Source organism: Centroberyx gerrardi, chromosome 4 (genome assembly GCF_048128805.1).
Source record: "Centroberyx gerrardi isolate f3 chromosome 4, fCenGer3.hap1.cur.20231027, whole genome shotgun sequence".
NCBI lineage: Eukaryota > Metazoa > Chordata > Actinopteri > Beryciformes > Berycidae > Centroberyx > Centroberyx gerrardi.
This window is the reverse complement of record NC_136000.1, coordinates 29606829-29714358: the sequence shown is the minus strand read 5'-3', so window position 1 is coordinate 29714358 and position 107530 is coordinate 29606829. Positions and strand designations below refer to the sequence as shown.

At 41.4% G+C, this 107530-nt stretch overlaps 5 protein-coding genes across 7 annotated transcripts in view; 3 read left to right on the top strand and 2 right to left on the bottom strand.

Annotated features, from left to right (window-relative positions):
- The window catches only part of smpd3 (sphingomyelin phosphodiesterase 3), a 31103-nt gene extending 12455 nt beyond the window's left edge, over positions 1 to 18648 (top strand). Inside the window, exons 4-9 of the mRNA XM_071894713.2 lie at positions 7247 to 7322; positions 12195 to 12356; positions 12947 to 13036; positions 14978 to 15041; positions 15990 to 16158; positions 18547 to 18648. Of these exons, the coding sequence (XP_071750814.1) occupies positions 7247 to 7322; positions 12195 to 12356; positions 12947 to 13036; positions 14978 to 15041; positions 15990 to 16158; positions 18547 to 18648 (663 nt within the window). The remainder of the gene's footprint in view (positions 1 to 7246; positions 7323 to 12194; positions 12357 to 12946; positions 13037 to 14977; positions 15042 to 15989; positions 16159 to 18546) is intronic.
- A 10060-nt stretch (positions 18649 to 28708) lies between these two features.
- On the top strand, positions 28709 to 31813 carry LOC139908130 (C-C motif chemokine 4-like). The gene is made up of 3 exons (XM_071894711.2): positions 28709 to 28860; positions 29717 to 29834; positions 30820 to 31813. The coding sequence occupies exons 1-3, from the start codon at positions 28794 to 28796 to the stop codon at positions 30932 to 30934; spliced, it is 300 nt and encodes a 99-aa protein (XP_071750812.1). The 5' UTR covers positions 28709 to 28793; the 3' UTR covers positions 30935 to 31813.
- Positions 31814 to 33118: 1305 nt separating this feature from the next.
- LOC139908133 (septin-7) lies at positions 33119 to 74567 on the top strand. 2 transcript variants are annotated; one of them, XM_078282884.1, is made up of 13 exons: positions 33119 to 33365; positions 38649 to 38749; positions 54053 to 54154; positions 58700 to 58800; positions 58993 to 59127; positions 62837 to 62954; positions 63255 to 63347; positions 64569 to 64665; positions 68693 to 68744; positions 68971 to 69096; positions 69813 to 69948; positions 70313 to 70458; positions 71560 to 74567. In XM_078282884.1, the coding sequence occupies exons 5-13, from the start codon at positions 59072 to 59074 to the stop codon at positions 71597 to 71599; spliced, it is 864 nt and encodes a 287-aa protein (XP_078139010.1). In that variant the 5' UTR covers positions 33119 to 33365; positions 38649 to 38749; positions 54053 to 54154; positions 58700 to 58800; positions 58993 to 59071; the 3' UTR covers positions 71600 to 74567. The 2 variants fall into 2 exon arrangements, with proteins under 2 accessions (XP_078139010.1, XP_078139011.1); XM_078282885.1 differs by lacking the exon at positions 33119 to 33365 and having other exon boundaries at positions 38614 to 38749.
- A 2414-nt stretch (positions 74568 to 76981) lies between these two features.
- LOC139908131 (C-C motif chemokine 3-like) lies at positions 76982 to 79751 on the bottom strand. Its single transcript, XM_071894712.2, has 3 exons — positions 79604 to 79751; positions 77847 to 77970; positions 76982 to 77415 (listed from the first exon to the last, which is right to left on the bottom strand). The coding sequence occupies exons 1-3, from the start codon at positions 79662 to 79664 to the stop codon at positions 77328 to 77330; spliced, it is 273 nt and encodes a 90-aa protein (XP_071750813.1). The 5' UTR covers positions 79665 to 79751; the 3' UTR covers positions 76982 to 77327.
- A 9994-nt stretch (positions 79752 to 89745) lies between these two features.
- LOC139921079 (C-C motif chemokine 4-like) lies at positions 89746 to 90847 on the bottom strand. 2 transcript variants are annotated; one of them, XR_011785077.2, is made up of 3 exons: positions 90582 to 90847; positions 90340 to 90459; positions 89746 to 89938 (listed from the first exon to the last, which is right to left on the bottom strand). XR_011785077.2 is itself a non-coding variant. In XM_078283309.1 (3 exons), exons 1-3 carry the CDS (start codon positions 90647 to 90649, stop codon positions 89830 to 89832), a joined length of 297 nt encoding a protein of 98 aa, XP_078139435.1. In that variant the 5' UTR covers positions 90650 to 90847; the 3' UTR covers positions 89746 to 89829. The 2 variants fall into 2 exon arrangements, 1 of the variants encoding a protein (XP_078139435.1); XM_078283309.1 differs by having other exon boundaries at positions 90340 to 90463; positions 90586 to 90847.
- Between the last annotated feature and the right edge of the window lie 16683 nt (positions 90848 to 107530).

The window sequence follows — 107530 nt, the reverse complement described above, 5'->3', positions numbered from 1 at the left end:
ATCACGATGACTGGACTATAGAAAGATGTCAACCAAAACCACTAATCATAATGACTGGACTATAGAAAGATGTCAACCTACACCACTAATCATAATGACTGGACTATAGAAAGATGTCAACCAAAACCACTAATCATAATGACTGGACTATAGAAAGATGTCAACCTAAACTACTAATCATGATGACTGGACTATAGAAAGATGTCAACCTAAACCACTAATCATAATGCCTGGACTATAGAAAAGATGTCAACCTAAACCACTAATCATAATGACTGGACTATAGAAAGATGTCAACCTAAACCACTAATCATAATGACTGGACTATAGAAAGATGTCAACCTAAACCACTAATCATAATAACTGGACTATAGAAAGATGTCAACCTAAACTACTAATCATGATGACTGGACTATAGAAAGATGTCAACCTAAACCACTAATCATAATGCCTGGACTATAGAAAAGATGTCAACCTAAACCACTAATCATAATGACTGGACTATAGAAAGATGTCAACCTAAACCACTAATCATAATGACTGGACTATAGAAAGATGTCAACCTAAACCACTAATCATAATGACTGGACTATAGAAAGATGTCAACCTAAACCACTAATCATGATGACTGGACTATAGAAAGATGTCAACCTAAACCACTAATCATAATGACTGGACTATAGAAAGATGTCAACCTAAACCACTAATCATAATGACTGGACTATAGAAAGATGTCAACCTAAACCACTAATCATAATGACTGGACTATAGAAAGATGTCAACCTAAACTACTAATCATGATGACTGGACTATAGAAAGATGTCAACCTAAACTAGTAATCATAATGACTGGACTATAGAAAGATGTCAACCTAAACTACTAATCATGATGACTGGACTATAGAAAGATGTCAACCAAAACCACTAATCATAATGACTGGACTATAGAAAGATGTCAACCAAAACACTAATCATAATGGGACTATAGAAAGATGTCAACCATGCCACTAATCATAATGACTGGACTATAGAAAGATGTCAACCTAAACTACTAATCATGATGACTGGACTATAGAAAGATGTCAACCTAAACCACTAATCATAATGACTGGACTATAGAAAAATGTCAACCTAAACTACTAATCACGATGACTGGACTATAGAAAGATGTCAACCAAAACCACTAATCATAATGACTGGACTATAGAAAGATGTCAACCTACACCACTAATCATAATGACTGGACTATAGAAAGATGTCAACCAAAACCACTAATCATAATGACTGGACTATAGAAAGATGTCAACCTAAACTAGTAATCATAATGACTGGACTATAGAAAGATGTCAACCAAAACCACTAATCATAATGACTGAACTATAGAAAGATGTCAACCTAAACCACTAATCATAATGACTGGACTATAGAAAGATCTCAACCTAAACTACTAATCATGATGACTGGACTATAGAAAGATGTCAACCTAAACCACTAATCATAATAACTGGACTATAGAAAGATGTCAACCTAAACTACTAATCATGATGACTGGACTATAGAAAGATGTCAACCTAAACCACTAATCATAATGCCTGGACTATAGAAAGATGTCAACCTAAACCACTAATCATAATGACTGGACTATAGAAAGATGTCAACCTAAACCACTAATCATAATGACTGGACTATAGAAAGATGTCAACCTAAACCACTAATCATAATGACTGGACTATAGAAAGATGTCAACCTAAACTAGTAATCATAATGACTGGACTATAGAAAGATGTCAACCAAAACCACTAATCATAATGCCTGGACTATAGAAAGATGTCAACCTAAACCACTAATCATAATGCCTGGACTATAGAAAGATGTCAACCTAAACCACTAATCATAATGACTGGACTATAGAAAGATGTCAACCAAAACCACTAATCATAATGACTGGACTATAGAAAGATGTCAACCAAAACCACTAATCATAATGACTGGACTATAGAAAGATGTCAACCAAAACCACTAATCATAATGACTGGACTATAGAAAGATGTCAACCTAAACTAGTAATCATGATGACTGCTCTGTCAGTGTGCTGCTTTCTTTTGCTTGCATGTCGTCAGGGTTACAATTTTGCCGCTTATTTTTCAAGGGAAGCGATCAAACTCATGCGAGTAAAGCGAGGCGAAATTTCAACTCACTTTCTGTCTGAACGGACAGTGAGGGTGATTCGTTATAGCAAACGGCGGTTTCATAGTCAGGCTTGGTTTGGTTGGGTTCTGGTGTGAAATCACCTCTCACAGCTCATTTCAGTTCGGTTTAGCTCCGTCTCAAATGCTGCGATGAGAGGAAGTCTTGGGAGAGATCAAGTTTTAGCATCTCATATCCTGTCTTCTGATTCATTTGCTGTTTTATTAAAAAAAAAAATGCATTTCATTTCTATTCATACAGAGAACAAAAAACACTTTCAACTCATTTCCGCCTAAATTCCTTCCAGTCGAGGCTCTTCTTCTCTCGTCGGTACACAGGACTCCAATTAGCACCGGCATCATCTTAACTTCATCTTCTGCGTACAGCGGCAGAAGCAAATATAAACATACAGTATGCACTTAAACCAAATGTAGAAGTCCACTCTGGCTTGCATGCATGAGTGCACACACACACACATGCACAGGCACACACACACACAACCCAAGCAAGACGTACTCCACAAGAATCCCCTCAGGCCCATTGTCAGTTTCAGGGTGCACACACACCTATTCAAGCATGGATAAGCCCCTGAAATATTAATACAGAGGGCAGCATGCAGATAGAGAGGAGAGGGGAAGGGCAGGGGGAGAAGAGAGAAGCAACAGAGAGGGAAGGAATGAGGACAGAGAGTTGGCGAGATGGAAGGAAAAGAAAGAATGAGATGATGGCAAGATGAAACTCTATTGATCCCCGTGGGGAAATTAGGCTGTTGAAGCAGCAAAAGTAATAGGGTAAACACAAGAAAATTAGAATATAAGTGCACAGATTGAATACAAACCAAGCAATAAAAAACAATAAAAGTGATAATAGAAGAGAAATACATGTGGGGTTATATAAACATATAAACATGCTGTTGACAATTTCAACACAGTAGTTGAAGCAGACTAGTAGAAGTATGGATTACTAACATTTATGGATTTACTGACAGGTGGCAGTCACGACTACTTAAGTACGGATACCTAAATATGAAATATGTGCTATATATAAACATATTTAATATAAATAATATGTGAAAAATATGTGTAACCATGATGTTATAATAAGGAGCAAAGCAAGAAGTGGAGAAAGTTGAGAGAAACATGGCCGGAGAACAGAAATGAGAGAAAACAAAAAGGGAGAAAGAAGGAAACCATGCAGAAATTGAATGGTCTGGGTCTAGACTGGGTTTGTTTTGTTCTGGACCAGTCTGGACTGTCCTGCTCTCTTCCACTTTGGACCTGGGTCAAATAGTACCAGTTAATGAGTTCTGAAACACAGATTACGCATTATGGACACAAATTATGTGAAGATTACGTTCCTCCACCACTATTATGTGGATTATGTGACAATAACAGGAATTGGACATGACATTTTCACATGAAAAGGTCAGCTAACGGTTAAGGTTTAGGCAACTAAAACAGTTTGGTTACGGTTAGGTTTAAGGTTTTGGTGATGGTTAAATAAGAAAAAAAAGTTAAAAATGGTTAAAAATGAAAACTTCACTCCCCTAACCCTACAGAAAACTTGTCATGAGTAGATTTGAACCCAGAGTTGCAGTAAACAACCCTTGGTGTCTTAATCTATTTGGATCATGGCTGAATTTTGGTTCAGCTTCTGTAACAAACTTGGACTAGTCTGTTCTAGTCTTGTCCAGTCCAGCCCAGTCTTTCAGACAGAACAGTCATTCCATTAAGTGCAGCTTAATTGAACTAATGCTACAAATCTTAGACGGGGAAACATATCGCCTCGAGGTGCGGTAGATTTACTGCGCTCCGGTCTAAAATGTGAGCTTTGTGTTCGGTATTAAAGTCGGGGCTAATTAGACTAATGCTTTATTGTGGCTTTTAGGATTTTTCATTAGGAGCTCTGTACAGATACCAAGCCAAAACAGCCATCCCATTATTGGTAATCAGTTCCCATTTGTCTGAGTGAAACTCCCTTCCCCAGTAGGGCGCTGTAACACCATAGGTAATTTACCATAGAGATAAGTACTGATTTTTTTAAATTGTAATCACATACTGAATTAATCTTGATAATATGCACATGAATTTGTCTGAATCAAGGAGTGAGGGCCACACTTGCTTATTTTATCACAAGGTATGGGTGCTTTAAAAGTGTATAAATACTACAAGGGTAAAATAATTAAAGTGGTAATCCGTGAGATCCTGCTGTTTTTTTATTTTGTCTCTATCTTTGATGCTATGTGCTCTTTGCTGTGGTTTTGTATTATTTTGTCTCCATCTTTGGTGCTCAGCGCTCACTGCTGTGGTGTTTCTGCACTGCACTTCCCAGAGATCACCTGTCAATCAAACAGTGTGGGCGGAGCATGGATTTTCTGTTGATGCAGTTTGAGTTTCTGTAGGTGGCGCTCTTTTCTTTGTCTGTTCAGTCATGGTGGCTATCACTGCTCATGCTAACTACCCAGTTCTTCTTCTGTATATTCCAAATATAGGCTATAGGCTATGAATCACTATTGTGTTATATCAATCCATGATAGTAGCAAAACAGACATTTATTTAGATGAAAATGTTATGGATTATTACTTTAAAGGTTTAAAATACTTCAAGGATAAAATCCCGAAGCTCTACAAAAATACCTCTTTAATTATGAGGATGGAGCCGTACTCCGCCCAGTTCCACCTCTGTCCCTCTAACAGAGTGCATTCTGTCTTGTTATAGGTCTACTCCACCCAAACGCTTTTCCACTTCAAACTAACCACCCCACAATCACCATCTCCCTTTCTCTGCAACCCTTTATTCCACCTCCTCCTCATCAGTCCATATCCACCCACCTCCACTCCAGACCTGCGCTCCCTCTCGGCTCTGTGTCTCGAGTCTGTGTTTCTGAAGGACTCCTCAACACTGATTCTTAAAGACGTCTGATTAGACGTCGAGCGATGATGAATTTATTGCAGCTTCGCTCAGAAGCGGAGGCTGGGAAGCAATATTGAAAAATGTATAAATTATATGAGGAAGTGCTGAAAAAAGAATAGCTACAGCTCCTTGTTTGATCCACACGTTTGTGTTGTGTCATTGGTCATTTCAAACAATACATGGAAATTTTGGGTGGTGTGAAATCACTCCAACCCCACTGCTTCATCTTTATGCCTTTGCATGGAAAGTTATGCGCAATAACAGTGGCAATGATAGGACATTACCGGAGGATATGCTGTTGTTGGTGTTGATGGTGTTGGTGCAGAAACCCTGTACAATGTCCAATTCTGCCTTTTATTTAGAGTAATGGATAGCTGACATTTTCTCCTACCAATAAACCATGTTCCATGCCCCAGGGGCCATGCCACGCCATTTATAATGCTCATTTATAATGAGGAGAATGTCAAGGCTGTACAAATGTCAGGGGGAAAATCTACCAGCTTTTTCCGATTCCTTGATCAATGACTTTTTTGTCCATTTTAAAAACTCTTTGTCCAGTTCATGAAAGCTTTTCCATTTGCTGTTCTAAACAGACGGTGTCTGGTAGGTAATTTCTGGGAAAAATGCTCTGGAGTACAGGAAGTGATGCGCTTTACGTTTGCGGTTTGTTTGGAATAAATAGAAGAAGAGCTGGGTAGTTAGCATGGGCAGTGATAGCCACCATGGCTGAACAGACAGAGAAAAGAGCGCCACCTACAGAAACTCAAACAGAAAATCCAAGGAAAAAGACGACACAGACCCACACTGTTTGATTGACAAGGAAAAACAAGGAACTCAAGGATTACCACTTTAAAGAGTAACTGAACCCCAAACCCAAATCTGTGGTGAAGCCTGACATCTAATGTTGAAAAGTACCTAGTGACATCACCTGGCACAAAGACCAGCCAATAGCAGATGGCCAGTTCAGTACCCTACTTTTCACCATTAGATGTCAGGCTTCACCACAGATTTGGGTTTGGGGTTCATTTACTCTTTAAAGTTGCACATAGGAGTTTCTGTCGGACACCAACAACGCACGGCATTTGTTGCTACGTAATAAATATTCATAATTTCTGCTATGAAGTTTTGCCTGTCTGAACTTCAACAGCCATCCAGTCACTTTGTTTAAAGAGACGATGTCTGACACAACGAGCACATTTCTGGACGCTGGTTAATTTTCTGGAGGCTGATCAACCGAGACAAGATGGTTCATAGTTGACAGCAGCTTGCCTTTTTTTTTTTAGCAACATCACTCATCGGCAGCAAATCACAATGCTAATGTCCCAGCTATTGCTGCCTGCCACGCTGCTGGTGCTGCAGGCTGCAATCAGTTATCAGCCGGTAATCAGTAATCTCAAATTGTCCGAAAGGGGGGGGAGTGCATTTACTTTCATGAAAACAATATTCCATTTTTACTCAAAACATGTACAAAGTATGTTTCCCAGGATACACTTGGATGTGTACATGGAATCCCATTTACTGCTGTTTTTTTCACAGGCTACATGAGCTCAGTTTCTATTGTAACAATCAAAACGTGTTTATTCAAGTCTGCATGTGTAAATTGGGTATATTTGATAAGATACACGTGTCTCCGCTAGACACGTTTTGTACATATGAATGGCCTTTTGTAGACATGTTAATGCAAATGTGACATTTAGTATTGACATTGTGTGTATTCGCACTAAAATCCTTCTAATGTGTCACATATTGCATATTTCTTGACATTTCTTTAACTGATCTCATACTGCATTAATTTCACATCTTTTATAAATTTCATATTGTACATATTTCTTGCACTTATTCCTATTATTTCCATACTTTTGATTCATACACTTCCACTACTGTCATAACTGTCAGTTGTGTTTTGTTAATTCCCCCCATTTCCTATATCCTTATTTATATGCTATTTTTCTCTGCTGTATCCTGTTACTATTTGCTGCTGCAACGACCCACTTTCCCACAGCGATCAATGAAGCTTCGTCTTATGCTATATTCAGTAATATGAGATGTTACCTGCGCATGTAAACACACCTGTCATGTGGGCTCTGTGGCTGCTTGTTTGAATGCGGCGGAGTAACAACATGTCATGTTTGTCTGTGGTTCCTGCAGGTTCATGTGGGCACCTCCCATCAGGAGCAAAGGGTTGTGGGATACCTCACGTGTACGCACCTCCACGCCATAGAAGGTACAGTTACATTGTTGTGCAGCTGCCCAATCTCTCTCTCTCTCTCTCTCTCTCTCTGCATGCACTTGCACACATAAATATATTGATACTATGTTACAATGTCTTCCACTGTTCTGTTCTGTGCTGTGGAGAGGATATTTGCTCTGTGTGTGGGTGTGTGTGTCTTTGTGATTGTCCACCACCTCTCTCTCTCTCTCTCTGTCTCTCTCTAAAACAGCCAGATAGCTACAACCAACAGACACACACACATACCGTGCGTGTCTGTGTGTCTGTGTGTGTGTGTGTGTGTGTATGTCCAGATAGCCAGATAAATGGGCGCATCAAAACCCTCGGCGCGCCTCCTCCTGCCGTTCCCATGGCGACTGGCTCAAGCTGTTTAAGGCGTCACAGCCCTATTTAAAGGCTCCGGTCGATGCCTCCCTCATTTTTTACCAGAGACACGTCCCCCCACCGCACCACCACCACCGCAAACCCCCCCGACCCCCCCCCCCCCCCCCCCCCCCCACTCCCCACCCCACCCCCCAACTCCGTCCGCCTGCTATTCCCGGCTCCTCCTACGCTTCGCAGAGCCCTAAATATAGCAGCGCCGGGGCTGTTTCTAAAGATACATCAAACATAAAGAGGGGGGGGGGGGTGCGGGGGGGGGGGGGGGGGTGCGGGGGGGGCTGGGGCGATAGGGGGTGCAGGGAGAAAGAGAGGGAGGGAGGAAAAATAAGAGAGAGGGAGAGAGAGAGAGAGAGAGAGAGACCTGATTCTTTTTCTGGGTGAGAAGACTTGTATATGAGAATCTTCTTCCTGCTTGGGGCGCATGCTGTGTGTGCGTGTGTGTGTGTGTGCGCGTGTGTGTGTGTGTGTGCACTAGGGTTGGACCGATATGTCAGTTTGATGATACATCAAGCCGATATTGGCCCTGTACTAAAAGCATTATTAAAAGCATGCAGTTTGTTGGATTACATATTTATTGTATGGGAAGACCTTCAGCTGAACTGATTCTAATGAGACATTTTGATCATATTCCACATGTGTGATTATGTCTGATTCTTCCATCACTCACTCAGACTCGATCGGGTCGGACTAATATAGCATGAGGCCTGCCGACAGACTGACGCACGCTCAAGCTCCGCCGCAGTAAAATTGAGGTCATGCTGATCTTTAAAGGTGGCCGTATTGAAGTGTAATGCATTTGTACTTTAAATTTATTACAGCAATATTTTTTTCCCAAACCATACAGGGCAGACGGTGATGGTCGCAGAAGAATAATCAATTTTTTGGGCCCAATTCAAGCTCTGGTAGTAACAGTAGTAGTAGTACTAGTAGTAGTAGTAGTATCATCCTAGGTTTCAGTGGAGAGTTTTAGTGTCCCATGATGGTCTAAATGCTGTTTCAGAGGTTTTTCTACCCTGACAAGAAGAAAATTCTGGGAAACACTGAATACTTGTCATTTTTTGTAATTTTTTGACATGAAAATCGTCAAATTTGAAGATTCTGTAAATCATCTATTGGTAGCTTAAATCCCAAAATATCGGTATTTGCCTTCCAAAACATATTTTACTCAAACCCTGGTATGCTGCATTCATCTGTGCTTGCATACATACTTTTCTATGGTTTTTCTATGCGAACACCCAAAATGAAACAAACACACACACACACACACCTCTAGCAGCATCTCTCTCTAAGTGTTCTGTTGGACGCTACAGTACCAAAAAAACCAACAAAAAAAAACAAATAGATTTCACATGTACTTGAGCTGGAGCTGGGAATAATCAAAACGAAAGCCAAAGCCACCTACTCACCCAACAATATCTTTACACCTCTTTCTTTCTCACACTCTCCACTATTGAGCTATTATTTCTCTCTCACACTCTGTCACCCACACTTCACCTCCTCCCTCTCCTTCCCTCTCTCTCTTCTTTGTGTTTCAAATTAAAAATGTATATTGGCTTTGTTGGCATAAGCGGACAGAAACAAATGCTGCCAAAGCAGTATAATAAATAAATATCACTGTTATATGGAATCATAGCATAGAGTATCGTATCGTGTCCAGACCCATCATATCATATTGTATCGCTTTGTATTGTATCGTATCATAACATATTGTATTGTATTGTATCATATCATGTCCCTGCAAACAGATCTCAAATCATGGCAAACCTAGGTGAACTAGCAACCTATGTTAAGTCCTCAGCCAGAAATCTTGGTGTAGTTTTTGATCAGGACTTGTGTTTTGAACCCCATGTAAAGAAACTTGTTCAGTCATGTTTTTATCATTTGAGAAATATAGCCAAGGTTAAGTCTTTTATTTCAGCCACAGATCTGGAGAAACTCAACCATGCTTTTATTTCCTAACGCCTCGACTACTGTAACTCCCTATATACCTGTCTCAGTCAGAAATCAATCCACCGCCTACAGTTAGTTCAAAATGCTGCAGCTCGGCTTTTAACTCAGTCCAAAAAATGTGACCATATCACCCCTGTTTTAGCATCCTTGCACTGGCTGCCTGTTTATTTTAGGATTGATTTTAAAATTCTTTTAATTACTTTTAAGGCCAGGCATGGGCTGGCCCCTCCCTATATTTCTGACCTTTATCCCCCTATGAGCCAGGACGCAGCCTGAGATCCTCTGGTAGGGCGTTGCTAGCCATTCCAAGGTCTAGGTTGAAAACCAAAGGCGACAGGGCCTTTGCTGTCAGGGTACCTAGACTTTGGAACAACCTGCCAGAGGAGATCAGGCTCGCAGAGTCAGTTCCCCGTTTTATTTAACTTCTTAAGACACATTTTTATTAAAAAAAAGCTTTTATTGTGTGATGTTTATTTTTTTTTTTTTTTATTATTTTGATTTGTTTGTGTGTTTTATATTGACTGTTGTGAAGCACTTTGTTACCTGTATTGAAAAGTGCTATACAAATAAAGTTATTATTATTATATTATTATTATGTCATAGTGTATCATATTGTATCTTAACATATCATATGGTATTGTATCGTACCGTATCATATTTTATCATACGGTACCGTATCGTATCTTATCATACGGTATTGTATCTTATCTTATCATACGTATCGTATCGTATCTTATCATACGGTATCGTATCTTATCTTATCATACGGTACCGTATCGTATCTTATCATACGGTATCGTATCGTATCTTATCATACGGTATCGTATCTTATCTTATCATACGTATCGTATCGTATCTTATCATACGGTATCGTATCTTATCTTATCATACGGTATCGTATCTTATCTTATCATACGGTATCGTATCTTATCTTATCATACGGTATCGTATCGTATCTTATCATACGGTATCGTATCGTATCTTATCATACGGTACCGTATCGTATCTTATCATACGGTACCGTATCGTATCTTATCATACGGTACCGTATCTTATCTTATCATACGGTACCGTATCGTATCTTATCATACGGTACCGTATCTTATCATACGGTACCGTATCGTATCTTATCATACGTATCGTATCGTATCTTATCATACGGTATCGTATCTTATCTTATCATACGTATCGTATCTTATCTTATCATACGTATCGTATCGTATCTTATCATACGGTATCGTATCTTATCTTATCATACGGTACCGTATCTTATCTTATCATACGTATCGTATCGTATCTTATCATACGGTATCGTATCTTATCTTATCATACGGTATCGTATCTTATCTTATCATACGTATCGTATCGTATCTTATCATACGGTATCGTATCTTATCTTATCATACGTATCGTATCGTATCTTATCATACGGTATCGTATTGTATCTTATCATATGGTATCGTATCTTATCATACAGTATCGTATCGTATCTTATCATACGGTATCGTATCTTATCTTATCATACGGTATCGTATCTTATCATACGGTATCGTATCTTATCATACGGTATCGTATCGCATCTTATCATACGGTATTGTATCGTATCTGTTCTTATCATCCTGTATTGTATTGTATCGTATCGTATCTTATCATATGGTATCATATTGTATCGTATCTTATCATACGGTATTGTATCGTATCTGTTCTTATCATCCTGTATTGTATTGTATCGTATCTTATCATATGGTATCATATTGTATCGTATCTTATCATACGGTATTGTATCGTATCTGTTCTTATCATCCTGTATTGTATTGTATCGTATCTTATCATATGGTATCATATTGTATCGTATCTTATCATACGGTATTGTATCGTATCTGTTCTTATCATCCTGTATCGTATCGTACCGTATCTTATCATACGGTATCGTATCGTATCGTATCTTATCATACGGTATCGTATCGTATCTTATCATACGGTATCGTATCGTATCGTATCTTATCATACGGTATCGTATCGTATCTTATCTTATCATACGGTATTGTATCGTATCTGTTCTTATCATCCTGTATTGTATCGTATCATATCGTATCTTATCATACGGTATCGTATCGTATCTTATCTTATCATACTGCATTGTATCGTATCGTATCGTATCTTATCATATGGTATCGTATCTTATCATGCGGTAGCCTATTGTATCGTATCGTATTGGAACGTTTTGTATTGTATTGTATTTTTTCATATTGTATCGTTTCGTATTGTATCATATTGAGTCATATCCTGACCCACTCTATCGATAGTGAATTGTATTGTGAGGTCCTTGGCAATACCCAGACCTGCTCTCCATCCCTCTTTCCTCCTCTCTCGCTTTCTCTTTCTTAGGTCAGTTCAATTCAATTTAATTCAGATACGCTCGGGTGGCTTGACAGGCGACACTTTGTATTAATTCTCTTCCTCTCTCCCTTCCTCCCTCCTTCCTCCCTCTCTCTACCACACACACACACACACACACACTCCTCCATCCGCCAGGCGATGCGTCGGTGCGTTGTGAGCAGTTGGACCTGTTGCTCCAGTGGGGGGCCGAGTTTCGCCAGTCTTCATCCCAACCACCCGAAGGAGAAAAGGTGCTGGAAGACCTGGTGGCCTTCGACGTCATCCTGGGAGACCTCAACTTTGACAACTGCTCCTCTGGTAAGGGAAAGGGTAGATATATACTGTATATATATATATATATATATATATATTTTTTTTTTTTTTTTTTTTTTTTTTTTTATCAGTTTGATGGAGGTTCTTCCCTTTTTACTCTTAAGGGGTGGCAAGTTGTGAAATCTTCAATGAAGAGTTCCCTTAAGGAGCTGCCAACCCACCTAAGAATTTAATTAGTCTGGGTTTCAGTGGAGAGTTTTAGTGTCCTATGATGGTCTAAAAGCTGTTTCAGAGGCTTTTCCACCTTGACAAGAATAAAAATCTGAATCCTTGTCATTTTTGGTAGAAATGGTAGAATGGTAGAATGGTAGAAAAGTTGACTTTCTCTGGGTGGAAGTATTCCCACTACTTTGATTTCATCCAGTAAAAGGACAACAAGAACATTGGACATTGTTTGCTTTCCTGATCACTCACTGGAGAGGAAACAGAGTTCTCCTACCGCTCCCAGGCAGTAATAAATAAAGTCATAATGTTGTAATGTATTACTTTTTTTGCTGAATGCGCCCAAAACTGTCACTGTCCCTGCATGCGTCTGTAATGCTACTGTATGTATGTGGTTGTTGTGTTTTTTCCAGAGGACAAGCTGGAACAGCAGCATGCGCTCTTTACTCAATACAAGGACCCATGTCGCCTGGGGCCCGGGGAGGACAAACCATGGGCTCTGGGTGAGAGGACACACACACACACACACACACATACACACCCACTCCTCGTTGTTCATGCAAATGCTCACAAGACGAGTCACACATTCCTCCAGGCGCACATTCTGACGTCACGTATTGTTCCGCATGCAAATCGCATGAAAACACATACACATCCAAACACATATAGTTGCACATGCGCACGCCATCGCATCGGCAGAGGGAAACCGTTGGCACATACAGCGCCTGCAGAGCGGAGCGGACTATAATCTGGCTGTCTGGCTAAATCTGGACGCACCCACTGTGTGAATTCAAACACACCCAGTACAGTGTGCTGATACACGGGCATTAGTGACGTTAAAAAAAAAAACTGGAGGGTTTTGGTCTGGGTATGAAGTGTTATTTAGGCCAGCGGTATTTCGGGGACAGTGTGGGCAGGGCGGGGTGAAAGGGCTCGTTCAGAAAAGGGGCTTATTTATTTGGACCGGAGACGTCGGTGCGTACGGCGAGCCAGAGGAACGGATCTGCGCTTTCCCCCGTTGGTGGCTATTAGGCAGCGCAGGGAAGAAAGACGGAAGAGAAAGACAGCAGGGAGAGGAAGAATGCATGAAAGGGAAGGGAAGGACAGATTATCCCATCGCGTAATGCTTATCCAAAGGAGATTATACCTCAACAGATACAACAGACAGACAAAAAGGCAGGCAGAGCGCCAGGCAGGCAGGCTATTGTGAGACAGCGTATTGATGGTGCATTGATAGATTTTTTTCGTGAAATGTGCTGAACTCTGAAAGCGCCAGTAATCTTCCAGTGAGTCGGGATGCCAGCCGGCCAGACACACACACACACACACACACACACACACACAACCTGCAGGACTTGTGCTGCGTTCACTTCATGTGGGAATAAAGCAACGACATGGACGTGTATTCGTGTGGTCGAGCTCGTTTGAAGCTGCCACAGCAAAACAAACACTGCAATGTCAACCACAAATGAAAAAGACAGCAAGTAGCAGTGTCCCGCCATGGCATTTCTAAAAGCTTTCATCACCAGAATAAGGAATTTTCTTTTAATAAAGTGCGAGCTTTGGGTCAAACAAGACCTTGTGCCTTGAAGAAGGTCTTGTTTGACCTTGTTTGCGCTTAATTAAATGAAAATTTACATAGATCTAAGTGTTTTTTTTTTTTAATTTCATATGACTCCAGCACCTTGGGTGGATATTTAAAACAAGAGATGACTTATGAGAAGAAAATCTGAGACATTTTTTAGACGTTTTTCGCCAAATGCCCAATTCCCAAGTAGTATTTACCATGTGAAAGCTGAGAGAACAGTATTTTCTAGCAGTATTTACCATGTGAAAGCTGAGTGAATAGTATTTTCTAGCAGTATTTACCATGTGAAAGCTGAGTGAACAGTATTTTCTAGCAGTATTTACCATGTGAAAGCTGAGTGAATAGTATTTTCTAGCAGTATTTACCATGTGAAAGCTGAGTGAATAGTATTTTCTAGCAGTATTTACCATGTGAAAGCTGAGTGAACAGTATTTTCTAGTAGTATTTACTACCTGAAAGCTGAGAGAAAAGTATTTTCTAGCAGTATTTACCATGTGAAAGCTGAGAGAACAGTATTTTCTAGTAGGAAGCTCATTTCTCTACCACCAGCCTGTCTGTGTGGCGGAGTGTTCCTGCCTGACACCTCAGATGCCGAAACATCTTTGTTTCGGCGATCTAAAAATTGCTCTTAGACTTTGTGAAATGCGCCGGCTGTGCAGCAGACTCTGTTTCACGAGAGCTCCGGCAACCAGCGAGCGCCCAGAGGAACTTTACAGAGTGCTGCTGTCTTCGTGCAGGAGGGTGTTTAGACTGCGTGTGCTTTTACGGCTTCAAATTTTGCGTGAAATGTGGTGTGAGGTGAAATGAGCGCGTGTGTTTGTACTCACTGTGATGATTCTGCGCTGTCGTTCAACAGGTACGCTACTGGATCCCAGCGGCCTTTACGACGACGAGGCCAGCTCACCTGAAAGTTTACAAAAGTGAGTTCAATGTGTGGGTGCACATAGGTGTGCAAGTATTCACACACACACACACATACGCAGGTTTGTTTTACTGTATTTGTGGGGCTCTACTGTTGACTAAATTCATTCCTTAATCCCTGATTCTAGCCATAAGCCTTTCCACTACATGCTAAAGGTATGATACAATAGAACTTTATTGTCAGATTTCTCTGAAATTTGTTATGCATCATAGCAGCTCCGTTTTAAAAAAGAAATACACATCATACACAGGGTAAACATACAATTACATTGCACATAAAGCACATAATCACACTACACCCAATTACACATAAGCATCAGAATAGCAGGAACCCTGGGTTACGCCCATATTGCACTGAGCCCATATATTGCACCCTCCACCCAAAGTTTTGGTATAGGTATTGCACATCTCATGATTATTATTGAACTTTCCTGACTCTCCTGCTCTCTTGGTTAAGTAACCCAATTGACTGGGGAATAAAAGAATACCCTCACCCTAAATTAAACCTAATCCTGATTCTAACCTTAACCTTAAATCCAAGCCCTAATCATAAACTAATCTTATCCTTAAAATGACAATCCAATTTGTGCTCGAGTGCACCCTCTTATGGCTGTGTAGGGAATTACAAGAATATATGCCCCAGAATGTAAATGTATATATATATGCATATCTATCATACTTTTCCTGCATTCAGGCGTCTCATTTCCAGTGCAAGATTCATTTAATTTCAGCTTGAAAATTTGGAGGAAAAAAAACTTGAAAAAAAACATAACCCTAAACTAAGCCCTTGTAGAGGAAGGACCGGCAAAATGTCCTCACTTTGGAGGATTTTCCTAATCTTTCAATCCTTGTGAGGCCATTTGGTCCTCATAAAGATAGGAGCACAGTAAAATAACACACACTCTCTCTCTCTCTCTCTCTCTCTCTCTGCGTCTAAACTCCGTCAGAGTGATGGAGAACGAGGAGGGGAGGAAGGAGTACCTGGTGTTTCCGCCCAGTAAGAGCCAGTGTCCCGGCAGCAGCCAGAAGGGGAGGAAGATCCCGCTGAAGGGCAACGGGCGGCGGATCGACTACATCCTCTACAGCGACGAGGGCCAGCAGCAGGACTGGAAACTGGTACTGTTTAGTGGAGGATTTCAGTCTGCGGGTTCTTAAAAACTCAGAAAATGTCTTAAATGATCGAAATTGAAGGCCTTATAAAGAGTTCAAATGTGTTAAGTGCAGTTTTCAGAGGTCTTCACCATGTAATGACAGCTTTATGTACAGTTGTTCACATGAAGTTTGGCCCACATGCATGTTGACTCTTACAAAGGTAACTTTCTACTATCATTTCATGGTTTATGGTCTTGGAAACTCCAGAAGAAATTGGAGGTACTTACCAACTACCAAAGTACCATTGAACTTTTTCTCTATTTTCCCTAGAATTAGTACATCGTGTCATGGTTCTTTCCAGGAAACTTACTAAAAAATTCAAAGTTCCTTTCTAGGGAGTTATTAGGAAATTAGAAAGTTACCCTTACAAACATAATTAGTCATCGCATCTCCAAAGTATTAATTTCCTGGTGTCCTTTTTCTCATACTGCCGATTTATAGTTTCTTATATTTTCTTATTCTTTCATTCATTCATTACTGTTAAATCAGAAGCAGTTTTGATCAGGGTTTTTTTTATTGTAGCTGTTAAATTGGACTAAACTTCAATTCCAGGTAGCAAATTAAAAGTCTAACCTGCAGATACCCTGTCAGAACAGCTTTGTCCCAGTCCCAGTCTTTGCAGGTTCAAATCTGGTTCACAGCCTCATGCATCCAAAAGGGCATGAAGCAGCTGATAATGTAATAACTGTCGGATAATGTAATAACTTGTAATAACTGATTTTCAACTTTCATTCAGGGAAAGTTAATTGGGGATTTGAACCGCTTCTCTAACCTGTAGACTACTGGCACCCAATGCAATAAAATGTCAGATCCCTTATAAAGTATGTAGGCTAATAATATATTACTTTACCAAAAAAAATGATTTACAGTATGAGGTTTCAAGTCAAACCCTTCCAGAACATGATGTGAATATACACAAGTTTAGATGCATCAAAGTTCTAAATAAAACATGAATCAGGTGCTGCAGCCAGTTCTCAGAGCCATGTGGGACGGGGCTTGATTTATGAATCCCGGATAAGTCGGAGAGACTGGCCGGTTTTGGGATTTTAAGTGAGGCTGTGCGAGACTATGCGGTTCAATGTAATTGCACACACAGTGAAAGCTATTTATAGGCAAGAGCCAGAGCAGGGTGACCAGTGGCTCTCAGCTGGTTTTGCATCAGGACTCCAAATTTTTACCTTGTTGAAGAGTACAGCACTTAGTCTTACAGTCGTGCTTTTATTGGACAACGTAAAACAATCTGTAATTTTCTTGGTACTAGTCTGATCTTGTTCTGCCTTATTTCAAGATACTGATACTGAAACTGCATTTGGAAACAAGTGGAATGATCTCAACCCGCTGGAGGAACTTTTCACTCGCTTTAAGAGAAGTGAGATTTGAAGCCAGGAGAGCTAAAGAGGGACAAGACAAACTGGGAGGGAACAAGGGCGATATTGTTATCACAGTCTGTCTGGGGGATCGGAACGGATCAGGAAAACCAAATCACTTAATTTGCATAGATTGTCTTCCCCTCTCTCTCTCTCTCTCTCTCTCTCTCTCTCTCTCTCTCTCTCTCAATGGCGTTAAGCTGCCACCTTGTGCCAGAGCGTAGTCACTGTAAGGACATGTAATTTCACACTGTCTGCCTTGTAAAAGTGATTAAGTGGCTCGTTTTCTGTTCCCCAATAATAACCCAGCCTGGTCTCTTGAAACAACCCAGCATAAATTTTCACATATGATTTACACACATTATTCCATAATGCCTCCTTCAATCTCTATATAATTTCCTGTATAAAAGACAGCAACGTGACACATTAATCAAAGAGACAGAGAAATTACAAGAGTAAAATGATTCCATTGGTGCTTATATCTGTCTACTGTGATAAACCATCACTGTCAGGAGTATATATATTATAAATATAATTCATTATTATTTAATAATTTGATACTACTCCTTATTATCATTATTAATAGTTAGTAGTAGTAGTACTACAATAGGTATACATTTATTAAATAACACATTTTATTTATTTTTTTGTTATTTTATGTATTGTATATTTGTTGTTATATATTATTATACATAATATATCTGTAATATTATTAATACTATCGACGATACTACTACAACTATTACTAATAATAATGAATATTATTATTAGTAATAGTTGTAGTAGTAATAGTAATAGTTGTAGTAGTATCGTCTAAAAGCATCGTATAATATTCATTATTATTAGTATTAAATTATTAAACAACAGTAATGCATTTTATTTAGAATTCAGTTTTCATTCAAAACAAATTGCAAATTGCTACAGAATGAAAGGGAAGCTTGCTGATGTCATGATGATTGACAGCTCTCCTCTCCGCCCCCTGCAGGACATCGAGGAGTTCAGCTTCATCACCCAACTGGCCGGCCTCACCGACCACCTGTCTGTGGCCATGCGATTGGCTGTTTCCACCGGGGAGGAGGAGCCTTAGATTGACCACGCCCCCCCACCCCCGACCCAACCGTTTCTTTTTACACTGCCATGGAGGAACGACGGACGACAAGGAAGACAGAGAGAGAGAAACAGAAAGTGAAATCAAACAGATCAAGCGTTTGCAGAATGAAGGATGTTTTACCAAGGAAAAGAAGTGGATAGAGGATGGACGGAGGGATGAATCAGCGGCTGGATTATTGATCAATGGGTGGATGGATGGATGGATATAAAGACAGTAGGGAGGAGTGGTAGCAGAGGAGCGAAAGTGAAAGACTCTGGAGGGGAGAGATAAGCAGGGGATTTCTGTGATATGTGTGGCGAGACAGACAGTTATTCATCTCCCTGGGCAAAACACACACACACACACACACACACACACTAAATAGCTAACACACACACCAGGTGATCAACATTTTTGGACATCGCCCGGCCTCTCCTCTCCTCTCCTCTCCTCTCCTCTCCTCTCTTTATGGATGACACGCTCCTTTCGAACTGACTCCAAAGGGTTTTATTTACAGTGAATTGTTCCATGTAGCCTATTTACACACGCTCCTTTTATGGGATTTGTTTTAGCCGTACTGTACGTATAATTTTTATGTTTCTACCTTCAGGGACAGTTGGATCCTCGCTCTTTAGTAACTACGAATCGGAAGAAAGAAACACCTACATTAAAGTGACGAGATCGCGGCGCACAGCTACTGACTGGCCTTCTACACTGACCGTCTGTGTCCTTGTGTTGTGCTCCTTCCTCAAAAGGCTATTGGTCAGTTCAACTGTCAGTCATTCACCTTACTGCTCCCGCCTCAGTCCCAGGAACCTCAACTGAAGTGTCTTTTTTTTCTAAAAAAAAAAAAAAAAAAAACGAAAGAAAAAAGAAAAAAAAAGGTCTTTCTAAAGGAGAAAAATAATATAATACAATTTCTATGGTCGCCACACCATTTTTGTAGGGAGTTTAATTAAATGCCTGTTTAATACTTTATGGTACGTTTCTAAACAGAGGTATTAAAGGGGAAAAACTGGAGAAAAGGTTGTTTTTTTGATGCAATGCAACGCTTATAGCATGTCTTTCAGCCACGATTGGTGAAAATGCGGAAGAGCGAAGGACGTGATCGTAGGTAGCTGAGGCTGTGCTGGTGCATGATGGGAAACAGTAACCGTTTACAACCTTGATATAGCGGCTTGACCCACGCTTGAGTCTGGATGCCTGACGAGTTAACAAGCGTTTTCCCCTGAAACACACACTGACCCCAGTGTGACATGTCTGCATGTGAGACTCCACCCTGCTAATAACACTTCACACACACAATGCATAAGCTATACACATGAACACACACACACAATAAGCTATACACATGAACATACTGAAGACCTGGCACACAACTACACACACCATGTATAGAGGGTTTTCAGGTGATTACACACCCTCTGGCGGCCATATTGGAGGTCTTCAAATGATTGCGTTTCTAAACACACATACTTGGCTATCGCAACAGAATTCACTAGACATGGTTAATTTCTCTGGTGTATCTGACTGGGAACTGATTTCATTACTGATTCATCTGATTTTGTGTTAAAATAATGTCAGCTTGATAGCTAGCTAACCATAGTATCAGGTCAGCTAACGATCACTGTCTTGGTAACACACTAGCTAACGTATCTAGTAGAAGATAGTGTTAATAGTGGCTAGTAGTCGCATCTCAGCACCGGTTATTTTGCTAAATTAGCCTGCTGGCTAGCTAACAGTTAGTTCAGGTTAACTGAGCTGACTCTTCTCAAGCTACAACTCAGAGTGTTTTGGAGTAGAGACTAGAGCTAAAGACAAGACAGTTTACTGTGTCACACTAACCTAAATCTGGAAAGGAATATCAGACTATTCACTTTTACATTACTAAATTGACTTTTAGCCACACCACAACAATCTTTTTCAGGTATTTCTGTTTTTCTAGTCTGGTTGTTACATATTTAAAAAATTATTTGTGCACAGCCAATTGTCCACTGGACCACCATGATGGTGCCATCCATGGTAGCTAGGAGATTTGTGACGCAACTGCAAAACCTCGATAGCATAATACAGAAAAGGCATACACACACACTGCACAGCATGCCAAGCATACACAAACACACTGCATAAAGTGTTGTATGCACACAAAGATATAGAAAGCCTACACATTAGCACACACACACACTATACTTGAAGTAGACACACACACATACAGATACACTCTCACAGTGCAACACAGATTGGCAGTCATTCCTCTAATCTCCTCACCAGTCTATACAGTATTGACACACTGCTTCTCCTGCTGGTTCCGTCTCATAGGACACCAATATGTGCACAGGCACGTGCAGGTCTGGCTTTATTTTTCCTCCTAACTACCCCATTATAGCATGGCATTTACATTTTTAACTCCCAATCTGAAACACAGCCACACAGACCAAGTTAATGCCAAACAGCAGCTGGAACTTTATTTGGATTTGATTGATCCGGTGTACAGCAGTGACGTGTTTTATAGGAATACACCAAGTTTTTGGTAGATTGGTTGGTCCACTTACCCTTGAAATGATGAAAATATAAAATCATCCATGTGTCCCCAGTAGATCACTGGCTCTGGTGCTCCATGCTAACACTTCAGCATACACTATGTTGAGTGATAGTAGGCTCCATGCTAACACTTTAGCATAGTGTATGCTAAAGTGTTAGCATGGAGCACCGGAGACAGCGATCTACTGGGAATACTTGGATGATTTTAGTGTCTATGTTCTCATCACTTAACAACTAAATTGACCAATGGGATAATCTCCCAAAAACTTTGTATATTCCTTCAAAAGTGATGAATAAAACATAATCTATGAGTATGACCCTGCCTGTTGGGACAGGGTGAATCAAATGTGCTTTGAAAGCTCTAAAGACTTCAGATACTCTTTGATTGTCTTGGTCTGGCAAACAATGTTTACACTGCAGCTCTTTGACCAGTCAGCCTGTTTCTTGGCAGTACAAGGGGGGGGGGGGATGCCTTGTCTGAATCTCTACACTCTTAAGATTTTCAATACAGATGTGTGTGTATGTTGGGACAACACATATCGTGTTACTTTTCAATACAAATCAACCAACATATGTTGACACAACCGGTATTTCTATGAACACATGGTGTGTTGAAAGGTAACACAACATGTATGTACTTACAGATGTGTTTATAAGAGTGTACACCCTACTGCTGTCTGTGTGTGCGTGTGTGTGTGTGTGTGTGTGTGTGTTGCAATGTATGTATGTATGCAAGTGTATGCAGGAAACATACTGTATGTTCTACTATGTATGTCCAACTGGCATTTCTACCTACAGTATGATCCACCGGTCACCTGGCTGCTCTGACACTCTTTATGTCTGGTCTCTTTACGATTCGCATTATTATGATTATGATGACTAATATATTATTCTTATTCTGTAAGGTTTGTATCTGTGCTTTTTTCAATTCAAGGTTCACCTTGTATTTTTTTTCTTTCTTAGGATGCTGCAGTTAATTGAGTCTCTGAATCTGACTCCTTTGCTAATGACCACTCCTCTGGCTAGGGTGAACCTGAAATGAGATCAATTCCTGGAATATGTCATTTACTTGGTAAATAGTAATGTAAATACACTATAGGTCTATAGTGAATAAAAGATGAATATGTGCTTGGACAGAATCTAACAAGAAGTGCCACAGTTTCTCTGAGGATCTCCCCTCAGGGTAAATGACTTCAAGTTCTGGGGGAAGTACAGTGGTAGCCAATGTAGAAGTCTATTTAATAACCTTTATCTTGCATCTATCCTACATTATTACTGCACTCCCAAGTACGTCCGAAGAATTAATCTAAGGGTGGAGCAGCAGTGCAGCAAGCATGCAAAAAGTGGGACTTCTACAGTAGCTACTTCTTTAAGATGAAGTTGCCCTCAGACTAAAATCGTGGGTTATTTTTGCAATTGGAGAATGGAGGTAAAAGTTAAGAGAGTTTTTTTTTTTATAATTTGGAGTCTGTTTTATTTTGCTCTGTGTCATGTGTTTGTATTTTTGCCTATTTTTTAATGACAAAAAGATGGAAAGACAGGAAGATGTGCAGGGAGGCTGATCCCTTGATTCAAAGGTCAAAGGTCAAGGGTAAGGGGTCAAGCAGGGAAGAACTGCTGTAGAGCTGGATATTAAAGCCCAACTAGGGCAAATTTTCTCACTTGATTGTTTTCAATATATTGTCAAAACGTACAGTTATCAGCAGATTATCATTAAAGGAATACTTCAAGGTTTTGATATATTGTTCCGTTGGTCAATTTAGCTGTAAAATGAGAACATAGACACCAAAATCATCCAAGAGTCCCCAGTAGATCAATGGCTCCGATGCTCCTTGCTAACACTTTAGCGTACACTATGTTGAGTGGTAGTAGGCTCCATGCTAACACTTTAGCGTACACTATGTTGAGTGGTAGTAGGCTCCATGCTAACACTTTAGCGTACACTATGTTGAGTGATAGTTGGCTCCATGCTAACACTTTAGCGTACACTATGTTGAGTGATAGTAGGCTCCATGCTAACACTTTAGCGTACACTATGTTGAGTGATGGTAGCAACTAGCATTATCTTAAAAGTGAGAAAATGAAGCTGTTTAAGCTAAATGGCAATAAGGCTAATCTTAGTTGATATGTGTAGGAGATTTAGGAGGTAAATTTTATATTAAATATGATAGAAAAATAACATATTGTTTTGAACTAGCAGGGACTACTTTCCCTGTTTCCATAGAAAGTGAAGGTGGGGAGACAAGGGAGACACTGCAGCTAAAAATACAGCTAAAAATCACAGCACAGCAGATGAATACGTGGCTGCTGACCTGAAATACTACCAAAATATAAGCCTGGTTACATACAATACATTTCTTTTTTTTATTTTATTTAGAAATCTATGGGCTATGTGGTAAAACAACTTTTAATTACTAAAAGGTCAGTCTTCTTACTTTGGATAATGCTAGTGTCTGCTAAAGTGTTAGCATGGAGCACTGGAGCCAATGATCTACCTGGGACACATGGATGATTTTAGTGTCTATGTTCTAATCACTTTCAGGCAAGTTGACCAACGGGCCAATTTCCCAAAAACTTGCTGTACTCCTTTAACAATTTCAGGATTTTGTACCTTTTGGGCTCACTAACAACTGTAGTCCTTGGCCCAGTTTGGGATCGGGGCAGACATTTTTCCACATTTGGCTGGGGCTGGGCTCAAATTTTCAGGTCTAAGCTGTTGTAGCTGCATGCAGAGTACTGTATGTACTGTAATAATGCTTCAGGCTTCTAGTCCCAGTACAAAGTGATGCCTCACTTTACTATCCTTTTCTGGTTTTATTTTCTATAAATTGTCTCTATTAAAGTTTTTTTTTAATTGATTTTTCTCTTTTGGATGGGGGGATGTTGTTTCTCTAGGGGATAGTCTAGCTTGCTCTCTGTAATGTGGCACAGTGGCAGGGGAGATCAGTGGCTTTTCTCTTTATAAGCTTCTTCGACAAACTGCTTATTTTCTTCTGCTTTTTAAAAAAAATGGAGTTTTCCCTCTTTGAATCTGCGTCTTGCGTGTTTATTTGGGTATCCAGCATTCAAGTGTCATTCATTTTATGAGAGGCCGGTGTCTAGCAAGTCTTCTGTGGAAATAATTGATTTGATTTGATTTATTTATTTCAATCATGTACTGTTACACAAACAAACAAAAACAAAATTTGCACGTAAAATGAAATATACAAGTTTGTTAATTTTATACTAGTAATGATAATAATAATAATAATAATAAAAAAATAAATAATAAAAGGATTAATGATCGCTCAATATAACACTAGTACTAATGTTAATACCAATAATAACAACCTGAAATTTTGTGAAATGAGCACAATGATTTAAAATGCGAATACATGCTCTGTGCAGAAAAAGTGAGAGAAATACATTTTCCCGCAATGAACAGATTACATGAGGGAGGCACGACTAGAAACAGCATAAAGTTTATAAATCTTTTTTTACAAAGTGATTTAAATAAAAACAGAAGGAACAGAACAAAGGGCATGAAAGTAACTCAAGGCTCTTAAAGAATTAAATAGACAAGGCAAGGCAAGGCAAGTTTATTTATATAGCACATTTCATACACAACGGCAATTCAAAGTGCTTTACATAGATAAAATAAAAATAAAGACAGATAAAAAGACAGTGCAAGAAGATTAGAAAAGTGAAAAGTGCATTAAAATCACATTTAAAAGACAATATAAAAGATAGAAATAAATAAATATGACAGTGCAGATGAGTGTTGCCCTAGATTTCTTAAAAACCCCGGGTGAACAGAAAAGTTTTAAGCCCTTAAAAAGATTCTAAAGTGGAGGCAGACCTCAGATTTTCTGGAAGTTTGTTCCAGACATGAGGAGCATAAAAACTAAAAGCTGCTTCTCCATGCTTTGTTCTGACCCTGGGAACATTAAGCAGACCAGCACCTGAAGACCTGAGGGGTCTGGCGGGTTCATAACATTGAAGGAGATCAGAAATGTATTTTGGTCCTAAACCATTAAGTGCTTTATAAACATGCAACAGAATTTTAAACTCAATTCTTTGGCACACAGGAAGCCAATGCAGTGATCTCAGCACTGGAGTGACGTGGTCCATGTTCTTAGTCCTGGTTCGAACCCTGGCAGCAGCGTTCTGGATGAGCTGCAGTTGTCTAAGAGCTTTTTTAGAGAGACCTGTAAAGACACTGTTACAGTAGTCAAGCCTACTAAAAATAAATGCATGAACAAGTTTTTCAAGGTCCTGCTTGGACATGAATTCTTTAATTCTTGCAATATTTTTAAGGTGATAGTAGATAGTTGTAATTGTCTTGATGTGGCTGTTGAAGTTTAGGTCAGAGTCCATGACTACACCAAGACTTCTGACTTGGTTTTTAGTCTCCAGTGAGAGGGATTCAAGGTGAGCAGTGACTTTAAGTCTCTCCTCTTATGCACCAAAAACAATTATTTCAGTTTTATCTTTATTTAGTTGCAGAAAATTGTGGCACATCCAGTCATTAAATAAAATAGATAAAAAATTGGAAAAAAGAAAAACAAAGAATAAAAAAGACAAAATAAATAAATCAAAACATTTACATAAAAGCTTCAAAAGTGTGTCTGTGAGACACACTACTACTACCAATACTCTTACTCCAATTACTACTGCTACTATAATAATAATAATAATAATAATAATAATGATAATAATAACAATAATACAAATAAAAATAATTTAAAGGGCACTATTACGTGTGTGCGCACACGTCTTTGTGTATTTCTCACTTGCGTCAATCTATTTCCTCTTTCTGTCCAACATGAAATATGATCAGATTAGCAGTACATAAGAATACCAATCAATCAAAGGCACTCAAAGGTCAAAGGTTTGTATAGTATACATTGTGTAATACAATATTCAGCTCATACCAAATGTCTTGTTTTTCTTGAAAGGCAAAGAATGAAGAAGTGAAAGAAGCATGTCCTTTTGACGAACAGGGGGGAGAAACCAGAGTCCATTACTACATATTTACATAACGGAGTTTCTGTCAAGTATGACCAAAATGGACTGGGCTATCCCCTCATAGAAAACAGTCATATGTGATACACACAGATAACTATCACATTTCAGCTATTACGAGGATCATGAGACTAAAACGTATAAAAGGACATTGTTTAATTTAAACGGGGTAATTTTGGATAATTTTATCAAGTTGATAGTCAGCAGCATTCTATCTAAACAGCAGACATCCTATTCCACACCCCAAAAACATCAATTTTAACAAGTCATTTAATATAATATTGAGTCTTAAAATCTTAGTGAAAGAATCACGGGTCATTTTCTTGATACTAGTGGAGTGATCTTCCTCATTCTGCCTTGTTTCAAGATACTCACACTTGTTTATAGACCCTGGAACAAGTGAAACTGCAACTTTCAGTACCTCACTCTCGCTGGCAGAATTAAGAAAAATATTTTAAGATTGAACATACGACAAAATAAATGTACCGCAGGTCTGGTGAGCTGAAAAAGTTGAAGTAAGATGTTGTAAAGTATAAACTACAGCTCTCCACGCTGCTGCAATGTGTCTTCACGTATGGCTGGTCAGGCGCAAGGCAATAGCAGGAATATGACTAATTCTGACCTTAACTAAAGAGCAGCAGTATGAGTAATGCGTGCAATAAGCCCCCATACAGGTGTAGCCATCACAGAGACATCACTTTTTATGGTACATTATGCATGGAGCAGAGAATTACTGCTGCACTATTTCTCTGCCTTGAAGAAGTGCAAATTTTATATTTTAATACGCCTGTTCTGTGCTGCTTTAAAACATCTGAGAAAGAATAAGTTCCAGATAAAGGATAGATAGATAGATAGAAAGATTGATAGATAGATAGATAGATAGATAAAGTTCTCTGCAGCACACTGACAACATAGTCTGCCTAAAGGAGCCCCCCAGGGCGCTATACTTGGTCCTCTCTTATTTACTATACATATTAATTATTTAGTCCAAACTATGTCAAATGCTAATCTTCATCCCCATGCTGATGATATTAACATTGCTGTTGTGCTACACACCTTGTGAAAACCCTTAAGAATTCCCAAACTGGTTTCACCACTGTGCAGTCTGCCTTAACGCCGGCTGAAACTTGCTCTGAATGCCAACAAACGGGACAGGCCACAAAATCTTGCACCTATTTCTACCATGGGAAACAACATGGCTGGAATATTATAGCTGCTGACTGGCCAAAGGTTCAGCACCTTGTAAAGAAATTCAAGAAAACCCAGGATGAGAAAGTGGCAGTTTTATAGGTTTATTCAATCTGCAGGTTGAAAGACAAGGAACTCAAAATATGGATGATTACATAGATTTTATAGTGTTGAATTTTCATGATTATGTTAATACAGATAGAATATAATAAAGCTATTGGTCAAAAAGTATAAGGTCATATGAACAAGACTGAACAGCCAATGATAATTATAGCTCTAGTACTTGAAGGAGATGCATAATAAGAGGTGACCACCTTCTAGAAGACAAGTTATTATTTTGCTTGGTCAGTGTTATCTAAGAGATTTGGGTATTTTCACATTCCAGACTCACAGTTCTGTGAGAAACACACCAGATGTTACTTTACAGTTTAATCTTATAATGGTGAAGCAGATTCAGTATTCTTGAGTTTTAGGCACTTAAGGTGTAAATATAGGTCCAAGGTTACATATAGGAATGTTGCTTAGTATAGGTACTTTTCCTTTTCTTCCCCAACAAAGGTAAAATTGGGGTTTCATTCAAGGAACAAGTCATTGTCAGTTTTGTCAGTTTTTGGTGGGGGAAAATAAACGTTGCTGCCTCTTTTATGTTAATTACGACAATGTTTTAGATTCACATATGTTTGTGCCTGTCTCATATATTACGGTATATTGACTGTAAAGCACTCACTCATTAGTTTACCTTGTATTATCTGGGTTGACTGGCCTGTTATGTCCTGTTGTGGGTTTATTCATACATCCAGGAACTGGCATTCAATGTCAACCGCAGTATGCTTTAAACCGAGCTTCTGTGGAATGCTACTTGTTTTTAAGAGACACTCATACACACAGACACACACACACACACACACACACACACACACAGACGCACAGACTCAATTAGGCTATTTGTAGAAATATTGAAGGTCAATGATGACAGAGAAAGTTGTGTGAAACAGGAGAACGGAAAGTTACACACACACCCAAACAGTCACATGGAAGTATTACAGAGAACAAATAACAGAATTCACAGGGAAAGCACCATTGGAAAAAAAAACTTCCTCTTATGTTAAAGTCCATCGCAGAGCTCAGTGTTGTATTGGTTTTGGGAAGTGAAATAAAGACGCTACAGAGATACATACAGATGAAACTCCCATTCGTGGCAAACCCCCGCACAGAGAGATCAAGGCCACGTAATAAGTCCCGAGATTCAGTGCGGGTCTTCCCCAGCTGCCCTGCTACTGTATAAAAATGAAATCTAACAGAGCAGAGATCCACATAGCAGAGAGACCAGGTCGATACAGCAGGACTGACAGCTTCCCATTCGCTTACTATTACACTGTACTGTACCGCAAGGGAACGCACACTTCAGCATGGCTGCTCCTCGTCTCGCTCTGTCTGTGTTTGTGCTGCTGCTGGCTGCCATCGCCCTGAGCGAAGGTAAGGAAGAGCTCAACACCAAAACTCAATGAGTATGTGTGTGTGTGAGAGAGAGAGAGGGAGAAAGAGAGATATATGATAGGGTTAGACTGGTCAGATCTGGTCCAGTCAGTATGGTCCACCTCTGGTATGATATTATTTGATTGATTACATATTTATTGTAGGATTGATCAATACTACACTGGTTGTGTATGGGAAGACCTTAACCTGAATAGATTCTAATGGGACCTTTTGATCAGATTCCACACAAGTATGCATGAATGTTATTATTATTAGTAATAGCAGCAGTAGTTAGTGGAGAGTTTTAGCTTTTTCTGTAATAGTTTGGGACTTTTTTAAATGAAAATGATCAAATTGACATGAAAAAATCATTGGATCACAAAATGGGGAACCATTAACACTAGCGTTTCAGGCTGAAGACGGCTTGTAGTCTGAACCGTTTGTGTCATTTGTTCCCTTGCTGCTGCTTTTTGCAATAATAATTTCACAATTTAATTAATTTAATTTAATTTTCACTACACAAATCCAAAACTATGACGAGAAAAGCCTCTGAAAACAGCATTTAGACCATGGGACACTAAAACTCTCCTGTTTGATAGATCCAGTATCAAGTCAAATTGGTCGTGTACAAGGACTTTTTAGTTCAAATTTAAAGATATTGAATATTGGCACAAAATATCAGCTCTCAGCAGCTTCAATTAAACAATATCTGTATCAGTATTGGCCTTTTAAAAACCCATACCAGTCGAACCCTAGTGTACCGAAAATGAAAGAATGGATTTAGGTGTGTGTGTGTGTGTGTGTGTGCGTGTGTTGTATCTTGCTGAGATGTTCATTCCCAGGTGTTTGTTCGTAGGAATGCGCGGTCCTGGGCCAAAGAGATGCTGCTTTCGTTTCACTGATAAACAGCTGCCCAAAGGGAGAGTGACTGGCTACATCAGGACCAGCCAGAAGTGCTCCAACCCTGCCGTGCTGTAAGTACACTACAATATAACAGTAGTGTGTTACTGGGTGGAAGTGTGTGTGTGTGTGTGTGTGTGTGTGTGGGTGTGTGAGCGAGTGCTAATGTTCATCACCAATATCATCCACATCAGCATCTACATCAGCATATTTGTCTGTAACATCAACATCAACCTCATCATCACCATCACCAGCATCATCATCATCATCAGTAACATGTACATCATCATCATCATTATAATTATCACCAACATCATCTAGATCAACATCTACATTATCTACACATGATCATCAATCATTATCAATATCTACATCATCAACATCTACATCATCACCACCAACATCAATCAGATCTTATCTTATCGTATCGTATCAGAACACATTGTATCTTATCTTATCGTATCGTATCATAACACATGGTATCTTATCTTATCGTATCGTATCATAACACATGGTATCTTATCTTATCGTATCGTATCATAACACATCGTATCTTATCTTATCGTATCGTATCATAACACATCGTATCTTATCTTATCTTATCGTATCGTATCGAATCATAACACATCATATCTTATCTTATCTTATCGTATCGTATCGAATCATAACACATCATATCTTATCTTATCTTATCGTATCGTATCGTATCATAACACATCGTAGCGTATCTTATCGTATCGTATTGTATCATAACACATCATATCGTATCGTATCTTATCGTATTGTATTATAACACATTGTATCGTATCGTATCGTATCTTATCGTATCATATTGTACCATAACACATCATATCGTATCGTATCTTATCGTATTGTATTATAACACATTGTATCGTATCGTATCGTATCTTATCGTATCATATTGTATCATAACACATCGTATCGTATCATCACCAACATCAATCCCAGTCACCATCATCACCATCATCATCTTCATCGCGCCTACTCCCTCTGAAAGTGTTGAACCTGTCTAACAGTCCCTTTCGTCCTCACCTCCAGGCTGCAGACGGTGGCCGGTCGTCAGCTGTGTGCCAGACCTTCAGACAGCTGGGTGAAGAACATCATCAGCTACCTGGACAGTAACATCCTCCCTGGAGAGGAGAGCCACCTGTAACCACGGCAACACCATATCAACCTCCAGAGTCACTGAGAGAGGGAATCTGGCCAGTGTGTGCATCGTGATGCTGCAACTTTTCTAACTAAACTAACAACTGTTGACTGCAAATATGTAACTATCTATCTTTCTGTCTCCCTATACACAAATATATATATATGTTGCCATATAAGAACCTATACGCCAGATTCTGATATATATTTCAAAATATAGTGAATATATTAATGAATAATATATCCTGGCAAGCTACTTCAAATAAATATATCAATGTATAATATGTCCTGGGATGAGCACGTACAGTATATTTGAAATATTAGTAAATACATTCATAAATAATGCATATTGGGATAAGCGCATATCTTAGAATAGACTCTTGGATAATATGTCCTGGGATAAGAAACATTTACATACATTCCATATTAAATGTTTTTTGTAATATTTTTGTAATACTAACTTAAAAGATTTTTATCTACAGTGTCAAAACATAACATAGGCCTACAAGTTGTTCAAATGTGTGGAAATATAGGTATATTTTTTGGTGTATGGGTGTATATACAACACCGTAAGTTGATATTTTTAATACAACATTGTGCACAAAGTTGCTGGGCACTGTTTACAATTGACTTACAGAAACAAATGAAACTCCCCTTGGCATCATCAGTAGAGTATAAGCTATCGGCTTGACCACTATATATAGACTGTACCACTGTGAGCTATTTGCCTTGTTATATATATCTGATAATGTACAACCAGATGCAAATAACAGATCAAGAATGTTGTTGTTGGTTGGTGGAATGTCTTATGTGACTATAGAAGACTCCTGATGTGTGTATTTACAGTCATGTTTTAAAGTGTATTTTAAGGGTTCAGGTTCATTTCTGTATGCTTTGGGTCTATACTCTCTTGAATTAAAGCAAGACAGCATGTGAAAGTCTGCCGCTGCATCAGTTCACTTTGTAACCTGATAACACACTTTTCTTCACCACTAGAGAGCGCACCTAGACCATTTAGCTAAACCTACCATGTTTTTGAGCAACTTTAATGAGTTTATTAAAAAAAAAGCCAGATCACTAGTAAATCTCTATGGGAAAAAGGACTGCTTTAAAAGAGATGAAAAGTGCAGAGTTCCCCATCAGAAGCTTCACTGGGGAGAGATGAGCTGCATTTAATGATTTGTTGGTGCTTTCAAGGAAAGAAGGGAAAACATGCAGTCGACATGTAATTGATGTTTTAATTAAATTCATATAGTTAGTTAAGTGTTTCAATACATGTCTTAACAAAAACAATATTGTAAAGAGCTATCATAGAAATCCTTACTACTACTAATTCTGCCTAAGCTATGGCAAGTCTCTGCATCATCTATCATTTGCCACCAAAACTTCCAAACCTGGTTATATTGACTATGTTTGTGGGGACAAAGTGAAACAATGACTGATGACTGACAAGATATTATTATTTGGTCAATGTGATAAATTTGATCAGTTTAAGGGAAACATTTGTCCTGAATAATCTTATATGATTTTTTAGATATGGCTTTTGCGTAGGTTTCTGGCAATCGTGTGGCTGATCTTTACCCTCCATTATGATGTTAAAAACTACAAGATCAAAATTAGCCTTACTTGCCACACCTTGACATGCCCAGTTGACGCCCAGTCGTATTTACCTCTTTGTTGTTCGTTAGTTGGCAGCTCAAGTTGTACCGATATTTCCGACAGCATTTGAAGGCAGCACATTTCGCCTCGAGCGGCCTCGAGTCGCGTGTGACGTCACTGCGTTTGACAAATAGGAAGGCGGATCCAGAAGAAAACGGACTGCATCCACTGCATCAAGCTAGCCAGAGACAGCCAGGTTAAAACCAGAAGTAAGGCGCGGTTGCCTTCAAAATAAAAGTATCAAATATGTTGCTTTTGAAAATAAAAGAATACTTAAGTACTGAGGCGTACACAGCAGTTTCAAAATATAAAAGCAATTATGTTTTATTCATTATATATCCTTAAATATATTGTACATTTTCACTTGGGAGTTTATATTACTTAAAAGCTGCAACACATTCTTGTTTTATTTTGGAATTCTCACCCGGACGTTTCATTTTATATTGTGGGTGGCTTGACACTGGTAGAGAAAAAACGACAGTTACAGCATTTTTCTCCCCTCCGCTGCCTTTGGTAGTAGTAACGTTATCTCTCAGTGGCCATATGTAATTTACCATTTACCGTAATTCATTCATTTTCAGAGGCACTCCTCTTCTGTTTTTTTTTTACGCCGAGTTACGGCTTTTAGGGGGAAAGCCGCGTATTTCTTACGCTCCGTCGTTTTCTGGACGTTTAACGTTATCTGTTTATGCCTCGGTCTGTCCGTCTGCAGGCTGGGTGGTGACAGCACAGTACAATGATCGAGCGACCAGAGACTGCGGTTCCGAGCATCGCTGTAAGTCCACTTCTCTTCCAAATAGAGACCAATATGCAAATATTGGCGCTAACGGTTTTTACAATAGGGGAATTCATGAAAAAACCCTCATTGCAAGCCCATATTGAAACGTCGTTGTGTGGTTTGTAGCCCCGAGACGAACCGTTCTCTGTATGGAGAGAATGTGACACCAAACTCCGTTAAAAATCTGTCAGTTAAGGTTGCCTTGCTTACGGACAAAGGGACATACCTTGTAGAACATCACTTACGACTTTTGAGAAATCGTTAGAGCTCACTGGTAAATTCGGCATAATATAATCCACCAAGCAGCATTTTAACTTCATTAAAATGTCATCATTTGTAATTGGTTCACGCTGCTCGCTACCGCCGACCACGGTGTATTTTGATGGAAGAAGATAGTAGTAATATAAGGCGAAGCTATTCTAAAAGTTGATGTTTTTTTTATCGAAATAAATGCTGAATGGTGAATAATATGTACGCCGAATGTACCAGTTGAACCATACAAGCCGGAAAAGAACGTAAGCCATGTTCTATGAGGTATGTAGGTTTGCCAACAAGCGAGGTAACATTTAGTTGACAGATTTTTGAATGGAGATTGGCTTGAAGTAGACGAGACAACATAACGTATCGGAGACATGTGGTCTGGTCTCCATCATCATCCGTTGCAATTCTTGTTTTGAAATTTTTGGGCCCTTTGACAATTGTATAAGTGATAACGTTAGCGAATTATTTGGTGTGTCAGTATCCAAATACACGCCTGGTATTAGCCTTAGCCCGCAATGGTGGTCTGCTCTGAGGCCCCGTGTTACTCTTGGAGCATCATAGCTCCGACAAGATGTGGTCCCTCTTGTATGGAGAGAACTGTACCCCAAGCTCCATTTAAATATCTGGCAGTTGCTGCCTTGCTTATCGGTAAAAATACATACCTGGTAGAATATAACTTAAGAGCCTTTACGAATTGATAGGAGCCACTCTTCAATTCGGCATACATCAAACACACCAGAACATCACTTCTTTTAATGAAATTTAATCTTTTAGAATTGGTTCATCTGTTCCTCCCACAATCTTTTCCGCCGAAATAGACCGTGGTGGGCGGTAGCAAGCAGTGTGAACCAATTCTAAAAGTTGATTTTGGTTTTTTATTGAAGTGAAGTGCTGATTGGTGGATTAGGCCGAATCTACCAGAAGACACTACCGACTTGTAAAATATCTTAAGTCATGTTCTACCGGGTATGTATCTTCACCGATAAGCAAGGCCACAGTTAAATGCTTGATCATTGAATGCAGTTCGGCGTTACTTTCCACACACGAGTGAATGGCACTTATGGAGGCTTAGGAGCATCCTGCTGGCTGGCCGGATCTGGCTTTCTTTGTCCGGGGCATTTATCCTGCCACTTACACTTCAATAAATTGACAGTGGCCTTTTACTGATCACACACTATTCAGTCATTATATTTGTGCTGTCTTTTAGCTGATCTGTTTGCCATCGCCTCTGAGGGTGATGGGCAGTGATGTGCCTTGCCACAACACCAAGGGGGTGGACATGCATAATAATGTGCCCCTGAAGAGAGAGTGTGAAAGGGAAATGGATGCAACTTGCTTGGTGCTAAAAATAACAGCAGTGGATGCTGAATGAACGTTTGAAGAAAAGTGTATTTTCTACTACTGACATTTTGAAACAGTGGAGAGTGTGGGCCACAGCATCGGCCACTGAATGCAAATGCATGAGTGGATGGGGATGGGTGTGTGTGTGTGTGTGTGTGTGTGTGTGTGTGTGTGGGGGGGGGGGGGTGTAAGAGCAAGCTGTATGGGAAAGCAGATGATGTCAGTCAACCAGGCAGCTACTATCACCGGATAGAGTGGGGGGAGGGGTTCAAATGAATGGTATGGACTGATTAGCCTGCCTCTCTCTCTCTCTCTCCCTCTCTCTCTGTCCCATTCCCCCTACCCTTTCCTCTCTCTCTCTCTCTCTCTCTCTCTCTCCCTCTCTCTCTGTCCCATTCCCCCTACCCTTTCCTCTTTCTCTCTCTCTCTTCTTCTGCCTCTTTCTCTCAGTCTGTCACAAGGATTTTTTATAGAAGATCTGTCACACGGAAAAGAGCTATAGCAATCCCATAATACATTTTGCAAGGATGCCATACAAATAGCACAAAAACTCATAGGAATATTATAGTGATACTAGAGGAGACCACAAGTACCACATACACACTATAGAAATATCGTAAATATAGTATTTTATAGTGATTTTTCAGTATTGGCAACATTGATGCATTCTGTCTCTCTCTCTCACTCACTCACTCACTCACTCACTCATATGCCTATGCATCGCACCCATTAATCCACCGACTGACTCACTCTCTCTCACACGCACGCATGCACATATTTCTTCCCCTCCATCTCTCCACACGTTCACACACTCCACAAGCTGTAGCTAAACGCTGACGCCTCTTCTAATGACGTATTCCCCATCGTTAAATTATCGACCCCAACGCGTTAACGTTACCTGTGCCGCCCACGGGGGGAGCTGCAGGGGAGGGGAGACTGTGTCCGAGCTGGCATCTTATGTAACTCACACACAACTTGTACGCGTATGTGGGTGGATCGAATATGGAAATGGTGGAAAGTGCTTCAGGCTCGCTCAGAATAGTTCTACTTGCTGTCGTAATCGGCAAGCTACACACAGCAGCACAGGATATCGGTCAGACGGATTGCTTCCCTCTCCCTTACCGCTAGTAGAATGCAGGGCAAGGCCGATATTGAGCTTTTATTAAATATCAGATATCGGCCAGTCAGTGTCGTCCACCTCTGATATGATGGAAGTTCCTCTGAATGCACATGGTGAGAATTACAATAGATGCCTTAAATTGCAGCACAACCCCAGATATAAAATGTAGCCTAAATGAATTGACAAACTGCAAAAAAGTCTTTATTCTCCATTTACAAGTCATTTATTATCATTTTCAGTCTTAAAATCTTAGTTTTCTTAAAGTGAGTGGGCAGTGAGTTAGTGAGTCCCAGCAGCAAGACCAACAGGGATCTAGACTGGAAAGAATAGATGGGAGGCCAGGCTAATCTGTTTCTAATGTTACCCTGCAAAACATGTCCATCTGAACAAGTCATTTGCACACACACACACACACACACACACTCTCACACACACACACACACACACTCTCTCACACACACACACACACACGTTCAGTCTTTCCTAAAATAAGTGAAAATGTTTGCAGGCTGAGATAATTCCACTTGTCCCTGATAAGCTTTCACTTGTTTAAGGAATTTTGAAATTGAAACAAGGCAGAATAAGGCTGTTCACTGCACTGGTATCAAGAAAATGACACTTTTTGAAGAAAATTCTTCAAAGAAGTTGATTGAAATGATGTGTTTGAGGCGGGATATTTGTTTGCAGTGCAGACTAGTGTGAGGTTTCTTTAAAGGGATAGTTTGGTTTTTTGGGGGGATCTAGCTATGTTCCTACAGACAAATTTATGGATGTCATTTTTACGTCTCTGCATGCAATTTGAAGGAATGGGAACCTGAATGTGTTCACGTTGTTGTTAACCTAAAGTCAAGTTATGCAAATATCTAGTCCTAGTGGTCCTCATATAGCGTCAGTGGGAATTGGAGTGATAATAATGAACAGCTATATTAGCATCACTTCACAACCTCAAACCAAACCAAACCAAGAGAGTGGGTGATAAATTCAATCTGACTGTGGTCCCCGGTCCAGGCGTTAAAAAGTCAAGCTGTAGCTAATCTCCCACTGCTGTGTGAGGGATTTCTAACTATCTCAATTTTAGGCCTTAAAACAGTATTAAAATGTCTTGTATTAGAGGTCTTGGGATGACAGGTTTCTTTGTCCACTCTTATATTAATCCAGAACAGGGTTAGTAGTGCAATATGCGTCCATTACTTTACTAAACACAACTGGACTTCATGTCCCATAACAATTATTTTCCTGGTGTCCTTTGTCTTGTACTGCCTATTTATAGCTTCCCCCAAATCATAAGCTGTGGTTCAGTCAGAAATAGGCTGGGTTTGACAGCTTTGTTTCTTTTGATTTGTGTTTTCAAATTGGTCTTAAATTCTCTCTCTCTATCTCTCTATCTCTCTCTCTCTCTCACTCTCTCTCTCTATCTCTCTCTCTCTCTCTCTCTCTCTCTCTCTCGTCTCTCTCTCTCTCTCTCACACACCCACACCTCTTCTGTATATAGGCCTAATGCTGCAGTTTTCCATCGGGGGGTCATGCATGACAGAGCCTGAGAGGCCGGCCTGGCAATCAATTGTGTTTGCCTCGCATAGCGTGCAGGACAACGCACAGTGTCAGGTTGGGGGTGTGGTGGTGGTGGTGGTGGGTGGGTGGGGGGGGGGGGGGGGGGGGGGGGAGGGGGGGTGGGGGGGTGGGGGGGGGGTGGGGGGGGGGGGGGGGGGGGGGGGGGGGGGGGGGGGGGGGGGGGGTGATCTGACAGCAGACAGGGAGGTAGAGAGAGGGAGAGGGAAGGGGGGGAAAAAGGGAGAGAGAGATAAACCTTCGGTCTGTCCCCATACGAGGGAGATGAGAATGGACATGATACAACACGTAGGGAGTTGGCTTTCTCATTTGTTTTGTTTGTGTCGGGTCCTTTTTCCTTCGCCAGGTTGTCTTTGGTTTTCTGTGTTTAAGTCCCACACCCCTTTTTTTTTACACCAAGGTTAATCTGTCGGGATAGTCGATGTTTGACTCTCCCACTTCCTCTTTCCATTCTCTTTTGGGAAGGCCTGTAGTCTCGGCTGTCACTTTACGGAGCGGCTCCCCTCCCTCTCACCTCTTTCCCCCCCTTAAAACAGCCATTTTCCCCTCTTGTATTTATCCCAGCTGCACTTCACTTCAAAGGGGCTCTGTCGCTGCAGGACACAGAAATGCTAATTGCAGGTTCACAAAACAAGGTTTTTGTCACTGTGTGCACACATGATGGACCGTGTGTGTGTGCAGCTCTTATGTTTTTCCGCTGTATATTTGTCTACACACTGCGCCTGCCAGATGTGAAATTCCACTGTAGCAGAGGATGTGTGTGTGTGTGCATACATCCATCCATGATTTTGCTGTGTGTCGATAACAGCTCATCTTTTGCCAGTGGGCTGTTCATGCTGTTATATATCTGGCCTACACACTGTGTTAAAGATACAACATTCCAGAGTAGCTGACACATTCAAGTGTGTGTGTTTTTACCGCTCACATTCAGCCGCGGTGATGTCTACATTAACAGCGCATGTGTCTCTGTGTGTGTGTTTTCCTTCAGCAGAGGGAATCTGGAGGGCTATGTGGGCTTCGCGAACCTCCCCAACCAGGTCTACAGGAAGTCTGTCAAGAGGGGCTTCGAGTTCACACTCATGGTTGTCGGGTGAGTTGAAAACGTCTAGTTCTGACCTAATGAAGAAGTGTACGAGTGTATTTGCTTGTGTGTTTGCGTGAGTGTGTGTGTGCGCGTATGCCAAGCCTCCTGTATGTACACCTGCCCGTGTGCCTGTGTCCACTTGTTGGCGTGTGTTGTCATATTTGTGTGCAGGCAGGTCATCAGCACAGGTTGAAAGAAGGCAAAGCATGTATGGCATCCAGCGCTCTCCGCTGCTCAGTATGCCAAGTTTACAATAAAAAAAAATAATAAATTCTGTGGCGCAGTAATGCCTTGTGTGGCCTTACTTTAGAAAGCCTACGATGATCCTCTCCGCGCACCAGTGAGAAAGACATATGTGCGTATTAAACCCCTGTATTGTGAAAAAGCTGGTTTTGCATAGTTTCCCAGGGGAACTTCCTCTGTAGTCTGGGACTCACAATGACACATCTGTGTTTTTTGGATGATTCGATTTGTAAAGTGAGCGGCATCTGCGAGGCCGCGGCATGTAGAGCCACGGGTATGAATAAACGTGGTTGTAAATGTGGCTAACAGGATTACAGTAGGAGGGAAGTGGACGGAGGAGTGGAGGAGGGATGGGTTTGGCTGCCTGTGTACACACACACACACGCACACACACACACACACACACAGTAGTGGCAGCAGCAGAGATGACAGCAGCGCTGCATTGACATATTGAGCCGTGCTCTGTGTGAGAGGTCCTGCAATGAACGTGCTGTGCAGTACAGTAACAGATAAATAGCTATGGATTGTACTTCTACAATCATAGCTTATTTTCCATTTAAAACCTGGGATCTGTGTATGTCTGCCAAGTGTGCAGCTACACTGTCCTGTTGTTGGCAACATGTGCATACAGTGTGTGCATGCATGTGTGTATATACCATACATGTGTGTCCATATATCTGTGCACACACACCAATATATATATATATATTTTTGCTTGGTGTTAAACCCTGTGACACTAAAACCCTCCATTGAAACAAAGACATATTCTTTCTCTGCTAGATGTTATGGACCATGCTGTCTCTAGGTTATCCATGGGTGCTTAAAAAGACTGAAAAAGCCTTAAAATCAATTGCATTCAAAAAGTATTAAAATGTCTTAAATCCAGTTATTAGCGGTCTTACTTTGTTTACCATACATGACAGGTTTCTTTGCGCTGCATGTCCACTCTTAGATGAATCCAGAACAGGGTTATTAGTTCAATATGCATCCTATCTGCTTTACTACTAAGGCCTTAAAAGGTCATAAACTTGGCTTTCTGAAACTTGCAGATGTCTTGATTCATCCAGTGGAATGAGAAAGACATGAACACAGACACCCGGCCAGCCACTACTATCTCTGCCTGGGATTTTTTGGTTTCCTGTTTAGTAAACAGACACTGTGGAGGAGCTGCAAGAGGGAGAGGGAATGAAGACAGAAAGAGGAGCGAAGGCTTGAGGGAGAGAGAGAGAGCGAGTCGGAAAGATCCACAGTTGACTAGATCCCGTTTCAGCCCTTCTCACACATGGGCCCCTCTGTGTCTTTCTTCCCGGCTTTCTTGGCTCCTGGCCCCGCATACCCCAGCTGAGCCAAATTTCACACATAGCAAAATGTGAGGACAGCGCTCTTCACGACTCGACACAGCAGACATTTAAAGGGGACGATGAGAGGGAGGGCTCACAGTTGAGGTTTGTCAGGCTTTATCAACACCCACTTAGTTTGACCCACTTTATTACAAGTGCCTTCTGAAGCCCCTTTGATAAAAGTTATGCTTTCGAAAATTCATAGCAATGCTCTTAGACAGCCTGCCTGCCAAGATATAGATTGTGTGAGTCTGTGTGTGTGTTAGAAAGAGTAAGATTGTGCTGTCCAATATGAAAAATCAGTGTAATAGGCTTTGCTTTAGGGCAATTTGAAGGTTTTCATTTAAGAACACAACAGATAGAAGATCATTGTACCTGTAGTGTTCCTGTTAATCTTGCACTAGGCAAGATTTTGATGTAAAAATACACCTGTCTTATCAGCCTAAATGCAAAGTGGGGCAGCAACACAGAAGAGCGTCCCATCCCCACTATTTGAGATGCTGTAGATTCGCCCTATTTGCGCAAATGAAATTCTTGTGTCTTGTATGGACACTGGCGGGAAATCTTCTCCACACAGGAATCAAAACTTGGGCGAAATACAAACTGTCACCTAAACAGCAACGAGTGAGCGCTCCATTCAGAGAAAGCTGTTGAAACCCTTTTTTTTCCCCACCATCTCCACCCTGCCAGCCAGTAAGAAGAAGACATTGAGGGGCGAATTCACAAAGAATGGATTGCGGCCGCTAATAGCACCATGAATTGTGTGTCATTTGCACCCGCTATTTGCTCCGTCTCAAGGACCGATTCACAAAAGATATTGCGCTAATGATATGCCAGCGCAAACACACCCATAACCTGTTGCAGCTGAGCGCAATTTGCCCCTGTTTTGCGTCTGATTGCAATTTGCCCCTGTTTTTGCGTCTGACTGCAATTATCAATATGGCAAAGTATAAATGTTGGCTTTGTGCCAAGAACACAATAGGCAGGACAATGGCAGAGAGAAAGAGAAAAATGAAATTTTTAGACCGCAAGCTGCAAGCCCTGACAGACGAGGTGCAGAGGCATTCCTCAAAACTTCAGGCAAGAAATTTAACCGGGACTGCGAGAAACCATATTTGGGATTTAATATCCCAATAAGAAGATGGCATGATTTGAAGCGGAGAACAAAGGAGAATGTAGGGGAGCTTTATTCATTTATTTTTCATGACACAATTGCATCCTGTCACTGCATCCTTTGTTTGTCATTGCATCTCACTGCATCCCAAAATAAACTAGAAGGGCACTCGCGAGCGCAGACCTCCGCCAAGGCCAATCCAGTCTTCTATGATATGCAAATGTGCAAGCACAACCAATATACGGATCCGCTCCAAAATTTAATGGGTTCTTCCTTGGCCCATGCTACACCCTTCCACCAAGTTTCATGAAAATCAGGCCAGTAGTTTTTCCGTAATCCTGCTGACAGACAGACAAACACACACACAAACAAATGGCACCGAAAACATAACCTTCTTGGCGGAGGTAATACTGTAAATGAGTTTGAGCGGGGCTGTCCATGGTGCTGAATCTTTAGGCCAAAATAAAGCCCACTGTGCTGACTAGTGAGATAAGTGAAAATATTTTCAGAGTGAGAAATTGAGTTGTATTGATTGTTTGGTTGTACTGATTTATTTGCTTTTGTTTGTGAAGCAATCTGTGTTAAAGTTCTATAATAATAATAATAATAATAATGTCAAAATATTATTTACAGACTGTATTTACAGACAATTTTATTTTTTAGGTCACACAAAGGTGGAATTGTTGCAGAGACATTTGCAAGGTCAATTCAATTCAATTCTCAGTTAAATCAACAAGTGATAAAGTCTGGGCGTGACACCCCTTATAAATGCCCTTCAATTACCACCAACTCTCTGAAGACGCTAATAATTTCACTCTAACTGCGTGTGGCAATTAGCGCCGACCTTTGTGAATTGGACTGTTTTTGCAATGAGGCTCATTTGCATAGAAAGGGGGCAATTTTGCGCCAAATGTATGCATATTACCTAATTTAAATACGTGCAAATAGCACAGGAGCACCGAGACGCTATTTGCGTGGCAGCGCAGTTAGCGGGGCATTTCACCCTTTGCGAGTGCTTTGTGAATTACACGGTTTCTTTTTGTGTTATTTGCACAGGTTTAGCGTCAGCAAAAGCCGCGCAATCCTTTTGTGAATTCGCCCCTGAGTGTACTGACCTCACATTACGCTTTCTGGGTAATGAAGTCCTTCAGCTTTTACCACTATTCGTGTGACCATAGAACGATCAAGTAAGAGAAAAGTGGTAGAGAAAGAATTAGAACAAGAGCTAGGGAGAGAGATGGAGGGGATTGTTATTTTTTGATTTTCAGACTTGGAGAGCCAGCCAGCTGGACCTATAAACTGGACTGTGAACGTGAAGACTGAAGACTGGCTTCAGCAGTGCTGTACTTGGCACAGTAGCGAAGTGTGAAAAAGATAGGCTTGGCTGAATAGCACAGTGTTATTTCATTGTAGTTTTGGAACAGACAGATGGCGGAATGTGAGATGACTAGGCTATAGCCTGCAGGTAACTAGTTCAAATGCGAGGCAGTGGGGAGAGAAGTCAATACAGCCAATACATTCAAATGCGCACGTAAGAATGTGGTTGCATTTGATCATTTACAAAGGATATATCATTATGTGTCATATCAACTTGATCTTTCAGCGGAAACTAGCTCTCTTTGTCAAGGGGGCTGTTTGAGCGATAGATTGTCTGATTCTTGTTGTGGAGAGAATCATTTCTAGCAGATTAAACTGTGTGACTGTCAAATATTGTCCGGCATCTGTCCTGCAAGAGCAAGATTTTCTCTGTTGTAAAGTACAGCTGCATTGGGATACTGCAGAATCATTCCTGTCCCACATACTACAGAGCAGTAGTGCGGCAGTAACTCACTGTTGAGCACAATGGGGTCAGTAAATGTCAAAAAAGTGTGACTTGTCTGATGACTTTGTGTGGGTGTGTGTGTTGTGTTAAGGGAGGTCACACTGGCTGAAATATGAGCTCTTATGTGTCTCTCCGCTAGATGTTTCAGATTGACAGTTTGTAATGGCAGCCAGCTGGGCTTGTGTTTAGACAACGGCAGGGTCTGCGGGTGTTGGGCTAACTGAAATTTCGATATTAGTTTGATAGTTTGTAAACGTTCAATACTTTCACCAAATGTCCTGAGCGCGCATTTGTGCAGTTTGGAATAGTTAAAAGAAGAAGAAGAAGGATTGGAAAGTGTCAAACAGCTGAAAACAGGCAACAGCATCAATCAGTCCAGCATGTCTTGAATTGGATCCCAGTCCATCTAAACTGGTTGGCAACACTGGAGTGAAATATGGAAGCATTTTGCTTACAGAGCCGGCAAAGACAAACACCTAACCAACATCAAAACCCTTGTGCTAAAGTAAAGTGTGGAAACAAAAGTAGCTTAGCAAAGCATCTCATTGACCATCGTTCTGTGACGTTGCTTGGCTTTTTTTGTTTTGCTATGATGTTAAATTTATGTATTGCTATCGAAGTCAAAATTCTGGTATCGTAACAACCGTGTGTATGTGTGTATAGGTGTCAGTCATCTCCAGTCATGCCCAGTTGGAGCTCTGGCCTCACTGGGAAGCAGCTCCGGTTGTTCTGCTGTCAGTCGGTCACTCCCCAAGAAGGAACGCAGCGGAACGCTACCAGAATCTGCTCTTTTTTACACTCTTTTCTCTCTCTCTCTCGCTCTCTCCCTTCTCTGTCCGGCTCTGTCTCTTTCTTTCTCTAAATCCGCCTCTCTCCGAGGGGGAAAAAGCTGCTTCCTGCCCCTTTGTCCAGCTGGCAGATTGAATAGAAAACTCCTGGAAAGATTTGCGCGACCCAACGCCAGCGCGCAGAGCCGAGCAGAGCGGAGCCGTCACATCGGCAATGAAGGGAGCCCAGGAGGAGAGGGGAAGCGATGCCCGACTCCCGCCGCTTCTTATGTGTCGCCGGGCCAGCGCTTAGCAGACCCGGCGCCTCTGCTTCTCCCAAAGCATCTTAGACCAGAGGCTTTTTAAAACTCTGGAGTGTGACCTTGCAAGCACTGTGCTATGAGTTGCAGCTTGACACACTGCATTAGGGTTTAACTGGTTTTTGAAGACCGACAGTGATACCTACTATATTTATTTCTATTGAAGATGCCAATGGAAGATATTTTGTGCTGATTCATTCCAAAAAAGTACAAGAATTCAGTGTTTACCCCCCCCCCCCCCCAGATTACTATTCATGTCAGAGTGGAAAAGCCTCTGAAACAGCATCTGACTAAAGACTTCAAACCCGGTCAAGAAATTAGTCAAAGTCTGGAGAAAAAAATTGGAATTTTGAAATGGAAAAGCCCTGCGATAACAAGTCGGCAGTGATGGAACATGGACCCAATGGATAGACTTGAAGAACATAAATCTCCAGTGTAGCCTCCGTTCACTCGACGAGGCCCGTGAATGAACCAGCCTGTAACGCCGGGGATGAGCTTGAATCTCGTTGACAGTCCAGTAGTAGCCGACTTACTGAGTCAGTATTTGTTTCGTCTATCTGCCTAGCTGATCCGCGTGTGTGTGGGGGGGGGGGGGGTTCGCCTGCCTGTCCTTCTGTCTATCTTGTTGTTGTGTACTTGTGTGAGCTCGGTGTTTGTTTATGTGTGTAGTAGCATTGTGTGTGTGTGTGTGTCTTGATAAGACGGTCTGACGGGTTTAGGATTGACCGCCTTGCCTACTGACCTTGCAGAGGGGAGGGAGTGAAGAAAGGCTTTGGTCCGGTTAATCTGGTGGCTTAACCAGATGCACACACACACTCACTCTCTCTCTCTCTCTCTCTCTCTCCCTCCCTCCCTCTCTCTCTCTCTCTCTCTCTCTCTCTCTCTCTCTCTCTCTCTCTCTCTCTCTCTCTCTCTCTCTCTCTCTCTCTCTGTTTCAGCGTGCTTACCCATCTGTCTGAAAGCTATCCCACTACGTTTTCCTTCCACCCACTACATCACTCTCTCTTATTCTCTTCTCCCACTTGATCATGAATACGAAGGCCCAGGATGGTGGATTTCAGCATTACCCAGCTACTTTCGCTGTTTTACCATTCAAGAGTGATCTGTAAACGAGAAATAAACAAACAAACTGTGGTTGTTTACCTGCCAAAGAGGCTGGCAGAGCGGTCAAACACACCAGCCGCACCCAGAATGTACCAGCATTTGGCGGATCTTGGCTGGTTGTACTTCCCTGTTTTGGAATTTCACTTCTTTTAAACACAGCACTCTTTTCTACCATTACTGCCTGCTTATTTTGCCCTTGACATCTGACAGTGAAGAAATTACAAGGACTGTGGTGTGTCAGTGTCTCCAGGAATTTGTGATTTTGGGAGAGCAACCTTGTCCCAGCTTTTCATCTACTCATACACTTTTTCAGGAGAAAAGCCCATATAAAAGTGATGCTGCAGATTATGCAAATCATCGTCATTTTATAAAAAAAATTATCTCGCTGAACACTCCGGTGTTGAACTCTGCAAAATCCTAAAGTGGTCTAGTCAATAGCCTTTGGAGATAAGTAATTATCTTTGAATATGTGTTCAAAGCTGGCTTTCCCATGAACTGCGTAGTAGTCAGAACATAATTACTCATTTATGAGCTCATGGACAAAAACAATGTCGGAGTTTTTGTTCAAGTCAATGTTATGGTCAAGAAATGCCTACAACACATTTCTTTTTGGAGAAGTCAGAGCAGATTGTTGTGGGCAAGGTGATGCTCTTCCTTGAACATACAAATTCTTTCACTTTTTCACTCACCATCACCATCACCATCAAATAGTTGATCCAAACACATGAAATGACAGAAGCAACACAGGAGTTACCAAACTTTTTCATGTCCCCAAATGAACATGCGTTAGACCAGGGATTGCTATTTGGTGGATCTACACTCATGGAGCACTTTATTAGGAACGCCTGTACACCTGCTTATTCATGCAATTATCCAATCATACAATCATGTGGCAGCAGTGCAATACATCATCATGCAGATACAGGTCAGCAGCTTCAGGTAATGTTCACATCAAACATCAGAATGGGGAAAAAATGTGATCTCAGTGACTGTGGCATGGTTGTTCGTGCCAGACGGGCTGGTTTGAGTATTTCTGAAACTGCTGATCTCCTGGGATTTTCACGCACAACAGTCTCTAGAGTTTACACAGAATGGCGTGAAAAACAAAAAACACCCAGTGGCAGTTCTGCGGACGGAAACGCCTTGTTGATGAGAGAGGTCAGAGGAGAATGGCCAGACTGGTTGGAGCTGACAGAAAGGCTTCAGTAACTCAGATAACGTCTTTACAACTGTGGTGAGCAGAAAAGCATCTCAGAATACAACACGTCGAACCTGGAGGCAGATGTCACTTTAGTAGCCGGTTGACATTGAGCTGAAAGCTGATACCTACCCAGTATTAGTATGGTGTTCCTAATAAAGTGCTCAGTGAGTGTAGAAAGAAGCCCTCGATCTTTGCTATATAAGGCTATATGGGCTGGCTTTTCTTGCAGACTCCTGCTCCACCTGCTCCACCTTGTTACTCTATTGCCAAACCGTAGGTGATAATCAAATCCAAAATGCCAAGTTGATACTTGTGTCCTGGTGGAGAACGATCTTCTCAAGTCGTCTTGGAGAGAACGAACCTCTCAAGAATGTGACAGAGGAGCATCCTTACAGTGAGAGATGGAGCTTCCTATTCGTTGTCAGCCAAGTTGCCATTTGATGTATCCTCAGTTTGCAAGTAAACTTTCATCAATCAAACTTTGACTATTAGATATTATATCAAATGCATCATGTAGGACACAGAAACGCATATTGAGAAACTCCCGCTTCCTGGGCTTCACACAGGCCAGTTGAAAGTCAACAGGTGACGTCACAGTCGCTTTCTGCTCTGTCCTAATTCTGCAGTCAGTATAGTAGGTGTTAAGACAGCCAAGTCACAGTGCAGGACAGGCAGAGTCATTATCACTGGACAGCTACCTGTAAACAAACCTATTTCACAATCACTCCTCATCACCTCTGGGCACAACACGGAGCACGGGCAGCTGTGTGTGTGTGTGTGTGTGTGGGCGTGCACACGTGCATGTTCATGCATGCTCAGTCAAACCACTGCAGGCAAGATTCTCTCGCTCTTCTTTCTCTCTCTCTCCCTATTTTGAGATGCACATGTCTGCTATGACCCAGCACGTGCCAATTCTGTCAGTTTAACTTTCAGACTCGGCGGATCACATTGGAACACTCACTCTCTAATTTTAAAACCCAAGGAAACTGGGTTGTGTCCCTCCAAGGCTCCTGTAGTCAGCCCATCTGGACCATGACTGTTAGACGACTGACTCAGTGTAGGCTGACATCTGACATCTCCCATAGAGTGTGTGTGTGTGTGAGAGAGAGAGAGAGAGAGAGAGTTGCAGATCCTTATCATTGCCAAAGCAATGACCTTTGACCCCTGTTGCAGCCGGTCCCAGCTATCTTTAACAATGGAGCTTATCTTTCCAACAGTCTGGCCTTCAGCAAACACAACTCGACTCACATCACTGTCTGTCTGAGTCTCTCTCCCTCTCTCTCTCTCTCCCTCTCCCTCTCTCTCTCTCTCCCTCTCTCTCTCTCTCTCACTCTCTCTCTCTCTCTCTCTCTCTCTCTCTCACTCCACTCACTCACTCACTCTCTCTCTCTCTCTCTCTCTCTCTCTCTCTCTCTCTCTCTCTCTCTCTCTCCCTCCATTATGTCTGTATGTTACCCAGATGTCTCATTTCACACTTTCTGTGCTCAGGCCTCACACGCAAGTGTATTAGAGGAGTGTGTGTGTGTGTGTGTCGAGGACTAGTTAGTAGGCCCATCAGGATGTGAGGGGGGCCAGCTGCTGCCCCAGGGCTGAGAGAGAGAGAGAGAGATGGAGAGAGAGAATGAGAGAGAGAGAGAGGGAGGAATGTCAGGAATCCCATGGGAAACCCACTCTGACCATTTGTTTGTTTGTTTTTCTGTCTGTCTCTCTTTCAATCCAGCTTGATATATCTCTTTCAATATATCAATATTCACTACACATACTTTTCAATATATACCCTACATATGGCTCTTTTCCTGCTTTTGTGTTATGTAAGGGTGCTCCGATCAGGATTTTTGGGGCCAATCACCGATCGCTGGAAGCAGTATCGGCCGATACCGATCACGCGGTCTATTTGAAGCCTTCTATTCATCGTGTAGCATTATTTATTTATTTAACTATTCTTAACAACATTGTATATTAAGTATTAAAATTAAGAGATGAGAAAGTATCATGAATTGACAACCGTTTATTGGCAGGCAACATGTGCAACATATTCCACTCTCTCTCTTAGAGACAACTTAAACCATAGCAGCCTACGCTTGGTTATTGGGAGCAGCTTAGATCTTAACAAATATAGCTTTCCTGTGGAATAAAATAAATCAAATTTTATAAAATAAAAATTTGAATAAAAGCTAAATGTGCACAACACACCAAGTTAGAACAATAAATTATATATAGGCCTACTGAGGTAACAAAAATCAATTCCAATAGACGGAAAACACAGGGCCTTTATCAATTTACTCCAACTTTAGAGACTATAAAAACTGCAACATAACAAAATGTTTTTCAATATTAATCTGGATTGAGGGAGCAAACATTCAGAGTCAGAGTTAAAAAGTAAATATTAATGTTTTCAGTCCACTCAGTGGATACTGACTAGCACCTACAGTAGCCTATATACAGCTAATCTGCAAGTCTCGGAAACCCAGCTGTATTCCGAATAACGTTAATAACCCTTAGTTCTTCTTTTTGGGAATTCAGCCGGTTGTCTTCTTGGCATGGAAAAAAATATATCCCTCACGCCCGCGTGTGCAATGGGAGGCGAACAGACGGGTCCGGGGAGAGAGAGAGTGAGCGAGACAGAGCGAGAGAGAGAGAGTGAGCGAGAGAGAGCGCGACACACACACACACACACACACGCACACAGAGAGAGCGCGAGAGACAGAGAGAGAGAGCAAGAGACAGACCGCACAAAGAGACTACTTCTGTTTGGATCTCTTCCCAACTCGTCTCTCCCTAACATTTTTGCAAATGTATTGTCTTTTTCAGACACCTGGTAGAACTGGTAGAACTGTCAGACCGGTGAAGCCACTTTAGCAGTGCGTAGAGAAATTGTCTCGCGTGTTTTGCGTCATCTGATCAGCTCTTCTGATCGGCCTTTACAGAGACCACCAATCAAACTATTTAGAACGAATATCGGCCGATAACGATCGGTGGCCGATCGATCGGAGCACCCTTAGTGTTATCCCTTATGTTTTGTCCTGAACCTAGTACATCAATCCTGTATTGTAGTGTGGCAGCATCAATTAACCAAGTCTAATTCCTGCAGCACCCATTGTACCTGGTGGATAAAAGCCAGTTAATTTCAATTCTGATTTCATTGGCCAATACTGCCTTTCACAGATCACTATAATGGATTTTGAGATCAGGGATTTATCTCTCTCACCTTTGCTATGGACCTTTCAGATAAAAACGACAATTCTATGACAAAATCAAAGTTTTTAAGTTTTAAGAAAATCTTGGCAGTGGCAGATACACTGTATATGATTACTTTCCCTCCCTAATTATAAATGTTGATAGATTCGGTCAGGCCCTGTTCTCTACCTGACTCAATTTCCTGAATCCTGACTCAATTTCATTGTGGGGGGACAATAATAACTACAGTAATAACAATGAAAGATGAGGTAGAAAAATGACATTGGGGGCAGAAAATGAGAGAATTAGCAAGACGGAATGGAATAAGGTTGGAGGGTGACCGACACTGAGAGACAGAGATGGAGAGAGAGATGGAGCGATGGCTCACTGAGAGATAGGAAGAGGAACAGCAGGAAGGGTCAGCCATCCACATCCATCAGTGACGTTTAGGTCATTAGTCTATTTGCGGAGAGCTGGCACTGCGTTTCCACTCGTCATGTGGAACCAATATTTAATTAAAGCTGAGCCGAGGGAGGCTAATTGGGACGGACCTGCCCTCGGGGGGGTTAGACTGCTGCCGAGACAGAAAGATGCATCCGTTAACACTGTGGGCCTGTCAGCTGTAGAAAGTAGCCTGTCATTTTCAGGTACAAATCCTGAACTTCAACTGCTTTTCTGTGCATTATTGATGAGTTTCAGGTAGGGTTAGACTGATATTGGTGTTTGAAAACCGATATTTTTCTATCAAACTGCCGATAGCTGATATTTTATACCTTACATTTGACCCATCTAGGGTTTAACTGATGCCGTTTTTTAAGACCAGTACTGCTGATAGCTCATATTTTGCACCAATGTTCAATATTTTTTAAATCTGACCATTTTCATGCCAAAAACATACAAGTATTCAGTGTTTCCCCTAGCTTCGCATAGCCAGACCTCGTCAATACTAGCTTCCACTGCTTTCTGTAGGCTGTTTGAATTGAGTGCTGGGAGCCAGCAGCCGCTTGGTGATAGGCTAATTTCTCAGCGAATCAGCGCATGTCCTCGTTTGGTCCGTCAAACTCTGTTATCCGATAATGAACAAGATAAGAACGACTAGCTACTTGCTAAGCTGTTACACTCTACTACAAAGCACAAAAAAACAGCAACACATGAACATACAAGCATTAAGACCATCATGAGACACTGAAACTCACAGTTTCAGTGTTTGATGTAAAGCCTGTTTCGTTTAGTCAGGACAGCCAGCGTGATGTTTGCTCAAGATCCAGTATGATATTTGTTCAGAACCCAGTGGGATGTCAAGGTGTGCCTCCAGTAGTGTTTGATCAGAACCTAGGACTGTGCCTGAGGTTGTTGAAGTTGTTGGACCAGAACAGAGATCTCAGGATCAGAGCTGCACTGCAAAATAAATGTCTATTTTAACACTCATTTAGTCTCATATTCACTTTTAAAATCTACAGAAATTCTGTCAGTGGGGTGAGCTAATTCCACTGGCTAAATCTTGAAATCACTTCTTAAAACTCATTTTGTAGACTTGCTTTGATAATTTGTTAATTATTCTTGACCTCACTTTTATGGTTCACTTTGAGGTTTCTTCTCTTTCTTTTAAATATTTTACCTTTCTTTCATTGCTTTTGCTTTTTGTGTTTTACTCCTTTTTTTAAGCAGTTTATATCTCTGTTTTGAAAAATCTCTCTCATGCTCCTAACGTGATTCTGTCCACCATATATAGTTTGATATCCCTTTAAATTCCCAGTCAAAATTGACACAGAAATTAACTATGTCTATTCATGCTATTGTTGCCCAAGAACGGTGGACCTCCAATATGGCTGCCAGAGGGTGTGTTGTGTCACATGAAAACCCTCTATGGGACTGATTTACTCTTATTCCAGTGAAACAATCGCATAAGCATGACTGCAGCAATTCCAACTGGCCATAATTGAACCGTGCAGCGGTTTTCCACTTAATCCAACGCAGCAGTCGAACCGCTCTTTAATTACGTAAGGTGGGCGATCCAACTGCAGCCTACATGCGAGTGTGGTCACTGTTGGGTTAGACGGTCCGCTTCATTTCCTGCTGTTTGTTTTGCCCAGCCGGCATCAGCAGTCACACTAACCTATCAACTGACACAGCCAGAGCAAAGCCAACAGTAGGAGCGGGGATGCAGCTTAACATGAGGGACGCCCTCTCTGCGAGTCTACTGCGCACACACACACACACTTCTCCAAACATACACTCCTCCCATCCATGTTTAGATAACCTTCCCTCCCTTGCCGGGCTGGGAGCGATTTACCCAGCAGTCAGTAGGAGGGTTTCATACTTCTGTGTTACCTCGTCATGAATCGGCCTTTGTGTGTGTGCATGTGTGTGTGTGACCTCTGACCCCAAACAGTCCATCAAACGGGGTCGAGTCGGCTTGTCGTCTTGCTATGGAGGCAGCAGGAGACTCAGAGTCAAAGTGTCGCCCATAACTCACGCAGAGTCAGAATATCATCCATAACTGAGCAAACACACAGCTGGGGCAGACTGAAGGGGTTAAGGAGGGGTTAAGACTGGAATCCACCGGGATTTCACAGCAGGTCCACATGGACTGACGGTACCCACGGACCTCCTGTTGTCTTTCGTCTTCCCTGCAGATCTACAGAATAAATATGTAGCCGGTCTGCTGATTTTTATCCCAGAGCTTAAATTCATCCGGCCTTTCAAAGTCAGACAGGAGATCTGGTTTCATTGAATTGGCTATTTTTATTTCATGCCGACCTCAGAGCAAAGAACTCAATCAGGAGCGGCACGGCAGGCTTTCACAGCCATAGGACGACTAGAAAATTGCCAATCAATCTAAAATTACCGGTATAACATCTGATCGTCATTTTGAAATGGAAAAGCTCCAGCCTGCAGCTTTTAGGCTGCACACAGACGCCTGTAAAAGCCACACGGCTTGGCAAGGCTATACACAGTTTTCTTTTATTAGCTCTCAAGAGCAGCTTGATTTCTGTCCCTTTCTGACTGAATCTGTCGCTGCACTTTTGCACCACAAATGTGTGTTGGACGTTAAGGGTCGCAGAATATTTTCCAGCTCCGTATGGAATCACCTGTTGAAAGAGGTTTGGGAGATCCTGCTGTATCACAGCCTGACATTTATACATAAACTCAATAAAATGAGAAATTCAGATCAGTCTGAATTTCTCATTTAACTACTCATGTTTGAAATAAACATATCGTCCCATCCCTAATGTTTACCAAATTGTCTTGTTACGCACATGTTTTTTTTCTGTTATGTCCTTTGGAATGAGCAAAGCAGTGATTCTTTTATTTTTAGATTCTCGAGTTCAGAAAATACACCCTACCCACTTTTGCTACTGTGTACCCAAGCTTGAAATTTTTCGGGTTGTGCCGGCCTCAAAATTTCAAAGGATGGAAAGGAGTGCGATCCCGCAGTGAGAGTCAGTCAGAGGTCCTGCTAGGACAAGCAGCCCTCCTTCCATCCCTCCCTCCCTCCAAACAACACTCCTCCAGCGCCTTTTCATGAGACACGAGCCAGATGCTCACCCATTAATCACGGCACCGTGTGTGTGTGTGTGTGTGTGCGTGTGCAATGTGTACGTTTAGGGTGGCTGTGTTCTTTGTCAAGTCAATGTTGTGTGGCTGCCGTGCGCCAATAGATTCAAACGTCAGTATGGGAACGGGGAATGGAAAGTTGGCAGTGGAAGGAGAGAGAGAGAGATACAGAGATTTATTTTTGAGGGAGGCTTTCAGCGAGAGGGACGGAGGAAGAGAGGATGAATGGCGAGGGAGAGGGTGAACCAGGAGTTGGAGAGGAAATGTTTTATTCCCCTCTATCTGAAAGCTTTTCTTACTGGCAGACGCGCTCCTGACCTTTTCCCTCGCAGACAATGAATCTACTTTATTTCCTCTGCTTCAGCCCTGTCCCTCTAGGCCCTCGTGTATGTTTGTGTGTGTGTGTGTGTGTGTATGAATGAATGCGCATGAGTTTTCAAGCATTTGCGTGGGTGTGTGTTTGTGTGCGCGCACGTGGTTAAGTGTATGCATACACGCGAAAAACATGTGGTCAACAGGCCGTCTTCCCATTTGCTGTGCTCATGTAAAAACAAAAAAATGCTGCTTTTTTCATTCCCATGCCACAAAATTAATGTACCATTAATTTCATCACTTTATCCATTTGATGTCTGATGCGTGTAAACTTGTGTCTGTGTCCTCAGGTGAGTCCGGCCTGGGCAAATCCACACTCATCAACTCTCTGTTCCTGACCGACTTGTATTCCAAGGACTACCCCGGGCCGTCCCAACGCATCAAGAAGACAGTACAGGTGAGGCTACGCAACTTTTAGGCCCATATGGCATTAGGGCCAAAAACAAGGACTGTCCACATACAACCTCTGCCTGAACTTTGACCCGCTCACCCCACAAACCTGACCCAGGACCTTTGGTTATCTATACCCGCCACAGGCAAAGACTAGCTATCTCTGACCGCTGCATGTCTGTAATATATCAAATGTCCCCTCTGCTTTTACAAGCCCTACTTTTAAGGATTCTGCAGCAGTATTTTAGATAAAAGCACATGAAACTGTCCTGTCCGTATTAGGCTACATTTACGGAGTGTAAGGAGACTGTCCTCATTTCCCCTTAAAACCTCTCCCTCTTCTCCATCCCTCTCTCCTCTCCTCCCTGCTGTCTCTCTCCTCTCTGTCCCCCTTTCGCTTCATCCTCCCCCTCCCTAGCATTCCCATGCCACATGTTTGGCTGTGCAGATCTCAGTACACAACAGTCAGGCCCTAAGCAAACAAACCCACTAAGCCACTGAGCCGGGGTTGTCACTTAGGTTAGACGATTTGACGATTTTGGCCTCTTACTAAAAATCAAGTAGCAGCTAATCAGTGTGGTCTATCTCTGATAACCCTAACCAAATCATGGTGTATTCTGTTAAAAATATTTTTTAATTGGTGTGAGTTTCAATGCAGAGTTGTAGGCCCTGTAAGAAAAAACAAAACCTCGGATACACTCATGGTTCCCACGGGCCTTGAAAATCCATGAAAGTTTGTGGATTTGAGAAAAATAAAATGATACCTAAAAACATTTTTGAAAATGAATGGATGGCTTTGAAAGTATTTTTGAGTCAAACAAGACCTGGAAAGTCATTGAAAAGTCCTTGAATTTGATGTCCAAGTGAGTGTGGGAACCCTGCACACTGAATTTGATTTTTTGGGGCGGGCATAAAAATGGTCAAATTTAATCGGCTGTCAACAAAATCCAAAAATGTTGGTTTCGGTATTGGCCTTCAAAAACCCATACTGGTGGAACTAGCCCTAGTTGTCATACAGTCACAGAGGGTAAAAGGCTAGAGCACATAGCCGGGAGGAAAAGAGGGAGGGAGGAAGAGATGTTGGAGAGGGAAAGAGGGATGGAGGAACTAAGAGGGAGAGAGAGAGAAAGAACGAGAGCAAGGCCACAGGGCCTGGATGGTTTTGTCCTTTTATGGTCATGACAAACAGAGGAGGAGGGCAGCGGCGTCTGGAGGAGCAGTGGGAGGAGGAGGAGGCAGTGGGGCAGGGAGGAAGGAGAACCAGTTTGGGGTAAGGGAGAAGGATTAAGGAAGAGTAGATGATGGTGGGAGAAAGGATTTGGTAGCAAGAGGAGGGAGAGAGGGAGGAAGAAAAGGACAGGAGAGGCAGTCGGAGGATGGAGGAAAACGATGGGAGGGAGAAAGTCAGTGGAGGCAGAGAAGCAGCGGCGGGATGCGTAAAGAAGAGTGAGGATGAGGAAGATGGGGAGAGGAGAGAAGTACGGAGTGATGCGTAAAGAAGAGTGAGGATGAGGAAGATGGGGGTGTGTGAGAGAGAGAGAGAAAGAAAGAGTCGGATGAGGAGTCCCTGCATCCCCTTTAGGCCCTGAAGGGGTCAGTAGCAGGGCAAGAATGTTCCCATGAAACATAACACCCACCACACACACACACACACACACACACTGCTAAAAAACATCAGCCTGTCTTAACTCAATTAATAAAATGTAAGCCTAATAATTAAAAATCTGCCCACACACGCACACTCAAACCCATGTGGAGAAGTACTTTGACTCCCACTCCATACTGTACTGCTGGTTGTCTTTGCACATTACACACAAACAAGCATGACGACACCCACACACACTTGGCACACACACACACACACCTCCCTCCTCCTGACGTGTGCGTCTGGTGGCCAGCTAGTACATTTGCCTTTCAGCTGGCCAAAAGTGCTGATGTGTGTGTGGGCTGGTGAGTAAAGTTCAGCTGACATGAAGCGGCCCGGAGAGATTCTTTCACCAATATCACAATTCATTTTTCTGTATCATCACATCGAGGATATATTGAATTTCGATATATATCCTCCCAATCCCTAATTAGAATATGTACAATGTTGGCCCAAGCCTGTGTATAACATGGCACTTTGCACTCGCAGTAATTACATCGCCAAAACCTTGAATATCCAGTACGTCTGCTTTTTAGGAAACCTTGTTTTTAGCTTGACCACCATGTATTTTTGAGGTTATCCAGCAGAGTTTTGAAAGCGTTTCACATCGAATTCTCCCAACCCATAGAGAACCATGTAATCCTTCAGCTGAAGTTAAAACATGAAAATCTTATATCCACAGCTCATATTCCATGCATAACTCCCCAATGGGACCAATGCACGACCGGTCACTCACTACGCTCTACAGCTGCGACTCTACTGTATGCCAAACCAGAAACCCTGGCGTCTCAGACCGCTCGGCCATCCTGACATATACGGTTTTACTTCTCCCTATGATTCCACACTCTTTTGGACACCCTGTATTCTTTTGTGCCATTCCCTTTCCATGTATTTAAGGTCCTGTTGTCCCTGTAGCGTGTGTGTTCTTAAATGATGGATCGGGGACCCTCATCAGGTCACATTTATGTATTTTTTGGGGTCTCCACATGACAGGAGCGCTATCGTGTTTGGACTCCGTGATCAAGCAACTGTTCACCTACGTGTGTGCGTGTGTGTGCGTGTGTGTGCGTGTGTGTGCCTGTGCGCCATGATTGCTGTGGTCTGAGGCTGAGGGGAAGAGACGGGGTCAGAGTATTTATATTCCAGAACAATCTCTTGTGTTTTGTCGCACACTCACATTCCCCCGGCTTAGATTTCCTTTAAATGATGGTGTGGAGACCGACGGCATTTTTGAGGTTTTCGCCCAATCTGTTTTTCTTTGCTGAAACGGTTCGAATAGCAGATTTGGGTTTTGCACCGGGATGGTCGCGCACGTGCACACACACACATGGGTAGACAGTTAAGCTAAGATATGTTGAGTGACTTGCAGTGCGTGATATATATCCTTTGCTGCAAAGTAAAACAGATTATCTGAAGGCTTGTGGAAGCTGAAGAATGTGTTTTTCTTCAGAGAGAGAGGGCTGTAGTTTGAGTGAAAGGGGTGATCCTAAAATAACTAGCTGGCCTTGTGAAAGTATGCAGCGGAGCAAGGGAACAGCAGAAGTGCTCGCTGCAGGAAATGATGGATCTGTGGGACTCGGGACTCGCGAATGTGAATTTATGGGACCGAATTGTGGGAATGCGTGGTGTTGCACGGCTGGTATGTCTGCTGTGTTTGTGTGTTTGACTTCAGCCGCACGGAGGCAAATTCCAGTCCACTCTGTTTTCAAGTGTTGAATCTTGAAGTATTAACAGTGCTGTGTGCCTCATTAAATATACAGTGATAGCACAGGCATATTTGCATACACAAGAAGATACAGGAAGGTAAAACTGTGATATCATGACAGGTATACTCTGTAGTGGCAAAATATCACACCATACTTAACAATTAACATTCAGTGTTTGAAGTAGGTGCACAAATGGCACAAAATTATTTTCTTGCATTGCTTTGTCTTATGATATTCTTTAACGTAATGAATTGTTTTTCTTTTATTTGTTAAAGCTGCACTAGTCTCCCTTAATTGTCCCTATTTGCACAAATTATTATTATTATTATGGTCAGTGGTTGAACAATTCAAAACTGAAATACAAACTGTCTCCTAAACAGCAGCTAGCAAGAGAAAGCTGGACACCACACACAAAGAAGAAGACATTTAGTTTACTGACGTCAACCTTAGAGGATTTCTGGGTAGTGAAGTCCACCAACATTTTTTTGGTCCACCAACATGCGAAATTGCCTAGAGCAGCTTTAATGCCACCAACATAAGTGTTTGGTGTCATGATACTTCTGTTGTATTGGTGTATTGTGCAATATTGCTGTACACACTAGAGATGCACCAAGATGTGTCATACTGTGTACCAGGCTGAAATAGGATATCAGAATTTCCCCTATACCAAAAGCCATGATGGCATGTCAGAAATGAAAGGAAATTGACTTGATTTTCTGCCTTTTTCACCTAGTGTGAGGCTTGGAGAAAATGGCATGGATATGAAATGGGTAGTTTTGTGTTTATTGTTCCTTTAAAAGTAGTGGACTAAGTCCTCCACACGCATACAGCACATACATACGACAGATCTTGTTTGTTTTTTTCCAGTGTCACATGGCATAACGCATCCTCTGCTCTCCGCAGAGTGTCTCCCAGCAGGCTGTGTGGGTGCGCTCACAGAGAGCGTGTCGATGTGTCATCAGTGTCCTGAGTGGGAAGTGGGTAGTGTCATGTGTTTGTGTTGACACACATGTCTTGGTACCAGTGTTTACTCTGAAGTCTACTTGCAAGGCCCAGAAATACTAAGTTTTAGATGTAGGGGTTTTGGATTGAATTAGGTTTAGGTTAGAGGTTAGGGAATGAATGCCAATAATTTATGGGATGTTGTAGCGTGTACTAACTTGTGTGTGTGTGTGTGTGTGTGTGTGTGTGTGTGTTATAGGTGGAGCAGTCTAAAGTGCTCATTAAGGAAGGGGGGGTCCAGCTGACACTCACCATTGTCGATACACCCGGGTTCGGAGATGCAGTGGACAACAGCAACTGGTGAGGAACTACAGTGTGTGTGTGTGTGAGTGTTTGTTGGCATAATTCGGGGGGTTTCCATAGAATGACATGCTTCCTTAAATGTTGCCAAGAGACCAACTGTTTAACATTTTCTTTTTCCTCTTTTCCTCCCTCCTCTCTTCCTCCTTCCTCTCTCCTTGACCCCCTCCCCCCCCCTCCCCATATTCCCAGTTGGCAGCCGGTGATCAACTACATAGACAGCAAGTGTGAGGACTTCCTGAATGCCGAGTCGAGGGTGAACCGCAGACTGATGCCAGACAACAGAGTCCACTGCTGCCTCTACTTTATTGCACCCTCTGGACACGGGTAAGTACTGCATGAGATGAAATAAGACAACGCTGGCCTCACACTAGACGATATTTGAAGTGATTTCACAGTTTTAGACTTTTTCAGACATTTTCATTTGGGTTGAACTGGAGGAGAAACTGGTGGAGCTGTGGAGAGAACGAGTTGGAGTTGGATGTGCTATCTAAACATGGTGAAAGTATCAAAACGCACGGTCGCCAGCTAAATCCACACAATCCATATTAGAAAAGCGAGCCTCTAAACGAGCCGTTTGGACTTCTGTAACTTTGTGGCGTCACAAAGGTTCGCTCATTATCATTTCTGTAAGAAATAATAGACTAACAAAGTGTTTTTTTCAAAGCGGTTGAGCGGTTGTCATTGTTCATTACCGGAGAGTTTTCCCTACCTGTAGCTGCCGGGCTGCGTTGTCTCACATTTCACTCTTGAAACGGTTAGCCAATCAGAACAGAGGGGTCGTTAATATTAATGAGCCTGAAAGACACAGTGACAGAAACAGCCTGTTCTTGGTGAGGCTCAGAGAGATGCTGGAAAATGAACGTGTAAAAATGGATTGAGAGTGTTTTTGGTACATGACACCACACACACAGCTTTTAATGGACCTCAAGACACAAAAAAAACACTGGAAAGTGGAGAATATGGGACCTTTAAACGTGAGAGTGTGTCAGACTAAATATCTTCTAATGTGAGAAGAGGTGAGGTGAAATGATGTAAAATGAGATTAGGTAAAATGATGTGAGATGAAATGAAATAAGATGAGATGGAGTAGCATGAAGTGAAATTTGATGAGGTAGGAGGAGAGAGAGAGAGATAGATACATAGAAATATGTCTCTACAGCTTCTTTTTGCAGGAAATGAAGGGTTAAGCAAGTTAAAGCAAAGGTGTGTGTGTGTCTGTGCCATAGACGAGGAGGCTGCCAGCGAGCGTTTGTGACCCACAAAGGTTATATAACGCTCACCGTTCTGCTCATGCCCAGTAGGGCGCTGCTCTCCATCGCTGAGCCGCCCAATCACAATCCAGGCTGCACAGAGGCAGTCATCTCCTCTCAGACAAACGCACACTCTGTCTTCCCTCATCTCCTAGTCTCTCAGATGGTGCGCGTACGCTCGGCATCACCGGAACAGTCCCCGTTTCTCCATATAGCTGCCGCAGCAGCCGGAGCCGAGTTGCGAAGCTCCATTTCCTCAAAGAACCGAAACCCGTCAACATAGGCCCAGTGGAAAATCACATAAATCCTCTCTGGTTTGTTCGCAATGATGCAGAGCCATACTGAGCTGTATGAAAATGTCTACATTGTTAAAAGAATTGCTAATGGAGGTAATTTTTAACACATAAACCCATTCCACTGAAATTAAATGGCTTTAAAGGATAAATCCCCCCCCTCAATCCCCTCCTCAAGATGTTTGGTTCGAAATAGTGAGTCTAGAAAGAAGCCCTTTGTCTTTGATTCTGAGGGACTGACACCAAAACCTGACGTTCGCCATTGATGCTTTAGATCGCTGAAAAATATTCTGCGATCAAACTCCATTGTAGCTGCTGGAAATACCTCAAAGTAACGTTTTGTTGTCTATGTTTGGCCGGTTATCTGCGGGAATAAAAAAAATACACCACCATACAAAACCCAGAAATGCAAGATACATCACCAATAGCAGTATTTTAGGGTGGATTTTTCCTTTAACATTTAAGTGTCAGCATGCATTGAGACTGTTCAGCTCCTTCCGCAATCCCAAACCCCCCATCATTTAGTCCCTTTTCATAAAATTGCCTGTGTAGCACTGGCCCTAGGGCAAAAAGAATAATTTCTCATGTCCACCATAGGCTGTAAAGGTTTAAGACCCAGGCCTTGGTCACATAGTTACTTACGTAACCTAGGTCAGCGTAGGTTTTACCACATGGGATGGTACAAATCCATCTAATCAATCCAGTAGGTATTTTCAAAGTCAGTTTAGTACACTTCTCTGTACTTGATAACTTGCGGTCCTGCTTCCATACACCGTACGCTTCTGACATTCCATGAAGGTTAAAACAAACGCTCAGAATAAACTGTTAAAATCACTGACCAAATGATGAAAATTATGTTTTAGCTCAACATAAACAGGGTTCTCAAGGTCTAATGTCGGTGAGTCCAGCTTTCTCTGGACGGAGCACTGCTCTGTTTGGATTTCACTCTTAAGTTTTGATTTGTCACTTCCCGTGGGCAGAGAACATTGGTGACTTCGACTGTTAAGAAAGGTGGACTTTTACATAAAATCTTACTTAGTGCCGCTTTAACAAACTAGGAAGGAAGAGCATTTTTTCAGGTCATGGCAGCACTCTGACCGGAAAGTCATAGGAAAAGTCATGGTCAGTCAGCACCTCCTCCAGCCCTCCATATCTCCTCCTGCCCAGACCAGACACACTGACTCCTGCATTATCTGGGGGCACATTCATTCACTATAGGACGCTATACACCATCCTGCGCTGTCACATACACACACACAACCACACACACACACACACACACACACACACACACCCACACACTCATACATCCACACACTCACACACACAAAAGCATGTGAGCAAACTCTGCACTGACCCCATTCTTACTGAGTTGTTAGTACATGTAGGATGAGACTGTCTCTCTCTCTCTCTCTCTCTCTCTCTCTCTCTCTCTCTCTCTCTCTCTCTCTCTCTCTGTCTGTCTGTCTGTCTGTCTGTCTGTCTGTCTCTCTCTACCTCGTACACCCCTTCTGACCGGTGAACAGCTGTTTCGTTGCTCTCTTTGTATTTCTGCATTCCTGGGATAGGTAGCCCTCCTACCCACACGCACACACACACACACAAACATGTAGGTGCGTAGTTTGCATGTACATAAATCTAAATTATTGCACACCAACATTCAAACACACACACACACACACTCTATACATACAGCCCACACCTCCAGTCCTTCCCTTGACATCCCACCAACCCGCTGCCTGGACAGAGTTCGCTGTCTCTGGCCGGCGCAACCCCAAGAAGAAGTCCCCTTTGTCCTCCAGACAGAGATGGAGCACCCATGGGAGCGTCACAAAGACAATCCCTCATCAACCCACCATGACATGATGATCCGTCGTCACCAGAGAAGAAGAATACATTAGACGAGAAGTCAGTCACGCTCGGCCGGCTTCTTTAGTCTCCATTGTTTCTTTGCTGCGGGCTGCATGTAGGGTTTCGTTTGGCCCTCTCCTGGCGACCCGATGAATTACACTCAGTTTCAGCAGTAAGACAGTGAGGAAGGCCATGATGGAGGTTCTTCCCTGATCACAACTAGTCAATATGTTTTGTTATTTTTATGTCGGATGTCTGACCAGACAAATCGTTCCATTGTGGTGTGGGAGGATTTTACTCAACAGCTTCAGGGGTGTTCATGCTGTAAAACATGCATGAAATTGTATTCTCTTTATACACTTTAGTTATGGTTATGGTGGTTCGCCCTGCCTTAAGGAACTGCCGACCCACCTGAAAGAATTCCATTGGAATCGACTTCTCGTCCATTTCACACTTGCTAGGCGGAACCACTGTGCATGAAATGAAATCACGTCGGTAGGGAAGCGCAGAAATCTCATTGGCTTTTGACGGCCAATGACAGAGTTTCCCTGGTCGCTCAGCTCTATGGGAAATGAATGGACTTCCTATGACTTGTGTTGCAGTGTAGTTCTCATAGTTCTCTTTCTGTCTACCTTTCAGTCTGAAGCCGCTGGACATTGAGTTCATGAAGAGGCTCCATGACAAAGTCAACGTCATCCCGCTAATCGCCAAGGCAGACACGCTGACCCCCGAGGAGTGCCAGCTGTTTAAAAAACAGGTGTGTGTGTGTGTGTGTGTGTGTGTGTCATTGGTACGCTGAGAGGCGGTGCTATATGTACCCATCAGTGTCCAAACATGGTGGCAGAGATGGTACGGTATGTATGCCTGCATTTAAGTGTCCAAGCATTGGAAAACCCGTACTAGTGCTATTGGAATTCTATACAAGCTAGTTGTATGTGCAGGTGTATATTGTGTGTGTGTGTGTGTGTGTGTGTGTGTGTGTGTGTGTGTGTGTGTGTGTGTGTGTGTGTGTGTGTGTGTTCTACCCCTAATTTAATTTGTTCCCTCCATTCCTCAGATTATGAAGGAGATTCAGGAACACAAGATTAAGATTTATGAGTTCCCAGACACAGAGGACGACGAGGACAGCAAGCTCATCCGCAAGATCAAGGTAGTGGACCAGACGGCCTCGCTAGTTATTGACAACATAAAGAATCAAACACTTGACATGATTTAACTCCCTGAGGAGAGAGGAATCAATGGAGAGAGAAGTACAAATGGCTAAAAGTCAGTCTGTCCGTTGGTCAATATCTGTCCCCTGTAGCAGCCTCTGTCCCATTTACCCATGCCTGGCAGTCCCATTACATAACTGACCATCAATACTAGCTACAAGCTGAATTGAATAACTTTCCCTGGTAATTGTCATCAGTGGCAACTATCTGCCCCAGAAACTGTTGCCTCTAGTAGCAGTCAGACAGGGTAACTGCTACCCATTACAATTGCCCCAAGTAACTAACACCGATGCTGACAATTGCCCCCACAGTCACCGACTGATGTTTACACGATTAAAAGTAATTCGATGTTAATCTGTTTAAGGCAATACTGACATCTGAATGCCTTAGTCAGATTATCTTAAAGCTGCACTAGGGGAGATTCATAGGTAAAAATACATCCTGTCTCTTCAGCCTAAATCACAAAGTGGGTCTGCAGTAGAGAAGAGTGTCTCATCCCTACTAATAGAGACGCTGTAGATTCACCCTATTTGCCCAAATTAGGTTCTAGTGTCATATTGTCACTGGTGGGAAATCTTCTCCACAGAGGAAGAGATTAGTCAAAATTTCAGAGTGAAATCCAGTGTCTCCTAAACAGCAGTGAGCAGAGAAAGCTGGACTCACCAACGTTAGATCTTTTCCTCTCTCGTCTCTTTGGTATCTTTGGTATAAGTTATCACATCTCGCTGCCCTTTGGAGCCACCAACATGCAAAGTTGCCTAGTGTAGCTTTAATTAGAGCAAAGTCATAATTAGTGTAAGCATAACCCAATTAAAACATTGAGGCTTGGCTCAGTTCTTTGAGGTATTCCAAATCAAATGTTACAGAACAAATGTAGGGGAAGTGGAGAGTTTGACAGTACATGCTGACACACGTGGTCCAAGGACAACTCACATGAGGACCTCACATGCAGTCCTCACATTAGACATATACTGTATGTACTGTATGCGTCCTGCACTGTGACTAAAAAAATGGCATCATAAAAACAGTCAGAGAAGCAATGGCATAACTTCCATGTTACTAGCTTGTCAGACAGACAGAAAACAAGCCCTTAGTCAGCGTGCAAAGTTTAATCTTATCTTACCAAGTAAAAGAATTGCGTATGTGTTTTCCCGCTCCAGGAGAAGATGCCGCTGGCGGTGGTCGGCAGCAACGTGGTGATCGAGGTGAACGGCAGGAAGGTCAGAGGTCGGCAGTACCCGTGGGGCGTGGCAGAAGGTAGGTTCGCCCAGGTCCAGGTCCAGGTCCAGCGCCAGCATCGCAAAAGGAAGGACAGGGCTTCCATTATGTGGCCAAGCTGCAAAGGCTGTATTAGGAAATTAATTAGTCATGAAATTTGGACAGCATTTTTGTTTTTTTCAGTTCTCCAAGAAGACATTTGTGACTTTATGTCGTTGCACCTTGGTCAGACAATGACAGTTGTGAGACGGAGGCTGAAGCATGTTGGTGTTTGTAGGTTGATGTTGTTGAGAACGGTCACTGTACACATCTCTATGGTACTGGATGGAGCATGATATTCCTGAGAGTGTGGGACACGGTGCATGTTCTCCAAGAAGACCCCCTTTATCAGCTGATAATGTAATAACTGCTGAATAATACAATACCTTGTCAAAATGTCCCTCTGTTGTCAGTGGGTTGAAAATGTAATAAATCCTGTTAAAGAGTTTTTTACACTTTGACAATTTATTACGTTATCTGGCAGTTATTACCTTATCACCTTCTACACCCACCCTCCTTCCCCCTCAACACACACACACACACACACGCACGCACCCCTCCAGGTAGTGTGTGTCTGACACCGACGGGGATTCTGGAAAAGGAGGACAGACACAGTGTTTTATGGGATATGTTGTTCCAATATGGCAGCAAGCACTGACTCACCCAATAGTCATCAGAGATTGACTTCTGGACTGTCACCTTCTTTAGCCACAATGAATTGTTGTTGCTGTTAGTGGTGTGTTTTTAGTTTTCCACAAAGTTTTCATTTGTTTATTTAAAAGTCCTCTGAAAGACAATATATATATATCTCTATAAAAAAAATATACCTTTGTTACTCTGTGGTTGACCGTTAATCAGTCTTTCACTTTTTCATTCTTTCTTTTTCTCTTTTTTCCTTTTTTTCTTTCTGTCTATTCTTTTCCATGACTGACAGAGGGCATTTTTGGTAAACAAAACCATCTTTCACTTTTTCCAACCTCATCTACAACCCCCTCCTCCTGCTCCCTCAGAGTATCCTCCATCCCTCCATCCCTCCTCTCCTCTCCACCTTTCTGTTGCTGTGCTGTCTCATCATTAGGCTGATGGTCAAACCGATGCTCTAATCAGACTTGGGCTAAAAACTTACTGAAATATATACAAATACTTAAAGGAATACAACAAGTTTTTGGTAGATTGTCCTGTTGGTCAATTTACCTGTTAGAGAATATAGACACCAAAACCATCCATGTGTCCCAAGTAGATCATTGGCTCCGGCGCTCCATGCTAACAACACAGCATACACTATGTTGAGTGACAGTAGGCTCCACGCTAACACTTTAGCATAGTGTCTACTAGGGACACATGGATGATTTTGGTGTTTATATTCTCATCGCTTAACAGCTAAGTTGACCAATGGGGCAATCTCTCACAAACTTGGTGTATTCATTTAAGGTGTGCTTAAATATTCTCCTTCAAACATCGCAGAATTTGAAATCCCACCTGCCGGGTGTTCCCAGCAGGTTTACAGCTTTCACACCTGAAGTAGTTTGGTATTTCCGAGCTATTTCGTTTTTTTTGTCCCAGGTCTGATGCCGTAAATAGTCATGGAGAAAATTAGAGGCTGTTTGGTGCTGATGCTACTGCTGCAATAGAAACATCACTTCCTAACTCTGTGGTTCCCTTCTTTGCTCCTATGGTATCACATAGAGTAGTATCATTTAGTCATAACCCTGCTTTACCACACGTGATTCAGCTCACTGACTGTTCTGTTTGAGTTGAATCGGTTGTGTTGGTGCGGGCTGAGAACCAAAGTGTGCAGGCCTAGCGGTATCACTGGACCAAGGACTGGGATCCACCGTTCTAACTCATTGCTTATAGGTTCATGAGCGGTTTATGATAAGTTAGTTTTTTCCAGAGGGGCATGTATCTTCTTGTTTAAGTCATCATCAAGGTAACTTGTTGCTTGGCATCATGAGTTCTCGCTCAGCAGCATACATGGATTTTGATTTGGGGGGTTTAGCGTAAACACATTTCATGTTCAGACAAACCTGCACACACACACACACTTATGCATGTTTCAAATCAACGTCTATGTGCTCTTGACTCATAAAACCAATGCGGTTCATCATCATGGCCTAAATATACATTACTAGTAGATTAAGCACTCAGGCTCAAAACACCTGATGGACAGAGATGCTTTTCCAATCACATTCATGTCACATTGATTGACAAATAGAACTAAAATGACATGGATTAAACAAATATTATCCATTTTGAGTATGCATCAGGTATTTTCTGCCATCCATCTACAAATAGGGTTTGTATGCCGTTAGTTACAACCCCTGTTGTTTCCTATGACCCTTGATCCCACGTAGCCCCTCTATTTGTCCCCTCATTGACACTAGCACCCCCAACTGGTCATCCATAGACCCTCATATAACACCCGCTCCTACACACTCCCCCTACAAGCCCACTTCTCTTTAGCCAGTCAGCTTGGACACATGCAGGTTATGCTGTTGATCCGGGCCAAATCTGGGCTGAATCTGGGCCAAACCACGGCCGATTCTGGGTCAGAACCAGGCCAAGTCTGAGCCATAATAACCCAGCTGCTCCAGACCCAGATTTTGCCCCCACTGGGAGTTGACAGTAACTGAAAAACCGTACCCCCTCCCCTCCGTCAGAGCTCCCTCAGCTAGAAGAGGCAGGAGGTCAATGGCTGGCTTGGGATGCCAAGGGGCGGGACTCCTTAAGTTTCATCAATGGTAAGGTGTCCTCCTTATTCGCTCCCCTGATGTTGATTGACCACCGGTGGGCTGGAGGCTAACCAATAAGGAGCGTTGTTTTTGATGAGGCAGAGGGCGGAGATCTTCCTACGACACCACACACATCCTCAGCAGCAGTTTATCTGCGGTCCTTTTCCAGAATCCCATCTGACCGTGTAACCATGTCTTTGATGTTGAGATGAAAACTCACAGTCACCTAACCGTCCCAGTCTGAAATCAGACCAACTCTGTTTGCTGTTGTGTGACCCAGAACTGTCGTTCCCTCTAACTGTCTGGCTTGTATGGGTTTAAACAGCGGGAGGCTGTGATCAGATAGGATGCTTTTTCTCCTGCTCAAACACAAAGCTCGTTAGTAACAGAGAAAGGAGCGTTACATCATTCTGGTTGTTACGCAACAGAACGTTCACTAGCATTTCTAATTAGAGTTAGTGATAGCTCTGCTTGCTAATGAAGAAGAGGAAGAGGAGTCCATTCTGAACCGGAGGATGTAGCTAAAGTTAACGTTACTCACCAAGAAACTGTAAGAGGCTGCTGACTTTTTCTGGGTTTTTTTTTTTTTTTTTACGTTTTTTCTCTGTCTGACATTATCGTAATGTACAGTACAGAGAGAGAGAGATTCAAAAAAGCGTCCTATGTGATCACGGCCAACATCTTTCTGACCTTTTACTCAATTTTCTTTGTGTGTTTTTCTTTATGCTACTGTGCAACATACTACTCTTGTACCACTCCTCTTTTTGCTGTTACTTTACCCAGGCTGTACCTCAAAAAGACCTCTCAGTGTCCCCCCACCCTGGATAAATGAATGATGGATGAACTTTGTGTACTGTACTGTGGTGTGTGTATGTATGTGTTTGTACTGTGAGCTCTCCATAGAGATTAATTCAGCATTAACCATGTGCTGTTTTGTTTATGTTTGCCATATGGTTTGTTTGAATTGTAAATAATATCCAGTTGTGTTGGTCTTACTCACCAAAAATACAAGTAACACGTCCATTTCTGTCTGATTACATAACAAGCCAGAGATAAACCGCCATTTACCCAAAGTCCCAAAGGCAGACCTTCTAGTACATGCAGCAATAGCATCTATAAGATAGTTACAAATATCTGTAGAACCTTTTAGTTAAAATTCAGCTGTAGACCGGATATGGGATTATGGGAGGTCACGCAAGTGTTCATGTGAGGTGATTCTAATATCTGCGTCTCTCTCTCTCTCTCTCTCTCTCTCTCTATCCTCCTGTCTCTCCTCTCTTACATTTGTGTTTCAGTGGAGAACGGGGAGCACTGCGACTTCACCGTGCTACGAAACATGCTCATAAGGTGAGACATACTGTTTTCCCTACTATGTCAGGGAATCCAACCCTATTCATTCACTCGCTTTCCTCACTTTCACTAAGCTCTCACCCCTTTGGCTTGGTTCAGGTTTGCACAGAGAGAGTTTCAAGTTGAGCTAGGGCTCAGATCAAATGTTCCAATTGAAACTCTCTTCTCCTTCCCTTCCATACCCCTCTCCCGCTCCTCTCTTTTTTTCCCTCCTCTTCTGCAGGACCCATATGCAGGACCTAAAGGACGTCACCAATAACGTCCATTACGAGAACTACCGCAGTAAGAAACTCGCCGCCGTCACCTGCAACGGAGTGGACACTTCCAAGACCAAGGGACAGCTCACCAAGTAGGTTCATGCACAGACACCAAACACTCTACTTTCACACTTGTAAAAACAAGAGTGTGATGATGCCACAGCGCCCCTCTGTGGTCATGTTTTTAGGTGGCCTTCAGCATGTAAGCATTTGGAGAGTCTTGAAACTCCAGTGGCTGAGGAGTTTTTGTTCCAAAACAAAGTTCAGACCAGAATGTTAGTTCTGAAAGCCAGAAATTCAGTCTTGGTGTGACTAACCTGGTTAAATGGAATATACTTGTCTAGTAGTTGTCACTCTTAGTCGATAGCTGTGGTACTCAAACTGGGGTCCGGAGACCTCCAGAGGTCTTTGATGGGGTTTCCAGGGGTTCCCTAGCAAAATAAGGCACGTTCCCCACTGGTCACGGAATTTCTGGAATGTCACAGAATGTAGAGCGGTGTATTCCAGTCAGGGAAAGTCAGAAAATTTGATCAATTCTGTGGAGAAGTCAGGGAATATCACTGAATTTTACAAATGGGTCACTTTGCAGGAATATAGCAGAATGTGTTTGACTATTTGTTTCACGTATTCATTGCATTAGATGGTTTTCAGCCCAACTGGAGTGGAAACCAGGCTGTTACTGTTTAAGAAAAACAACATATAACAAACCAGGAAGGAATAAAACTGATAGGTCACGGAAGCACTTCTGAAGTCACAGAAAGTCATGGCATTTTGGAATTGGAATTGACCTTTGACCTTTGGTCAACAGGAGTCCCCTAGCCCAGATGGAGGAGGAGCGGAGGGAGCACGTGATGAAGATGAAGAAGATGGAGACAGAAATGGAACAAGTATTCGAAATGAAGGTCAAAGAGAAAAAGCAAAAACTGAAGGACTCTGAGGCTGAGGTGAGTCTGGGGGTTTCTGAGTGTGGGTCTGAGTGTGAGAGAGTGAGAGAGATGAAGACTGGTGTACTGTTTGACCGATGTGGGTTTTTGAAGGCTGATACGATACTGCGATTTTTGTATCCAAGCTGCCAATAGCCAACAATTTGTCCTAATAGTCGATCTTTAAATTTGACCATATTTGTGCCAAAATCCATAAGTATTCAGCCTTTCTTCCAGCATTTTATTCTTGTAAGAGCGGAAAAGCCTCTGAAACAGCATTTAGACCATCATGGGACACTAAAACTCTCTACTGAATTAATAATTAGCAAAACAATATTTTTATTAATAATAATAAACACATATTCATGCCACTGTCTGCCCTCAGCTGGAGCGACGTCACGAACAAATGAAGCGGAACCTTGAGGCCCAGTACAAAGAGCTGGAGGAGAAGAGGCGAGTGTTCGAGGATGAAAAGGCCAACTGGGAGGCCCAGCAGAGAATCCTGGAGCAGCAGAAACTGGACGCGTCCAAGTCAGTAACACACACACATCCGATTGATTGGTTAATAAATTGCCAATGTGGCTGATTGGTTGATTTGAGGGGGGAAAGGCAGTCAGTCAAAGTCCAATCAGTATTACTTTAGGAGAAAAAAATATGAAATTTCCTCTGGCCAAACTGTGTTGATGGCATGAACATTTAATTTAAAAGAAATAGGCTTATGGAATACTGTTAAAGTTCTAAAGTATCTTAAGGCATTTTCTTTTCTATTAGTAACATTCAGTAATCTGTGATCTTTATCGACCTCTACTGGCAACCAGTAGGAATTGCAACAACATCTATAGAACTTACCTATTACCACTTTAAATATAGATGAAAGAACTTGCAGTACCTATTTTCCCCCCATTTACTTGAATTTGAGACTGTAGGGGTTAATGATACACAAATTACAGGGTAATTACTGTGTAATTACATAGAAATTATCAGGAAGTAACTGGAAAAGAGCAACTACATCAGTAAAATCAGTGTAATATTGAGGTATCAAGCTTGACTTTACTTGGCAGTACAGTTACCATGGTGTTATCTGGTACTTTCATAATGGGTACTGGAAAGGACCGGTAAGCAAATGTTATGAGTATTACTTGGTAATTATTCAGTAATGATTGCACCAGTAATGATTGCACCACCCACCTCAGTGCTACCGGGTTAATTTACCCAAACGAACACACAAGGTTATAGTATGAAAGTATCTTGTATGGCACAAAGTATCCAAATATTATCGTACAAAATAATATTGTTGTAATATATTTCTCAAGCATTTGAAATGTCAGAAATATACTTGCCACTACAGTTCAGTCTGTTTTTAGATAGATATGTACATTCATACATTATAATTATGATTCTCTGATTGTGTTTGAAATGAAGTTTTGCGTATTGAAATGAAGTTTTTGCTAAGTTTTTTTTGGCGTATTTGCATTATAAAATATTTTCTCATAAGCTATTAAGGATGGTTATAATGCACTCATAATGTGCTCATGGCGCCTTATAATGAGACAAATAAACTAGACAAAGTGTCATAACACGATAGATATGATGATATTGAAGTATTTTTCTCTTCTCTCCTTCCTCACGCAGAACGATGGAGAAGAACAAGAAGAAGGGGAAAATCTTTTGAAGAGATACAACCCGCTCCTTCGGTTTTGGAAGAACACAAACTCGTTTTTCTCTTCGTCCCCTCTGAAGTTCACAGTATCTATGACCGTCAAAACACACGCGGGCACACACACACGCACTTACACACACACGCACGCATATATACTATAACACTCAACACATTCCATGACACGCACATTCCGGTTGTATGGTACTTTAACATGCAGCACGTGTGGCACGGTGGTCATGCCATTCAAATTGGACACACACACACACACACTCTCTACAGGGTTTTATCTGTCCAAACCGTTTCATATTTCTTGGGGATTGCATGTGTTTGTGAAATTACCTTCCCGTTTCCTGACAATGAGGAAAAGCCCGAGTTCCTCTGAGCTACAGTATGGAGTTACAACATGGCAGGGACCATGCATAGCCATTTTCTACACACATAGTAGACGTATCGTATGTTCTCTAGATGTTCTGTAGATCTACAGGTAGACGTACTATCCCTCTCCTCTGCGGTCTTTCATTTCCTCTTCTCCAAATCACACATTTAACGCAATAAAGGCATAAAAACACGAGCGTACACGCACTAACACCCACGGGTGAAAACCTGGCACATATGGACGCCTTGAGACAGCGTGTTACGAGAGGGTGGAGCGTATGTGAATGAAGGTGTTTGAGTCAGGTGGGAGTTCTCACTAAAACAAGAGGAGTGTGTGTGATGAGGAGTGAAGATGGTAACAAGCCAAGTGGAAATGGTCAAAGGCGGGTTTCTGAATACGGTGGTGTGTGTGTGTGTGTGTGTGTGTGTGTGTGTGAGTGTGTGAGTGAGTGAGTGAGTGAGTGAGACCAGAATGTGTGTTTAAGTGAACCCTGTGTTTGAGGTCATAGATATTGCCTGTTAATGCATTCAGAACCATCATACAAATTTCTACTAAACAGAAGACCGAGATAAGAGATAAACTGTGTAACAGTAACCATAACATTGTCTGTTTAATTACAACGTGTGCTTTTTTTTTTTTTTTTTTTTTTTTTTTGGTTCCTAAATTACCAGAGTAAACGACCATTTTCCTATTTGAATAGATGATGACGTTATGCAAAAGCCGCATGGGTGTCTATAACTTTGGTTACAGTGATTACGATGTTTTATATTGTGATAAAAGTGGTGGGTGTTGTCAAAGCCCTGAAACCTGAGGAATACACCAAGTTTTTGATAGATTGTCCCATTGGTCAATGTGGTTAAGTGATGAGAACATAAACACCAAAATCATCCATGTGTCCCCGGTGGATCTTCGGCTGCATTGCTCCATGCTAACACTTTAGCATTCACTATGTTGAGTGATAGTAGGCTCCATGCTAACACTTTAGCATTCACTATGTTGAGTGATAGTAGGCTCCATGCTAACACTTTAGCATTCACTATGTTGAGTGATAGTAGGCTCCATGTTAACACTTTAGCATACACTATGTTGAGTGACAGTAGGCTCCATGCTAACATTTTAGCATACACTATGTTGAGTGACAGTAGGCAACACGCTAACATTTTTGCATACACTATGTTGAAAGATAGCAGACTACATACTAACGCTTTAGCATACACTGTGTTGAGTGATAGTAAGCTCTATTATCATCTCAAGTTTGGTCAAATGTACAAAAATGATAGAAAAATAACACTGTTTTGAACTAGAAGTGTTAGCATGAAGCCTACTATCACTCAACATAGTGTATGATAAAGTGTTAGCATGGAGCACTACAGCCAACGATCTACCAGGGACACATGGATGATTTTGGTGTGTCTGTTCATCACAGGTCAGTTGACCAATGGGACAATCTAGCAAAAACTTGGTGTATTCCTCTAAGCTCCCCCTCCTCCCTACCAGAAAGACTGTACAGAGAAGTCTGCCAGCTCGGCCATAGGTTTGTCTCAGACTTATCTCCAAAATATTATTCTCCAAATCCTTCCACACACTTTGCAGTGATTTATTTTCCCCCCCCCCTGGCATTATAGAACCAAACACAACTTTACCCTTCTTTCCTGTCAGACTCCTGTCAAATATTCGGTAAAAGCATTTTTTTTTGTTTTTGTTTTTTGAAAGGATAGATGGAATATATTTTGTCCCGGGTCTGAGTTGGTGGCGAGTTTCGGCGGAAGCAGCGCACTGTGCAACACCTCTGAACCTTTAATGTACCTATCCAAGAGTTGTTATGTTTTATTTTCATACAATGACGATGATAATAATAATACTGTATGTACGTCTGAAGGACTATTACTCCTTAAATCCCTAGTAGTTTTCTTAAATGGCTCATAGATGAATCCGTTATTTTAGTATAGAATTAGTTTTCCAAACTTCGTCTTCAAGATTAATTTAAAACAAGACGCTAAAGGGACAAAATCAAGCTTACACATGCTCACAAACAACCTGCACATATTTCCTGTATGGATTTGTTTATGGCACACACACATAGTGTATACTAGAGCCTACTCAATGGGCAGTTCCTGTACATTAATTTCTTTTGGGGGGGGGGGGGGGGGGGTTGCAGAGTATGTCGCAGCCTAGAATAACAGCAGAACTTTTCATTCCGCCTATAGATCCTGTCAGAGGAATCAATGGATACATGTATACACACACACACACACAACTCTATGCCAATGGGTATACCTTCTCAGGACCGCTCTCTTATGCTAGATCTTCTCTCCAGTCCCGAGAAAAGTAATTCTATGGTCCAACAAGTAAGAAAAAAAAAAAGAAAATCTCAGTTGAGTAAAAGATCTGTGACTGTTCCTTAAACCGTTATTGAACCACTCCCCCTTCCGATAACTCCTGGTTAAGCTAGATATGAATTTAGGTGGATTTTTTTTTTTTATTATTATAATAATTTTCTTTTTTTTTATATGTACACTGTTTTCTGCTTCTCTTCTTTGTTTTATCATCTGTTCTCTCTCTAACTGTACATGATTAATATTAAAGATGAGAAGGTTATGCTTAATCCTCCATGGTGTGCTAGTGTTCTTTTGAATGGTCTCACACATCAAATATTAAATAGGACTTACATTTAGAATCTTCCATATGATGACGATTGGAAGATGATATGAGTTCATGGATTACTGATAAACATTGTGTCACACTAATATCAATTCAGCTCATAACACATTTGATATCTTACAAACAAAATAAATATTAGGATTCCATTGGTAAATACATTGCTTATAACGTCCTCATTACCTGGTTGTACCAGATTCATAATTCATTATAGTGAATTGTGACATTTTCTGATGCCACTATGATGTAATTCAAACGTCCTTATGATGTTACAAACAAATAAATAGGCCCTATAGGTAATTATATTACTTAAAACAGTCTTACAACCTGCTCATGCCAGATTCAGAATGTACTATAGTGTATTATGACATTATCTGATGTAGTTATGATGTAATTATAATGTACTTATAATGTCCTGTAATTATAATAATGTAATATAATGTACTGTACATGATGCATGTATGGTGACTGATAGTGTGTTATAACCAGCAATTAACAATGTCTTATAATGACTTATTAGCGCCACTTTAAGTGTTACTCAGTATTCTCTCATGGTACTATAAAGGATATGTTTGGTGATTTTGGATTTGTATATATTCTGACAAACCTTGTTTGGACTTACTGTTAGCAAGAGGCCTGGCAAGGGAACTCATTGTTTCAACCGACAGCTGACTCTGGAGTCAATATTGTCTGTCGGTCCAAGTACTACAGAGACTAATTATATATAAATCACCGAACTTATCCTTTAATGCGCTTGAAGCAGCAGACTACAGGTTCTGTGTTCATTGCAGTATCCACTAAAGGACTACACCGACTTTGGCCCATTGGTCTTTTTACCCAATATGTGACGAGAGGACCGGCACCAAAATCATCTCTGTGAGTCCAGTAGACAGCTCTGTCTGGTGCACATGCTAACACTTTAGCATACAGTATGTTAAGTAATGCTAGACGACTGGCATTATCCAAAGTATGAAGATAAACCTTTTAGTAATCCAAAGTTGGTATTGGTTTTTATTCTATGGCCTGTAGACTCAAAACGCTATTTCAGTTCGGGACTAAATTGTGTATTCTTCTGTGCATTCGAGTTTGAAATAATGGTCGGCGTCAGTCAAAACAAAAAAGTGGTCTTCATCATTAGCGAAGTCTGTTACGAATCAAGAGCGCGAAAAATGTAGCTGTCTGACTAACTTCGCTCACTTCCTGTGTAAACAAAACTAGTTAGGCTACACTTAAAGTCTCTGTAGCTTTAGACCCGTCATTAAAATGAACTAACCATCCAGCCACCAAGTTCTCATTTTCCCACTTTTAGGATAATACTAGTCGCCTACCATTACTTAACATATTGTATGCTAAAGTGTTAGTGTAGTGGAAATTATATTATACCATTCTATTTCTCTATGCATTAAGCACGGTCTTATTTCTATGTTGTCTGCTCTCATGCTCTCAGTACATTTCCACTGGCTTGAGATAATGGCTACTGTGTGAAGATGACCCTGGAAAGTCTAGCCCGTTTATCTTTGTCTTGCACAGATGCATCCTAATCGTAGAATGTTTCAAGTATAAGAATGTGCCGGACTTCTCATGACTCAGCTGTTTCTACTACATGATTATAAGAAGGGTGGACAAAGCTCATCGTTTCGCTTTTTGTTTCACACACTCGTTGTGTAGACATTGGCCTGCTTGCAAGCATTAAAGATCAACAGAAAGACAAAAAAAAAGAAGAACAGAAAACTTCCACCACAATTTGGCGTCACGAACAGGATCTCCACGTGGCAGCGACGGCTCAGCGTTGAGGGACAGTAGTCTGTCTGTGATCACAGCCGGAGAGCAAATTCTCTGCCGGATCCCGTTACCTCCCCACTGGCGGTTGAGAAGAGGAATTCCCGGATGCGCTGAGACGGCGTTGACTCACTGCGAGAGTCCAGAAAAGCCACCACAGTTAGCATGCGCACCGGACTGAGCTATCTACCAGAGACACAGCGATGATTTTGGTGCCAATCCTCCGGTCAGATATTGGGTGAACAATGGGCCAAAGTCAGAGTAGCCTTTTAATGGGTAGGAAGCAAGTACTCCTGAGGTCTCCCACAGTTCAGTAGATAATATTGATCTTATCCTAGGAAATATAAAGGACTGCTGTGTCCCTTTGGGATAATGATGGCAAAAATTCCACCAAAATATATTTTGTATGTCATTCCAAATCATGGACAGTTAAATCTAAACTAACAATCTGTCACTAACAATCTGACAATGAATACAAGATGCCTACACATTTGTGGACACTGTGACAGTTCTCAGGATGATATAAATACATATTGGATGTTATATATTTCTCATTTCCATTTAATAAATGCATATGAGTATGTTTTATGATGAGATGAAACTTTAATGATCCCCGTGGGGAAATTGGGTCGCTGCAGCAGCAAATAGTAACAGGATACAGCAGAGAAAAACTGACTATAACTCAGAATGAAGCCAAACAAGGATCTATTCATGTTTATATTCTATTTTTACAATAATTGATTGTTCATTAAAATGGATAACACCATTACAAAAATAATGCATTTTAAAATAGAAATGTTTTCACTGTAATAAAAGATGCTATCAATAAAGAGTGCATAAGCTAATGTCAGACAGAGCTACTGTATATCGTGCCTGACATTTGTTTAATGGCCGTTTGTCCATTAAACATGACAACTACTGACGGTCCTAGGCCTCTTGCAGTTGGTTGAAAAGTGTCTGCAGCCACTCCACACTCTGGCTGTAGCAGATCTGTCTGCCTTTGGCAGTGTGGACCCTGCAGGGGTTCAAAAAGTAAATACACAAGGGAGAAAATTCATCAACATCACAGTTAGATCTCTGCTAAAACTCATTTGGTCTCATTTTGTACAGCAATATGTTGCTATTAATCCAGGACCTAAGAAAACACTGATGCCTACATGTGTATGATTATTTGATATATTATTTTGGTTAGTATTTGAAATTTGTGATGTATAACGGTTATAATTGTTGTATGCTATTATACTGATATGTAATAAAACTTGTCTTTGTCTGAAATATTATATTTATTTAATTTTACATGAGGAGGCAATTTTGCACCTAGGTCGAATCCTTATTGTGTTATATCAGTTAGCAATAGAGAGCAGCATAACAGACATTTACTTATATGAAAATGTCGTAGATGATTAATTTATGGATTGGACAAGTGTTAGAGTGAAGCAGACATACACAAATCCCTTTTCCAGGCATCTGCTGTGGGTCTTCTTGATGTCGATAATCATGTTTTTCGGGATCCTTGTCGTGGAGAATTGGAAACAGCATGCTCCAGGTTGCCAGACGTTCACGCCCCGAGCTGTGAAAGCCATGGGGATCAATGTATAGATATTAACAATCTGGCAATGGAGTCATAACCTTTCATGATGTGTGATGTGTGATGTCAGTTTCTTATAATATAAAAACATCCTTATTCAAATCATTTGTAGTACTAAAATTGTGGCGTTAATATACAGTTTTTACAAGGAAAGTGAGGGCTTCACATGCCTTGTTTTCACTCATTTTCCTATTAGTGGCATCTACTGGTTGTTGTTATTAAATCCTTAACTAAGTTAGATGTCAGTTAAGCTAGATACTCATATTCTCTACTCTTAAAATAACAAAAAATTAAATACATCTATGTAAAAAAAAAAAAAAAAAGTTAAATTCATGTTTCTTTAAAAAGCACATACCTTTATAATATAATTTTTTATTTTCATTTTCCATCACACACACAACATATAATCATACATACACAATGTATGACAATAAAGACAAATACAAGACAAAAGACATGACAAAAAAAACGTCACTTCATGATCCTGTATGAAAATAGAGGATGTTTTTCCATATCTCTCTTGTTTCTTTATCATAATTCTCTATAACCTTAAAGTTAACATAATTTCATATGAAGTTGTTTTAAACAATATATCCATCCATACTGTAAAAAGTGGTGCTTTAGTAGTTTTAATTCCCAAACACAATATTTTAAAATGTACTCTATTAATTCCCTTAACTTCGGATTTGTTGGCTAAAAGGCAAAGTCTAGGTGGCTTGGGAATAGAAAAAAATACTACTTATCTGTTTTCCTCAGCTACTTACAATGACATTAATTTTTATTTAATTTAAAAGTGCATGTTAGCTGTATTCATAGCGTTTATCATTGTGGTGGAAGTTTTCTGTAATAAAGAGATTTGGAGATGCTTGCAAGCAAGGCGCAATGCCCACCCAACGAGTGTGTGAGACAAAGAGCAAACCAATGTGTTTTGTCCACCCTTTTTATAATCATGTAGTAGAAACAGCTGAGTCATGAGTGGTCCGACACATTCTTATACTTGAAACATTATGCGATTAGGGTGCATCTGTGCATAACAAAATCCAACCGGACACTCAAGGCCTTCTCTGGTCAGAACCTTTGTTTATCTCAAACTGGTGGAGAATGGAAAATTACTGAAGACAGAGACAGCATTCAACTGAGAAATGGTATCATGCTTGATACATGATGAATAGAATGGCCAGGTTCCAGAGATAAAAGATTTCCAGTTCAAACAAGGACCAATTCAACTAGCCACTATCTTATCTGTCTCAGGTCAGGTCAAAGGCATGAGAGATGTGCTGAACAGCAGTTTGTAAATTTCCACACAGAGATGAGCTCTCATAATAATACAAAGAGAGCACAGTACAGATATTAAAGACATATAGAATAGTATAATAGTGTAATTTCCTCCACAATCATATTCTATTTTTGAGCTTTACAGAAAGAGATATCAATAAAGTAAAAGAAAATAGGTTTATTGTAGGTCACCAACTAGGTTTGACATGGCGTCTTAATGTAAAATTCTTCTGCAGGTATATGAGAATTTCATGTATATTTCATGTAAGTATATCTGGAGGAATCTCTCAGGACAAAGCACTGTTTTAGAGTATGTGAGAGACTGGACCAACAGACTTACGCACGGCATTGCAGTAGCCTGAGAGCAGCAGCAGTCCCAGTGTCAGGCAGAGAGTCTTCATGGTGTGATGTTCCTCTGTCTTTGCTGTCTGAGGAGATCTTCCTCTGATCTCTGAGCGTCTTCTAGCTGCTGCATGACGCCGACTTCATTAGTCATCATATTCTCTGTATCTCTCAATATGCATATTCATGAAAAAGTCTGAAAAAGTCTCCGCCTTTTTAAGCCACCAGCAGCCAATTACCAGAGTGTGTGTTGTGTTGTTGCCCCCCTGAGAGAGTGAAGATGAGATGAAACATCCCACAGTGAACCAGTCGACATTCTGCATTCTTTGCATCAATAGTATTCAGATGCATGGTCAAAATGACACGTATAATATTGATTAAAGCTGTCAATTCAACACCATTGACCACAGACTATGAGGAATTCATTGCAAGAGGCAGATTGGAGTTTTAGCTCAAACATTTCTTGGAGGCAGAGCTGCTGTGGAGGCAGAAAGAATCTCATAAACTTCAAGGGGCGGAGCCAAAGAACCACAGGTTTTCTGGCTAGTAACATTAGACTGAAAGAAAGGAAGAAACTAATATTCAGGCAAACAAACATTTACTGATTGGAAGCCTAGTGCTCTTGCTACTAACATACTAAAAATACTAAGTTATCTATGTTAGCTAGTTATCCTAGCTGACCTTCCAAGTTCAAACTAGCCAGTTAGTTAGCTAGCTGCTGACTGTCCAGGATCATAAATGCCATGATCACAAGTGAATGATTGCCATTCATATTTTTTATTTATTTTATTTATATTTTAACCAGATCTTGGGTTTGCCAGTTAGCTAACTTAATTACACATTGAGGTTTAACTCTTAACTAGCAAACAGAAATGATTTGATTGCTAGTTGTTTCATCTCCTGCAAAAGGAACAAGCTACTTTACCTAGCTAGCTAGCTACAGCTTCACAGGTTACTGTGAACAAATGTCATCAGTTACTATCATTAGCCTGATCTGATACTTACACTTTAGCCTGAATTCATACTTTAGCGTGTGTCACTGTAGGAAAATCGTGTTAGACACATAGCGCTAGTCAACCACAGTAAGGTTTCGGTCTACACTTCTGCTTCAGCTCCCTATGCAGAAGTTGGCAGTACAAACAGTGAGCTCTCTCTTTAAAACTAAGTGTTTTAGAAGAGGAGACTAACCTGGTTGAATAAATGCTACATGAACATGGCAACAAAAAGTGCAACCACCTACTTATAAAATATTGAAAAATATGTCATTCAGTGTATTAAGAATGCCCCCAACCATAATTAAATATTAAATAATTAAATATAGCATTGGCATAAAATTGCTAAGGGTGCACTTCATATACACAGAAAACTCAATGATTGTAGTTTTCAGGACATGCAGGGTTTTCAGCTCTTTTATTGTAGGGCCTCTGAGTTGTAATATGCCTAATCAGTCTTAGTCCAACAAGGCTTGAAGACTGAGCTTTGTCAAAGAACTGAAAGACTTCGAGGTTTTTTTCTTTTTTTTTTTTCTGTTCCGGTCTTCCTTTCATGTGCAGTGCGCTGTTATTCTTATCACACCTACAAAAACCTCAGCTGCTCGATTTGGTAAACATCAACTATGCCTAATATGGCCATGACTACATGCCCATTGTGCTTCTGCCATGTTCTTCTGCGCTTGCTGCCTGAAAAGTCACATCTGACCTCAGTGTTTCTTGTGGTCATGTGCGGAAATTACGGGGGGGACAGGGGGGTCCGGACCCCCCCTTCCTGGGAAAAACAGAGAGTTGTCCCCCTCAATATATCATTGTAAACATAACTATATAATTTTAAATAATATAATAATATGCATTGAAAGCACTTGTGCTAATTATAGACACAAAACAATGCGTTTTTAAATTGCTAAAGATTGCGCCCCCCCCCCCCTCTCATATGCCTCACAGTGGTTTGGTCCACTGCCTACCTGCCTCCCCGAACCCCCACACACACACATTAGCCCTCGGTACGAGTGTCTGTGGAGGATCTCTGGAAGTGTGTCAGTGGTGGCAGACCTCCAGTAAGTAGCTGCTTCGCAAAGGTTAACTTAAAACAAAGGATGTGTCAGACATTTTTCTTTACTTCTACCACTCAATAGAATAAAACACATTCACAATTGTAACCAGACTACATTTTGTTCCGTTACCTCGCGGTTGAATCTTGTGCGTCAGCGTGTTGGTACGGAGCCGCGTCTCCTAATGCATGTGTGTGTATGGAGGCAGGAGGTCTGTCCACAATTAAAATCCTCATAACTCGCTGAATTTTCAACCGATTTTCAAGCGGTTTGGTTTGTTACAAATGCCAGACATGTATTTATGATACAGGATACTTGGTTAAATTAAAATGCGGGTTTTCATACCAAAATTATCTTTTGTAGATGGTAACAGTAATATTTCTATAATATTATAGGCTATTTAAGATGAACTTACCCTACGTAATTAGGTTCTAAGTATATTCTTTTTTTCTTACTGCATGTAAAATGGCTGCCACTATGTAATTTTGTTTATAATTTTGGAAATAAATGAAGACTTAATTCTTAAAAAAGACCCTGAAGTAAGTTTCTGGCAGGCTTCATAGCGTTCTGGACTTTTACACATTGACAGCAAAACATTAGAGATCTGCTTTTTCGGGAAAACTAAATCTAATTAGGCATATATTAGCTTTAGTTCAGTTAATGGGTGTTGCATCTCACCTACTACTGTAAATAACCTGCATGCTCTGTGTGTGTGTGTGTGTGTGTGTGTGTGTGTGTGTGTGTGTGTGTCAATTTGTCAGCCAGCCAGGTCAGTTAAAATGGCAGAGAAAAGAAAAACAGACATCCGATCATTTTTCAGTGCACCGAAACGCCAAGTAGAAAGACCCCAGTAATATCAAAGGCAATTTGATAAAATCTTCATAAGAAGGGAATGAAGTGCTTATGGAAATGTTTCATAATGGACCTCTATATACATTTAATACAACAGTACTTTTGGCGGCACCTTTGGTGTCCCCTTCAGGAATTGCTCTTGAGAAATTTTTCTGTTTATTGTCCCCCCCAACAGTGAAATGAAATATCCGCCCTTGCTTGTGGTTGCTTGTTATGACCCTGGGTCATAGTTTGTGTTTGGGTGTGTATTTGTGTTGTTTCTCCCTCCCTGCCTGAGGGTGGTGGTGTTCACCCCGTTTGTGTGTTCTCCCCAGAGTGTCGAGTTGCAGGTGGCGGCTGATGATTGGACGGGAGGCTGATGGCGCCTACTTTAAAAAGGGCGTCTGTCCGATGCCGGCTCACTCCTTCTCCTTCCTGGCTCCCAACCAGACCGTGCTGTGTTCTGCCACATGAATGTTGTCTTGACCTAGTGTTGTAGACTGTCCTTGTTGTTAATTCTGTATATACCTTCTGAGAGAGCAGTCCCGGTAGCCGTAGGGGTGAGAAGCCTTTTTCTTTGTTTTCTTTTCTCTTGTTTATGTTAGGGAGGCAGGTAAGCTGCTTGTTTTTTTGTTTTCGCTTACTTAAGTTAGGTAAGTTAGTTATTTTTTTATTAGAGATCGTTCTGTTTGTTATTTTGGCTGTGCTCCCCCCGACGCTTTTGGCTACCTTACTGAAGAGGTGTTTAATAAATCAATTCTGTTTGGACTGCACCTGCTGTGGCACTGGTCATCTTTGGGAGTGGGGAAAGAGGGGAGTCACTTTTGTGCTATGCTCGGTTTTCCCCTAGGCCGGGCGTAACATAAATTGTTTCCTAGGGGAAAACCGAGCATAGCACAAAAGTGACTCCCCTCTTTCCCCACTCCCAAAGATGACCAGTGCCACAGCAGGTGCAGTCCAAACAGAATTGATTTATTAAACACCTCTTCAATAAGGTAGCAAAAGCGTCGGGGGGAGCACAGCCAAAATAACAAACAGAACGATCTCTAATAAGAAAATAACTAACTTACCTAACTTGAGTAAGCGAAAACAAAAAAACAACTACCTACCTAACATAAACAAGAGAAAAGAAAACAAAGAAAAAGGCTTCTCACCCCTACGGCTACCGGGACTGCTCTCTCAGAAGGTATATATAAATTGGGGGCTCGTCCGTTCTTTTCTCATGTTTCGTCGGGTAGGTTCGGTAGGTATTTTGACCTATTTTTGTTTCATAATTTTGGTTGACACTTTTTTCTTGAGTGGCACTATGGATTTCGATTTGGACGGTTTTGCAAGAAATCCTAGTTTGCAGCAAGTGAATAAATGTAGAAAAGTGGATTTGATGCTCATTGCGAATTTGTTTAATGTGCAAGTGCCGGTAAATGCGAGGAAAGAGGAGCTGAGAGAGCTCGTGGTTGAGAAGCTGGAGGAGGGGGGTTTGCTTGAGGGTTCATCCACTCCAGAGGGAGAAGGGAAAAGTGACGTGGAGCTCCGAGGTCTAGTGCCGCCCGTCACTCCCACTACTCCCACAGATCCTCCTATTACGTCGGGGATGGCGGCTGAGGAGCTCCGGCTGGCTCTCCGCATTAAAGAAATGGAGGTGAGAAATCGGGAGTTGGAGGTGGAGGCTATGCACCTTAGGGTGAAGGCTTTAGAGCTGGAACGCCAGCCTAGTGTTGCTCCCCATTCACCTGTCATGCAGCAAACCCCGTACTCTCCCCGTGGAAGCTTCGATGTGAGCAGGCACATTGCACTGGTTCCACCTTTCAGGGAGTCTGAGGTGGACTCGTATTTCAACGCATTTGAGCACATTGCAGCCACTTTGAATTGGCCAAAGGATGTTTGGTCATTATTGCTTCAGTGTAAATTGGTAGGGAAAGCTCAGGAGGTGTGTGCCACCCTCACAATTGAACAGAGCTTGGATTACGAGATTGTTAAGGCTACTGTGTTGCGTGCATATGAATTGGTGCCTGAAGCACATAGACAAAAATTTAGAAAATGTGAAAAGAGTGTCAACCAGACTTATGTTGAGTTCGCGCGTGAGAAGGGAGTGCTTTTTGATAAATGGTGTCACGCCAGTAAAGCTAAGAATTTCGCGCAGCTGCGAGAGCTTGTGCTTCTGGAGGAGTTTAAAAAGTGTCTGCCAGAGCACATTGTTGTGTATTTGAACAAACAAAAGGTTGCGTCTCTCGCTGGAGCTGCTGTTCTGGCAGATGAGTTTGCTTTAACTCACAAGAGTGTTTTTCCATCTCCCGTGCGTCGCGAATCCCCGGTACGTGACAATAGAAGAACGCGTTCACCAAGAGTTTCTCGGGGCAACTTTTCCCCCGGGGGTGAAAACCGTGCGTGCTTTTATTGTCATGAACCTGGCCACCTCATTGCAGTTTGTCCTGTGTTACAAAAAAAAGAACAGATGAAGGGTAAAGGGCCCTCTGCTGTTAGTCTGATTCAGTGTGGGCCAGTCGCTAGCCAACCTGAACTTTTGACAGCAACCTTGCCAACAAAAGAAATTGACGATGATTTTAAGCCTTTCGTTACGCAGGGTTTTGTTTCTCTGACTGACAATGAGGTGGACAGGGTTCCCGTTACTATTCTGCGAGATACCGGTGCGAAGTATTCTGTGGCTCGACGTGGTGTCCTGCCTTTTTCCGACCAGTCGTACTGTGGTTCAGACTTATTGGTGTGGGGAATTAAGCTGAGTGTTTTACGCGTGCCTCTTCACACAGTGATTTTCTCCTCCTCCTTTGTGTCTGGTACAGTGCGAGTTGGTGTGCGTGATCAGCTACCTGTTGCAGGAGTAGATTTCATCCTCGGGAATGATTTGGCTGGTGAGAAAGTGTTTCCTACTCCCGAGGTCACTGAAATCCCCACTGCTGATGTGTGTGTTGTTGCTCCCGCTGCGCTCGATTTGCCTCCCGTTTTTCCGGCGTGCGTCGTGACGCGTGCCCAGGCTCGTAAGCTTGGTGATTTAGTGGACCTTTCCGATTGTTTTTTGAACGCGTCTGATGATCCGGTCAGCCCCTCTTCTGAACCTGAAAGTGTGCCTGTTACTGTGGATGTGTTGCCTAATAATATGGATTTGTGTTTGGCAATAGATAAGGATCAGCTTATCCAGGCTCAGCAGTCAGATGGTACATTGGCTGCATGTTTGTCTGCAGCTCAGGAACAGAGAAATGCTTCACAGCCAGTGTCTTATCTGTTTGATGAAGGTGTGTTGTTGCGTAAATGGTCCCCTGTGTCTGGGATGGAATGTGATGTGGTCTCCCAGGTTGTTGTGCCGAAAGAGTTCCGGCTCCAAGTGTTAAGTTTAGCTCACGATCACAGTCTGTCCGGCCATTTGGGGATCAAGAAAACATATCATCGGGTGCTCCGATATTTTTTCTGGCCAGGGTTAAAATCCGATGTCACCAAATTTTGTCGATCTTGCCATGTTTGCCAAATTACTGGAAAACCAAACCAGGTTATTCCTCCGGCTCCTTTACATCCGATCCCGGTAATTGGCGAACCTTTTGAGCATGTCATAATAGACTGTGTCGGTCCCTTGCCAAAAACCAAGACTGGTCACCAGTACCTGCTTACCATCATGTGCGCAGCCACACGTTTTCCTGAGGCTGTCCCGTTGCGCACGTTGAGGGCTAAAGCAGTGGTGAAAGCCTTGGTTAAGTTCTTTTCCACTTTTGGTTTGCCCAAACGCATTCAAACAGACCAAGGATCTAACTTTATGTCTAAGGTTTTTTCACAGGTGATGACAGAGTTGTCCATTAAGCATCAGATCTCCAGTGCGTACCACCCGGAGAGTCAGGGCGCACTGGAGAGATTTCATCAGACGTTGAAGTCCATGCTTCGAAAGTATTGTGCTGGGTCAAACAGGGAGTGGGATGAGGGTCTGCCACTGCTTCTGTTTGCCATTCGTGAAACCATACAGGAGTCTCTTGGGTTTAGTCCGGCTGAGTTGGTTTTTGGGCACACTGTGCGCGGCCCGCTACGTTTGCTGCGGGAGAGGTGGCTTGCAGACAAACCCAGCCCCGCGCACAGCATTTTAGACTATGTGAGTTCATTCAGGGAGAGGTTGCACACGGCTTGTGAGCTGGCACGCAGTTCCCTTTCCGCTGCACAGTCTAAAATGAAGAAACAGTATGATAAGAAAACACTCAGTCGCAATTTTCAGTCAGGTGACCGTGTTTTGGTTCTGTTACCTATTGTTGGGTCCAGCCTCCAGGCAAAGTTTTGTGGTCCTTACGAGGTTGAGCGCAAATTGAGTGACACAGACTATGTAGTTAGTACGCCGGATAGGAGGAAAAAGTCCCGTGTGTGTCACATCAATATGTTGAAGCCATATTTTGTTCGTGAAACCTCCGAGGTGCCAACTGTGAACTCTGTGCCATGTGTCTCTCCTGTGGCGACTGTTGTGTCGCCATCGTACAGTCCCGAGGAGGACGGGTTGCGTGGGCAGCCTGTTTCAGTTCCATGTGCGCGATTAGAGAATTCAAAAATTCTGAAAAACCTGGAGGAACATTTGTCGTATTTGTCTGAGCCGGCCAAAAGTGATGTTTGCCATCTTATTCGTTGTCACGCACCGTTATTTGGTGATAAGCCCACCCAAACTACAGTCTTGCAGCATGATGTAGATGTTGGTGACCATAAGCCCATTAAACAGCACGCGTACCGCGTCAATCCGGTAAAAAGGGCTGCAATGCAAAAGGAGGTTGAGTATCTCCTGGAAAATGGCTTTGCTGTGCCAAGTTCCAGCCCATGGAGCTCACCCTCGCTTTTGGTTCCGAAATCGGATCAAACGCCTCGTTTTTGTAATGACTTCCGTAAAGTGAATGCCGTTACTAAGCCAGACTCATTTCCTCTGCCACGTATGGATGATTGTATAGATCGTGTCGGGTCAGCCAAGTACGTCACTAAGTTAGACCTATTGAAGGGTTACTGGCAGGTGCCCCTTACACCTTGTGCATCTGAGGTCTCAGCTTTTGTTACTCCTGACCATTTCTTACAGTATACCGTTATGCCATTTGGGTTAAGAAATGCTCCTGCCACTTTCCAACGGTTAATGAATACAGTTCTTTCTGGTGTCAAAAACTGTGAGGCGTACTTGGATGACATTGTTGTGTATTCTTCCAGCTGGTCAGAGCATGTAGACAGTTTGCGGGAAGTATTTAGTCGTTTAAAGGGTGCTTCTTTGACTTTGAATCTGGCTAAACGTGAGTTTGGTAAGGCTGTAGTCACTTACTTAGGAAAACAAGTAGGCCAGGGGCAGGTGCGCCCCCTGTTGGCCAAAGTCCAGGCCATCCTGGATTTTCCTGTGCCAGAAACACGGCGGCAACTCCGCAGGTTTCTGGGAATGTGTGGCTATTATCAAGGGTTCTGTAAAAATTTTGCTAGTGTAGTTGCGCCCCTAACTAGCTTGGTAAGCCCCTCCAGCCAATTTGGCTGGACTGCTGTGTCAGGACTCATTTGATTCTGCCAAGGCTCTTCTATGCAGCGCGCCTGTACTGGCTGCACCTGATTTTGCACGTCCCTTTAAGTTGGAGGTAGATGCCAGTGCTTATGGTGCAGGCGCTGTTCTTTTACAGGAGGATGATCATGGTATTGATCACCCAGTGTGTTACTTCTCAAAGAAATTCAACAAACACCAATTGAATTACAGTACAATTGAGAAGGAAGCCTTGGCATTGCTTTTGGCGTTACAGCACTTTGAGGTCTATGTTGGTTCGAGCTCAGTTCCGGTTCATGTTTATTCAGACCACAATCCTCTCGTGTTCCTGTCTCGCATGCAGAATAACAATCAGCGTCTTATGCGCTGGTCGTTATTGCTGCAGGATTTCAACATTGAGATACATCACATTAAAGGAGTGGATAATATTGTGGCTGATGCATTGTCTCGTGTGGGGTTTTAGAAATCAAGCATTTCTTGGGGGAAGAAATGTTTGATCTTAGGTGGGGGGGTGTTATGACCCTGGGTCATAGTTTGTGTTTGGGTGTGTATTTGTGTTGTTTCTCCCTCCCTGCCTGAGGGTGGCGGTGTTCACCCCGTTTGTGTGTTCTCCCCAGAGTGTCGAGTTGCAGGTGGCGGCTGGTGATTGGACGAGAGGCTGATGGCGCCTACTTTAAAAAGGGCGTCTGTCCGATGCCGGCTCACTCCTTCTCCTCACATATAAATGCTGTCGGATGTATGCTAAAAATGCTCAAATATACCCATGCTAAAAAATGGTACTGCTATGCTATATCATATCAGACTTAACCGATTTCCCTTAACCAATTAAAGCTTCATCTAATCTAATCTAATCCATGAAGATTAATTCCATGATCATATCATAAAACACTACAGTAAAATTCCACCACCTTTTCAATCACCAATATAGGCTGACTGTTGTTGACACGCCGCTATCAAGATGTGAAGATAAAGCTGTACATGATACCACAGACCAGCAGCATCTCTTGATGCTATCTGTAAAAAACAAGTTTGCAAGCTATGTTACAACCTTACCTATCTTGCAATTCAAGTAGTACAACTTGTTTTGGCAGTTTTTGCTTCCCACAGTGTATGAACAGTGCTTGTGTGCACACAAATAAATGCACACAAAGATATGGAGGTGTATACTTTTCAGTAAAGGGTACAAATTGCAAACTTTAGTTCAACAGCAAGTCCAACATCCATGATATGTTTGACTGATATGGATTTTTCTGATATTTTGTGCTGATAGTCACTATCTTTAAATTTGTAGTAATTGTAGTAAAAAAGTATTCAGCGTTTCCCCCAGAATGTTGCTGTTGTCAGGGTGGAAAAGCCTCTGAAACAGCATTTAGTCCGTCATGGGACACTAAAACTCTCCACTGAAACCCAGACTAATGAAATTATTTTAGTGTCAGCAGCTCTTTAAGACAGGGTGACCACCACACCTATTCAATGCCAGAGGAAACTCTGGCATACATTACAGCTTTCAATTAAAAGTTAACAAAACACATAATTGAACAATTTAGTGAATAAATAAAATGTGCAACATTTTATTTCTGGTTTTCCAGATTGTTTTTCTGTAGCTGTGGTCAGGGTGGAACCTCCATCATATCAGACACACTGACTGGATAATATCTGATATTTAATAAAAGGACAATATTGGCAAAGCAATATATCGGTCTAACCCTAATCCATACGTTCTACTCTTATAATATATTTCCATTTAATGTACACAAACAGCAATACACTTTATAGCAATGAACTGTTTATTAGAATATACAAAAACAAGCATTTAAGCTTGCAAAAAAAAAGACATTGATTAAATACAATAATATACAATAATATATGTTCAGGCATGATGACCGCTGGCCTTAGTCGGGTGGAGCTTCTTGTAGGCATCTGCAGCCAATTGGAAAGTCTGGCTGTAGCAGATCTGACTCCCTCTGCTAGTCTGGACTCTGCAGAGATAAAAGAAATTCATCACGTCTCTATAAGAACTAATTCTAGACTCTTTAGGAGATAGTGAAAAATGTTTCTCATGCGGTGCTGTGTCAAGTTTACATGTAGATTATTTTTCTAAGACCAAACATCTTCCTTTTCTTTACAGCCTAAATGCAGTTTACCCACTTTTTTTATTTGAAGAATAGAGTTTATCCACCTTTTTAGACTGATGTAAATCTTTATGAGGTAAATTCATAACATACATCACAGTCAGTAGGGTCAAACTGATGTAAGCTATATGAGAATAGGGTCTTTAAAGGGAAAAAACATGATTAAAACATTGGTGGTTGTTGATTGGAGGTCATAGTTAACCCTCCTTTTTCAGCACTTCATCGCTGGTTGTGAGATAAAAACTTACATGAAAGCCGGTGTTCGACAGGCCCTGTGGGTTTTGGTGATGGAGACGATATTTGCTGGTAATCTGTGCATGGCGAATCTGAAGCAGCAGGGTCCAGGTGATGTGTTGAGGCGAAGTCCTCTCGCTGCGAGGAAGGAAAAAAGACCAAGTCAATACAAACATGTCTGCAGAAACCGAATTGTGGATGATTTTCATTCTCCCTTCAATCACACACACACAAACACACACACACACAAAATCACTTACGCACGGCATTGCAGCAGTAGACAGTGAGCAGCAGCAGCCCCAGTGTCAAGCAGAGAGTCTTCATGATCTTGTCAAGGTCAAATGGATGATGTTCTTCTGTTTTTGCTGTGATCTCTTCTGCTGTCTGAGTGTCGTAAAGTGGCCGCTCCCTATATACACGCTGTCCACTGTGGATTTGTATGTCAGCCTTTCCATGAAAATTGATTAAAAAAAAATGATATTGCCGTGAATCATCAGGGCAGAATTTCCCTACACCTCTTCAGCTTTCCACCACGGGTGTTGTTGCCAAATTAGGGGACACGCCACTATTTTGGTACGAAGATAACATCACACCCGCTACCACAGAGCAGTGAAGTGTCTGCAGCATCTCTGTATCTCTATATCTGGGTGCATCTTTAGTCAGTAGAAAGGTTATGTTCAAGTGGAGGGGTATCTCTAACTCAATTTCATCATACTCATTTAGCAGTTTGAGATAGAATCCATCTATATTTACAGCATGAAGTAAGCTTAAGTTCATCGACATCACTCCCCACACATTTGCAGACATAGACGTTGGCAGCAGGGCTTGAAATTAACTTTTTGGCTCACTAGCCAAGGTGGCTAGTGGACTGCAGAGTCATAGATGGATTATGAGACAAAGGGCCCCTGGGCACAGATACCTACTAAGCCCCCCCCACCCACACACACACACACACACACACACACACACACACACACACACACAAGTATATGCAGAGCTAATCGCACAATATCACCTGAATCTCAACTCAGGATTTACAGCTCAGAATTTACACACTCAAAGCCAGCAGCACGTTAGAAAAACACTTATCTGAATGTAATTTTGGAATAAGTTGAAGTCACCTCTAACAACTGAATGCAAGTCATGTTGCAAATTAAATAGCAGGTAGACCGCTGAAGGCTGAACAAATCATGAAATAGTCTTACCTAACACATCCGTTAATCTAGTGAGAATGGAAATGAAAGTGGAAGCCTATAAGCTTATCTTTTTTGAAAGATGATAACATATGTATGATACTAGGCTATTAAAGACCGATTCAAATTCATCTTCAAAACAGTTTTTTAAATACAAAAGTGAGATGAACATAAAAAACTATTGTATGCTCTCATTGCGTATATAATATTGCTATGCCTATTATCTTTTTTTGTTATTGCACTTATGGGAGAGAAAACTAAATAAACAATTACAAAGGAATTACAAGGTGCAAACACATTATTCTAGGCCTAAAAAACATATTTTAAAGTGCAAAATGCCTCTGATTGCCTGCAATGCCCCAAAATCTACTGTCTGGCCACACAGTAGCTGCATGGTATGACTCACAGGAAGTTTGGGGCTTTGATGTTGATATAAATAACTAAGCCCTTCGACTGCAGGGCAGTAAATGTAAAGTTAGTGACCGCATCATCATGTATGAAAAAAAAGATGCTGAAAAACTGATTCATGCCTTTATTTCAAGCCGACTCGATTACTGTAACGCACTTTTTACTGGTCTCCCGAAAAAAACCACCGAGAGACTTCAGCTCATTCAAAACTCTGCAGCTCGGCTATTAACCAGAACCAAGAGGAGAGAGCACATTAGTCCAGTTTTAGCTGCTCTACACTGGCTTCCTGTAACATTTAGAATTGATTTTAAGGTCCTCCTCCTTATATACAAAGCCCTTAATGGGCTAGGACCAAGCTACATTGGTAACTCCCTTGTTAACTACCTGCCTTCAAGAACACTGCGATCATCTGCTGCTGGTTTATTGGAGGTTCCCAGCAACAGCCGAAAGAAAATCGGGGATGCAGCCTTTGTCAATTACGCCCCAAAGCTATGGAACACACTACCTATAGATATCAGGGAAGCCAGCTCGCTAAATATTTTTAAAAGAAAGCTAAAAACGTATCTCTTCACTTTAGCCTTTAACTAGCTATGACTTTCCCGATACAGGCCTTAAACTCTTTTTTTTTTTTTTCTCACTTTGCTTCGCACTTATGCACTGCTGCACTTCTTTTAAAATGTATTTTACTTGATTTTATGCATCCTATGTACTGTAACTTTATTTTTATTAATATTTTACAGTGGGTTTTATTTTCCATCTTATGTTATGCATTCTTCATATTTTTACTATTATTATTCAGTGGGTTTTATTTTCCATCTTATGTTATGCTCATTCTATGTCTATTTGCATGTGAAGATGAATTTTATGTATTCTATTCTCCTCTTTATCTTATTCTCACTATCATTATCAAGTTTTATGTGAAGCACTTGGTGCATGTCATTTCTCTGTTGTAAAGCACTTTGAGCTGCATTTCTTGTATGAAAGGTGCTACACAAATAAAGTTTATTATTATTATGTATCAGGCTCTGGCTTAGGGGCCCCCCTGAGCTCTTGGGCCCCTGAGCCTGTGTCCGGTTGGCCCGTTCAGTAACCACTGAGAATATTTGCTAGCCAACAAAATGTTTTTCTTTCTGTATGATCACAGGATTGCAGAGAATGTAACTGCATGCATTTCATCATCATTGTTACTAACGATAAGGTTGATTACAGAGTAGAACAACAACTTTGGGTAATCAACAATTACACAAAGTCATTCATCCCAACAGCAAAAGAAAACTAGATCAGAAAGCCCTATAACTGCCATGGTGGTTGTTAGACTTGACAGTGAACTGACACAGTTTTTAACTACAGTTAGAGGGTTGGTGAGTATTAAAGGTGCAATGGCACTCAGTAAAGTACATACCTCTGCAATTAATCCACACATTACACTGAATTTTTGCTTTTGTTTCATTTATGGGCATAGAGTTACTTCCTCATTCTTCTTACAATCTGATGCTGACTCTGCTGACTGGCGCTTGTTTTGCGCATGTTTAGCTCTCAGGTGATAAGTCAGAGAGAAGGAGTGCGCACAATACATTGCGGGTTAAGAAATTAGTAAAATATAAACTTTACTGTCATTCAGCACTCGCTTCTTACTTGCCTGATATCAGACAGAATTGTCAACTCGTTACACTCCATTTCCATCTTCAGTCTGACTTTGCCTCCACTCTAACCGATTTCCGTGGGGGAGGGGGATTCGATTTTCCCTAACCAATCTCTAGAGACCAACGTATCCGCCTGAATCTAACGTCATTTTAAGTCGACACTGATGCGTAGCCGTGACAACACCAGACACCAGAGATGGTTCAGAAAGTATAGAGCATCTTTGACAACACAGAGCGAAGTAAAAACAAAGTACGATGTCGAGAAGACATGCCGTCTATGTAAAATAAATTTGTTAATCAAGGGGGTCGTATCAAATTCAAAATTATTATTCAGCAGCCCAAACGTGAAAGAGAGGCCATTAAGCGAATATTTCCGAGATGTCGGGGTAATTCTCCCTAAATGCCTAAATTCTCTAAATTCTAAAATGCCTATTCTCCTTCTAAATGCCTTCAAAGCAGAGTGCTGTTCGGATTTCAAAGTAATTGGTACTTTTAATCGATTTAGAACAGCCTCGATAGCAGCGTCTATCTTGTCTATAGCGGTCGCCATTGTTGTTATTACTCCTCCTTGGTTCCGGCGCACAGCTTGACAACGCTTGACAACAGCTTGACAACGGCATTAGTCCCGCCCGTGGTGCTGATTGGCTAATCATTAGTCCCCCCCGGCGCTCATTGGACCGATCATTTTTCAACCGAGAAACCGCTGTTTCATGTCACGATGCCAGACCAGAATCAGTCAACTCGGTGGAGTGGGCGGGTTCAAAGGTCTGGACCCAGGCAAGCTTCTTACCCCACATGGTAGGTTCACAGGTTTTGGTATGTTGCCGAGGGACTTTTATTCTGAAGGGTTGCGTGAACTGTGCGCGCAGCAGCGTACAATCAACGTCAACTGCAAGCTAGCATTAGCTTTAGCTCCCAAGAACTGCGTTTTGGGAAAAGAAAAGACTTTACTGGAACTTTGATGGTGTCTTCTACACGATACTGAGGCCTAGGAGGAAGGGTGAAAGTTTGAGCCATCATTTTGAGCAGCCGTTTGGAAGCCGCACACAAAAATGAAGGGCTTGGTAGGTTGTTTTATATAGAAGTCTTTGGGACGCTAGCAACTCAGTTTGTTTACACAACCATGGGTACCTAGAAAGCCCAAAAAGGAGCAACAGGTAACCCAAAAAATAGAAACACGTTATCCACCCTAAATTAATCGCATGCGTTAACACGTTCACTTCGACAGCGCTAGTCTAAACCAGAAATGGACTCTCCAGCGCCCCCATGTTGTTTGATTGGGCCAATAATGTAGGGTGTGCCTCTACTTATGTCTGCTGATAGGCACATAAAGGTTTGAGGTATTACATGAAGCCGTTAGCAAGTTCTACCTTTTAGTGAGAAGTCTCACCCACTGCCACGCCCCCCTTTGGCCAATCAGTATGACAAGTTAATCCATTCCTTTCCAAAAATCCATTGATAACTTTGTGAGAGATCCTGCTAACAGACAAAGAAACAAACAGACGGAATGTCGCAAAAACATAACCCCTGTAAGTAGATTTTTACTGCCCCATATCACAACATGACCATAATATATCTGTGGGGGTTGAAAGGGTTGTTGATGTTGATGAATACCAATGACTCAACCATTACTTCACCAGCTGCTGAAATTTCTGGCTTTCAAAACGCTTTTTTCTCACTTTCTGGCCTAAACCTTTCGGAACAAAAAACTCCCCACCCACTGGAGTTTCAAGACACCCACCCCCTCCTCTTTCCCACCTACTGGTATTTTCAACTGCTCAATAATGCACACATTTCAGCTATGAAGGCTAAAAGGGCTTGTTCTCAAGCCAAAACAGAACATGGCAAAGCAGTATTGTTCCAGTATTTAGCATTTTGATCCCTCTTCACTAGATGTTTCTGTTGGAAAGCTAGCTGTGATTAGCTAGCTTACTTTTACTTGTATTGTAAAAATGTGGCTTATTTATGTCAACTACAGGCCACCATAATCGGCGCCAGAGACCTGTCAATGTTGTTGCAATTCCGTCATCTCCATCATCTCCATTGCATATGTGAAGTTCACAATATTTAATTTTGGTCTAATTATAATAGGTCTAAATATAATATAATGTATTTTGCTCAGTTTAAAGTTGCATTACAGTTTTTCACAATTGCTTACACACATTTTCTGAAACTAAGGCTCATTTTCTCAAAACTCTAAACACAAAACACAAAACCACTAACACAAAATGCAAAACTCCACAAATCACTGGCAAAATGAAACACTTCATTCAAAACCAGTTTATCTCTTTTCAAAATGTAATTTTGCAATAAAATGACACACACAACCATCAAATGAATACATCTTTCTAACAACCGACTAAATACGCAAATATTGTTACGCCCAAAATACTTTATTTCAATCACAAATACTCTATTTCAACACTTGAATATGTGTTGGATATGTGAAGTGCTTTACATAGAAAACACAATGCAGTAGGAGAAAAACAGAAAAAAAGAAAAAAAAATACTGTAAAAGGATTTTAAAAAAAAATGAGGCTGCATCCTGCCTCCTATTTGTTTTGGACAGCACCTCATCTGCATCACAAGCCATGTTCACACAGACTGGTCGTCTCTCAGTTCTGCAGAAGATCTTGATGTGATTGGTTATGGTACAAGAATATTTCTATTTTTCAATATGAAATGACACATTACTGTAACATTGGCCATCCATCACTGAGTAGCACAGGCCTACTGATATGTAGGACTATAGTATACTACTGTATCAACCCATGTTGACCACATGGTGAACCAAAGTGACCCGGATCTCATCTGAGAAAACTCTTCTCCTTGCTCTTCTTTGTCCTCGTCCTCCTCTTCCTCCTCTTACTGTCACTCCTCTTCCTCTAGCTCTCACTGCAACATAGGTTTCCATTGTACTCAAAAGCAAGAGAGCTCACCTGTGGCCTTTTTTATAGTGCTAAAGCTCTGATTTCTGAGTGAACAATTCAGATATTAGTGTTTATATGTGTGATGAATGGATGTTGCCAATTGGTAAATGAAGTTAAGCATTTGGGATGGCAGTGCTTCCAAATGAACACGTGATTTTAGTTTTTGAATGTTGTGCCTAATGTAGAGAACAAGAGAAAACTACACATTACTGTGTGTTGTGTTTTGCAAAAAGTGTGACTGAGAATTGCAAACTGAGTGAAAAGCTGAAAATGTGCTTTTAGGTTTGCAGACTTGGTTTAGGGATTTGATACATGAGTTTCAGGTTTTAGTGACTGTGTCCCAAGTTCCAGTTTTAGTGTGTAAACAATTGTACTTGTATTGTTACAACTGTAACAGGCTCTCTGGTTCTAGTAGCTGTGAACGTGGGTTCACACACACACACACACACACACACACACACACGCAAACAGACTGTATTATTGGTTTCCCAAAAACCAGTTCCTCTTTATGCAAATCTGTGTGGTGCAGACCAAACTACTTATGAGTGATGGAGACACCATGATGTTCACAAGACAAGATCTTATCGAAGCTGCTTTCTCACATGTACATTACCCAAGGTTTAGCACTTCAGCAGCGACCTACTTAGATTGCTTCCATGCATGCATTTGCAACCCCACAAATTTCCTCATGATCATCATTTGAGATTACTGTAATTTGCAGAACAAAGTCAATAGGCTTCCAGTGTAACGCAGCGAGCTCTTCACACATTTAATGCTGTTAAGTTCTCATCCACAGATGCAAATGAGGCAAAAGCACTGACAGACAGCCTTTGATTCTACACTCTCTATGATATTTTTGAGATACTCCCTTTATATCATCACTCATCCTGCATGTAACCTCTTGTATCAATGTATCTCAATGGGATTTCATATGTGAGATATAGCTTAAGAGTGTGACACTAAACGATCAGTGTGTTACACACTGCAGTGTTTGTTTGTTTACAAAATAGAACATTATAATTGTACAGGGTTATCCAAGGGCATCATTCCCTAAGGTATGGCAAGTGCCAAGTTCATTCAAAGTTATGAGACTCACTTTAATATAATGCCAAGAAAGACCTGCATCTGAGTACCTGCATACCCCAGTAGTTATTGAGTTCACGCTAACTTTATTTGTGAAAAATCTCCACTCTTCCTAAGCGCATGGACTAATGACCTATAGGCACGGACAGACAGATTTTCAAACAGAACGGCAGAACCAATTAAAACCTTGATTTCAGCTGCTGGGGCGAGACATTTTCCGAAGCCACCCCCGCTAAACTCAACTACATGGTCTGTAGAAGAATGCCAGGGCCAGGCTGTGTCGCTCATTAAAATGATAATGTCCATTTGCGATTTGAATGAACTAATAGTGCACTTGGTCACAGTTTTGCCATGATATCTAGGCCTATTATACTGTAATATGCACCATTATGGATGTTATAATTACTTTTTAACCATGCAGTAAGGTTGGTTATCTGTGGACAACTAGAAAGATAACTAAAGATAACTATAAAAAGATTTAAATCATTGTAAATAGAATTCTGTGTTCCCACTACAACTATTCTATAAAAACATCCAAAACGATAACTATAACTATATTTTTGGTTCAAACTCAGATGTAGAGATGTAGAGATGTAGAGACAACGATAAAACATTTTAAAAGTTCTACAAAGGACGAGGAGGTAGAATTCAGTAGCTCTCTGCAGTGATGCCGTTGCTTGCTGAGGAACTGATTCCATAAAGTCCAGAGGAACCTGGCCCTCTAAAACTGTTGAAAAGAAACATGACATACCGGTCAGGGTCTGGAGAGCTCTTGGGATTAGCGGTAAGGCGTGTTTACTGACCTGGAAGCTAGTTAACTCGCTAACTAGGGTATAGGCTATTTGCTAGTTATCTTTTCAATCTCTACATGATGCCACTAGCTCAAATTATGCAAAACAACAGTATTTCCTATCATAATTATGCAGACGACACTCAGATCTACATAGCTTTATCAACAGATGACTATGGTCCAATAGACTCACTAAATAAGTGCATTGAACAAATCAATGACTGGATGTGCACAATTTTCTGCAACTAAATAAAGATAAAACTGAAATAATTGTTTTTGGTGCATAAGAGGAGAGACTTAAAGTCACTGCTCACCTTGAATCCCTCTCACTGGAGACTAAAAACCAAGTCAGAAGTCTTGGTGTAGTCATGGCAGAGGTGGGACCAAGTCATTGTTTTGCAAGTCACAAGTAAGTCTCAAGTCTTTGCACTCAAGTCCCAAGTCAAGTCCCAAGTCAAGACAGGCAAGTCCCGAGTCAAGTCCCAAGTCAAGACTGACAAGTCCCAAGTCAAGTCCCAAGTCCTAAACTTTGAGTTTCGAGTCATAAACGCATAATGCGCTCTTCACCAAATGTAATGCCATTTTAACAACAGAGTAATAATATATTAAATTTACACAAATCATGAATGCTTTTTTAGAAGCCGATTTGTCATCTCGTTTCGGGTGAACATCAAAGTACGAGTTGGGGAGGGAACCCACAACAGTCTCGTCTGTTTAAACAGATCATTGCTGTACAATGGCCGACACGGAGCCTGTGTTTTGGGGGGGGGGATAGCTGTAACATTAGCTAAGCATTGGCTCGCTAATTACGTTAATATATTAGCCTCGACTTACCATTCTTTGTGCAGCTTCAAATGTCGAACGAAGTTGGAAGTTGTTGCATCTCCGTCTGTAATTTTCGACCCGCATGTTTTGCATACTGCAGTTCGTTTTTGGTTGACCACCGCGTAGTTTTTGTATGCGAACGAAATTATCTTTGGTATCATTTTTTCTAACTGGCGCTCCGTAACGTAACGTTACTTCTTCATGGTTCTCTCCTGCAACTTGATTGGATGCTGTCAGATTGGTTCAAACAAAGTGGATCTGGGAAATGAAGTGTCGACTTGCTGGGAATGAATAACGTTAACGTTAGTTGATTCAGGAAATGAAGGGAAATGAATTGATTCGTGGCACACTTTTTAAATAACATACTTTTTAATCTTTGGGTTTGGGGGAAGGTATCAAGTCTTTTCAAGTCAAAAGGCTCAAGTCCAAGTGAAGTCACGAGTCATTGGTGTTAAAGTCCAAGTCGAGTTGCAAGTCTTTTTTGATTTTGTCAAGTCGAGTCTAAAGTCATCAAATTTGTGACTCGAGTCTGACTCGAGTCCAAGTCATGTGACTCGAGTCCACAACTCTGAGTCATGGACTCTGACCTAAACTTCAACAGCCACATCAAGACAATTACAAAATCTGCCTACTATCACCTTAAAAATATTGCAAGAATTAAAGAATTCATGTCCAAGCAGGACCTTGAAAAACTTGTTCATGCATTTATTTTTAGTAGGCTTGACTACTGTAACAGTGTCTTTACATGTACCTCTAAAAAAGCTATTAGACAACTGCAGCTCATCCAGAATGCTGCTGCCAGGGTTCGAACCAGGACTAAGAACATGGACCACGTCACTCCAGTGCTGAGATCACTGCATTGGCTTCCTGTGTGCCAAAGAATTGAGTTTAAAATTCTGTTGCATGTTTATAAAGCACTTAATGGTTTGGGACCAAAATACATTTCTGATCTCCTTCAGGTCTTCAGGTGCTGGTCTGCTTACTGTTCCCAGGGTCAGAACAAAGCATGGAGAAGCAGCTTTTAGTTTTTATGCTCCTCATGCCTGGAACAAACTTCCAGAAAATCTGAGGTCTGCCTCCACTTTACAATCTTTTAAATCAGGGCTTAAAACTTTTCTGTTCACCTGGGGTTTTTAAGAAATCTAGGGCAACACTCATCTGCACTGTAATATTTATTTATTTCTATCTTTTATATTGTCTTTTAAATGTGATTTTAATACACTTTTCACGTTTCTAATCTTCTTGCACTGTCTTTTTTATCTATGTCTTTATTTTTATTTTATTTATGTAAAGCACTTTGAATTGCCATTGTGTATGAAATGTGCTATATAAATAAACTTGCCTTGCCTTGCCTTCTAACAAAACAGCATCATGTGTTGGCTAACCTCATCTGCCGAGGGCAGGTCAGGTTATCCTAGATTTTTCATGCCTATGACTGGGAGGGAGTAATATGTGTTTCCTCTCCAGTACTGAAAACCGTTTAGTCATGTTAGTTACAGGTGTTGCTCTCAACATGGACTACAGGAGACTTGACTCTTTGATCCACAGTAGATGGTGTTCAGAGTCCCCTACTGGTAAAGAAATGAATAGCTTCACTAGGTGACCATTAGTACAATTAGCTTTCAACAAAGCACAATAATGTCAAGACAGCTCCCGTAAAAGAACATTTGATGCTGCCAGCAATCCATGAACCCAAATCCTTCAGCTGTGTTGTTTATTTACTTTAGAGAGCGAGTAAAATAAAAGTAATAATCGGTGGGGAAATAAAACAATATTGTTGTAGTGTGAACACAATATTGTTGAATGCTTATAGTTATCTTTATAGTTATCGCTCTAGGTGTGAATGAGCCTTAAGTATATTCCCATCGGCGGCGCTATTAAGAGGCTACGGGAAGCCAAGCTTTCCCAAAACTGTCATGAAAAAAAAATGCAGTCCAGTAGCAGAAAATGGGAGAGCGAGCAAGCGAGAGAGACAGAGAGGCGAGCGGGAGGAAGAGAGAGAGGATTGAAGCAGCACACGTTGCCTACTACAGCCCACTGACACCTGAAAGTAGCATCAGCAAATGCATACACCCACGGGTTCTTGAACGTTCTAGTTATGCACACAATGAAACAATTTTATTTTCGCTTGTTGTATTTTAATAGCGGCATGCATGGAGACAATATGCGGTCATGCTCACTTTCCATGTTAATTTAATGTTCATTTTGATTTAAGCCTACTAGATACTCATCATACTCCATGTTGAAGTGGAAAAGGTTATGATAAAAAGAAAGCCATGCCTTCACTCAGCATGACCAGGTCAGCATTAACAGTTAAACTAAAGCATTGGAAAATAAACAATGGATAACCATAGCCAATCTTAAGCACTTATTACTGTGTGATTATTTTCCATTCGCTATTATAGCCTAATGTGTTGGTAAAATAAAAAAGGCTATTAAAAAAGTCTGTGTTTAAGAGGCTTTATCTCACAGTAAAGGCCCATTCACATCTAGAACGATAACTATAAAGATAACTATAACTATAAAAAGATTTCAATCGTTATAAGTAGTAAATGGAATGTCTGTGTTCACACTACAACTATAACTATAAAAACACACCGGCGCTATTTGACAAAGACCACCTCCTCTAAAAATGTTGAAAAGAAACGTGACATACTGGTTGGGGTCAAAAGAGCTCTTGTAATTAGCGGTAAGGCAGTTTACTGACCTGGAAGCTAGTTAAATCGCTAACTTTTGCTAGCTAATTAACAAAATAGCATCATGTCTTGACCAATGACTTAAATGCGCTATCATCCTATGTTTTTAGTATGACCGGAGGTAACAACATGTGTCCCTTCCCTCCAGTAGCCTGTTGAAACCGTTCAGCCACGGTGAAGTTACAGGTGTTTCTCTCAACATGGGCTACAGGAGACTTGACTCTTTGATCCACAGTAGATGTGGTGTTCAGAGTCACCTACTGGTAAAGAAATTAATAGCTTCACTTGGTGGCCATTAGCTCTCATATAAACAAGCACAATAATGTCATGAAAGCGCTGTAAAAGAGCATTATTATCTGCCAGCTCTTTTGTGGCAATCCATGAGCCCAAATCCTTCAGCTATGTCGTTATTTACTTTAGCGAGCGAGTAAAATAAAAGCACGTAGGTAAAGTAATCATGCTCCATTTTTTATCTGAATATTCGGCGTCGATATTGTTATAGTGTGAACACTTGAGCAACAGCATATCCCCAGCTACCACGTGATGAACCAGCGATGTAATCTTGTCAGACTTTTTGGTCATTTCACGACCATCTGAAGACGTTGTCGTTACGTTCTGTGGTGGTAACATTATTACCTTCGCTCCCCCGCCTCAGATTACCTGCATACAACGTAATTACATCCCCTGATGGTCGGTTTAATGACAACGTCAGTCGGTCATTAAATTACCAGTCGGTGAGGTATGTCAACTATCAAGTATGAGCAACCCCAATGAGGAAAAAGCTGCATTTTGTAGGCTTATTGCAATAAGCCTGTGGACAATCTTAATTTCTGCAAACTGACCAACTGTTACAATCTGAGAGAAAATAACAGTTGTGTATATTATATAGTTATGTGTATATTATATATACCGGTATATATATATGTGTATATATATATATATACATACACACATTATAGTAATATAACTTAGAATATACGTATAGTCTACATATATGTATAAATATTCTTTAAAAAAATTCTATTAAAATATTTCTAGGTTTCTGTTGTGACTATGTTCATTAGTATGGCTAGTTCTAATGCAATGTAAAATGAAACATGCTTGCATTCTCAAGTATCTAGTAAAATTTACAATATTAAAATATATTTCATTTGAAATATAAATAACAGTGATATCACTTCAAAATATGAGAGATTCTAATCATTTTCATTAAACAAATACATTGCACAAATTCCAATGGCTGTAATTTTGGAACATCCAATGTAACATACTTGAAAACATCTGTGAACTGCTTTAAGAAGGTACTATTGACTTCTAAAGGTGCACTGTTAAATAAAGGCTAAAAACATGTCTTTTCCCCAAAAAAAGATGACATGTTTCCTCCTTCAATCAAAATCAAGGTCATTTTTCTTTATTTTTTCAAACTGATGGAGAGGAGGGTGAAGCCTGGTGGTATTGGCTGATGTCGAGGAGAGTGAAGTGCAGCCTGATGTTACTGGCTGGTGGAGAGGAGAGTGAAGCCTGGTGTTACTGGCTGGTGCTAACACAATTAGCATGGCTTGCTGGCGTTAGACGCTAACGTTGTTAGCAAGCAAGTACACTCACCCGGGGCTGGACGGCGATCGTAGTTGTGATCCTGGATCGCAACTGCTGCATCAAGAAGCTCTGCTTCATCTTCCATCTCCTCTCCAATGCCAACATGGCCTCTCCCTCTCGATGTGGCTGTCTCTAGTGTTTTAGTCTTCCCCCAGTAATTCCATGCAAATCTGGAAGGGACTGACTCAAAGATACTTGCGGCCAGACTCAGCATGAACAAGTACATCGCTCTCGTTGAAGTGCAGTGAACATACGTACTTACCGCCTCTCCTAACGGTGAAATTTGCCCCCTTGTCTCTCCTTATAGCTCGAATCCATCACTTTTGTTGGAATAAATCTGAAGGAAAGCTATGAAATGACAAATATGGCTGTTTCTTCTTTGAATTAGTACAAAGGGGGACACTACAAAACTGGCTGCTCTTTGTCTCTGCCATTGTACTGGTGACTGTTAAGATAACCGGAAAAGATTTACTCCTACATCTGGTTTGCATACCCAGAAATGTGAGATAGGCCTATAGGCTACTACCTGTATAAATTAGATAAAGACTATAGTAGCCCATCCTGTCGGTTAGAAAAATGTATCAGAATAGGCTACTACCTGTATAAATGTGGTACAGTCCAGAGTAACCCTTCCTGTCTCTTAAAGGATAAGGCTGGTGTTTTTTAATGCATTTCTTACCGTCAACAAGTCCTATGAAAATAACAAAATCAACAATGCGTTTGCTCTACTCCCATTACTTTCCGACTTCACACGTTCCCTTTTTAGCCTTCAAACCGGAAGTCATTGGCTCCAATTGTAAGCTAAAAACCTGTAAATGCAGCTCACAAAGACATAGTTTCAATTTTAAAAATCGCTAACTGTTACCACAAGAAGTCAGGCTGTTGTAGTTATTACCAAATCAAAAGGGAACAAATTCTTCATTACACCGGGGACTATTTTCGGTGCTACGGACCTACTTTCCTGAGATGTAAAATGTGTTTACGGTCGGCTTATTAAGTTGTTTGAGGAAAAAGTCGGCCGGCCCGGTGCATCGCGATGATGAAATATGTTGCCAGAGCAACGGCATGTTGACGTGTTTTTAATCGTTTTTTTAATACAATGGAGTTCTATGGCTGCTGGGACATGGCTGCATTGGGCATCGGCTACATGGACGAGACTTGTTAGCAAAAAAGAAAATTTAAGAAAATCTATCAGAATAGGTTACTATCTGTATAAATGTCATTAAGATTAGGGTAGCGTGTAACAAAGTGGATATCTAATAAGGCTTGGGTAGAGCACCTCAGTGATTAAGGACACATAGATGGCAGACACTAAGTGGATAAGGTAAAATACAATTTTATTTAAATAGAAAATACATAGGCTACCCCGTACGTAAAATCTGCACTACAAGCATACAAGCACATAAAAACCAGGAGCCCCAATACAAGGGAAGATTGCGTGCACGCAAAAGATAAGTCTGCTTCAGACTGAGCCAGGAGGCTTCATATAAGGAAGAACAGTCAATTTTGCTTCAGTTTACACACCAGGTGATCAATAGGTCTACAATACCGCCAAAATACGAGACCAATGCAGTGTTAATTTTGACAGCAAATTTTGATTTAGTTTTAGTCAGTCTTTTGACTAAAATGCCATTTAGTTTTATTCGTATTTTAGCCATCTGAATTGTTTTAGTTTTAGTCTAGTTTTAGTCGACCAAATATTATAAGATTTTAGTCGACTAAATCTACAGTAAATTTAGTTGATGAAAACTAACAGGTTTAGTTAAAGTGTAATGCATTATTTAAACGTTTCTCTTGAATTTCCAATTAATTTTCTGTATATAGCCTATACACAGATTGCTCTACATTTATCCATATGACTGTTCTTCTCTTTCTCCCAAACGCTGGCTGTGGCAAAGACATTTCTGAACAGTTTATGCTCGTTCATCAGGTCTTTTTATTCTTGTATTCTCTTATATTGTCAATAGGCCATTATCAATAAAGGATCCCATTACCTGGATGACAGAAAAATTATCTAATGTACTCCATTTTAAATAGTTCCATTTGTCAAACAAATAACTAAACTGTATATATCTAAAGTGCTCCCTTTCAAGTAGTACTTTGTGTCAAAGATAACATAACTTAAAAATATAACATAGGCTATATGCTTTTGTCCCTACAGAAGAATAGAAATGAGACTCCTTTTACAGAGAAATCTGCTTTTCTGCCCCTCTGCCCTGCTACATCTTTCTGTGCTGTCAGTTTCACCTGTATCTTTACATCGTTACATTACTAGTCTTTGACATTATTATCTGCTCTGTTTTACTGCTTAGCAGCTCCTCTGGTCCAGACTGTCCTGTTCCTCCTCAGGACGAGTCCTTTTCCTTCTTTCAAAATATTTTTCAATATTAATCTGGATTGAGGGAACAAACATTCAGAGTCAGAGTTAAAAAGTTAATATTAACGTTATCAGTCCACTCAGTAGATACTGACTAGCAGCTATATATAGCTATCCCTCACGCCCGCATGTGCAATGGTAGGCAGACGGGTCTGGTGAGAGAGCGAGAGAGCAAGCGAGAGAGAGAGAGAGAGGGAGAGAGAGCGGGAGACACAGAGAGAGAGAGTGCACGACACAGGGAGAGCGAGCGAGCGAGAGACAGAGAGAGAGAGAGAGAGAGAGAGAGAGAGAGAGAGAGAGAGAGAGAGAGAGAGAGAGAGAGAGACCTACAAAGAGACTACTTCTGTTTGGATCTCTTCCCAACTCATCTCTCCCTAACATTTTCGTCTCGTTTTTATTCGTTGACGAAAGTGTCAATACATTTCGTCATAGTTTTTGTTATCATAAATTATTTTTTATTTAGTTATTGTCTCGTTTTCGTCAATGAAAAAATGTCGTTGACGAAAACTATGACGAAAATTATTCGTCAACGAAATTAACACTGGACCAATGCCATCAATTTTACTTTCCCCACTAGCATACGATACCGCACAGAAGTAGCCAAGCCTCGCTCGCTCTGGAACAGCTTCCCTCTTCAAGTCTGGAGCCCCTTTTTAAAAAGACGCCGAATGGACTTCCCTTGATTGCCGAGCAGCCACAGATGCTCAGGTCCGCTGGGTCACGTGACTCACCGGCACATAGGAGGGAACAGAGAGACAGCCGATCACTTACCAATAACAACTAATATTCAACGATCCTTTCATAAAAATATAGAAGCACTAAAACAAAAATGGCAAAATGAAATACAATAACAGTGCCCCGCTACAACAGAGTGAAGCCTGGTGGTATTGGCTGCTTTTCTCCATGAAGCACTTTGTAACTTCTTGTTTTCAAAAGTGCTATGAAGTAAAACTTACTTACTGGCTTACCTACTTACTTACAATTTACAGTTAATACAGTAGCCTATATAGTATATAACAGGTCAGAAGTCGAATTATATCAATACTTAGACTACAGGAACGCCTAACTGTGCTACCTTCAGACAGCTTGCTCAGCAGATCAGAAACCGAATTGTATCAAGAAACAATTACACCAAGAGCTGAGAACAGTGTATCACGACTCACTCCAGCTACCATATAATTCTAAAAACGTATTTACGTCTAAAATCTTAGGAGGCTGCAGCTGCTGCTCTGAGCTAATAGGACGGCTGGCAGTGCTTGCATGTAACAGCACACTCAGTAGATCAGAAAGCGAATTGTATCAACAAATAGGCCTATAGGCTAAAGGGGCGGCTGACTCTACTGACTTGGAACAACCCGCTCAACATATCAGAAACCGAATTGTATCAACAATTATAGGCTACAGGGCTAAAACTATACTATTTACAGTACCTAAAGTCAGAGTCTCAGGTGTCTCTTGGGAGGAGGGGGGCTCTTGGCCATCAAGTAAATCTAACCCTGAAGTTGGAGGAAGTATCTAGGTCTTGCACTATTCAAAAAAATCTTCTCTAACTGTGGCTTGTTTAAAGTATTTGAAATGCACTTATATCCATGAAATATCTTGAAAATATCCCTCACAGCGACATGATGCCCGTTTTAAATAGCATGAACGTCTTCATCAAACTC

What these genes read in the sequence shown, in the direction of transcription:
- LOC139908133 (XM_078282884.1), top strand. Translation starts at nt 59,072, where the DNA reads ATGCCAGACAACAGAGTCCACTGCTGCCTCTACTTTATTGCACCCTCT. An exon ending in CCCGTGGGGCGTGGCAGAAG is followed by an intron (nt 64,666 to 68,692) that starts GTAGGTTCGCCC and finishes TTTGTGTTTCAG; the next exon opens with TGGAGAACGGGGAGCACTGC. An exon ending in TGAAGGACTCTGAGGCTGAG is followed by an intron (nt 69,949 to 70,312) that starts GTGAGTCTGGGG and finishes GTCTGCCCTCAG; the next exon opens with CTGGAGCGACGTCACGAACA.
- LOC139908131 (XM_071894712.2), bottom strand. Translation starts at nt 79,664, where the DNA reads ATGAAGACTCTCTGCCTGACACTGGGACTGCTGCTGCTCTCAGGCTAC. An exon ending in AGGCTACTGCAATGCCGTGC is followed by an intron (nt 77,971 to 79,603) that starts GTAAGTCTGTTG and finishes TGGCTTTCACAG; the next exon opens with CTCGGGGCGTGAACGTCTGG. An exon ending in TGCCTGGAAAAGGGATTTGT is followed by an intron (nt 77,416 to 77,846) that starts GTATGTCTGCTT and finishes GAACCCCTGCAG; the next exon opens with GGTCCACACTGCCAAAGGCA.
- LOC139921079 (XM_078283309.1), bottom strand. Translation starts at nt 90,649, where the DNA reads ATGAAGACTCTCTGCTTGACACTGGGGCTGCTGCTGCTCACTGTCTAC. An exon ending in CTACTGCTGCAATGCCGTGC is followed by an intron (nt 90,464 to 90,585) that starts GTAAGTGATTTT and finishes CCTTCCTCGCAG; the next exon opens with CGAGAGGACTTCGCCTCAAC. An exon ending in TGTCGAACACCGGCTTTCAT is followed by an intron (nt 89,939 to 90,339) that starts GTAAGTTTTTAT and finishes TTATCTCTGCAG; the next exon opens with AGTCCAGACTAGCAGAGGGA.
- LOC139908130 (XM_071894711.2), top strand. Translation starts at nt 28,794, where the DNA reads ATGGCTGCTCCTCGTCTCGCTCTGTCTGTGTTTGTGCTGCTGCTGGCT. An exon ending in TGCCATCGCCCTGAGCGAAG is followed by an intron (nt 28,861 to 29,716) that starts GTAAGGAAGAGC and finishes GTTTGTTCGTAG; the next exon opens with GAATGCGCGGTCCTGGGCCA. An exon ending in TGCTCCAACCCTGCCGTGCT is followed by an intron (nt 29,835 to 30,819) that starts GTAAGTACACTA and finishes CCTCACCTCCAG; the next exon opens with GCTGCAGACGGTGGCCGGTC.